Here is a 137,801-nt window from a genome sequence, read left to right on the forward strand (position 1 = left end):
GTTCGTCGAAACTCAGATCTGCACAAAAAAGTGAAGTTCCCTGTATGTAAAACAAAAACCACATGGACAGATACGATATGCATGCTTTAAAAAGTTTCCTGTCCGTCAAGTCAATCTCCTCCTCCTCCTCCTCTCTGGGAATATGAGGTCCTTAAAACCTCCAACTGTAATCTCTCTCTCCTATTCTTAGGTATTATTGGCAAGTGTTTTATTTCTACTTTTTTTTTTAACCCCTATGGATTGTTTTATGATTTCTAAGTTAATTTTTCTAGTTGTACATAATTTTTTTTTTTTTTTGAGACAGAGTTGTACTCTTTTCACCCAGGCCGGAGCGCAGTAGCACGATCTTGGCTCACTGCAACCTCCACCTCCTGGGTTCAAGCGGTTCTCTTTCCTCAGCCTCCTGAGTCGCTGGGATTATAGGCACCTGCCACCATGCCCAGCTAGTTTTTGTATTTTTGGTAGAGACAGGGTTTCACCATGTTGGCCAGGATGGTCTCGAACTCCTGACCTCAGGTTATCCACCTACCTCAGCCTCCCAAATGGCTGGGAATACAGGCTCTGCCTCCTGGGTTCAAGAGATTCTCCTGCCTCAGCCTCCAGAGTAGCTGGGACTACAGGCGTGCACCACCACACCTGGCTCACTTTTGTATTTTTAGTAAAGACACGGTTTCACCATGTGGGCCAGGATGGTCTCGATCTCTTGACCTTGTGATCTGCCCACCTCGGCCTCCCAAAGTGCTGGGATTACAGGCATGAGCCACCGCACCTGGCCACCTTTTCATCTAACTACACTGTTCATGAGTGCCTCCCCAACATTTCTCTGTCAATTTCTCCAATTTCCAGTCTGTCTCAGGACATGGGGTCAGGTGCATTTCTTCCCCTCACTTCCCTGTTGCCCATGGTGGCTCCAGGTTCTTCAGGGCTGCTTCATTTCAGATTGCTGGCTGCTATGGACACCGTGGCGGTGAGCATTCCGGAGCGCGTGTACCAGACGCACATTCACGGGGGTTCCTCTAGGCTGTGGCACCCAGGAGGAGAATTACCAGGTAAGCCGGAGAAAATGTGGATTTTTCACATACCCCGATGATATGGTCCTGTTTTGAATGCCTTGGACCAGTTTCCATTGCTCCAGCCCTGGAATGAAAGCACAGAATGAGCATTCTTGATATCCCTGGTCCTCACCACGGTTTGTTCTGTCAGGCATTGTCGTGTTTAGCAATCTGGAATGGAAAATCAATGTGATAGTTTCCAAAGCAGCTTTATTGACACACGATTCACATACCACACAATATGCAGTGACTTCTAGTGCATTCCCACAGCTGGGCTTGGCCATCACCACCATGGAATTCCACGACATTTTCAGCACCGCACAGGTGGCTCACGCCTGTAATCCCAGCACTGTGGGAGGCCGAGGCGGGAGGATCACAAGGTCAGGAGATCGAGACCATCCTGGCTAACACAGTGAAATCCCGTCTCTACTAAAAATACAAAACCTAGCTGGGCATGGTGGCATGCACCTGTAGTCCCAGCTACTTGGGAGGCCGATCCAGGAGAATTGCTTGAACCTGGGAGGTGGAGGTTGCAGTGAGCTGAGATTGCGCCACAGCACTCCAGCCTGGGTGACAGAGCGAGACTCCGTCTCAAAAGATAAAAGAACAACAACAACAACAACAAAAAGAACCCCGGACCCTGCAGCCGTAGCTTTTACCCACCAACATCCCCCCTCCCCTGACAACCACTGAGCTGCTTTCAGTTCCTAGCCATCCGCCTGTTCTGAACATTTCATACACCTGGAATCCTGCAATATGAGTGAGGACTTTTGTGACCGACTTAGCATCGTGTTTTCAAGGCCCGTCCATGCTGTTGCCTGAATCAGTGATTCACTGCTTTTCATCCCTGAGCAGTGTTCTGCCGCGTGGACGGACCACGTCTTCTCCATCCATTCATCCATCGATGGACATCTGGCGTGTCTCCGCTTTGTGTCTATCATGAATAACGTGGCTATAAACACTCCTGAACATTCCAAACATTTTAGGACATTAATCCACATGACTGACTTAGTACATTGCTTATTTATTTATGCTATTATTTCCAAAGGACTTCCAGAGTACATTGCTTTTTCTTTCTTTTCTTCTTTTTTGAGACAGAGTCTCACTCTGTTGCCCAGGCTGGAGTGCGTTGGCATGCTCTTGGCTCACTGCAGCCTCTGCTCCCAGGTTCAAGCAATTCTCCTGCCTCAGCCTCCCAAAGAGCTGGGACTATAGGTGAGTGCTACCACGCCCAACTACTGTTGAATTTTTAGTAGAGAGAGAGTTTTAGCACATTGGCTAGGTTGGTTGCAAATTCCTGGCCTCAAGTGATCTGCCTGACTCAGCCTCCCAAAGAAGGCTGCCTGCTGAGGTTATAGGCATGAGACGCTGTGGCAGCCATCACTTAGAAAAGCAGCATACCCTCTTGATCATGAAGGCTCTGGAATGTTCTGGTGTCTGATGAGGCAAGCTCTGAACTTACCCGTCAGACGGAGGGATGTGCTCCTCGTGGTCCTTGTGTTTCCACGTAAATATTAGAGTTAGTTTGTCTGCTTGTGCAAAACACCAGTGAGAATCTGGAATCCATAGATCATTTTGGGAATAATGGACATCTTTAGAATGCAAAGGATGTAAAATGTACCCTTATTCAATCATTCATTTATTAATTATGAAATGCACTGAAGAATGCAGATAGTATATAAGTGTTAATTATCATAAAGCAAACATCCACACAATCCCTACTTGGGTCAAAAAATAAAATATTACTGGCATTCCAGGCCTCCCTCATGTATTTCTACATGTTCACATCCTCTCCTTGCTCACTGGGAGCCAACAGGCTCTGCTGGTATTGATTTTGATATCATGCCAACACTGTATTTGCCAAAACCTTGGTAAACAATCCAAATACCCATCAATGGTCAAAGGGCTACAAAAATGAGGATATTTGCTCATCAGAATACCGAATGGCAATGAAAATCAATGAATCACAGAAGCACACAACATGATGGGTGCTGCCCACAAGCATGCGTCTATCCAGAGTGGGATATATGTGGCTGTGTGTGTGTGTGTATACAGAAAGATACATGCGTGTATGTAAAACTATCAATGTTGGCCAAATTTTGAGGTGGCAATTTCAACAATGCCATACTATTTTCCAAAGTGGTTGTACAAATTAACGCACTACCAGTGGTTTATGACTCTCTGAGGCTCCACAGCCTTCTTCCCACTTGGCATTTTCAGACCTTAAAATTGTTACCAGTCTGATTGTTGCAGAATTTTAGAGACTGGAGAGACCGCTGAGGTTGCAGAAGGAGTTTATTTCAGGTGTGCACCAGCCCAGCTCCCGTTTGGATTCAAAATGGCTGAGCCCCTAACAAAGACAAAGCTTGACTTTTCATACATGAAGTACACAGTGGCGCTAAAACAAGTTTGCAGGGGTAGAACAAAGGCAATTCCTTAAGGAACGGCAGGCACTTAACTTAGACTTACACATGACTGTTGTATGTGACCCAGATGTTTGCTACCTGTCGAGCTCAAGGATTCTAGCACAGGCCTTCTCTATTGCCTTCTGCTACAGCGCCCAGAAGGCTCGAGTCCTGCCTGCTTGGGTGTTTCTTTCTTTTTTTTTAAGATGGAGTTTTGCTCTTGTTACCCAGGCTGGAGTGCAATGGCGCGATCTCAGCTCACCGCAACCTCCGCCTCCTGGGTTCAGGCAATTCTCCTGCCTCCGCCTCCTGAGTAGCTGGGATTACAGGCACGTGCCACAATGCCTCACTAATTTTTTGTATTTTTAGTAGAGACGGAGTTTCACCATGTTGATCAGGTTGGTCTCGATCTCTTGACCTCGTGATCCACCAGCCTTGGCCTCCCAAAGTGCTGGGATTACAGGCTGAGCCACCGCGCCCGGCCTGCTTGGGCATTTCTTATGACCTTCACTGTGTTATAGAAACTTAGTCATCAGCTATAGAGAACAAGAATACAAGAATTTACAAACTTATAAAACTTGCAAAGCAGGATACAATTTCACAGGAGGGGGAAGGACTCAGGGAAGTTTGCTTATAAAAGAAAATTTTAATTTCTGCTATTCTCTCCTGCATTCATTTTATTTTTATATTATGTTGGTTTTTTTTTATTTTTTCCCCTTTTCATGATGACTCTGCAAGAATATATTATCATTGTTATAATTTGCATTTCCCAACTGCAATTGAGCACTTTAGCATATGTTTATTGGGAATTTAGAGACGCTATTTTGTCAAGTGCCAGTTCAAGTCATTTGCTCATTTTTTATCAAATGATCCTCCATATCCTCACTGATTTCCAGGAGCCCTTTTTATTCTGGACACCTGTCCTTTGATATGCATGGCAGATACCGTCTCCAGCTCCGCAGATTATCGTCTCTTTTTAAAATTTTATTATTTTTTTTTTACTTTTATTTATTTATTTATTTATTTATTTTTATTTTTTTATTTTTTATTTTTTTTTTTGAGACGGAGTTTCGCTCTTCTTACCCAGGCTGGAGTGCAATGGCGCGTTCTCGGCTCACCGCAACCTCCGCCTCCTGGGTTCAGGCAATTCTCCTGCCTCCGCCTCCTGAGTAGCCGGGATTACAGGCACGCACCACCATGCCGAGCTAATTTTTTGTATTTTTAGTAGAGATGGGGTTTCACCATGTTGACCAGGATGGTCTCGATCTCTTGACCTCGTGATCCACCCGCCTCGGCCTCCCAAAGTGCTGGGATTACAGGCTTGAGCCACCGCGCCCGGCTATTTATTTATTTTTTTAAGATGAGGTTTCACCATGTTGGTCAGGCTGATCTTGAACTCCCGACCTCAGGTGATCTGCCCACCTTGGCCTCCAAAGTGCTTGGATTACAGGCGTGAGCCACCACACCTGGCCCAGATTATCTTCTCACTGCTTACAGGGATTTGTTTTATCAACTTTATTCAGATATGATTAAATACAATAAAATGCACAGATTTTGAAGTGTGCAATATATTAGTTTAAAAATGTGTATGCTCATTTAACCATGACTGCATCAAGATATAAAAACATTTTCATTCCTCCACTCTCTTTGCTGTTAATCTACACTCAGCCACCTGCCCCCACACTCTCATTCATCCGCTCCAAGCACCCACTGATCTGATTCCAATCCATTATTCACGAGTTTTGTTTGCTCTAGAATGTCATGGCTGTTAATTTTCACCTGGCTTCCTTCACTCAAGATAATGTGTATAACAGCAATCCCAAACCTTTTTGGCACCAGGGACCAGTTTCACAGAAAACAATTTTTCCATGGACAGGGGGAGGAGGGGTTGGTTTTGGGATGATTCAAGTTCATTCCATTTATCGTGCACTTTATTTCTATTATTGTTGCATTGTAATAGATAATGAAATAATTATGCAACTCACCACAATGTAGAAAACAAGCCTTGAACTTATTTTCCTGCAACTAGACAGGGGAGGGTGATGGGAGACAGGGGCACATCATCAGGTATTAGTTCAGGGGTCCCCAAACTTTTTACACAGGGGGCCAGTTCACTGTCACTCAGACCTTTGGAGGGCCGGACTATGCAAGGTGTGACACCCTTCACAGCCAGCACTGCTGCCTCCACTATCCCAGACAGCAGTATACAGTGTCACAGGCCCAGCACCACCTCCAGTGCTGTATACAGGGATGGCGGCGATCAGCCTGTGACACTGTGTATACAGCGTCCTGGACATCTGCAGCAGCAGTGGGCCTCTTCTGTGGGAAGCCCACTGCTGCATGTTTCCCCTATTATAAGACACCTCCTAAAAATAAGACAGCCCCCGTGTTTTTGGGGTAAAATTAATATAAGACAGGATCTTATAATAAGGGAAACATGGCGTGTAGTCATGTGGGGGGAGACTTTTGGGCAAAGGGAGGTTATAGGGGCCATTATGCTGTTGTACATTTGGGGGAGTGTGGGGGCCATTGTACTGTGCAGTAATGGTTATAGTGCTTTGCCTTTCTTCTTACTTCTGCTGTTATTTCACACTGCTTCCAGTGATGTGGGGCGCCGCAGCCACAGACCGGATGTGCATCATGTGACACACTTCCGGAGCTGTGACACATGTGTCACGCATCACCGGAAGTAGTACTGTATGTGAGCGATGCCACGCTTTGCTGCGCCACCACATACAGTACTCCAGGAGCACAGGATGTGGATGCATCCTCTGCTCCTCTCACTGACCACCAACGAAAGAGGTGCCCCTTCCTGAAGTGCAGCGGGGGCTGGATAAATGGCCTAAGGGGGATGCATGTGGCCCACGGGCCGTAGTTTGGGGACCCCTGTATTAGATTCTTAGGAGGATCCTGTTCTTGTGCACCTCACAGTAGGGTTTGTGCTCCTGTGCTGCTGCTGATACGTCAGCAGGCAGAGCCCAGGCAGTCACGTGAGTGATGGGGAGCAGCTGTAAATGCACATGAAGCTTCGCTTGCTCGCCGGGTGCTCGCCTCCACTGTGCGGTGCGGTTTGGGGATTCCTGATCTAGAAGATTCATCAGTGTTTTTGCGTGTTTCAGCGGTTTGTTCATTTTCTTTGCTAAATATGGATATGGCACGATCTGTGCATTCAGTCGACAGCTTATGGACACTTGAGTTGTTTTCAACTTTCGGCTATGATGAATAACAATTCTATGGCTATTTGTGCGGAAGTCTCCTGGAAGACTTACGTCTTCCTATCTTTTGGGTAAATCCCTAGAATAGATGGGTCATAGAATAGATGTGTGTTTAACCACTTTCCACTCTGATTGTACTATTTATTTACACCAGTCAAGTCCTACACTCTAACTTCAGAGCCAGAAAGTACTTTTGCAAAATTTCCTGAACTCACCATTATACAAATTTGCAGAGTTCTTTTTAAGTGGGAGTTTTTAAAGTATAATTGATATAAGCAAAAAGCATTGAAAGTGCATGGTTAGATGATGTTTGACACACATGTATACACAGTTAAAATACTGAATATACCCATTGCCTCCCCAAACTCCCCCCATTCTTTGGGATCCCTTTTCTCCTCTCTGGTGATCCCTTAGCAACACCCGCTCCACGTGCATTCACTGTGGATGAAAGGAGACCTAGATGCCCACAGTTGTTCATCTGTTCCTGTAAATCTAAGGTCACATCTGGTGTTATTTCCCTTTAGCCGGAAGAACATTATTTCATATTTCTCATAGTGCAGGTCAGGTGGTAATACATTCTCTCACCTCTTACTGAGAAGTTCTTATTTCACTTTTTTTTTTTTTTTTTTTTTTTTTGAGATGGAGTTTTGCTCCTGTTTGTCCAGGCTGGAGTGCAAAGGCACAATCTTGGCTCACCACAACCTCTGCCTCCCGGGTTCAAGCAATTCTCCTGCCTCAGCCTCCAGAGTAGCTGGGTTACAGGTGTCTGCCACCATGCCTGGCTATTTTTTGTAATTTTAGTAGAGACTGGGTTTCTCCATGTTGGCCGGGCTGGTCTCAAACTCCCAACCACAGGTGATCCACCCACCTTGGCCTCCCAAAGTGCTGGGATTACAGGCGTGAGCCACCGCGCCCAGCCCAGGATCTTATTTTTGAAGACTACTTTTCCAGGTGCAGACTCTGGCTGACAGGTGTGTGTGTGTGTGTGTGTGTGTGTGTGTGTGTGTGTGTGTGTGTCTTTCAGTGAGCTTTAAAGACACAACTCCATTGTCTTCTGGCCTCCATTGCTTCAGAGGAGTAGACAGCCATGGTTTATATTTGGTCTGCTGCATGTCATCTGTCTTTTTATCTGGCTATTTTCCAGATATTCTATTTATCTTTAGTGCATAGACGTGGCTTTCTTTGTATTTATCCTGACTGGCATTCACTGACCTTCTCGGACCTCTGAGTCAATGTTTTCCACCAAATTTGGAAAATTCCCATCCATTTTTCTTTAACTATTTTTTCCCATGGCATTCTCACTCTATTTGCTTTTGGGTATTTAAGTTACACTGATTCTAGATGACCGGATGCGTCCCAGAGACCGCTGGGCCTCTTCTTCTCCTTCCTCTGTTTGATCCTGTTTCTTTCTCTTCTTCAGATTGGATTATTGTTATTGGTCTGTCTTCAATGTACTGTTCTCACCTTCTGCGACCTCCTAACTCCTAGTGTGGTATTCGGGAAGTTCTCCACTTCAGGTTATGTATCCTTCAGTTCTACACTTTCCTTTTTTTTTTTTTTTTTTTTTTTTTTGAGACGGAGTTTTGCTCTTGTTACCCAGGCTGGAGAGCAATGGCGCGATCTCGGCTCACCGCAACCTCCGCCTCCTGGGTTCAGGCAATTCTCCTGCCTCAGCCTCCTGAGTAGCTGGGATTACAGGCACGCGCCACCATGCCCAGCTAATGTTTTGTATTTTTAGTAGAGACGGGGTTTCACCATGTTGGCCAGGATGGTCTCGATCTCTTGACCTTGTGATCCACCCGCCTCAGCCTCCCAAAGTGCTGGGATTACAGGCTTGAGCCACCGCGCCCGGCTCCTTTTGGTTCTTTATAGTTTTTATTTCTCCTCCAAGTCTTCCTTTATGTTCACTCATTAAGACTTTAAGACTTTGGACATCATTGTAGCAGTTGCTTGAAAGCCTATTTTGATTAACTGCTGATTTTATTGACTATAGGTTTTCAAAAAGTTTCTTTGCATGCCTACCAACTTTTTTTTAACTTTTTTTTTTTTTTAATAAAGACGGGGTTTCACCATGTTGGTCAGGCTGGTCTTGAACTCCTGATCTCAGGTAATCCACCCGCCTTGGCCTCCAAAGCGCTTCGATTACAGGCATGAGCCACCGCGCCCGGCCAGCCTACTAATTTTTATGGTATACTGGACCAGTGGAGGTTGCGTTGTCAGAGACTAGGTTCTGTTATCTTTCCCTGAAGAGTGTTGATTTTTGTTGTAGCAGGAGGCTGAAATGCTGGCCGCTTACTTCACATTGATGGAGGCTTGGTTTTATGACCTGTAAGGACAGATCTAGGTTTTATCCAGTTTCCCTGTCCTGGAGGATTCGATCTCCATACTGTCTCCTCTGTGGTCCCTGACGGGGTTTGCCTTTAGGTTTTGTTGGGACGTATCTAGAGAAGCCCTTACTCTGGGGAAAAGAGGCCATCAAACTTCATCTACAAAATACCAAGTCGTGCGTAGTTTCGGCTTTGCTGGCCACGCAGTCTCTGCTGCAACTGCTCATCCAAGTCTGCCACGGTCACACGAAAGCAGCCATCGATAATATATCAACAAAGAAGCGTGACCAAATTCCAGCAGAACACCACGCCACTGCACTCCAGCCTGGGCGACAGAGTGAGACTCCATCTCAAAAACCACAAACCAGCAAACAACACAGGTGTCTGGCCCACAGGCTCTGACTGGCCCCCCAGCGGAGCCCAGCCCCTCTTAGCTTCCAGCATCCCCATTTGCCTCTCGGCTCCTTGGCAGCGGCTGTCTGGCACTCCCTGGGCATGCACAAAGCAGCCCTCAACCATGGACCTTTAAGGAACCCCCACCCTGACTCCACAGGTCCCTCTGCACAGATCTTCCTCTGAGTATCCTGACGATTCCAGACTCGTCAGTAGTCCTGGACTGTGACCTCTGCTTTGAAGGTCAGCTCAGCAGGACGGCTCTACCCTGCCTGGCCTGTCTGCCAGGGCTGGGAAGTCAGTCCGGGGACACATGAAGTTTGCCTCCCGCTTCTCTTGGGAACTGCAGTGTTGCTTCGTCAGCCGACGTCCAATGCCTGGAAACAGTCATCTCTTGACAAATTCTGTCCATGTGTTTTTCAAAAGGGTGCATTTTTTTTTTGTTTGAGACAAGGTCTCACTCTGTTGCCCAGGCTGGAGTGCCGTGGTGCAATCTCGGCTCACTGCAACCTCCACCCCCTGGGTTCAAGCAATTCTCCCACCTCAGCCTCCCACGTAGCTGGGATTACAGGCGCACATCACCATGCTCGGTTAATTTTTGTATTTTTAGTAGAGATGGGGTTTCACCATGTTGGCCAGGCTGGTCTCGAACTCTTGACCTCAAGTGGTCCACCCACCTCAGTCTCCCAAAGTGCTGGGATTACAGGCATGAGCCACGGTGCCTGGCTAAAAACGTTGATATTTTTACTTCCAATTTTGAGGAATAGTTTCAGCGAGCACGGAATTCGAGGTCAGAAGACTGTTTCGGTCTCTGGGGGCACCATTGCAGTTTCTTCCGGAGTGCACGGTCTCTGCTGAGAAGCTTCGCTGCTGCTTCCGTTGGGGCCGTTTACCTTTCTTCTTGGCTCCTTTAAAGGTGTTCTCACTGCCGTTGGTGACTGTGACTTGTCTCGCTGTCCCTTGTCCAGTCGTGTTCTCGCTGGAATTTCTCATGCTGCTCTACTCAGTGGCTGGGTCTCCTTTCAGCAGTGACGACTTCCCCGTCTCATCTGCCTCCCGTTCTCTCTCTAAGGCTCCGCCACCCACGAAGCGCTCATGTCCCGGCCCGTCTCGGCCCGGCATCTGCCCCGTCCTGCCTCTCACATGCTTTTCTTTTCCGTCCAGTTCATGAGTGCTCTTTCAGGAGGTAGCAGGTCCACTTCAGCCACCACGGAGGTGCTTTTTTTTTTTTTTTTTTTTTTAAATTCTAGAATTTCCTTTTGATTCTTTTTCATAATTTCAAGTCTGCTGCCAGATTTGGGTTATCTAATGTCTTGAAGATACGACCCGGAGTTACATTCAAGAGATACATGACGGCCGGGCGTGGTGGCTCACGCCTGTAATCCCAGCACTTTGGGAGCCTGAGGCGGGTGGATCACGAGGTCAAGGGATCGAGACCATCCTGGTCAACATGGTGAAACCCCGTCTGTACTAAAAATACAAAAATTAGCTGGGCATGGTGGCATGTGCCTGTAATCCCAGCTACTCAGGAGGCTGAGGCAGGACAATTGCCTGAACCCAGGAGGCGGAGGTTGCGGTGAGCCGAGATCACACCATTGCACTCCAGCCTGGGTAACAAGAGTGAAACTCTGTCTCAAAAAAAAAAAAAAAAGAGAGAGAGAGAGAGAGATACATGACAAGGCCGGGCGTGGTGGCTCACGCTGTAATCCAAGCACTTTGGAGGCCAAGGATCACCTGAGGTCGGGAGTTCAAGACCAGCCTGACCAACATGGTGAAACCCCGTCATTAAAAAAAAAAAAAGAGAGAGAGAGAGAAAATGACAATATTCCCAGTGTGATGGCTCCCATGAGTCAGCCTGACAGCCATCACAAAGCGCAGTGATCCCTTGTCCCAGGGGACACGTCCAGGACCCCAGTGGATACTGGAAACTAGGAACTGCAGACAGCCCTGAACCCTCTATATACACACCCGTGCTAAAGTTTAATCTATAAATTAGGCGCAGTAAGAGATTTGAAGCCACCAACAGGAAAAGGGGACAGCTGTAACAGTAGACTGCAACAGAGTTACGAGATATGGCCTATGCTGCCTCAGCCTTCTTCCTGGGAGGCAGCAGGGATGCAGCAGGCGGGGACAGAGAGCTCATCATGCTACTTGGGAGGCTGCACAATTGAGAACTTACAGGCTGGGCACGGTGGCTCACGCCTGTAATCCCAGCACTTTGGGAGACTGAAGTGGGTGGATCACCTGGGGTCAGGAGTTCGAGACCAGCCTGGGCAACATGGTGAAACCCTGTCTTAACTAAAAATATAAATATCAGCCAGGCATGGTGGCGGGGTGCCTGTCATCCCAGCTACTTAGGAAACTGAGGCAGGAGAATTGCTTGAACCTGGGGGGCAGAGGTCGTAATGAACCGAGATCGAGCCACTGCACCCCAGCCTGGGCAACAGAGCAAGACCTTGTTTTAAAAAAAAAGAAAGAAAGAAAGAAAAAGAACTTATAAATCACATCTCTCTGGAATTTTCCATTTAATGTTTTTAGACATGCTTGGCCTTTGGTAACTGAACCCAGGGATGAGGGGTGGCAGTGTGCCACAGGCGCCTCATCTTGAACAGCGGAGGTCTGGGTCTCTCTGTCCTGGAGGCTGGAGTTCCAGCTGTGGCTCCTCTCCGTGGCTGCAGATGCCGCCGTCTCCCCGTGTGCTTCAGAGCCGTCCCTCTGTGTGTGTTTGTCTTCACCTCTCCTTCTTGTGGGGATGAGCCATACTGAATTAGGGCTCTCCCTATGGACCTCATTTTAACTTAACTGAGGCTTTCGAGGTCTCATCTCCAACAGCCTGACCAACACGGTGAAACCCCGTCCCTACTAAAAACACACAAAAAATTAGCCAGGCATGGCAGCGGCAGGCACCTGTCAACTCAGCTACCTTGGGAGGCTGAGTCAGGAGAAGCCCTTGAACCTGGAAAGCAGAGGTTGCAGTGAGCTGAGATGGCACCACTGCACTCCAGCCTGGGCGACAGAGCAAGACTCTGCCAAAAGAAAAAAAAAAAATCCCATCTGGAGCCACAATCACATTGTTAGGTCCCAAGAGCTAGGACTGCAACATGTGAGTTTTGAGAGAACACAATTTAGCCCAAAGCGCAGCTGCTGAAAGCACATCTGGGAAGTTGGAAGGATTTCTGTGTCCCCACACCAGGGGCCCACGGGGGCCGCCTTCTCTATGACCACGCCTCAGGCAGAAAGGCTTTGATTTGAAAGGGAGGTCACACCCAGATCCTGGAGGCTGCAATCTCCAGGGCAGAGTCAGGAGTGGGACAGGAACCCAGGCCCCTGGGCAGTACCCTCAGCCCTGACCGCAGCTCTGGTGTGCCCAGGGGACCCTGTAGGGAAGAGACGTGGATGTTGAATGGGGCCAGGCGGTGGTGCACGGCCAGCCTGGGTGGCACTGTGTTAGGACAAACAAGAATTCCTCCCTGGGGCCGGGTGCAGTGGCTCACGCCTGTAATCCCAACACTTTGGGAGGCCAAGGTGGGTGGATCACGAGGTCAAGAGATCGAGACCATCCTGGTCAACATGGTGAAACCCCGTCTCTACTAAAAATACAAAAATTAGCTGGGCATGGTGGCGCGTGCCTGTAGTCCCAGCTACTCAGGAGGCTGAGGCAGGAGAATTGCCTGAACCCAGGAGGCGGAGGTTGCGGTGAGCCGAGATTGCGTCATTGCACTCCAGCCTGGGTAACAAGAGCGAAACTCTGTCTCAAAAAAAAAAAAAAAAAAAAGAAAAAAAAGAATTCCTCCCTGGCAGTAGGCTCTGGGCCTGGGCCCGGCCGGTGTCCCTCCCCTGCAAGGAACCGCCCCTCCTCCATGGAGGGCGAGTTTGGTGGGCCTGTCCATCAATTGGTGTCCATGCTCCCTGAGAAGGAAGACCCGGTCGCCCCAGGGACTGGTCATGGGCTCCTGGACCTGGAAGCCCGAATGGCCCAGTCTCTGACCGTGGGCTCTTTGGTTCTTTCTTCTGTTAAGACGGCTGCCCCTCCTTCCAGTAAACACCCTCTTTTCTTCCCGGCTGCAGTTGGCCAGCTTTGGCTTGTGTTATTGCAACCAGAGAGCCTTAACTATGCCCAGGGCTCCATGGTGATTACTCTGGAATTTCCCGATGGTGGGAGGCTGGGCCTGGGACCTGGGTGGCCGGGAGCCTGCTGGGCCAGCGGGTGCTCCGGGCATCATGTCCAGGGCCTTCCCTGGAGAAAAGCCAAATACAGGCGCAAACACCACTCCTTTTCCCCTCCTTCCCCAGGAGAAGGGCCCCATGGGAGCAGGGATGTCTCCTTCATAAAGGCACAGGGGCTGGGCTCACGTATGGGTCCCCTAGAAGGGGTGACAACTTCTGGTCTTTCTGAGAATACTCCAGGATGCCAACATGGCCTGAGACGTGGAGCTGCCAGGAGTGCTGGCATGTTCCTGGGGAACGAGGTGACCTCAGAGTGACGGGGGCGTAACCCCCATCATGGCCGGCCCAGGAATGGGACTGACTGTGGTTAAACTCAGGGAAAATGCATCAAAGGACAGCGCCCCACATGGTGCCTTGCTGTGTGCTCCTGGGGTGAAGGATGCTGAGGCAGGAGCTCCGGGCTGGCCGAGGACATGAGTGTCATCCAGGACTACCTGACGGCAGCTAGGGCCACCCCAACTGCCTCAAAACCTACCAACGGCGGCTGCATTGGCTGTGCCTGGGGCACCCCAGGTAAGAGCAAACAGCGCGGGTGACGCACCTGTCCGAGTGGGTCTGGTCGGACAAACCACGGGGTGTGTAACCAGGGGAGCCCTCGGGGCTGACAGTGGGTGAGAGGCTCTGGGTGCAGCTCTGGCTGGTCTCCAACACCCGTGTCTGGGGCACACAACATGGGACGGGCCCGATGGGGATGAACACGCTATCGTTTACTAAGAACCGGTGTGTGAATCTTTCAAAAGATGGGACGGTCAATCAAAGCCTGCAAAAGAGACCAAGCCCCATGGCTCATGCCTGTAATCCCAGCACTTAGGGAGGATGAGGCTGGCAGATCACATGAGGCCAGGAGTTTGAGACCAGCCTGGATAACGTGGCAAAATCCCATCTCTACTAAAATACAAAAATTAGCCAGGTATGGTGCTGGGCGCCTGTAGTTCAAGCTACTCAGCAGGCTGAGGGAAGAAAGTAGCTTGAATCTGGGGGGCAGAGGTTGCAGTGAGCCGATATCACACCACTGCACTCCAGCCTGGACGACACAATGAGACTCTGTCTCAAGAATAAATGAATAAATAAATAAAAAGTTGGCAAAAAGGGACAAGGGGCACCTGAAAGAGAGAGTGACCGGGAGGTTGAGCAGCCTGCCTGAGCTTTGTAGTTTTTCTCAGTCATAAAATGGTTTCACATAAGGTATGGAACACAGCAAAATCAAAATGAAGACAGCAAGCCAGCTCGTGGGAGAGAAATGAAGTCAGTGCAGCTCATTTCGTGGCTTAACCACCCAGAAAGAATTTATTTTGGGAAACTTTAAAACACAGTAACATGAGGACTTCAGTCAACTGCGGTGGCTTATGTGACTGTGTTGGTGTGTGCTGTGTGTGTTTGCACATATATGTGTATCTGTGCGTAATTGTGTTCAATACCATCGGGAGGTAGCATTCTCTCTCTCTCTCTTTTTTTTTTTTTTTTCCCCACTATCTCCAGTAATGGCTATAAGCAAGGGAGGTAGCATTCTTAACTTAAGACAGATAAACATATGCACGCTAAGAAGTCAAGAAAGAAACTTGAAATCCTGCACATGAATTAGAAATATCAGTATGATTTCATGATCTATTTGCCTTTAAAAATACGTATTTCCAGCCTGGCACACTGGCCCACTCCTGTAATCCCGGTACTTTGGGAGGCCGAGGCAGGTGGATCACTTGAGATCAGAAGGTCAAGACAAGCCTGGTCAAAACATGGTGAAACCCTATCTTTACCAAAAATGCAAAAATGAGCTGGGCGTGGTGGTGCATGCCTGTAATCCTAGCTACTCGGGAGGCTGAAGCAGGAGAATTGCTTGAATCCAGGAGGTAGAGGTTATAGTGAGCCAAGATCACGCCACTGCACTCCAGCCTGGGGAACAGAGCAAGTCTCCATCTCAAAAAAAAAAAAAAAAAAAAGAAGTATTTTCTAAGCCAGTCAAAAAAAAAAAAAGAAAAAAGAAAAGACGGATACTGTTTGATTCCACTTGTATGAGGTCCCCAGAGTAGTCAAATTTATAGTGACAGAAAACACGGTGGTGGGTGCCAGGGTCTGGGGGAGGCTCCACCTTCCTACAAAAAGGCATTCTGGAGATGGCTGGGGAGATGACAGCAGCTGCATGGACTGAATGCCACTGAACTGTGCAATGAAAAGATGGTCAGTTTTGGCCAGGCGCAGTGGCTCACACCTGTAATCCCAGCACTTTGAGAGACCGAAGCGGGTGGATCATCAGAGGTCAGGAGTTGGAGATCAGCCTGGCCAACCTGTGGAAACCACGTCTCTACTAAAAATGCAAAAACTAGCTGGGTGTGGTGGTGTGCACCTGCAATCCCAAACACTTGGGAGGCTGAGGCAGGAGAGTCGCTTGAACCCTGGAGGCGGAGGTTGCAGTGAGCCAAGATTGCGCCATTGCACTCCAGCCTGGATGACAGAGTGAGTGACTGTATCACCAAAAAAAAAAAAAAAAAAAAAAAAAAAAAAAAAAAAAAAAGACAGTAAATTTTATCTTACATGTAGTTTACCACCATACAAAAACTGGAAAAATAGGCTTTTCTGAATTCTGTGAGTGGACAGTAAAAGCTTAGAAACAATGAAAAAAAAAAAAAAAAAAAAAACCCCAGCAGCAATTAGCACACTGGCACCTAAAGTGGGGATCTCTAAATACCCACCAAAGTCCCTTTGAAAAGAACCATGAATCCTTGGAGAAATGACTGGTTCCAGCCTGAGCCATGACATAGGCACCATAGACCTGGAACTTCTCATCGCATCAGAAAGCTGAGAAACTGAAACTCCCCAAGACTCCTGGGGTCATTTCAAAAGGGTTCACCAGTCAACTTAAAAGTATCCCCATTGGCCAAATGAGGGACAACATGACCACCAGTGAAGAGGCCAAGTACAACTAACGGAAAGACATGTGTCAGCCACACCCTCATGTGACCCTTAGTGAATAATGGCCTTATTTAATCTCCTGCCCCGAGGCGGGGAAGAACCTGTCATTTGCCTTTCACTGAGAGATTGAGGCAAAAGTGCGGAGGCTTTCCAGATATAATTAAGTCCCTAATCAGTTGACTTTTTTTGAGTCAACCCAAGGGAGATTTTCCCAGTGGTCCTGACTTAACAGGCAAGCCCTTTATAAGAGAGTCCAGGGCTTCTCTGAAGGGGCACAGACCCTCTCCCTCTGTTGCTAGCTTTGAAGGAGGAAGCTGCCATGAATTCTGCAACTCCATGGAAGTGAGTTCCGCCAAAACCTGAATGAGCACGGATGCTGCTCCCTCCCTGGTTGGGTCTCCAGATGAGAACACAGCCTGGCTGACACCTTGATCTCAGCCCAATGAGACCCTGGGTGAGGCATCTGGCTAAGCTGCACCAAGACATCTGGCACACAGAAGTGGTGCGTACACTAAATGGCACTTGTCTAAAGCTTTATGTTTGTGGCAACTTGTTCCACAGCCATTGAGAAGTACTGTACACATCCAATACAGTACATTAAATAATATACTTCAATTTATGATTTCATAATTATATACATTTAAAATAATCAATCTTTTTCTCTGCCTCCCCTGTACCCAATATTTGATGTGGGAGGGTGTATCTTTAGAAGGACTCTAGCAAATAAATGCTGAAGAAATACCAGGTTTAGAAAGTCACAATTTTGCAACCCCTAATGAAATGATGGGTCTAGGGCAGTGGTCCTCAGCTAGGGGCAGCACTGCCCCTCTGGCAATGTCTGGAGGTGTTTTTGATTGTTATAACTGGGAGTTGCTGTGGGGGTCAGGGATGCTGACAAGCATCCTATAGTGCACAGGACGGCCGCACAGCAAACATCTGGGTTGGAAAGACCCTAAGGTGAACCCCAGTGATTTCTGCTTCCCGTTGGCTGTGCTTCTGCATTGTCCCCTCTCCTTGAAGGTGGGTGGAACCTGTGACTTTCTTTTAACCAACAGAATATGGCAGAGGGGTTAGATGTGACACCTGGGGTTACATCATAGTATGTAAGACCCTGGAGTCACCCTCTGTGTCTTCTGCTGGCCTTGAAGAGGCAAGTGTGAACTGCCTTTGAGGAGTCCACGTAACTGGGAACTATGGGTGGCCTGTGGGGAGTGAGGACCTCAGTGCTGCAACCACAAGGAACTGAATTCTACCAATGAGCCAAGTGAGCACAAAGCAGACCCTGTCCCAGTTGGACCTTCAGATGAGAATGTGGTCCCAGCTGACACCTTTGGGATCCTGGGGTAGAGAACCCAGCTACTTTGTGCTCTGGGTTTCTACCCACAAAAACTGTGAGGTAAGAAACATGTGTTGTTTGAAGCCACTAAATTTGTGGTAATTGGTTCCACAGCATAGAAAACTTACAGCCTGACCCAAGTGCCTGCAATGCCAAGTCGGAGAAACCTGACTTAGGGCTTGTGGTGGTGGTTGCTTTCTGCAAGGGCTGGACTGCAAACATGTCTGTCTTGGCAGGTCGTTTGCTGTCTGTCATTGTGTCTGATTTTTATCACTGTGTCATAAATTGCCACAAACCCAGCTACTGAAACAAACCTTATGCGTGGCTGGTTCACAGTGCTGTGGAATGCGTGTGGCTGGTTCACACTGCTGTGGGACGCACGTGGCTGGTACACAGTGCTGTGGGACGTGCGTGGCTGGTTCATAGTGTTGTGGGACACGTGTGGCTGGTTCACAGTGCTGTGGGACGCGCGTGGCTGGTTCACAGTGCTGTGGAACAGAGCTCTGGGCATTCTTGCAGGGTTTTTCTCTTAGGGCCTCACGGGCTGAGAGCAGATACCAGCCAGGCTGGGCTCCTCTCTGGAGGTGCTGGGGAAGACTCCACTTGCAGCTCATTTAGGGTGTAGACCGAATTCGGTTCTTGTGGTTGCAGGGCCACAGTCCCCATCTTCCTGCTGGCTGCAGGCAGGCCCACGCTCTGCAGGAGGATGTGCTCAGTCCTTTCCCCTGGCTCACAGAGATCCTGCCTCAAGGAGAATCCCCTCTCACACTGTGGATCCCTTGCCCTCCTGCCACCAGCCGGGGAAAGAAAAAACAACCCAAACTCTGCTTTTAAAAGGTTGATGGGATTCAACCAGGCCCACCCTGATCCTCTCTCTATTATAAAATCAACCCGTTAGCAGCCTAAACTATAGTCACAAAATGCCTTTTGCTAGACAATATAACATTCACAAGGGTGAGAGTTATTCCCAGTTCTGGGAATCGGGGCACAAAATCTGGGTTGGGGTGGGGGGCATCTTGGAATCACCAAGCCATGGTACCATGAAAGCAGTTACAGATGGTACATAAACGGATGAGTAGGGCCATGTTCCAATAAAACTTCATTTACAAAAACAGATAGGGAATAAGATTTGCCCAGTGGGGACTGTAGTTTGCTGACCCTTGGTCTAGGAAATGTCACCAGCAGCTGCTAAAACCATGAAAAGAAAAGCCACTGGGCACTTGGTGGCTAATGGCTATAGCTGGCTACACCCAAACCCACTCTCTGAGCAGCCGCATGTCCTAGGAGGAGATTCCAGGACATCCAGTGTCTCCTGCCATGCACAATGGAAGTGCCATCTCCATAAAGCGACCTTGCCAGATGGACCGACCTCACACTGATCAGACCTCAGCACCACGGAGTGTGGAAAGACCCCGGCTACGCTGTGTGGTGCGACTTGTGAAACCCAGAATGTTGGGAACTCCTTAGGATAAATGCCCTTGCTTCTCCAACACGTAAGTGGCGAGAATGAAAAGACAGAGGCACCGATTGATCAAAGGGGGCTCCAGAGGCACAGGAGCAAGGCGGCGTGGGAATTCCGTGTGGGGCAACTTGAAGACACTGTCCATGAGATCCATTGATGACAATGGGGGAATTTGAGACCTGTCCAGGTTTGATCGTGTTAAAGAATTACTGGTATTTGTTTAGCTGTGAAGATGGATTTTTGAAAAAGCGTTCTTATCTTTGGGGAACATGAGATGAGAGATAGAGGCCCAATGGGACTTGCTGTAATTAGAGTAATCTAGAGAAGGAGTTGAAGGGTAGGAGGCACTGGGCTGGCTGTTTAGCGGTACTCACGGAATCTAAGGAAGCCTGGAGTATTTCTGTGCGTGTGTAAAATTCTCCCGACAGAGAGTTTGGAAATGATCTGCCTTCAGACTATAAGGCAAGGTTTCAAGTGGAAAGGCCCAGGGGTCAGGGGAGCTGTGGGTACCCCTCAGAGCTGTGAGAACCTGGCTTTCTCGCCACCAAGCGCTTCAGGCAAACAAGGGTTGTGACTCACTATGGAGAAGGTGTCTCTGGGCGTTTGTGAGTCCAGGCTAGTGTGTGGCAGTGTGTGGCCAGCAGCAGCCTCGAGACTCCTTCCCTCCATGTGGCCCTGGGGGCCACTGTTCAAGTTCCCAGGGGACAACCCAGCTTCCCCCCACCTTGGCCTTGGCAGCTGAGCACCTAATTCCTGAGCAGCTAAACTCACCCAGGGACTGCCCAGGGGGTCTCGAAACTTTGCTCCTGTACCATCCGACTCACTCAGCACAGCCACAAGCTGTGGACAAAGGAGCTTGGGAGCAAAGGGGCCACACCTACCACAGGACAGCTTACAAAGAGCACCAGACCCAGCAAGCCAGGGTGACAGCCACTGACACCCCATTACCATGAGACTCTTGAGGCTTGCGTGTCCAGCACCACCTCCGTGGCTGCATAAAGTCAGACGGGGGGGGTGGGAAGGAGGGGAGGAAGGAGGAAAAGGCAAAATGGAGTAGGTGGGTGGATGGATGGATGGATGGATGGATGGATGCTTTGGTTGATGAATGGTTGGGTGGATGGATTGGTAAATGGATGAGTGGGCAGATGAATGAGTAGATGAGTGTGTGAATGGATGGATGGGTGGATGGAAGAATGGATGGTAGGGTGGATTAATGGGTGGGTGGATGAGTGGGCAGACGAGTAGGTGGATGGATGGATGGACAGATAGATGGAAGAATGATTGAGTGGATAAATGGTTGGGTGAATGAGTGGGTAGATGAATGAATAGGTGGATGGATGGATGGATGGATGAGTGGGTAGATGAGTGAGTGGAGGATGAATGGTTGAGTGAATGCATGGATGGTTGTGTAGCTAGGTGGATGGACCAGTGGGTAGAAGAGTGAGTGGCTGGATAGATAGATAGATGATAGATTAGATAGATAGATGATAGATAGATGACAGACAGATAGATAGATGATAGATAGGTAGGTAGGTAGATAGGTAGATGCAGAGAGAGGATAGGTAGGGGCACACAGAGCATGAAGGACATGACAGATATGAATATACTTGCAGACATAGGGCCACGGGGACATGCAGATGAACACACACTATCAGGAACAGCCACTAACGTCCCAGCCACCTTACAGCTCTCAGTGCTTCCCACACGGCAACTCAGCAGTTCACTCACAGCAGCCCTCGGCCGTGCGTACTGCGGAGGAGCACGTGAGGTGCAGGAGGACCCTCCTTCAGGCTCAGCATCCTGCAGCTATAGGCAGAGGGACCCACACCAAGTGTCTCCTGGTGTCATACTGGAACCCACAGAAATGCAGAGTCACACAGGCTCCTGGAGCTTGGATGGGCCCACAGACAGGGCAGGAGGTGGGACCCATGGATGACTCAGAAACTCAGACACACTCACAATTACACAGAAGCAGACCAGGGGCCCACAGAGACTCAAGAGCCGAGGAAGATCCTTGGCGCCACAGAGGGGGACACACACAGGCGGACATGCAGCCCCAGATGGCTCTTTGACCAGGAGGCCTGTCTGGACAGTGACTGGATGGGTTAAAGGAATTTTTCTCAGCCCCACACCCACACCTCATGCCATCCAGATCTGCCCACAATCGGTCAGAAAGGAGTGGCTAAGGGTAACCGGGGGAGGGCTGGCTTTGGGCCGCCAACAATCAGCCAACCTGGTCAGCGGCAGGTGTCACTATGAGATGACTCTAGGGCATGAGGAAGCCACTGAGGTAGAGAGATTCCACTGCCACCACCCCCAGGCCAACCCTCCTCTCTACCCACCAGGCCTGGCCTGAGCCCTCCAGAATTTTCTATATTTGGAGATGCGGCCTTCCACAGCCTCAGAAGGAACCAGCCCTTTGCTGCCCTGCTTTGAGAGAATCCCCAACCCTGCCCTGTGGGCCTGGGCAAACAAGCAGCCAGTGGACTGGAAGAGCAGCTGAGAGCCAGCTGGGGTCTCCAGGCAAGGAGGGAGAGGATTATGGGAAGGTCTGGGTCCCCAGGTCACCCTGGAAGCCAGTTGGGGTCTCCAGGACTGGAAGTGCCGCTGAGAGCCAGTCGGGGTCTCCAGGAGCATGGGAAGGTCCAGGTCCCCAGGCCACCACAGGGCAGCTTCCAAGCCGACACAGCCCGGCGGGATTCTGGCGAGCTGGTCCTGTGCCGTGCCGGGTGTCCGCATTGCTTCTGCCTGGGACAGTGCCCCCCCGATCTCCAGTCCTAGGACTACTTCCAGGCCGTTCAAGGCCAGCTGGGCTCTTTTCCCCTGGGAAGCATTGGACGCCTAAGCGTGGGCTCTTGCCTTGTACTGGGCTGGCCTCTCTGCACCCCCAGTGGGCAGTCTGTGCATTCCTGTCCCCGGAAACGTGGGCCTTAGGCCTGATGTCTCCGTGCCACCTGAGGGAAGATGAGCGCCCTGTGGGTGGGCCAGCTCTGGCCCTGGGAGGACCATTCCTGAAGGTCAGCATCCCTTGTCTACGAGCCTCTGACTGGTCCAGTTCTGGAGAGGGCGAACGTGGACAGGGAGGCCCAGGCAGTCAGGCCTGGAAGGGCAGGCTGGCGTGAGGGGCAGCATACCCCAGGGGTGCTGGGCGACAGGCCTCTGGAGCTCTCCCTCCCGCCCTGCCCAGCACCAGCTTCTTGCATGTCTCCATCTCTGTTCAGAATCTGGCCCCGAAGAGGTGGCAGAAGCTGGCGGCTGAGAGCGACCCCAGACATGATGGAGGCAAACAGCAAGCCCCGGCAATCCGACGTGGCTGGAACACGTTGTGGCCGTCAGAGGAGGGAAAGGAAAGGCAGCCGTGCCCGCTGGCTGGCCGGGGCTGGGCAGAGGGTGCCCAGAGGAGGGCGGGTCGGGCCTCCTCCCCATCCTGCTGGATGAGGCCAGATTTGGTTGGCTGGCCACTGTGCTGGCCACTGGTGGACCCCATGTGCCCTACTGGGAGCCAAAGGAAGTGGCCAGTGGTTAGGAGCAGAGGTGGAGGCGGTGAGACCTGCAGGCGCTGGGGAGCCCCGGCACCCACCCATGCCCTCGCCTGCCAGCCGTCCGCTCACAGAGCTGGGGGACACCTGATGTCTCTGCATGCGCCTTGACTAGGAGGACAGTGCAGGGTCGCCGTCGGGAAACCAAGACTCGGCCCTTCCGTGCCAGGTTTGTGCGACCTGCAGGAGCTGCAGAAGGCTTCCATCGAGAAGGCAGCGGCAAGGACCAGGGTGACAGCAGAGATCCCAGATCACCCAGGGGGCGGGTGTGGGGAGAGCATGTGCGCGTGCACGTGGGTGAGTGTGCCTGCGCATTGTGTGCACAGGTGCGTATCAGTGTGCCCGTGCCTGGTGTGTGTGTGTGTGTGTGAGGCTGTGTGAGTCATGCGTCCACACTCACAGGTGAGGGCTGGGGCTGACACTGTCAGAAAGCGTCTCTTGTCCCCCTCTGTCTGCAAGCTGCCGGCCTTTCTGTCCTGCTGGGTTGCCAGCTTCCCCGGATGCCGACATGCTGGAGCAGTCTTTGTGCTTCGCTGGATCTTCTTTCCTTCTCTGCTGCCCCCTGGGATGACTTCATTGGTGGCCTCTGATGCCTCAATTTCACCGACTTAAGGTGACCCTCTGGGTTGGGGGCAACAGGAACATCTGAGATCAGGAAACTAAAGCTCCTTCCAGGACAGTTCGTATCTCCTGGGGTCACAACCTGCCCTGCTCAGAGCTTGTTTGGGGACAGGGGAGGGTTCCAAGGCAGAGGGCTGCTCAGAAGAGGCCCCAATTCAGACGCATCTGCACTGACCAGGCCCCTGGGACACAGACCTTTATCTAGAAAAAGGACCCCTGTGGGGAGGGACCCCAGGAGGAAGGCTCTGAACAGTCAGGGGTCCCAGGACAGCCCCCCTGGGAGGAGGAGGGTCCAGACTCAGGCTAGAGGGGCCGGCGAGAGGCCTGTGAACGGAAGGGGGCGCCCGAATACCTGCCAGGCTGGCAGGCTGGGCTGGAAGGCAGCAGGCGGAGCCTGGCCCGTTGGGCAGGGAGGGAGCAGGGGTCCGGCGGGAGCCGGGGGTCAGGCCGCCTCCAGGAACGGCCAGCAGACAGCAGGGGGAGCTTGGAACCCGACTGATCCAGCCCTGACTGCCACCTCTGCCCTGTGAAGCCCAGGCCCTGCTGTTCCTGACCCCCTGGGCAGAGGTGCCCTGCAGGACTGGTCAGTCCTCACAGGCCAGCAGCCGCCCTTGGGGATCACCGTGAGGCTGAGAAAGGCCCTGAAGGGACCGTGGGGTTGTTCCTGAGCCACCCTGGGCTCAACTCTGGGGAGCTGGGGCTCAGCCCGTAGCCTACCAGGCAGGCAGGTGGGGGGTCCCAGTGCAGGTTCAGGCAAGAGGAGCCCGACCGCATCATGTACGCACCGAGCCTGTCAGAGGGCAGCCGGGAGGACACTGGATGCCCCAGGCCCCCCTGAAACTTCAGGGAGGACTCTGTGGTCAGGGTGGGCCTGGGGCCTGGGTGGCCCTGGCTCCTTCCTTATTCTGAGCCCCTCAGCCACTTACTTGGACTGCTGTGAGTCACAAGACTCTTGCCCCAGGTCTCTAGGCAGTGGCGCCTGCATGCAGGGGACTCGCTCACGGGGTCTGTGCGTGGTGGAGGCAGTGCCCACAGGGCTTTGGTTCAGCCTGGTCAAGGTGTGGGAAAGCCCCAGCCAAACCTGCAAGTCCCCCAATCTGCTTGAAGGGAGCTCCTGCTTCATCCTACCCAGGGCCCCGGGGGGCTCAGAAAGGCAAACCTCTGGCCTGCCCCTGACCTGGGGGTGCCTGGAGACTGTGGGGCTAGCAGCGGTGGGAACTGGGCTGGAGTCCTGAGCAGGAGGCAAGGCGCAGGGCAGTGGAGGCGCAGCACCAGGACAGGCGGGGCCCCCGGGGCTCTCCAACCTGGGGCTTAACTGGGGCTTCCGGGTCCTAAGTGTAGGGGCCCTACAGGGTGGGACTCAGTGCCCTCCTTCTAGCCAGTGATACAAACCAGCCTGCCTACCACAAAGCCTGAATCCTGCCTCCTCTTCCTCACCAGAAAACCGGAACGGCCCCCATCCGACTCCCAGAGAGCCCGGACAGCCCCTGCATACCCGATAGCTCAGCCCGGCCGTCTCTCCCGTGGGGGGCCTGGTGGGTAGAACCCAGCTCTCACTCACACAGGGGCTTGGAAAGCTGGGGCGGCTCCCGGGTGACCCCAGGAATCTCCCAGGACGGGAGATGTTGCATGCACACCGCTTCATTCTCTGACCTCCAGGGAGCGCACGACCAGGAGAGCGAGAGGCCTTCCCGCAAGGGAGCCAGAGTGGGCGGGGGCGCAGGCTCCAGTGGCCTCTCCCGCTGCACCACAGTCCCACAGCCCCAAGAGTCCCGGCCAGGTTTGGAGCAGGGGACAGGGGTCTGCATTCCCCAGAGGTGTCAGCCCCCAACCGCCTGCCTCTGTCCCCCAATCCTCTGCTTCTAGCTGGTGTTGACACATCTGACAGCCGGGCCGCCATACGTCCAGGCCCAGGCAGCCAGTGGGTGGGTGGCCAGGGCAGCCTGGGCAGGAAATGGCAGCGCGGCGGAGGGCCATGGAACGTTCCTCCAGCCCGCGCACTCCCTGGTCCCTCTGGCAGCCGGTCCAGGACATGCCTCCGTCTGGGGCTGGGCTCCCACACCCGACAGCCCCCCCATCTCCAGGCCCCTGTGTGTACAGGGGAGGCTTTGAGCACACGGCTCAGAACTGAGGGTCCCCATTCCCCCCTCGTGCCCCTCCTCGGTCAGTCCCTGCGTCTGCCCCCACTCGGTGCTCGTGCCAGCAGTATGAGGGTTTGCGTTGGCTTTTGGCCAAACCCCGGAATGTGCCTGTTGGCTGCACGGCAGCTGTTCTTGGAACCGGGCGACAATGCACAGACTGTCTCTGAGACGTGGGCGGATGGGGTGCAGACTGCCCAGAGCTGTGCACGAGCCCAGACCCCGAGACAAGGCTGAATGGGCTCACACAGGCAGAGACACCAGTGAATGGGCTCAGGGCGTCCAAAGACGCAGCAGAACCTGGAACCGGCGCTGGGGGCCCTGGACCTGGGACTGGGCCTGTGTGGGGTGCGGGGCGCAGGTGGCTGAGGGCACGCGCTGCTGAGAACCCCAATGAATGGGGAGCAGAGCACCCCAATACTCAGACTCACGGGGACACATGGTCCAGGTGCTGAAGAGGGGAATATGAGCGATGGCACCCAGATTCCAGATGGGCATGTACATAGTCACAGGCAAAGGCCACGTCGCCCACATGGGCTACAGAGCACCAGCTGTAGAGTCTTGGGGGGACAAGGCACCCCAATTTTAGGGTCAGTGGGGTTCATGTCTCTCAGATGCTTCTGGGATTGTGGGGGCTTCAGGCCCTTGAGGAAGGGGCACAGACCTCTGGAGGCTTGGGTGGTGAAGCTGAGAATTCATGACTAGGGCACAGAGGTATCTGGACAGGAATGAATGTAGCTCCCACGGCTGAGGCAGCCATGGACGGAAGAGCAGAAAGACGCCGGGGAACTTGGAGCCAGCACCAGCCTCGACCTGGGACGCGTGTCTACGTGTGAGGCAGGCGGTGGGGGCCAGGCTGCCAAAGACCCTGACAGACAGGGCACAAGGCATGGAGCCCTCAGACAGCTAGAGAAGAGCTACTTGAGGGCTCGGAGTGTGGGTGCACACCCACTGTTGCGAGGGTTAGGGTGGAGCCTCCAGAGACCCAGAAACCCAGGGCAGAGCGCCCATCAGGGTGATGGTTGAAGTGCTCATTACCCAGCGGGTCAGAGGAGCGGATGGGACACCCAGTCCGCTGCTGGACACTCAGATAAGAAAGTACTAGAGCCAAACTGTCTGAGTGAATGGGTCCACAGGACATGAGCCTTCACGAGAAGAGGGTCCCCTGCAGTGGGACCAGGAGGGAGGGCGTGTGTCCAGACACGTGGGTGAATGAGGGCTAGGCTCTCCATCCTCCGGGGATGAGGGCACCCCTGCAGATATGTGTGCTATCACCCACACTCTCGGAGGATTCTGGACGCACACCACTCAGAAATGTGGGCAAGGAGCTCCCCTGTGCCCAGGCTGAGAGCTGCAGAACGCACCACCAGCTTCTCGGGTGGAAGGACATGCCGGGGCTCGAAGGGTCAGAAAGCCTCAGGCCTGATATCCAGGGCACCATGACACTCAGAGTGCTGGGGTCCACAATGCCCAGATACTCAGACAAGTGGAGCATCAGGGCCCCAGTTTCTCAGTCATCCAGGTATTCAAGAGATGAGCGTTCCCACTTCCTCAAGCCTCCAAGCCATAGGGTACAGAGACCCACACACTCAGACTGACGGGTACAGGAACCCACACCCCGACATGAATGGGGTAGAGGCTCCAGGTACTTAGAATAATGGGGTATAGATGTCTCGATGTCAGATGGTTGAAGTGGAGGCTCAGCTCCTCAGAGGCACGTTACGGAGTCACAGGAGTGAGCAGCTCTCAGACACGGGCAGACACGAGGGTGGAGGTGGCACCCAGCAGTGAAGTGTGGCTCACAGAGCGTCCGAAACATGAGAACGAGGCATCCGGCTCCCGGCCCTGGGCTGGCACCCAGGCTTCAGTACCATGTGTCATGGGGGATTCAGAGGGTTCAATAGTAGGGGAGCATGCTGTCCTGGCACCCTGGTGACAACAGGAGACCGAGAAGGGGCTGGTCACCCAGCCCTGGGTGAGGAGGGACTGCACAGGCATGCAGGCCACCAGGCTGTGTCCCGCAGCTGTTCTCAACGGTGGGGTGCAGAGACGCTGATGCCAGGGTGCCCGGTTGGACACAGCCCCCAGACAAAGGAAATGGGACCCACACAAAGCTGTGGGGGAGGGGCCCCGGCCACCAGGTCCCCGAGGCCCTTGGGAGATGAGGTCAGCACGGGGAGGACAAGGAGGACCCTTGTCCTCCGACGCGGTGGCCTGCAGTGCCAGGCATCTGCGGAGTTCAGGTGAGGGGTGGCCACCCAGGCACTTCATCACGTGGGCTTTTCATCGCCAGAACCCAGATTCAGATTCTCAGAGGATAGGCACTGAGCCCATGGAATCAATACCCGCCATGTCCAGAGGAGTGGGGTGCAGACCCCCACGTCCAAGATGGAGCAGAGCCTCCTGAAGGCTCACTGATGGGGCGCAGCCTCCCCAGAGGCCCAGGTCATGGGGTACAGCCTCCCCAGATGTCTGGTTGATGGGGTGCAGCCTCTCAGGATGAAGAAGCACAGACAGCCCGAATGAAAGGTGACTGGCACACACAAGCTAAGATACAGAGAATGGGCACAGGGCATCCCAGACCGCAGAGAGCTGTGGCAAGCTGAGTTCCCCCATTCCCATCCATCCCGCGCCCCAGCCCCGAGGAACGTAGACGTGGAGGGAGGCCGGGGTCAGAGCGGCGGGCAGGGCGAACACGCACTCGCCCAGCACATTTCTGTGCGTGCCAGTGACTCCTGGCTCCCCAGAGCCTTGTGTTCCAACCTCAAACATTCCCCAGGCGACCTCAGAGGAAGCTTCCCCATCCAGGAGCCCCACCAGGGTCTCCATGGGGCTGCTGGCTGCCAAGCCGCTGTCTCGAGGCCTCCGGGCTGGCCTCGGGCTCCAGTTCTGTTTGGTTTTCTCCTTCCTGCCCTGGAACCTCAGACGCCCGTCTGGCCGTGAAGGCGCCCATATTCTGGAGAAGGTACAAAGACCCTACACAGCCAGAGGCAGAGAATCTCGCTCGGGGCACGTAGCTCAGCTGTGCCCTGGGGCCGGCATCCAGCCACCCTGCTTGCCTAAAAGCCCCGCTGGGCAGCCTGCGGCCCCTCTCATCCCAGACTGGCCAGACTAGGAGACAGACCCGTGCCCTGTGCAAACACCAGAAGGACGTGCACATCCGCACACACCCAGGGCTGCGTGTGACCGGAGGGGCCCAACACGCGCATGCGTGGCCCACACGTGCCCCTGCTGGGGCCCAAAAGCATCCTTGGAGCCCGGGCTATGTCCCCCATACGTGCTGCCTGACCACCCACCGGCCCAGCCTGCTGAGGCAGGTTTTCCCGTTAAGCATTAACCAGCAGTGATAAGGGCTCTGGGAAATGTCCTGGCCTGGGAGGGCCACTCCAAGGTGGGCCCAGCTCATGGACCTGACTCGACTGGCCGGACGAGATTAACCAGCCAGAGCAGAGGAGGGAGCTCAGGCTACAGGCCTTGCTTGGGGGTCCAACTGAAGCAAGGGACACTGAGGTTAGACTGGAGTGAGGACTTCCGGCCGCTCGCTCAGGGGCCAGAGGCTGAGGGGGTCCTTCATTAGGAAACCAAGAACTCAAGAGACTGGGCCAGCCCAGCAGGAGACAAAGGCACGGAGGGGAGTGTCCTGAAGGTGCCTGGGCCTGGAGGTCGAGGCAGGCGCAGAGCCAAGCAGGCCCACCCGGTCCTCTGCAAGCCCCTGTCCCACACTGCCCCGGGCAGCCCCCGCCCGGCCACTGTCCTCCTCACACTTGTCCTCCGACCCACAGCACCTGAGCGTGCTCTCTTCCAAGCCAGGCGGCCCTGTGCCTCGGGACCCCTCCCCCGTGTCAGGACCTGCCCAAACCAGGTTCAACCAGTCCCCCTCCTGCTGCCCCTCACCAAGGCCAGCCCTCTCGGGCCCGTCACCCCCTCCAGCTGGCTCCAAGCCAGCAAAGCTGGGCAGGACTCAAGGTGCCCCCAGCCCCAAGAGACCCTTGGAAATAGGCTGGAGCCCAGATGCTCAGCCCCTGGGCCTCGGAGAGACCTTCCTCCCAAAGGGAGTTTCCCAGCTCTCACGGGCCAGCAGTTCCGGCCACGAGGTGGGGCTCCTGCAGCTGTGGCCCCCGCACCCCTCCTCCCCAAGGAGAGCCTTCCGTCACCAGAGGCAGTGCTGCCTGAGAGCTGGACCGGCCTCCGGGTGCCCAGGGTCTGAGAGGAAGGCCTGGTGGCTGTCTGGGTCCGGGGAAGCAGGGGCGTCAGGTGAGTGCGTTTATACCTGGGGGCTGCCAGCCCCGGCACGTGGGGAAGTCTTGTTTTTCAGAGGAAGGACCCACAGAAAGGTGCTCCTATGGAAGCCAAAAACATTTCACTTGCACGCACCATGGAGGGAGTCATTATTAGCAAGCCGAAAACAAGTGCCCGGCCTTGGGCTGACAAGAAGTCTAAAGGAGGGGGCTCACCCACGTTCTGCCTGGTTGGGGCTGGGGGTCCCAATGGGGAGGGAACACAGGGTGGAATTCAGTACAAGGCATCATGGCAGGTCTGGGGGTCCTGGGGTGACCAGGGAAGGCTCCCTGGAAGAGGTGGGCTCATGCAGGCCTTGGAGGGCGAGCGGGATGGGGATGCAGCTGAAGGAGCAGAGTAGCCACCTTTGTGGGGAGAGTGAAGCTGGTTCCAGAGCCCTAAGGAGCCTCCCGGAGCGCGTGGCCGGGGGCGGAGGGTGAGGGTGGCCAGGGAGGTGGGACCATCTCCTTTCCTGGGAAAACATGACGCAAACCCGCAGAGGAGGTTTTCCCAGCGTGGCCACAGGAGATGGACACCCAAAGCTAGACAACGGGGAGAGCGGCCCGGGAGGATCAGGGAGGGAGGACGGGGGGGTTCCGGGGTGGGGGCCGGGAGGCCCAAGAGCCCCCAGCACCTAAGGGTCTCCAGGCCCCATCCCCAGGAGCCGCGCTGGAGTCCGGGTCCCAAGGGGCAGACGGCGCCATCTGGTGGCCATGCGCTCACTGCACCTGCACCTCCTCGTGGTCCCGGCGGTCCAGAGGGACCCTGCACCTTCCCAGGCCTCAGGACAACCCCCAGCGCCAACAGCCAGCTCCCCCAGGGTCCTGGGGTTCTCTGGAGCAGCTTCTGGGTGGCTCCTGTGCTCCTCTGGGGACAAGATCACCAGGCTGGCCCAGGAGTCCTGCTGGCCTGCAGCAGCAAATCACTGCAGGGATGCTCTCCCCGCTCACCCAGACTGTTCCTAGACTAAAGGAGGGGGCATGCAGCAAAGCGGGCACGCAGGGGAGGGGCGCACGCACAAACACGCACACATGCCTGCACGCACAGGTCGAGATTCTGTATTGGAGACTCATCCTGAATCTCAACCATGAAAATCTCTAGTGAAGCGACTTTAATCTCAGCATGCATACAGTCTTCGGCATTTCAGGAGAAGTTGACTTTCAACTCCACATGGGGAGGAGACAGTGGCCTGTTTGAATCTGGCCTGCACAGTCCTGCTCCAGGGACCCTGTGGACCCAGCTCCTGCCATCAGCTGCTAGTAGGGCACTCCACCAGCCACATCTTCGACGCCCGACCCACCTGGGAGTGTCCCCCAGGGCTGAGGGGCTGTGGAGGCCTGTGAGCTTCCCTGCACCCCCATACTCCATCTGCAGGGATTCACCCAAGGGGTCCCCTGAACAGGACCAACTCCGTAACTTGTGAGGCCCAGTGCAGAATGAAAATGCAGCCTCTCGTTCCAAAATGAAGAATTTCAAGATGATCACAGCACGCGTTAAACCAGGGCGGGACCCCTCTGAGCACGGGGCGCTGTGCTCAGGGTGCAGCCTGGGAAGCCGGCCCTGACCACCCCATCTCCTTTGTGTGCCTGTAATCCCTCCACCTGCAGTGCTGGCCCCTCTGCCTGCGGGACAGCCTGGGCTCCTCAGGCCATGCCAGCCTCCAGGGCTACAAAACTGGAGCTCCCAGCCTCAGCCCACTTACCTATGAAACGCCTGGCCGGCTGAGCTCAGGGCGTGGAGCTGGTAGGCAGCCTGGTCTGCAAGTGTGCTGGGCCCTCCCCCACTCTTTGAGCTGCTCCCCTTCTCTGAACACTGGGGATTTGGGTCAGTTCTGGGAGCACAGTTGCCTTTCCAGCCTGCCGGGCAGTGGGGCGCTGATGCTGTGTGTGTGTGTGTGTGTGTGTGTGTGTGTGTGTGTGTGTGTGTCTGGACTCATGGAGGGGTCCCTTTCCATCTCCTTGCTCTGCACCAGGCTGGGGGACTGCAGAGGTGAGGGGATCTCATCTGAACAGCTGCTTATTCCTGAGGGATGGCCCGGGCTGTGCCCCTAAAGCCAAGCTGACTTGGACACGGCAGGAGGGGTCCCAGGCACTCATGGGCAAAGCTGGTGAGGCTCAGATGTGGAGGAACAGAGTCTCCTGGCCGGCTGCAAGGTGGACTCAGGGAACAGCTGAGCCAGGGAGTCACCCTAGGCCTGGGGTCACTGTGGGCCCATGTGGCACCCTGGTTCCTCTGCCTGTAGGTGGGAGGAGCCAGCCCGGCCAGGTGTGCTCCCTCCCCAGGCCCTGGGCAGGGGGGTGCAGGGGCCAGCAGCTGCGCCCGCCCCACCCTCCTTCCCACCCACATGCCGAAGGGTGGCCGGGCAGGCAGGTGGGCGAGTCCGGGCGGCGGCTGAGTCAGTGTGCAAGGAATGTTCTGGCCGCTCCCAGCTGCACCCTGCCCCTACCTGCCCCCACCTCACCTTTGTCCCCAGGCGCTGCGGCCCTGAGCCTCTGCCAGGAATGCACCTTCAGCCCAGGCCTGCTCAGTGAGCCCCTGACAGCCAGCCCTGCTCCTCCCCCCAGGAGCCTGCAGACCCCTGTGGGCTTCCAAGTGGCTTACCATGGGGGGCCCCAGCTGTGGGGGGTCCAGGGGTAGGGGCAAGGAAGTGATGGGACCTCAGAGATGAGAACTCCCAGGGATGAGATGTGACCCCCAGGCAGGGCCCAGGGTCCAAGGCCCAGGAGAGAGAGGCAGGGAAGCAGAGGGCTTCCTGGTGGAGGAGGCATCCTACAGTGGGGGCAAGTGTGCTCTGAGGTCCAGTGAAGGCAGGGACCCAGCTGCCCAGGCCCTGCCTGTCTGGCTGGGGCTGGGGGCTGGGGGGAGGTGGCCAGGAGGCCGGGCCTGGGCAGCCAAACTGGAGCCTTGGCCAGGGTCCAGCGCCTCCCTCCCTTCAGCTTCCTGCCTCGCAGAACCCTCGCCCCTGGCCACCCCGGGCTGCCTCCTTGCCCAGGCAGACCCAGCGCTGGCTGCTGCCAGGCAGATGGGGTAGTGGGCAGGGGTTGGAGGGGCCACCCTCCCAGCTGACCCAGCCTCCTGGACCATTTCCTCTAAGCCAGCAGGGCAGAAAGATGGGGCACTCGCCAGACTCCCCCAGTGTCCCAGCCCCAGCTGGCACCACAGCTCTGTCCGGGCTCATTCCAGACCTCATCGCCAGGACCCCCTGTGAGTTGTGGGACTCCCAAATGGGGTGTGGGGATAGCCAGCCAAGTGGGCGCTGCAGCCGTCCCCCCATGCGCTGAGCCTGGCCTCCACCTCAGGGCCCAACTGGGCTGGCACAGCTGGCGCCTTTGCCTCGGGCGTCCCCCTCCTCTCCGGCCTCCTCTCCGCTGTCTGCTGCTGCTGCCGCTGCCACAGGAAGAAGCCCAGAGACAAGGAGGCCGTGGGCTTGGGCAGTGCCTGGGGCACGACCACCACCTGCCTGGTGAGGAGCGGCTCCTCTCCCAGTCAGTCCAGAGAGGGCAGCTTGAAATCCAGGCTCCAGGGCCCAGGACAGCTGAGTGGGCTCAGCCCCAGGGACACTTTACTCCCCCCGAAACAGGGGTGACGAGGGCCTTCCTGGCAGGCAAAGTGGGTGGACAGAGGTGAGGAGGAGGCAGTATGAGAGGGGCGGCTCCATGGGCCAGCGGGAGCCACAGCAGGTTCTTGAGGAAGGCCGGGGTGAACAGACACCACGTTTGGGGTGGGTTTGGTGGGTCTCACAGAGCGAAGCTGAGGGTTTGTGCCTGCCGGGTGGCCTGCCCGGAGGTGGGGGTCTTGACCCATGTCCTGCAAATGCTGCCGGGAGCCCAAGGCTCCGATGGGGCATTGGCGGCAGCAGCACCTGGCCCATGTCCCGACCCACCAGGTGCAGCCGGATGTGGAGAGTCTGCAGCCCAGCCCGGCGGCCGCTCCGCCATGGGGGTGCCTGCAGCTCTCCCTGGAGTACGACTCTGGAAGGCAGGAGGTGAAGGGCCCCAGGTTCTGCGAGTTTCCGGAGAGGGTGACGGGTGAAGGGCCCACCCTGTGCCCTGGGTGGTGGGCAGGCCCCTTGGCTGAGCCCACTCCCCTGGCTCCCGGATCCGGGTGGGCCTGAGGCAGGCAGCCGACCTGAGGCCCGGGGGCACCGTGGACCCCTATGCCCGGCTCAGCATCTCCACCCAGGCTGGGCACAGGCACGAGACAAAGGTGCACCGAGGCACACTCTGCCCCGTGTTTGATGAGACCTGCTGCTTCCATGTGAGTCAGGGCTGGGCGGCTGGGCGGCTGGGGGGGACTGGGCGGCTGGGTGGCTGGGCAGCTGGGGCGGCTGGGCTGGGGCAGAGGGCCTGGCTCTTGCCACTGCCTCAGGTCCCGCAGGCGGAGCTGCCAGGGGCCACCCTGCAGGTGCCGCTTTTCCACTTCAGGCGCTTCTCGGGGCACGAGCCCCTGGGTGAGCTCCGTCTGCCACTGGGCACCATGGATCTGCAGCACGTTCTGAAGCAGTGGTACCCCCTGGGCCCGCCAGGTGCCACCGAGGTGAGGCATTAATCACCAGGCTCCAGCCCCTCCTGCAGCCCGAGGCAGAGCTGGCAGGGACCCTGCCCTGTGGGACATGGGAGGGACTGAGGCCTGATGGGCAGCAGCTGTGGGGGCCTGAACCCCAGCTTGGCCAGAAGGGCCCTCCGGAGCTGACGCCCTCTCGATGCCTGCAGCCTGAGCAGGTCGCGGAGCTGTGCTGCTCCCTCCAGTACGTGCCCGGCTCAGGCCGGCTAACCATGGTGGTGCTGGAGGCCCAAGGCCTGCGTCCAGGACTGGTAGGTGAGGGTCACACGTGCCCACGCTGGTGCACAACGGTGGGACCCTGTGCTCAGCCCCAGCCCGGGTCAGCGTCTCCACCTCCGGCCCCTCTTGCCTGTCCAGAGCCCTACGTGAAGGTCCAGCTCATGCTGAACCAGAGGAAGTGGAAGAAGAGAAAGACAGCTGGCAGAAAGGGCACGGCTGCCCCCTACTTCAACGAGGCCTTCACCTTCCTGGGGCCCTTCAGCCAGGTCCAGGTGGGCTGCCGGGAGGCAGGGACAGATCGGGACCCAGTGCCAGACCCTGCTGACCACGGTCTTTCTCCCCCAACCCCGCCCCGTGCTCTGTCTCTGCACAGAATGTGGACCTGGTACTGGCCATCTGGGACCGCGGCCCGCAGCTCGGGGCCGAGCCGGTGGGCAAGGTGCATCTGGGTGCCCGGGCCTCGGGGCAGCCCCTGCAGCACTGGGCGGACATGCTGGCCCAGGCCCGGCAGCCCGTGGTCCAGTGGCACCCCCTGCGGCCGGTCAGGGAGGTGGACCGAGCGCTGGCTCCGCAGCCCCGCCTGCCCCTGCCCCTGCCCCGCTCCGGAACACACCATGGGCCTCGGTCTCCCCGCTGAGCCCGGCCACTTGCCCAGGCTGCCCTGCAGGACCATTGCAATAAACGCCTTCTCCTGCCACTGTGTGTCCAGCTGGAACCTGGGGGGACGCAGACACAGGGCCTGGTTCCACTCACCAGGGCCCCCCACAAGGACAGGGGAGGGGCTGCTCTCCAGGCTCAGCCGGGCCCTGAGGTCTCTGACCCATCCCTGCTGGACCGCCGGGTAGGAGTGAGGAACCTCCCCAGGAGCACAGATTCCCCACCCCCCCCCCCACACTCTGGCTCCCCACCACCCCATCACCTCCTGGGCCACCTGGGAAGACCGGGGAGGTGGGTTCCAGAGAGTCAGGCCAGCTGGGATGGGGCGGGTGGGAGGCAGCCTTGTAGGGACACAGCTCGGCCGGGCCTTCCCGCGTGAGCAGCAGGGGGCAGCAGATGCCTTCGGAAGCCGCCGAGGCCTGTAGGGGCTCCGCCCTGGCCGCTTCCCCTCTCCGTCCCCCACACATCTGGGCTGCCTTAGCGGCTGGAGCCTCCACGCTGCTGTCTCCTCTGATCCTCCCCACGGGGCTGGGGCCAAGAGCCCCCGCTCCGAGAGGGTGCCAAGTCACGGTCCCGGGGCCTCTGCAGGGTGGGGGCTGCGGAGCTGGGGGGGAACAAGGGCCTCGGGCCTGGGTGAGAAGGGCAGTGCCGGGCCTGCCCGGGCAGCCAGGCGGGCCCCAAGCCCCCTCGGGTCAGAAAGGCTCCCAACGCGGGTGGCGCCACCCTCCTTAGGCTGAAGGATGTGTTCCAAGTCTCCGGAGGGGACTGTGGCAAGGCGTTCCAGGCAGGCTGGGAGGGGCGCAGCGCATGTACAGCGAGCCCCTCATTCCCAGTCCTGCTCCCCAGGCAGGAAGACGGCTTCACGCAGGGAGGGGGGGCCCCCAGCCCTCGGCCGCTGTGGCAGGGCCTGGGAGGCCTCACCCCAGGAGCCAGGCTTGCAGAAGGGGGTCAGGCGTGGGCTGAAGGGGGGACCGGCCCACTGCAGGGGCCCAGTGGGGGAGCTGGCCAGCAGAGAGGCTGTGGCTGAGCCCAGCAGGCAGCCCGGTTGGTGAGCTGATGCTGACCTCGGGCGAGGTGGGGTGAGGTGCGCATCCTTGAAGGGTAACCCCTCGGCCGACCTGAGCTGTGTGCCCGGCCGACGCCCCAGGCAGAACCAGGCACCAGTGTCCTCAGGCTCCTTACAAGAACCGCAGAGGCGTCTCCAGCACGTCACTGAGCCCTAAATAGAGCCGCCCAGCCGCGGCGCCTCACCAAGACTTCTTGGACTGGGCGGCAGCACGCGGCCAGGCCAGGCGGCCGGACAGGTGGGGAGGTCTCTGTGGCTTCCTCGCCCCCATTGGTCTGAGGAGGACTTCATGCCCTTTCTGAGCAGGGGCCCAGCCTGGGGGAGGCCATTTATACCCCTCCCCCTGGGCCCACCAGCCCAACTCGCCACTGCCGGCCTGACCTCACGCCCAGCCCTGCTGCCCAGATTCTAGGTGAGGCCCGGCCCGGCCCGCCGAGGCCAGGGGACAGGGCATGGCTTGAGCTAGTTTGAGGGAGGATGCCCTGAGGCCGGGGTCTGGGGGTCGGGGGGATGCCACCAGCAGCCTCCTTTGGGGGCCTTCACAGACCGGGGAATGAGAGGGAGAGGCTTGGGAGGCAGCTCTGGCTCCAGGCAGGCCCTGACGACCAGGCTTCACCTCTGGGGACCCTGGAAGGAGAGTTTAGGAGTCAAGAAACCCCCGAACCTGAGCCCCCAGGCCACACTGAGGAGCGGTCCTTCCACGCACTTAGGCCCAAAGCCAAAGACGGAGGGTTAAAAATAACAGCGTCGCTCAGGCGGCCACCTGCGCTGGCCCGTCCCCCCCCTCCCTCAGGGACAGCTGCAGCTCCTCAGGCTATGCCTGGGACATTTTGGGAACACTTTCTCCTCTTACTTCTCACCCTGGGGAATTCCAAGACATTGTCCTTGAAGGAGGTCAGAGTACGGGGTGGGGCGGGAGAGGGGCATCAGCGGGAGGCCTGCACCCTTTACCAGCTACTGGGCGAAGGTGTCGTGGTAGCCAGGCCCGGGCAACACCTCTGCCTTCCTCTCCCCACAGGCTCCAAGCTCAGGACCTCAGGATGGGAGAGTAAGTGTACCCCCACACACTGCCCCTGCCACCTCCCGCCCCGTCCACCCCATCACAAATCCCACCCCTATGGCCATGGCCCTAACCTCTCTCTTCTCTCCCCGCCCGGCCTGCGTTCTCCCTCCCTGGACAGTGAGGAGGTAAGTACTTGCTGGGGCACAAACATGGTGGGGAGGGGCTCCCCCAACTTGGGATAGGTCATAGGTTGCAGCCTCAAGGCCCTGAGACCCTCCCTGCTGGCAAAAGTGCCCCATCCACCCACCAAGAGAGGAAGTGGCTGCGCCATGCCTTCTGGGCAGGGCAAGTGTGGCTGTGGCCTGGTCACAGGGAATCACTTCTTCTTTCTGATTCCTGCACTTCCCGCCCCCACCTTGCCAGCCGAGCTACCCCAGACTGGCCCTGTGGCCTGACTCCTCTTCCCCAGCCCCTGCCCCCCAGCACATGTACCACCTGGGCAAAGTGTCACGCACCACACAGCGCCGTGTCCCAGAGCGAGGTCTGGGCCCGGGGAAGGCCCAGCCTCCCCATCACGGTCTCGGGAGCCCCCAGGCTCCGCTGGTCCCTGGGCAGGAGCCCCCGACCTGGCCAGGGAGTATGGAAGGGGGTGGGGGGGGTCCAGGCTTGGAGGCCCTGACTCTGTCCCCTGTCCCTGCCATGCAGAAGCGGAACAGGGCCATCACGGCCCGCAGACAGCACCTGAAGGTAGGTGTGGGCACCTGAGGGGTTGTCCGGGTGGGTCTGCGGGGGTGGGGGAGCCGGCCGCAGCCCCTCACTGCCTGTCCCGCCACAGAGCGTGATGCTGCAGATCGCGGCCACGGAGCTGGAGAAGGAGGAGAGCCGCCGCGAGGCGGAGAAGCAGAACTACCTGGCGGAGCACTGCCCGCCGCTGCACATCCCGGGCTCCATGTCTGAAGTGCAGGTACTGCCCCCCCACCGCAGCCAGCCTGCCTGCTGCCTCAGTTTCCCCACTTGTCAAGAGGGCCAGCGGGTGGTCAGGGCAGGGGCCGGTGACGGTGGCGGCCAAATGTCAGGATGGCCGCCCTCCCCCACGCCCACCCCCAGGAGCTCTGCAAACAGCTGCACGCCAAGATTGACGCGGCCGAAGAGGAGAAGTACGACATGGAGGTGAGGGTGCAGAAGAGCAGCAAGGAGGTGAGTGGTGGCGGCGGGCAGCGGCCCCCCCAGGCGGGTGGGCGGACAGGCAGGGAGCTGAGGCCACCAGGACCTCGGGCCCCACCTGGCTCCCGTGCCCACAGCTGGAGGACATGAACCAGAAGCTGTTCGATCTGCGGGGCAAGTTCAAGCGACCCCCGCTGCGGAGGGTGCGCATGTCGGCCGACGCCATGCTCAAGGCCCTGCTGGGCTCCAAGCACAAGGTGTGCATGGACCTGAGAGCCAACCTCAAGCAGGTCAAGAAGGAGGACACAGAGAAGGTGCGTGCCACAGGGGAGCACCACCCACGCCTGCCCTGCTGGGGAAGCACCTCCCACTCCTGCCCCGCTGGGGGAGCACCACCCACGCCTGCCCTGCCGGGGGAGCACTACCCACACCCGCCCTCTCCCTGGGGAGCACTTCCCACACCTGTCCTGTCTCTGGGAGCACCACCCACACCCACCCTGTCTCTGGGGAGCACCATCCACACCTACCCTGCTGGGGGAGTACCTCCCACACCCACCCTGTCTCTGGGGAGCACTTCCCACACCCACCTTCTCCCTGGGGAGCACCTCCCACACCTGCCTTGTCCCTGGGGAGCACCTCCCACACTCGCCCTGCTATGGGTCCGCACTGCCCTGCCAGGTGCCCTGCACCACTGCTCCTCCAGGGTGCTGTGCAGGGGACACTCTACTGCCCAATGCAGAGGGGAACCTGAGGCTGAAGGTGGTGTGGACCAGGGTGTGTGAGTGGCTGGGTGGGCCTGAGCTCTCTCCCGCCCCACCCCAGGAGCGGGACCTGCGAGACGTGGGTGACTGGAGGAAGAACATCGAGGAGAAGTCGGGCATGGAGGGCCGGAAGAAGATGTTTGAGTCGGAGTCTTAGGCTCCTCGTCGGCCCACGCCTGCCCGGGGCCAGCTCCCAGCAGAACACTCCGGGGGCATGCCCCAGAGCCTGCCACGGAGGGCTGGCCTCATGTCCACTGTCAATAAAGGATCTGAATCCCCATGGCTGGTCTGGTCTGGCTCTCCCCAGCCTCATTGGCTGTGCTCTGGGCCCTGGCCTCGGTGGCCTGCTGTATGGTCAGGGGCCTGAGGGTTTCAGCCGGGGAGGGAGGCTGCTTCCAGCAAGGAGCTGCGTCCGGGAAGGCCCTGCAGGGGAATCCACCCACTTGGGGAACGTGGAGGGGCGTGCCTGCACAATGGGCCATGGGATCTGGGCCTTGGGATCAGCACGGTACTGGGGGCTGGCCCGGTCTCTGGTCCTTACTGCCACCCTGAAAGCGGTCTGTGTCACTCTTCACCACACCAGGGGACCAAGAGGCCTATGCCCACCAGCGACCGCGCCCAGGCCCCAGTGTGGCCCCAATTCTCCTTTCCACTCGGCCCCAAGACCCTAGCCCCATCTGGCTGCCAAGGACAGGGCTCTGACAGGCTCTGACAAGGCTGGTGACAGCAAGGCCGCCTTGTATCAGTCCCGCTCTTTGAAGGCTGCCAGAGCAGGCACGCCAAGGTCCCCCTGCTCAGATCTTCACTGAGGAGACTGCCAGCCCGCGCTCTGCCCTTGCCCTCTGGAGGTCCCGCTGATTGATCTGCCGGAGGTACGACGTGCAGCGGCAGTTCCGCCTCGGGCTGCCTTGAGGACTGACGTCAACGGGCGCCCGGGATGGCCTTGGCCCCGCCCCGCGGGCATTCTCCAGCCCTGGCATTCAGCTCTGACCTTTACTGCAACTGAAGCCCCACACCAGGCTGAACCCCCACCCGGGACTTCTCCTGGAGCCCCCTGTAGGGAAAGGCCAGGCCACGAGCCTGAAGTAGGGTAGCTGGGGGCCAGGGGAGCACTGCCTGGTGGGTGCAGCTGGGGCAGACATGCAGGGTCCTCCATGCCATGATGATGGGACCAGGTGCAGCCTGGGGTGGAGGGGATCATGGGGCACAGAAGTATGGCTTGACACCTGGCCTGTGGGGGAGACACTGCTCAAGGCCGAGCCTCAGCTGAGCCTGAAGGAGGACAAGCGTGGAGGCCACGATGTGCCCTGCGCAGAGCCAGACAGGCAGGCAGACGCACAGGTGGAGGCAGGGCCTGGCCACAGACCCCCTTGCAGGGGATCCGGCAGCTCTGTGGCGCCTGTGCCCACCGGGAAAGAGGCTGGACCCAGTCTCACGGGGTATCAGGGCCAAGGGCAGAGAATCGGGGCTGGAGTTCACACCTGGCTCAACCACAGGATTCCACTCGGCCGGCCGGAGCAGATGCACTACATGGGAAAATCACCTTTTTCATCTTAAAGCAAGGAGATGTCGAACACAAACACAAAATGTCAAAGAATGATCCCCTGGGGTGGGTGGGATGGGGGCAGAGCAGGATCGGAGCCGAGTGAGGACCCCCGTGCTGATGGAGGTCTGGGGGAACGTTTGCACTCCTGGGCTGGATAGCTGCTGTATGGGTGTTTGTTTGTTAAATATCCAATAAACGAGTGAATGAATAAAAGAATGAGGGAAATGAGAGGCTTGAAGAAACCAAACCAGCAAATCTCAAACTGGCCCCCCTCTGAGCCCGGCTCCATCTCCCTTGGGTGATTCTGGCGGTGATGCTGGAAGAGGCCTGAGGCATGGGGCCGGCCCCCAGCTCTGCATTCTCGAAAGACCTCAGCAGGGTGGAGCACAGCTGAAGTCACCACAAGGTTCAGGGAGTGAGGAATGGAGACGTGGAAGGGGCCGGGTCCCCAGGACATGAGGGACATGAGGAAGCCAGGCCTTTGCTGGGGGCACAGGCGGGTGGGGCTGCCCTCCAGGACTGGAGGAAGTGGCTTTGGGAGGAGGTGAGGCACTCCCTTTGGGCTGCTGGGTTTGGGGGCCCTGTGGAAATTCTGGCTGAGAGCTGGCCCAGGCAGCTGGAGCAGGGGCGGGGCTGGAGATGGGAATGTGGGTGTCCTGGGTGGTGAGTCCATGGGCAGAGATGCCCAAGGCCAGGGCGAGAGGAGAGGAGGGGGAGGGTGGGGACAGCCAGGGCAGCTAGAGTGGCCACCACGAGCCCCAGAGGAGTCCTGGAAGAGAAGGGGACGGGCCCAGGGCAGGGGATGTGGGTAGCCCTGTGTGAGGCTCTGGAGGTCAGGAAAACATGGCCTCTGAAGTCCCATGTGACCCTGGGCTGTGGCCAGGAAGGAGTTGGGGAAGACCAGGCACAGTGAGCCAAGGAGGGAGGGGGCTGGGAGGAAGTGCACGGGGCACCCCCGGAGACAGAGGGCAGGGGTTCCTCGGGAGGTGCAGGGCCGGCGTGGGTGCAGGGCAGACATGGGCGCATCTGCACGAGTGGGCATTTCCTGCTCTGCCACTGAGTGGCTGAGACGCAGACCCCCAGAGTCACGAGCACACCAGGCTGCAGGCCTGCTTTCCTAAAACCATCCTGCCCTGAAGGCCCCGGGATCCTCGGAAGAGAGGCTGACAGCAGGGCGGGGCGGGGAACGTGCAGGAAGAGCCTGCCATGTCCTTTCTGCCAGGAGGCCCCAGTGACGCAGAGCGCCTGCCCTGCGCCCCCGCTGACGGGAGCAACCGTCAGGACACAGACTGGCAGACAAGATAACAGCAGTGTCCGGGGTAAACGTGCAGAACCTCACAGCCGCGCTGAGGTCACACAAAAGAACATCTGCATTCCAAGGAAACAGACCTTCAAGTCTTTAGGAGTCAGGGAGGGAGACAGAGAGGCAGAGAGACACAGACAGAGACAGGGAGACAGGGAGACAGAGAGACAGAGAGACGGAAAGATAGAGACAGATGGAGAGACACAGAGAGACAGAGAGACACAAAGACAGAGAGACAGAGAGGCAGAGAGACACAGACAGAGACAGGGAGACAGGGAGACAGAGAGATGGAAAGACAGAGACAGAGAGATGGAGAGACAGAGAGAGACACAAAGACAGAGAGACAGAGATAGAAGGACAAGAGACAGAGAGACAGACACAGAGGCAGAGAGACAAAGAGGCAGAGACAGGCACAGAGAGAAAGAACGAGGCAGAGGCTCAGAGGAACGGAGAGCGAGGCTGAGAGGCGGTGAGGCCAGGGTCGAATGGCAACATGGACATGTGCCCCGGGTGAGAGGGGTACAGATGCCCCTTGTCAAATTCTCATTCTTGAAACTTCTCTGTGGGTGAAATTATTTTCCCCAAAGCTGAACTTTTCCTTAAATGTTAACGCAATAACGCGTGTAAGCAACAACAAAAACAGATGACATGAAAACATGAGTTAACAGAGGGACCTCACAGGGCTCGGGTGTGGGCAGAAAGGCGTGGGGATCTTGGGGGTGGCGGCGGAGGCTGAGGCCGAGGGCAGAGGGCGGGGCTGGGTGCCAGGCCCTCGGTACAGCTCTCTGGCTCCCGGGGGAGCTCCCCATTTCGGAGAAGCCGATCTTCGACTGGGCTTACGGAATCGGGGTGGGCCTGGGAGCAAGGCTGGCAGGTCGCCCACCAGGGACAGCGGGAGGGAGGCCTGGGCACCCTGGGCGTGCTGCGCGCTGGGTGGAGCCGGGACCAGGCCACCCGTGAGGCTTTGTTCTCTCCAAGGGGCTGAACTCAGAGGCGCTTCCCCTAACCTTCACCCTTATGCCCCGGGTCAAGGGAAAGCCAGGAGTGAGGTCCCAGAGGGGGACACAGTTTCCCCATGATGGTCCACCTGCTGGACCCCCTGTGTGGCCCTCAAGGGTTCCCGGGCCCCAGGATCAGGGCTGGCTTCACCCTCTCTTCCAGCTGCGCCTCACCGCTGACCTGTCCGGCCCTGTGTCCTCTTTGGTTCCCGGGCACCAGCTATGCCGGTCCCCAGACCCACCTCTGCCGGCCAGTGCCTGGCTCTAGCTATCTTTGGAAAACTGAGCCCGGCACTCGCCACGGCCTCACCACCCCGCTCCTCCGGCTCTGGCTCACCAGACAGCCCCGGAGCCTGGTGTTAGAGCTGCCTCTGTGGCTCAGCCCCATTCCACCCTGATGGGCTGCCCGGCCTTGGTTTACCTAGACGTACAATGAACTTGGAGATGAGAGTGCCTGCCTCACTGCACCACAGGGTAGGCAGAGACTCAGCTGGCACATCCTCCTTGCCTGGTGTGTCCCTCAGAGTCAGCCCGACTCACCCCCAGCCCCAGCAAGTCCCAGCTCAGCCCCCTGGACCACCCCGCTGCTGAATGTCACACCAGGACCGCCAAGCCTGCCTCCACCCCAGGCCTGGAAGCTTCTCCCCAGACTCTCCCTGTGGCCATCTCCTTCCCACCCTTCAGTTACAGCATGATCACCTCCTCCAAGAAGCCCTCTATGAGTCCCTGCCCATCTCTGTGACTTCTCCTGGTTATTTTCCAGAATGACCATGGACTTTTTTTTTTTTTTTTTTTTTTTTTTCATTTGTTCACTGTCTGTCTCCTTCCCTGGGAGGGAAACTCAGAGAAGTCGGGGACTTGGGGTTATTTGCAGCTGTGTCAGTGCTGCTGGGGCGAGGAGCTAGCACACAGCCGTGGGGGCACCTCGGTGGGGGGCACAGGGTCTGCACGAGCATTGTCTAACAGGCCCTGCAGGATGCCAGGGCCACCGTGCACACTGGAGTCCGGCAGCCGCTGTTCCCTGCTGTGCAGGGCCATGCCGGAAGCTCCCCCCCACCCCCGCCACCCCCCGGTTGCCGGAAGCCCCTCCATCCCCTGGCTGCTTCCTCCCTCCTGCAAACACCTCCGCCCCTCTACAAACACTGTCTGGCCCCAGGGCCTCTCCCTCTCCAGGCCCCTGTCACCTCCACCTCCTCACCACCCCCTCTCATCTTCCATTGCTCCCCCTCCCTGCTAGGCTGCTCCTGACCCCCGGTCCCTCCTCCAGCCATCAGCCATGGGGAAGGTCTGCGTCCTCGAAGGCTCCCGGCTCTGTGGCTGCTCCTCCAGCAGGCCACTGCGAGTCAGCACGGCACCGAGCCAGGCACAGATTCTGTGAGCTGCCTCCCTCTGATCCTCCCCCATGCTCCCTCCACCGAGCCCCAGAAATCTCTCCCTCACACCCCAGATCACCTGGGACCCCACCTCAAACCAGAGGCCATGGGGCTGAACCCAGTAATTACCACTGCCCTCTCATGAGAGTCGACCCATGCCCCCCCTACCAGCACTTGTCCACAGAGAGGTCCCTCACAGCACCCCGGGACACTCCCCACCCCAAGAGCACATGTCCACAGCGAACCCCTCACCGCACCCCGGGACACTCCCTACCCCAAGAGCACATGTCCACAGCAATCCCCTCACAGCACCCCGGGACTCTCGACCCCAAGAGCACACGTCCACAGCGAGCCCCTCACAGCACCCCGGGACACTCCCCACCCCAAGAGCAAATGTCCACAGCAAACCCCTCACAGCACCCCGGGATACTCCCCACCCCAAGAGCACATGTCCACAGCGAGCCCCTCACAGCACCCCGGGATACTCCCCACCCCAAGAGCACATGTCTACAGCGAACCCCTCACAGCACCCCAGGACTCCCTGCCCCCCACAAACACACGTCCACAGCGAGGCCCCTTACAGCACCCCAGGACAGTCCCCCCTCCCACTCCCCCCGCCACGAGCACACGTCCACATTGTCCACATTGCAGCCTCTGCAGGTCCCAGCCCGCCCTGCCGTCACTGCCGGTTGGGCTTCTCACAAGTGAAGGCCTAGGTCACTCTGACACCACAAAATAGTGAAGACAAAAACCAAGCTCTAAAAACTTAAAAAGAGAAAAACAAAAAAATTTTAAAAATGGAGGCCAGGTGTGGTGGCTCATGCCTGTAATCCCAGGACTTTGGGAGGCCGAGTTGAGGGTGTTGGGTCCAGAAGTTCCGGGCCAGCCTAGGCAGTAAAGTGAGACCCCATCACTACAGAAAAATTGGAGAATTAACCGGCTGTGGTGGTGTATGTCTGTGGTCTCAGCTAGGGGGGCAGAGCCGGGCTGAGGCAGGACTGCTGCGCCCGGGAGGCGGAGGTTGCGACCTGTCCAGCTCACACCACCGCACCACACTCCATCCAGGCAACAGAGCAAGACTCCATCTCAAAAAATAAAAACTTTAAAAATGTAAAGAAAGAGAAAAAAAAAAAAAAAAACAAAGAAGCCAGGCCGATGGCTTACACTTGTAATCCCAGCATTTTGGAAGGCCAAGGAGGGCAGGGGATAGCTTGAGTCCAGGAGTTCAAGACTGGCCTGGCCAACATGGTGACATTCTGTCTCTCATAAAATACAAAAATTAGCCAGGCATGGTGCTGGGCTCTGTGGGGAGGCTGAGGCAGGAGAATTGCTTGAGCCTAGGAGGCAGAGGTTGCAGTGAGCTGAGACAGTGCCACTGCACTCCAGCCTGGGCGACACAGTGAGATTGTCTCAAAAAAAAAAAAAAAAAAGTCTGAAAATATTTAAAAAAAAAAAAAAAAAGAAGAAAGAAAAGAAAAAGGAGGAAAAAAACGCTGAGCATGGCGTGGTGGCTCAGGCCTGTAAGCCGGCACTTCAGGAAGCCAAGGGGGCGGATCGCTTGAGGCCGGGAGTTTGAGACCAGCCTGGGCAACACAGCAAAACCACATCTCTACAAAAATTTTTTTAAATAAAAAATAAAGCATAATATATAATGAAATAAAATAATAATAATAATAATAATAAAATAAAGCAAAAACTAGAAGCAAAAAAAACAGCCAAGCTCTCCGACCCGAAGCCACTGTGCTGACCCATGCCCGTCTTCCCCTACCTGCCTGTGTCTCTTTGCCCCCTGCTAGAGACCTTCTTCTGCCCTCACCTGGCCCTGAACCCCATGGTCCCCCAGCGCTGCTCCTGGCCGGCCTGCTCTACTGGGGGCCGCTCTCTGGTCACTGCCCGCTCCTGGCCTCCCTCCGACCCCCCGGAAGGCTTCCCACCCCTTTCCTGTCTGTCTCTGTCCCCGTTGGGAGCTTCTCTTCCTCACTCTCTTTGCTCCTGGGCCAGATACCCCTGCTCACCCATGGCCACAGCCAGTGGAAGGAAAGGGGCCGAGTGACCCCAGCTCATGTGCAGGGAGAGGCCACGGCCCCAGCCTTGCTCCCCACAGCAGACCCCTCCAGCATCTGAATGTGCCCACAGAGTGACGTGCCAGGGAGCAGGGCCGCGGGGTGTCGCATACTGGGGGAGCAGGGCCGCGGGGTGTCCCGTACTGGGGGAGCAGGGCCGCGGGGTGTCCCATACTGCAGGGTGTCCTGCACTGTGGGACGGCCTGTGCCGGGAGAGCAGAGCTGCCAGGTCTGCAGGATGGCCTTTCCAGCCCACGATGCCACTGCACACCATCTCCTGCCCTGGCCTCTCCTGGCTCAGCGGGGACTTCCACATGCACCTCCAGCCTGCAGCACAGGTCCCAACCCCCGGCTTCTCCCCTCAAATCCAGGCCTCGGGGGCCCCCGTTGCAAAGCTCTGGGCACGCACCTTGCAGACCGGCACATTCTCCAGAGTCCATGTGTCCAGACCTGGTCCCTGCAGCCTCCCCTGGCCACCCCATGATCTCCGCTGTCCTCCACCGGATGGATGTAGGGGGGCCTGTCAGGACTCAGGTCCTTGAGGAGGAGCAGTCTGGGGTCCCAGAGTGACGGGAGCAGAGGCCCCTCCCTGCCAGGTACCCCCAGCCCGAGAACCCTCAGCCTCTGAGGTTGGCTCTCCTCCCCCGCCGACCCTGACAGGGTCGCCATGTGGGTGCACTCCAGGGCTGGCTCCTCCTAAGGCCTCTCTTCTGGGCTTGCAGAGAACACCATCACCCTGTGTCCCCAGCAGTCTGTCCCGCTGAGCGTGTCTGTGTCCAGATTTCCCCTTTCCACAAGTCCGGTGTGGCGAGGGCCCACCCTAATGACCTCACTTCAACTCCTTCAAAGCCCCCGTCTCCAAAGAAAGCCACGCCCCGAGGTGCTGGGCATCAGGACCTCAGTGGGGAGTTTCCAGGGGACAAGGCGAGCCCATCACATTCCCCGAGGCCGCTGCTTTCTTTCCAGTCCGCGACGCCATCTTGCTTGGGATGCTCAAGACACCCTTCCTCTGCCCTCTCCTCTCCTCACATCTTCCCATCTGCAGAGCCTGCTGGCTCCAGCCACCCTCTCAGGGGCTGCTCCGAGGTGGGTATGGCCTGTGGCACTGCTTCCCCAGCCCAGGGGCGGCCCCTGCCCACCTCCAGCCCTTCCCCTCCCCCTGGTCTAGCTGCTCATGCCCAGTAGCTTGACACACGGGGACCCCCGTGTCCCCTCACTGCTGGCCAGGGCCCTGCTCAGGCCTCTGCAGGCCCAGCTCTGCCCTCGGCAGTCCTGTGTTTCAGCCTGGGCCACCAGCGGTGCCATCCTCCCACCAGCGGGCTGTCATCCCCTCCCGGCCTCACTCACCCATGCCTGCTGACAACCTCCGGATTCTGGAACTCTCCTCTTCACCAGCGCTGTCCGCCTCCCCATCTTGTCCCCGTGCCCCGTGGCCCTCACCCTGCCTTCCCCTGGGAGCCATCCCGCCAGGCCTTGGAGGACATCGAGAGGCAGGAGGGTCATCTCCACGTCAGGCACAGCCTCCCTGCCCACGGACCGGCGGGCCTGCTCCAGCACAGCGCGTGCCCTGCAGGCGGCACAGAGGAGATGCCGGGAAAGCGGCCTTCGTCCCGCCGAGTTTGCTCGGCTGAAGTGGAACACCCGACCCCGGGGATTTGTAATGAACGGAATGGATCTTCCCAGTTCCAGAAGCTGGGAAGGCCGCCATCAAGGTGCCTGAAGCTCCTGCGTTTGGCAACGGCCTCATTCAAAGCAGGGTGCCCTGCAGCTGCGTCCCCTTGAGGAGAAGGACCGAAAAGAAGGCCCAGCTGGCTTCCTCCAGCCCTTTGACAAGGTCGCTCATCTGGTCCATGAGGCAGGGCACTCCCACCTGCTCACCTCCTAGGGTCCCACCTCCTAATTCTGTCACTCGGGTCTTGGACGCCAATGGCGGAGGCCTGGGGGCCGCAGACCCTCGATCCGCCACGCCCCTCTGCTTTCCATCCAGCTCACTCCCTCATGCCGCGTCCGCCTCGCCCCCCGAGGCCTCCAGTCCCTGCCCTCGCCACTCTGCACTTGGGCGCAGGCCGTCCTCACTCAGCTGCCGCAGAGAGTGTCAGGCAAGGACTGGCTCCAGGCCCTGCTCCTCAGGCTCCCCCAGCTCTCTTGGCTCCAGGCTGCCCTGCGCCACCCAGGGGTCTGTCTTGTGGCCTGGACCTGCAGCATACCCATGTCCTGCCCGCCGGGCACAGACCTCCTCCTGCCTGACCCCTCAGGGCCTCCCTGCTTGGCTCCATCCCCTGGAGTCTGAGGCCCTCAGCTCGCTCTGTCCCAGAATCCAAACTAACTCATTGCCCGACGCAACCGTTTGCTGGTCCCTCTGCCGCTCGAGGGACCCCGGACGAGATCTGGAGACAGGACAGTGGAGAAGCCGGGGCTGGGACCACCCTCCACACGCCTCCCTTAGGGTTTCAGGAGGGAGCACCATGGGGGTCCTCTCCCGCTGCTGAGGGGCTGCTGCCCCGTGGTGCAATAGTCTGGTAGGTGCCTCACCCTCATCTCTGCCGACTTCTCATGGGGAGCTCCCCGCCTTGGGCGGCCACATCCACATTTCCCCTTTTTATAAGGAAACCGATCACACTGGATGAGCTGCCGCCCTCCTCCACCATGATGACCTCATCCAGCTAACGGCACCTGCAGCAACCCCACTTCCCAACGCGGTCACGCTCTGAGGGACTAGATTAGGGTTGGGACCTCACCATGTGAATTGGGGGGACTGATTCTGCCCCAGCAGGCTTGGGTAGGCAGAGGGGAGAAAGGCACCCTGTCCCAGCCCCTGGGGCAGGCCGACCATCACTCTAGCCTTCTGCTTCAGGGTCTGTGGACTTCCTTCTCCTGCCCCACGGCTTCATGGATCTGGGGCTGGGTATGATTTTGTGCTCTGTGCCTCCCTCTTGAAATCCTTAGGGGTTTTTTCTTGTTTTGTTTTGTTTGAGATGGAGTCTAGTTCTGTCACCCAGGCTGAAGTGCAGTGGTGCAATCTCGGCTCACCGCAACCTCCGCCTCCCAAGTTCAGCCTCCCCAGTAGCTGGGATTACAGATGCCTGCCACCACGTCCGGCTAATTTTTGTATTTTTTGTAGAGACAGGGTTTCACCATGTTGGCCAGGCTGGTCTCAAACTGCTGACCTCAAGTGATCCGCCTGCCTCGGCTTCCCAAAATGCTGGGATTACAGGCAGGAGCCACCCCGACCGGCCAAAATTCTTAGTTTGTGAAAGACAGGGTCTGCATTCTCATTTTGCTCTGGCTTTAAAAGTGAGGCAGCTGGTCCAGCCTTCAGGCAATGGAGGGAGGGCAGGATGGACCCCAGCCTCCACCTGCCTGTCCTCTTCCTGGCAAGGTCTGGAAGCTCCCAGTGATGAGGCTGGGGCTGCCCTTCTGCAGGCCAGCGGAAGGACCTCAAGGGTTGGTGGACTTGGCCATTGCACCCACCGACATGGTGCCTGGAGGGGTGGGTGAGCGGGGTGGCCAAAACCAGGAGGCGAGACCCTGCCCCCTGCCCCGAGGGCAGCCGTTTCAGGACAGCCTCAGGATGGAGGCCGTGTGGTGAGAACCGCAGGGCTCTGCCACATGCTGCTCTGAAAGCAGGGGTTGGGGGCCCTTAGGGCCCCCCAAGGAGGAGGCGTGGGGAAGATGCAGGCGTGGCCTCCCATTCATCTGCATGGCGCGGGGCCTGGCCTGGCTCTAGCCCTGCCCATCGTCTGGGACAGAGATCGGTTTGGTGCCTCTGTTCATGGGGCTCTGAGAGGCCTCTGCCGGCCTTCACGGTGTGTCTGGTGGGCCCCTCGATCAACCCCACCCTGACGGCTCCATACTCTTGGCCCTGGGCCTTCCCGACCCCTGGCCTCTCTCCAGCCCCTCTTTGCCTCGGGACCCCTGCAGGTCCTTGCTGGCTGGGCTTCTCAGGCCCAGCTGCTGGCCAGGGTTCCCTTCTCCCCTCCTCCTGGGCTGAGGTTTTCACCAGGGAAGCCTTCGCCACTCCCGTGGCTGCCCCACGTTGGCCCAGCTGAAGCCCTCCCCTGCCTCCGTTTTTAGGGTCTAGCCCCCACACCATGCCTCCCTTCTCCTGACCCTGGAGCTGCTGCGTGGCCACTCCCAGAAGCTGAGCACAGTGAGGGCTGGAAACAACCTCCTTCCCTCCCCTCAGGCCACCTATGCCTCCCGGGAGGGTCCCTGAGGCACCCCCATTTAAAGCCTGGGGACTTGAACCAGTTGGTGCTCAACTCTAGTGCCCCAGAGCATGGAGAGCAAGGGACAGCAGGGGGACGAGAAGGGACAGCGAGGGGATGAGGCAGCTGGCCGACAGCTCAGCAAGGGAGCCCAGGACAAAGCAAGGTACCTGGTGGGTAGAACGCAGGGGCATCCTGGGCACAGCCCCCAAAACCCCCTGGGACGCGCAGCCAGTCGGGAGGTCTCCAGGCTACCACCCCAGGCTTTGAGAAGAGGTTCCACCGAGTTCCGTGAGCACCAGCAGGAGAGTGGCCTCTGGGGAGATTTCACCCAAAGAGGCTGAAATGCTCACGTGGTGCTTCCGGGATCACAGACATGTTCATCCCTGGAAGCAGCCACTCACAGCTGAACTTGGTGGCTAGAGCTAAGAGTGGGGACCAGGGCGTGGGGCCCCACCTGAGCCGTGAGGAGCTGCCTGAGGCCATCTTGGCCTGTCTCTGTCACCCCAGGCCCCTGCAAGTTGCCTAACGCTTCCTGAGGGGTGGTTTGGGGTTTTTTTCCTTCCTCTCTTTCTGTAGCAACAAATTAAAAAACAACACCCCGACCCGGGCCAAGATAGGTTCCAAACCTCAACCTGCAGCCGGAAGGGGGAAGTGAAACCCGGCTGGGGGTGGGGGCTCGGAGGCCACCCTGGAAAGCCCTGAGAGCCGCGGCACGTAAACCCACTCCTGGAGTCTGCCAGCACCCTGCGGGGCCCAGACTGCAGGCGGATGGCGGAGGCTCCGAGCGACCCGGGCGCCGAGGAGCGGGAAGAGTTGCTGGGGTAAGGGTCTGTGATGGGTGCATCGTCTTTGAGTTGCATGAAGTTTGGGGTACTGAGGTGCTTGGTGGGGAATCTGGGGCCCCCAAAGCGAGTACTGGGATGCCTGATGGGGAAGCTGGGGGCCCACAGACAGGTGGCAGGAAGTCTTGCCGGGACCCCCATCTCCCAACAAACGTGGACGTCTCTTCTGTCTGCCTCTGTGCCTTGGACTCACCGGGGGAGGCTCATGGGCTCCTAAGCCTATGGTGGATGCCTCAAGCGGGGAGACCCCAAGACGTGACCTGTACTGCTGGGGAGGAGCTGGGAACTGTGGGCGCCATTAGCTTAGGAAGAAGTGAGGTGGGGGCTGGGGAGCAGCTGCTCTGGGAAGTGTGGAGCTGGCCTGGCCCCGGCCACGGGCCCACAGGTCTATCTGAGAGGGGATTTCCTGCTTTCAGGGTCTGGAAGCTGCCAGGCATGGGGTCCAGCAGCCCTCAGGGCAGGGGACCCAAAGTTGCTCCTGACCCAAGGTAAAGGATAAGGCGCCGGATTCTGGCAGATGCCTGTGCTGGGTGCCAGTCCCGTGTGTTGGTTGGCGTGGGTACAAGAGGGGGCACGGCAGAAGTGGTGTGTGCGACTGCTGAGGCCAGAGCTGGGCAGAAAAACCCTTGGGCCTCCCAGCGGGTAGCTGTACTCTGTGGCACCAGTGGGCATCCAGCCCTGTGCTGGGGTGGGTGGAGAGAGCTTAGGGCCTGGTGACTGGGGTCCCTGGCAGGGGGGAGCCGCCAGCCACCGGACATCCCGGCATCGCAGCTCCTCGCCAGGGGAACCTGAGTTGTCCCCGGTGCAGGTCCTGAAAGAGATGAGGGTGCTCGGGGCGTGGGGTGCAGGGACAGGCAGAGTGTCGAGGGGCAGAGGGGCGATGTGTTGATGGTCAGGGGATGGGGGTCTCGTGCTGGGGACAGAGGCCAGCCTAGGGGCAGGCCAGTGGGGGCTGTAGCTGGGTGTGGGGAAGGGAAGGTGCTAAGCCCAAGTCATAGAAAGGGTGTGACGCCTGGAGCCACACAAGAGGGACCTGCGTGGAGGCCCAGGGTGATGCCCACATCCCCTAAAACTACAGCCGGGACTGCTACCGGGCCCTGCCTTGGGGCTGATGGCAGAGGGGTCCCATCTGCTCAACCCAGGGTGGCGCAGGGACAACCTCCCAGCCTTCAAGCAAAGTGGGTCCCGGCCCCAGCTCCTGCTCAGTGTTGGCAGCTGCACCACTGTCCTATGTCTGTGCCCTTAGTGACCGTCATATCGCCATGGGCCTGGTGTGCTGATGGGGGCTGCATCTCGAACTTCCTGCTGCCAAATTCCACTGGGGTACAGGTTCAGGGGCTGCCAGCAGGACCCTGAGTGCCGTGAATGGAGTGGAGGCTACGCGGTGGCCAGGGCTGGCTGAGGACTGTCCCCAGGATGCCCTGCCCAGGCTGTGGGCAGGGAGACAGGCTGCTGGGTGCACAACAGCTGTGTCCTGGCCCCGAAAAGGCCCCTCCTGTCAACATCACCCCAGCCCTGGCCTAGGTGCTGCTCCTGGTCACCTCATGCCCATAGAAGGTCAGGACATGAGCCTCTGGGCGGGGCACCCCCACCTTCCTCCTTGGCTGCATCCTTGCCCCCACCCCAGCTGTCTCAAATGCCAAGGCTGCCCAAGGCAGGCACAGATGATCCTGGGGCGTCTCAGAGCAGATCCCGAACAGCCAGGGCTGTACCTGTGCCGGGGCGTCAGGAGCTCCGGCTGGAGAGTTGCTCTGCTCCTGGGCGTTGCGGAGCCTGGGCCCCCTCCTCGGACTCACCCTGTCCGCCCCACCGCCCCCGGCATTACGTGTGGTGGGGAGCCAAGCCCGACCTTTCAGAATGAAACCGAGAGTCCAGCAGGGTAGACTTCTCATTTCACAAGGTGACTAAGGGAACCGGGGATTTTCCTGTCCAGGGTGGGACAGAAGGGCCCCTGCACCCAGGCAAGGAAGTATGACCTGGGAAGCCCCAACCCACGAGTCCCCAGGAAGGCCCAGGCTGGGCAGGCTCAGCTGGCGGGGGAGCCGAGCAGATGACACAGCCCCCGTGCAGCCCCCAGAGCGCCAGGGTCGCCAGGCTGCGAGGGTCTCAGGACAGGCCCCCACAAGAGGCCCAGGGCAGGCCAAGCTCCCCCAACGGGACAAGTGAGTCCAGCCCCTCAGACTGTGCCATGATGTGGCCCTCCTCTCAGACTGCTGAGCAGGGCCAAATTCCTTGGAACTACCCCCCGTGATGGGGCCCCTCAGATGTCCCCAGGGCAAGGCTCTCCTGTCCTACCAGGCCCTGGGAAAAGCAGGTCGCCTGACCCTCAGCAGGGCCCAGGCTCTGCTTGGGCTGCCAGCCAGGCTGTTCCTCCCCTCGGGGGCACTCCTGCTTTGCCCCACCGTCCAGCTGACAGTCACTAGCTTGTCCTTGTCCCTTGAGGGCGGGGACAAGGATCTCACAGAGCTCTTTTGGCTCTGTGGGGACTCCCTGGTGGCGCTGGGGGAACAGGCGTTCCCCACACCAAGGAGCTATCGGGCCTCAGAGACCTCGGGGTGATGAGGATGGGGCGGTCCCGGTCCACATTTGGGGAGGGTCAGGGTGCCCTCTCGAGTCTTGGGTTCCACATAGCGAAATCTGGGAGCCCAGCTCTGCAGGGGTACACCCTCCCTGAATTAGTGGCTGCAGTGCCTGTCCTTGGTCGAGCTGTCCAGGGTGCCCACACCTAGAAGGCAAGTCTGCCTGCCCACCTCATCCCAAAGACACCCTGGCCACCCTCCCAGGAGGCCCTGTGCAGCCTGGGCCCCAGCCGGGACGGCCCGTCCCCCAATCTGTTCCCCATGCACGACCAGGCCGCACCTTCCCACAGAAAGAACCATTCACTGGCCACAGGCAGAGTCCACGTCCCTGAGTGGCCATGTGGGGCCCTCCTGGCCTAATTGAACTCACTTCCCGACCCACCAGCTTTCCCAGTTCTTCCCACTTCTGGAAGGTGTCAGAGCCCTGGCAGACCCGGGACCTCTGTCCCTGCCCTTCTTAGCATCGCCCAACCGCCCCGGCCCTCTGCAGACCTTCAAAGGCTTGTCCAGCCCTCCAGGGCTCTGTCAGCACCTGCCATGGGCAGGGCCAGTCCTGGAGCCCCACCTGGCCCACTGGAGCCTCCCTCCTTCTCTGTGTGCTGAGCTGGGTCAGGAAGGGCGGGGATGACCAGAGGGGCTGCCCTGGCAAGGCCCCTTCTGGCTGGCTGTCCCTGGAAGCCCTCAGAGCTCCAGATTCTGCATGAGGAAGGGGCTGAGCCTGCCTGGAGGCCCCAGGCAGCCCTCGGGAAGCCTTCATCTGAGGTGCAGGAGCCCACGAGATTGAACCTCCCATGCAGCCAGGCTCCCGGGCAGCCCTCCAGCCCACCTGCCCTCCCAGCCTGGGCTGGGCATCACCTAGAGGATGTGCAGTGCTCCAAGCTTGGGCACACAGCCCGGAGAGTGCCTGGTAGTGCCCATGGCGCTCAGGAAAGAGGGCAGAGCTGAGGACAGCTGGGGAAGCCACCTCAGCCCCAGCCCTGACCCAAGGTGGGGGTTGAGGGCTAAGCCCTGGGGCTCCCTCCCCACTGCTTCCTGTGGTCCAGACCTGATGTCTGGACCAGGATCCCTGGAGAGGTCCCCTCCTCCTACCCTGGGTAAGAGGTCTCAGGCGCCTGGAAATTCCCCAGGGGACGAGAGGATGTCTTCTTCCTCTTGGGCTGGCAGGCGCTGCTGTCCCCCGACTCCCAGCTGGGCTGGTCGCACAAACGGGAGCAGCCCAGGCCCCACCCCTGCTGATTCTGGAAGCCAGAATCCTTCCTTCCCCCGCCCCCTTCCAGGTCCCCACGTGTCTCCTTCTAAAACAATCCTGGAGCCACACAAGGGCAGTGCCAGGGAGGTCTGAGGGCCAGATGGTGCAGCTGGGACAGGCCATGGCCCATGGCACCCTGGGGTGGCAGGATGGTGGCCTCCCCCCGACTACCCTGCAGGCCAGCCTGCCTCCACCTCAGTTCCCTGAGAGGGTGTCAGGGGACTAGGTGAGCCCTACAGAAGAGGAGGATATCGGTGCAAACCGGGCCCAGCAGTCTCCCCATCTGGGTCCTCAGGCTGGTGAGGGGTGGGGGTGGGGCGTGAGCGCTGCCTTGCAGTCCCAGCCCCTGAGACCCCACTGTTGCGGGAGCTGGGTAGGGGGACGGGCTGCAAGGCCCCAGGGCTGGCCTTGCACTGGCTGCTATAGGTCCTACGACTGCTTTCTAGATGAGTAAGCCCCACCCCTCTGAGGCCTCAGTTTCCCCATCTGCACACTCACAATTTAGCTACTCAGACCAAGCACTCACGCCATGCCAGTCTTTGCCAAGCTATTTATTTATTTGAGACAGAGTCTTGCTTTGTCGCCCAGGTTGGAGTGCAGTGATGTAATCTCAGCTCCCTGCAACCTCCGCCTCCTGGGTTCAAGCGATTTTCCCTCCTCAGCCTCCTGAGTAGCTGGGATTACAGGTGCTCACCAGCCACCATGCCTGGCTACTTTTTTCTTCTTCTTCTTCTTCTTCTTTTTTTTTTTTTTTAAATAGAGACAGGGTTTTACCATGTTGGCCGGGCTGGTCTTGAACTCCTGACCTCAGGTGATCCGACTGCCTCGGCCTCCCAAAGTGCTGGGATTACAGGCGTGAGCCACCACGCCTGGCAATTTTTGTATTTTTAGTAGAGACAGGGGTTTCCCTGTGTTGGCCAGGCTGGTCTCACACTCCTGACCTCAGGCGATCTACCCACCTCAGCCTCCCAAAGTGCTGGAATTACAAGTGTGAGCCACCTCGCCCCACCTTTGTCAAGCTTTTTAAACCAAGGCTCTTGTTTCACCCACCTAGAGCTGTGAGACAGGTCTCCGGAGCCTCCCATTTCACAGATAGAAATCGAGGCTTACAGGGACCAAGTGCATTGTCCAAGCGCTGCTCCCTGCCCAGGGAGAGGCCAGAGGCCTTGCCCCTGTGGAGTTCGGGTGCCCACAAGACCTGTGGGCACCAGCAGGGAGCTGGGGTGGGCTGCCCTTCCCGGGGGCTCACTGACCCCACACACATACCAGCCACTCTGGACTTGGAGGCTCCCGAGGGTGCCAGAGCACTGCTCATAGGCGAAGCTGAGCCACCCCTGGGAGCCTCCCCGAAAAGCAGAACTAGAACTGGATGAGGCTGGACCAGCCAGGGTCCTGGGCTTCCCTCCAGCCCAAATCCCCACCCAAATCCCAACCCTCAGCATTTTTGAGGGGGCCGCTAAAGACCTTGTAGAAGATGGCATCCCAGGACCACAAGGCAATCAGAGGGGGCTTTCTGTGTGCTCCGAGGTGGATGGAACTGGGCCCTGGCTGTGGACGAGGATGCACTGAGACTGAGAAGAGGCGAGTGGGCTGGAGGGGCTTGGCCAGGGGGCCGCCCAGCAGAGCTCCTTTCCCAGGGTTAGGTTGTCTCCAGGCGGCCCAGCCCGCATCCCCTCCCCAACATCCAGGCACCTGGAAAGAGGTGTGAAGGACTGTGTGGGCGTGGGGTTGATAGGAGATTAGGGGTTTGAGAAAGTCAGGCCTCCCAGCCCTGTCCCACCCAGCATGCCCCGCCAGTGCCAGACACAGGCAGATAAGAGAGAAAGGACACCCTGAGCCGCTGAGCCGGAGCAGAGGGAGGAAAGCCCCTGGCCCTTTCTCGGGGCCAGGCGAGTCCTACCCAAACTCCCTCTACTCACTGCCTCCAAGCGGCTGGTGGGTTGTCCAGGAAGGGGGATTGTGGCAGGGAGGGCCTCCGAGTCACCTGTATGCCCCGGCAGGAGGGGGCAGGCACTCTGGGTCCTGAGCTCAGAGCTTGGAGCAGGACAGCTCTGTGTGGGGAATTCATAGGGTCCCGGCACGAAGGGCTCCACCATGCCTCCTGGGTTCCCAGTCTCCCTAGGAGCAGGGGTGCAGAGGCAGGGCCCTCTCCATACACCATACGCTCGGAGAGAGTAGCTGAGGTGTCCCAGAGACCCTGTCCTCGGGGGCAGGGGGTGGGTTCTGTGCCCAGTGCTCTTCCCAGAGCCTCCAATCTCCAGCTGCCCCTTGGGCTGCAGACGAGGATTCAAGGTTGTGCAGAGGTCACTGCCCTGCTCCATCCCTGGCAGGTGGGACCTCCCTGTTCCTTGCTGCTCCAGAGAAGAGCACACTCCCCTCATCTCAAAGCCGGCCATGCTCCTCCTGCCTGGGTGGAACCTGCACTTTTGACAATCTGGTTTCTGAGTCAAGGCTACCGCCTCCTCCTCTCCCAAGTACCTCCCCTCAGAAAAGCAATGGGCCCTGGGATGGAAGAATCTAGCCAGTTCATTCCAGATGAAGCTAGAAATAATCCTTTGGACTTTCTCCTAGACCCAGACCCAACCAAAACCTGACCTTCGTCACCACCACCCAGCATCCAGCACTCATCACCCACCACCCACCACTCTGGCCCCTACCCATGGCTCTGGCCCATTCTCCTGCTGTCAGCATCACTTGCTTAAACAGAAGGCCACACTGAACAGATGCATGCTCAAAGCATTTGAAGGCTGCCTCCTCTCTAAATCAGAGACATTCCTCTACCAGGGATGACTCAGGAGCCACTGAGGCCACCACCCTGACCTTCCCTGTCCCCACGGGCTCTCTTACTGCTCAAAGCACCTTTCACTGGGATGCTGCTCTGAACATATATTTGCAGGCATGTGTCAGATCCCTACCCCTGTAGCCCCTGCTTAGGCTCTATCGAGGTCCTCAGCCTCCTGGGCTATGGTGGTCCACCTTGTTCTTGGGCCATGAGCTTATGAATCATGTCTTAGTCACATAAGAAAGGAAAAATAAAGATTCGAAAAGAATCAATTATGGAGAACAGTATGAATGAATGGAAAGATGAATGAAGAATGATAGGAAGTAGGAGCAAATGGATGGATGAATAGACAATGGATGAGTGGATGGATGGATGAAAGGATAATGGAATGATGGGTGGATGGATGGATACATGGATGGGTGGATTGATAGGTGCATGGATAGATGGACAGGTGGATGAATGTGTAGGAAGAAGGATGCATGGATGGATGGGTGGATGGATTCATGTATAAATAAAAAGAAAGAATTATTTAGTAATTGTGAATGGATGAACAAAAATAGAAGGCTAGACAGAAGAACATATGTATGGATGGATGAAAGGACAAATGAATGGGTGGATGGGTCAATGCAGATGTGATATTTAGAATATTTAACAACACATGTGGTACAAATATTAATCTATCAGAATGGACGCTGATCATATTCATGTATTCCACTACGTTGTATATGTGTATATTGGCTGATCATCAACCCAACAGATAAATGAGCAGGTGTAACAACACAAAAGATGAGTGGATATGTGGATGAATGGATGATTGATGAACGGGTGAATACATGTATCGGTGGAAGGACAGATGGGATGGAAGTACGCATGCGTGGATGAGTGGATGACTGGCATACGGACGTGTGAATGATTGAAAAGATTAATAGAAGTATGCCAGGAGAGGTTGGCATATGGATGGATATGGATGATAGATGAACAGGTGGACATCTGGGCAGATATAACAAGAGATGAGTGGGAAGATAAATGGGCAGACAATGAATCAATAGATGATTGAATCCGTGCTGGGTGAACTATTAGAAAAACAGCTGAGTAAGCAGCCACTACCAAATCAGGAATTTCTTCCTGGAACACTTCCTCCCGCTGTGCATATAGTTCTTGCTCTTATTTCTCTCATCTCTTTTCAAACAAGAAAAGAATTCCTTCTTTCCATGAGGCTTTTGTATATGAAAACCTAAGGAAAGAATTACTTATTTGCATGATGCTATCACACATAAAATACCATTCCTCTCCAGAACTCCATATGCCTTTACCCTGATTTATATTTTCTGCCATATTTTCCATCATCTGATTTTTATTTATTTATTTACCTGTTTGTTCCCACTGAAACATGATAATCATGAGAGTAGGGATTTTGTTAATGCTGAATCCCCAGGACCCTCAAAGTGTCTGAACTCAGTAAATTTATTGAATATATGGAAAGATGGAGGGACAGATGGATAGATGGATGGATGGATGGATAAATATATGGATAGATGGACAAATACACAAATAGGTAGATGGAGACATTAATGGACAGATGTTTGGTTGGGCGAGTGAACAGATAAATGGAAAATAAGGAACATTAGTTATGGGCAGACTACGTTCCGTTAACTATTGTGTTAACTCATTTAGATAATTAATAGGCAAACTGATGGGCACATATGTGTACAGAAGGGCAAACACAAACGTGTGTGTGTGTATAACTGGAAGTGGGACTTGCTAGGTGAGGAGATAAATGGGCATATGGATGGATAGATAGACAGATGTGCAAATAGATGTATGGATGGCATGAGTAAATAGAATATTTGGACAGATAAATGAAAACAAGAAAAGAAGAACATTTGGATATAGAAAGATACATTAAATAAAGAACAAATAGCTCACTGCTTGGCTGGTTGGACAAATAGACATACAAATTGATGACTGAACATGTAGATAACAGTAACTAGCATATATCCAAAGGGATAAATGGCTTCTGAATGCTTCTAAGTGCTTTCTGCACATTTAGGCATTTAGGTAAATGGATGGATGGCTAAATGGATGGCTTACTGAATGCATCTGTTAAGCATTTTCTGTGTACTAAGACATTTAGGTAAATGACTGGAAGGATGGATGGATGGATGGACAGATGGATGGATGGTGGATACTTGTTCAATGAAGAAATGTATAAAGAGGGGTGGACATGATTATATGGATGGATGCTTAAATTAATTAAATGGAAGGATATATTATGTTTATGTAGATAATTGGATGAATAGATATGTTGGAAATTGATGGATTGATAAATGATACATGGAAAGACAGGCCTTCATATAGAAGGATGGATGTGTGAATGGATGGATGGATAGATGGATAAATGGACAGATAAATAGATGAATGGGTGGATGGATGAATGGATGAGTAAATGAATGGACTGATGAATGGATAGATGAGTGGATAGGTGGATAGATGGGTGGATGGATGGATGGATGGATGGATGGATGGATAGATGGATGGGTGGATGGGTGGATGGATAGATGGATGGATCGATCCATGGATGAATCAATGGGTGGATAGATGGATGAGTTGATGGATGGATGTATAGATGGATGGATGAATAGATGGATGGATGAATGGATAGATGGATGGATGATTGGATAGACAGATGAGTGGATGGATGGATGGATGGATGGATGGATGGATGGATGGATGAATGGATGGGTGGGTGGGTGAATGGATGCATTGGTGGATGGATAGATAGATGGGTGGATGAATAGATGGATGGGTGGATGGATGGGTGAATGGATGAATGAGTGGATGAGTGGATGGTTGGATGACTAGGTGGGTGGGTGGATGGATATACTGATGGATGAAGGGAGAGATGGACAGAGAGATGGATGGATGAGTGGGTGGATGGAGGAGCACACATGTAACAGTAGAGTTGACATCAAATACTCTGCTCTATTGTCCCTCACAGGACATGTCCTAGTTGTAAAACCTTGGATCTTGGCCAACGCATTTAAATATCTGTTTTTGTCACCTCCCACAAATCAGCATTTCTGACAGATCATCATTCTCTAGTGACAGGGAAGTCCCACCATTCCAAGGTAGCTTTTTTCCCTCTGGGAATATTCTTCCTTCTTTTGAACTAAAATATGCCTTGACTACATTTCATTCTTGGCTGTCTGTGGCTGGGACCTCCTCCAGAAGTCCAAACAGGAGGCAAGGAGCAAACAGGCAGTAATGCCCCCAACCACCAAGTAATCTCACCTCGCCGGGCGATCTGGTCTCCCCTGAGTGATCTCACTTCCTCTGTGTGATCTCACCTATCCCTGTGCGATCTCACCTATCCCTGGAAGTGAGACCACTTCCCGTGAGTGGTCTCACTTCCCCGGGTGACTTCACCTCCCCTAGGTAACCTAGCGTCCCCTATGTGATCTAGCTTCCCCTGGATGACCTCCCTTCCCCTAGGTAACCTAGCATCCCCTGGGTTACCCCCAGATAATCTCACCTCCCCCAGGTGACCTCTCATCCCCCTAGGTAGTCTCACCTCCCCTGAATGATCTCACCTCCCTCTGGTGACCTCACCTCCCTTGGGTGATCTCACCTCTCCCAGGTGAGCTAACCTACCCCAGGTAATCTCACTCAAGTGACCTCTCCTCTAGGTAATCTAGTATCCCTTAAGGGATCTTACCATCCCTGGGTGACCCCACCTCCCCTAGGTGACCCTGCCTCCCCTGGATGACCTCACCTACCCTAGGTAATCTTGTCTCTCCTGGGTGACCTCACCTCCCCCAGGTGACCCTACCTCCCCTGGGTGAACTCACCTACCCTAGATGATCTTGCCTCCCTGGGCGATCTCACTAAATGTTTGTCCAACATGAGGTCCGGCCCTGGCCACCATCCCTCCTGCTTACTCCAGAATCCTGTGGTCTCTGCAGCTGTGTGGGCGCTGGAGATGTGGGGAGACACTATGGTCTCCGTTGTACACTTGATGTTCCCTGGCTCCTCCTGGGTCGTGCTGAGGGAGGGGAGAGGCTGTAGGCTCCTCTCTCCAGGACTGGCCCTGAAACCCATCCTGGTGTGTGCTTGGAGGTGGGGACGGACTTCCTGACCCCTACACAGTCTCCATGGGCTAGCCCACCACCTGAGTCACCACAGCCCAAGCTATGGACCCATGTGGAGTTTTCAAACTGTTGCCGCCACCCCCGGTGAGCTGCCCTCTGCGGTGATTCACCGGCTCACCCGTCTGCGCACCGCCTTGCCCTCACTTCCCTCAGTGTCCCCCAGATTCTGTGCAGTCCCCACTGCCTGGTCTGGCCAGACTCATGATAGCTGGGAAGGCCAGAGGGAGCTGTATCCAAGGATATGGGGATGGAGGGTGGCACGGGCAGGTGGACTGCTCACGCACAGATGGTGGCCCGGGACGGTCATTGGGTGGCAGCAGCTGGCAGCTCAGCTCTGGCTCCGTGACCTTGGATGCCAGTGCTGCTGGCCAGACCTTGGTTTCTCCATCCAGATCATGGGCACAGTGGCGGTTGTGAGCACCAGTGAGCTGGGCGAGCCACCGGATATGAGACTGCCCTGGCGGAGCTGGCCCTCGGCAAGCCCTAAACATGAGTCTGGTCCCTCCCCTCGTCCGGCCACTAGCCCCAAATGTTCTCCAGTGAGTCACAGTGGCCAAGCCCAACCAGAGGAACAGAGGGCTGGGCTGCTCCTCCCTGGGCTAGGGCCAGAGGACCGGGCAAGGGGGGCCTGGCTGGCGAGGGCACCAGGCTGACTTTGTGCCCACTGGACACCTCTTGGGACCATGGCGTCCCAATACCGAACCAAAGATGCCACATTGGTGGCATCTCTGCCTCTCGGGGTGTCTCTGCACTCTGGTGGTGGGTGGCCCAGGAAAGGCGGCAGCCTCCCCATGTGGGGACCAGAGAGGGTTCCTGGAGTGCCCAGCCTTCTCCGGGGGTGACAACGAGAGCAGAGGCCGGGAATGAACAGAGGGAAAGTGGAGAACCAGGAGCGGGGGAGAGGGGAGGAGGGGAGAGGAAGGAAGGAGAGGGAGAGGAAGGGGGGAGGGAAGGAGGGAGGGAGACAGAGATAGGGACAGAGACACCAGAGGAAAGGGGGACAGGAGAGAGGGGCTGAGTGTAAGACGGGGAAGGAGGGGACGGGACAGAGGAGCCGGCGAAGGGCCCAGGCCTGCGGCATTGGTGAGGGAGGCAGCAGGTTGAGGCGGGGCTGGACCAGGCAGGCTGATGAAGGAGAGGAGCCGAGGAGGCCTGGGCAGGGCCTGGCAGAGGGCACGAGGCGCTCCGAGTGGGAGGTGGCGATGGGCAGAACAGGCCCCTGTGCCTGGCAGGGCTGCCATGGAGGGCCAGGAGAGCCCGAGAGGCGGGCAGCGGCTGCCGAGGTGGCCCGAGGGGAGAGGCAGAGGGAGAAAGGGGAAGAAGAACGGAGGGAGGGAAGGGAGCACCCATGCTGCCCACCAGTGGGCCACAGAGGTCCGGCTGAGCCCCCATGCTGCTGGTCTGGGAGGGTTTTCGGTCTGACATTTTTACTCTTCTCGGAAGGAGGAGGAGGTGGAGGTGGAGGAGACGGGGAGGGGGGCGGAGAAGAGGGGTGGGGGAACAAAAGGGAAGCAGCTGCTGGGTGTCCTCAAGTCAGAGAGGGGAGCAGGAGACCCACAGTCAGGGGGACCCACAGGGATGGGCACACAGGGACCAGGCTGCCCTCAGAGAGCCGGCCCGCAGACCCCAGTGCCAGGGGCTGGAGGAAGGGATCAGGCTGCCCTCAGGAAGCTGGCCCACAGACCCTGGTGCCAGGGGCTGGAGGGGCCAAGACAGGCAGGCAGAGGTCACAGGGACAAGCAGGCCACAGACAGAGAGAAGGGACAAGGGAGGAGTGAGAGCCAGGGAGACACCGAGGGCCAGGGTGGAGCACCAGGGAAGTGCAGGAGCAAGAGGGGCAGAGAGGGGCCGGAGCGCCAGGGAGAGATGAGCACAGGGGGCAGGCCAGCAGGGCAGGAGCCTCCGAAGATGCGGCTGTGTCCTGGGGCTGGGGTCTGGCCAGGTCACCACCAGCCAGCAGAGGCTGCCGCTTGAGCAGTCCCAAGCTTCTGAGGAAGAACCCTAGCAGACAGGGCCTGGATGCTCTCCTGAGGTAGGTCCCTCCTGCCCCGGCCGGGCATGGAGGGCAGGGCAGGGTGCCCTCGCTGGGTGGCTGGCCACATGCAGCAGGCCAGGTCCCGGGGAACGGGGCCACTGGGCCTTCCCCCAGCTGCGGTGGGCAGGGAGAGGGTGCTAGGCCGGCCGTGGGTGCATATGAGGGCAGAGGCTGCTTGAAGCTTCTCCTCCTCCGGCCCCTGGCAGCTGCCCCACGTCCTCCTCCCCGCAGCCCACCCGCACTGCCGGTCGCACTGTTGTTCTACTCACACCTCTTCCCGGGGCTTCTGACCGGCTCTGAGTCCCCAGGATGAAGGGCCCATCCTTGCCCTGGCTTCTGGGGCCTCCCGTGGGATCCACCGGGCCCTGGGCAACCTTCTGTCACCTTTGCTTCACAGATCATGAAATGGGACTTGGGCTGAGCTCACCCGCCCTGGCGCAGCACACCAACCCTGGGCGGGGGACTCCTCAGGGCCAGGGAGGGTGCCCGGGCCTCATCTGCCTTCAGGCGTTGGGCCAGCATGGTGCCCTTTTCCAGCCTGTTTCCTCTTCTGTAAATCAGTGGTGTGGCACCCTGTGCAGTCAGGTAGGAGTGCAGAGTTCTGAGGGCCCAGCCTGGGCGGTCTTGGAGTTATCCCTCTGCGCCATCAGCCGCTCTGAGCTGCCTGTAGGGCCCTTCCTCCTCCTCAACCCCTCCAGGCTTTTAAGCCGAGTTGAATCGCCACCTCCTCCATGAAGCTGGGAGGCTGTCCTGCTCCAAACCCCTCTGATGGCATGGAGCATGCAGGCCGGACCTCAAGATCCTGGGTGGCAGGGCTGGCATCAGTCAGCTTGCCACCACCCACCCAGGGCAGGCACTCTGTGCTGAGACTTTGGGAGGGTGCAGAGCCAGGGACGCCCATGGGGGCGGGATCAGCAAGGTCTGAGGAGCTAAAGGCAGCCCAGCTCACCCTTCTCCCCAGCTCCCACTTGTTGGGTCCCTGCAGATGCAGAGAGATGACTCTGATCTGGTCTCCACCTGGCAGGGTCTCTGGCTGCCACCCCAGGTCAGGACCAGTACCAGGATCGGCAGGGAGCCAGGCTGAGCACACCTCCTTTCTGCCTCCCCTTACCCCGGGCGCGGTGAGCCTCCTCCTCCTGGCACCCATGCTCTGCTGGGGCCTGCCCACGTCAGACCTCCCTTCCCTGCCCAGCAGGAACGTGTCCTCCTGCTGTCTCCCGGAGCTCTGTGGCCTGGGATTTGAGGAGTGCCTGGGGTCCAGCCCCCAGGCTCACTAGTGCCACTTAACAAATGGGGAAACCGAGGCCCAAGGGGGGATCAGCAGAGCCCCGGCCTGGCTGCGTAGGGGCTCACCCCCTTGTTACTTGGGGCTCGGCCATGAGCATCCATCCAGCCGGGCCCAGCACCAGCTGCAGCACTCGGAGGCACTGGTGCCATGTGGGCTCAGGCTTAGGGCCAGTCCCTGTGGACCTGGGCAGGAGGCAGCCTGGTGGGGGGTGCTCACTAGTGCCAGCGGTGGTCAGCCAGTGGGTTGGTGGCATAAGGACCCGTCCTTTTGAGTTCCCTGGGAACTCACCCTGCCGGGGGCCGGGCAGAAAACAGTGAGAGTCCCTTGTTCAGCTACGGGGAGCAACGACGGTGAGCGGCATGCAGCCAGACACTGACACACACCCCTCCAGGACCTGCGCCCCGAGGCCACTGCGCCCCAGCCACCCGCCACAGCCACACATGTACACACACACACACACACACACACGCTGCCACCTGGGGTGGTACTGCGCCCACCAGCACTGCCCCAGATCACTGCTCAGCAACATCCAGCAGCTCCAGCTGCCCTCGGCCCAGCGCTCCAGGCCCGGCAGGCAGCCCTCTGCCCGCTCGCTGTTGGATAAAGAGCGAGCCCGGCTCAGAGGAGCCAAATGGATGAAGAAACTTGCCCAAGGCTCCCTCCTCCACCTGCTCCACCACATCCCCTGCCTAGGGACCCGCTGGTTGTCCCACCATGCTGGGTGCAAGCAGAGAGAGGCAGTGCGCACAGGGTGCTGTGTCCTCAGTGACAAGCCCTGGATGGCCATGTTGGGTGCCAGCAGCCCCCAGGGAGTAAGTACAATGCAGTTTACGTTCGTTAAAATCGGTGCTCCAGGCCAGCAGGAAACCATGCGCCACCCGCCCCGTCCTCCCTGCCCCGTCCTCCCCTGCCCTGTCCTCCCCGCCCCATCCTCTCCTGCCCCGTCCTCCCCCCCATCCTCCCCCACCCCTGCCCTGGCGATTCTCCTTGTCTGCACCTGGGTGTGAGCCCACGGGCTCTGCATGGAGCCCCGCAACACCATTTTCTCCAGGCCTAGCTATCCCCAGATCCTGCCAGCACGCGGCTTCCGGCTGGCAGGGTCAGGCCCTGGGCTGACCTCCCACCACTGCCAAGTCTGCCCTTCCTGACACCTGGGAGTCTCTCCTGCACCTCCTGCCTGTCCCAGGCAACTCAGGTCTCTCCCAGCGCCGGCTCGGGCCAGGCCAGTGTTAGGGACGGTCGGAGGACCTTGACCCACTCAATTCCAGAGGTCACCCGTACTCAGCCACCAACCCGGTCCCTCTTGGCTTTGGGAGAGGGCACCAGGTGGACTGAGAGTGCCTTGTAGCCTGGCCTGGGGTGAAGAGGTGGGCAAGGGCTCAGCCTGGCAGGCTTCCGGAACGAGCACTGAGGCCCCCAGAGCTCTGTGCTGACCCCCGCCAAGGCTCTTTGGGTGATGTGAGTACCTCACTTCCCTCCACCTCAGGCACACATCTGCCCACAGACGTGGCAGCCACCCCGTGCTTGGCTCTCCCCAGGGCTCTAAGGGCCTTCAGGCGGGGATGCTCCCTGAGCAGCCTGGCCTGGGGACCTCTGGGGCCCGTGATGTGGCCAGTGGGGCAGGGACGGGCTGGCAGCGTGCTGGGCTGGCCCTGAGGGGGCTGGGGGAAGCCAGGCCTCCAACCACAGTGTCCAAAGGGGTGTGGCTGCCTTGGGCCCATCCAGACCCGAGATCCTGAGGGTGGGGTCGCCCCCGCCCTGGCAGGGCTGGGAGTCGGTCTCGGACAGAGCCCGTCCTGCCCAAAAGCCCGGCCGAGCCAGCAGCAGGGGTACAGGGACCGAGTGGCCCAGCCCCCTGGGCAGGGTGTCAGGGCCGGAGCCCAGAGGACTGCAGTTCAGGCTGCAGTCCCAGCCGGCGAACCAGAGCTGGGCAGAGCGGCCAGCGAGCAGCAGCCAGGGTGCCCTGGGCACTGGCCCCCCCGATGCCCCTACCAGAGCCGTAAGTGGGGGCACCCTGAGGCCGGAGGGAACATGGCCCCGGGGACTGAGCATCCGGCTCAGAGTGGCTCAGCAGAGGTTGGTGGCCTGGGCTTGACCACAGAGGTCTCTGGAGGGCAGGCAGGAGCTGCTGCAGGTGAGAGCTCATGCAAGAGAAGCCCTTGGGTGGCGCCTGGGTGGGGTGGCCAGGAGGGAGCGTGGCCGCGAGGGTCGGTGCTGCCCGTGGCAGGCTGGGGAGGCCTCGATGCTGCCGAGGTGGTGCTTGTGGAGGTGAGCTCGGGGGCCGGGCCTGGCCAGGGATGCTGGGACGGGGGTGACCCTGTGCCCAGGACTGTGAGGTTCTCGAGACGAGAACAGGTCCGACTTGGGGAGAAGCGAACAGAGAAAAGAAAGACAGACCGAACGATCGAGAAAGAAACGAGAGAAATGGAGGGAAAAATGCAGAGCAGGGGACAAGAGCAGGGGCTGCCTTCAGGGAGGAGAGAGAGGGGAGCAGAAAGGGGCGTGGGGCGGTGGCAGGAGGAAAGGGCAGAGGGTGGGCTGAGGCGAGAATGGAAGCCAGTGGGGCTCCTGGGCACTGTTCCATGCTGCCAACCCCAGGTGTGAGAGGAGGGGTCCCTCCTACGTGGGCTCCACCTGGCAGGTGCCCGGGGCAAAAGGCTGCAGAGCTGTGGGCTCACGCAACTCCTGGGTACTCCAAAGACGGGCAGTGGGGGGAAAGATCAAAAAGCGAGCCATGGATGCCGGAGGGGCGAAGTGAGGCCAGGCCAGGGCTGGCGAGCTTGCCAAGGAGAGGACAAACGAGGAAATCAGAGCACCCAGCACAGGACGGGGGCTGGCTTTCCCAGGGACTGAGGGCAGGATTTCTGCGCCAGGACTGGGACCCGCTGCCCTCCATGCACACTCAGGGCATCACCTCTTCCGGCCTTTGTCCCTGCCTGGTTCTCCCCACACCCAGTTCTTGGAGGTGGAGGGGTTGGAGCCCCAGCCACGTCACCGGCTCCCTGGGGCTCCTGCGCGAGAGCTGCAGCCCTGAGCCTTCGTCTGTGTCTGCAATGGGGGTGAGGGGCGGCATTCTGGAGGCGTCTCGAGGACGGAGGTACTGGCTGCACGGGTGCTCACTGAGCCTCTTTAAATGGGGATGTCTGCACCTTAGGCACAGAGGACCGGGCAGGTCCACTTGACCTCAGCCACCAGGACATCCCGAGGGCACGGGAGTCTCACACGGTCCACTGAAGCTTACCCCATCTCGGGGCTGGCAGGGGTTGTCCGCAGCACCAGGGGACACACACCAGGGAGTCTCCTGTGGAAGGAAGCCAGCCCAGGGGCAGATTCTTTTCTGCTCTGCAATGTCTCCCCTGCACCCCCAGGAATGATGAGCCTGGAAGGGGCTGATCAGCCAAGAGAGCTTTGGGGAGGGGCTGGGGGCCAAGACGGGCACCCCAAAGCTCCGCAGGCAGACATGGCATGGGGGGGGCAGGCAGAGGGCCTGGCTGCTGAGTGCTACACCAGGAAGATCCCGGTGCCTCGGGGGCAGGACAGGCGGTCAAATGCCAGGCTGGCTTGGCTGTTCCCTCTGGGTGCCGGCTACACCTCCTGCCCAGGTGGGCGCCACATCTGAATAAGGTATGAAGCCTCTGGTTTCGTGGAGAATGGGCAGAGCCTTCAGGGATGTGAGGTATATCTGAGTACGACTAGCTGTGAAGGAATGAGGATGGCAGAGCCCCGAGCTGGTGCCAGGGACTGGTCGCGTGTCCTGGAACGTGCCAAAAGCCTGCCTCGTGAGCACGGCGAGAGCTCTGCCAGGCAGTCCTAGCCGGTCCGGGAGCCTCAGTGCTCCCGAGGGCTGTCCAGCGAAGGCCGGAGGTACAGCGGGGCTGTCCGTGAGGCCCGTGGGCATCAGGGCTCTGCGGTCCCCTCCTGCGGGAAGCGGGCACCAAGCGGACCTGCATGTAGGTGCGTGCGAGGGTGAGAGCTGCGGCGGGGGACGCTGATCACGCAGTGCTGGCGAGGGCCCCAGAAAGGTCCCCCGGGTCGCCTCGCCAGTGGCACGAGTCCAGCAGCGTTGTGGCCAGTGACACCGATGGGGACAGGAAGAGCCACGTGCACAGACAGCAGGCAGAGCAGGAGGAGGGAGGGACGAAGAAAGAGCAGGCATGGGGCAAGCAGAGTCCCAGCCATGCCGAGGGCAGCAGACAGGACCACCCTCAAGCAGGGCAGGGCCCTAACCTCCGACCCAGGCCGGTCACAGCAGATGGAGCAATGGCTGTGGAGCAGGACGAGGGTGCTGCCGACACAGGGCTGACCTCGGAGCACATCACACGAGGTAGGGCACCCAGCCCAGGGAGGTGATGGGCTGATCAGTGGGATGTCAAGCTCGGTTCTGGACCCTGCTGTGAGGGCAGAGGTGGACGGTCCCTGACCCAGCCTCTTAGGACCGACGGGAAGCCAGGGGTAGAGGAGTTGGGAAAACAAGGCTCCGTTTTCCAGTCTCAGCAGGGTTCAAGGCCTGGGGCTCTGTGGAGGCCACACCATGAGGCTTCCAGGGCCATAGATGCCCTGAGGTCAGTGCTATCTGCTGGCACATAGGCGCCCCTCCCACTGGGTGGCATCAGGTAGGCTGAGAGTGCCTCGTAGCCAGGCCCAGAGTGAAGAAGTGGTCTGGGACTCAGCCTGGCAGAGTTGGGGACCTGCCCAGCCGGCCTGGGCGCCTGTGGGACTCGGTGGTGTGGCGGCAGGCCTGCGCTGCAGTCACCCTGGCCGGCGCTCATGGTCTAGTCAGGCATCACCGCTCTGGGGTGAAGCTGAGGCAGGAGCTCAGGGCCCTCGTGCCGTGCTGGGTGGGTCATGAAGCTCGGGGGGCTTCAGCAACAGGGGATGAAACCCCATTCCATTCCGAGTTGAAGATGGGGCTGAGTGCCTCCTGAGCGGGTGCCAGGGCGGGTGCCAGGGAGGCTGCGAGGCTGGTGGGCTGCGCTGGGGACCAGGACAGCAGCCCCAGCTGTGGCGGAGGAGGGGGATAGGGCGAAGCAGGTTCAGACTGGGTGGGTGGGGAATCCAGAGGAACAGACCCCTCCTTGTGCGCCTCTCCCCAGAGGTGGAGGCGGGAGGCAGAGACTCTCACAAGCCTCGGGTCATCAGGAGTCAAGGGCTGGCGCCTGGGATCCGGGGAGGATACGGAGGGCTGATGGGGGGTGGTCCAGGAGGAAGGGAGGGCTGTGTGTGGAGGGGTCTGGGGAGGGTGGGGAGGGCTGTGTGGGGTCGGCGGGAGTGGATCTGTTTCCCCTTGGCTGTGCCTCCCCAGGGACTCCTAGACACACCCACGGCCACTGCACCCCTTCCTCCCGGCCAGGGCCCTGCCCAGCAAGGCGCCCCCAGGCTCAGAGCAGGCACCGGAGCGCCTCTTTGAGGGACTTCCTGCCAGCCCCCCCTCTGTGCTGCTTGATCCACAGCAGGGGTCAGCGCTGGCTTCTTGGCAACTGCTGAGATTCATCAGGGCAGGGAGGAGATCTCACTCCTCCGTCGTTGGGTCCCTAGCACCTGACAAAATAAACGCCAGCTAAGGAAAGATGGAGGGAGGGAGAGAGGAGAGAGCAAAGGAGGGAAGGACAGAGTAGAGAGCGGAGGGAGCGGGGGAGGGCGGAAGGGAAGGAGGGAAGAAGAGGGGGAAGGATGGCGGAGGGGGAAGAAACGGGGCGAGGCAGCTATGGACGAATCACGCCCTGGGCCTTCCCAGGCTGACCGAGAAGGAAGCCGGAACCAAGCCTGGGCTAGCCCGGCGGGGGGCGGTGGGGCAGGTGCTGGCCATGTCGGGGGCAGCCAGAAGAGCAGGGAGCCCCGCAGAGGAGGGAGGCTGGGGACGGGGGGAGCAGTGTCGGGTGAGGATCTGGTTCCCCCGACATCCCTTCCCGGGGGTGAGACCTCAGGCCCAGCCTTCCCCCACCCCAGGCTAAGAAATGGGTGAGAGCTGAGGGAGACTGAGGCACGGGCCATTCAGGGCGGGGTGAGTTCTGGACCCAGCAGGCCCAACACCCAGGCCAGGGTTCCGGGGGAGGCCAGGTGGGGTGAAGGCCAAGAAGGGTCCGGGGCTGGGCATGAGGCGCTCCTGGCACCCGAGCACTTTGCCTGGAGGGAGGGGGGCCAGATGAGCCGTGTAGGTACCAGGAGGGGCTGTGGCAGGGCAGCCCCCCTCCGTCAGCCCCCAGGCCACTGAGCCCTGGGTAGCGACAGCCAGCAGAGAAGGCTGCAGACAGGGGAGTGGAGGCTCCTTAGCTTTGGGGTCGCCTAAGAGGCCCCCAAATGCTGTCCCACAGTGAGAAGGCAAAGAGAAGCCCTGCAGGGTCCCCCCATTTTGCAAAGGGCTGCGGATGTCAGAAGGCAATGCTGCTGGCGGGGGCTGGGCCTTCGACGTCACCAAGCCTCTGCCCACCCGAAGGGCCCAGAGGCAGCTGCGGGGAGGGGGCGCAGTGCGACGGAGTGGGGCCTACGGTCTCCTTTCTCACGGCCTTCCTGGGCTGACCCTGGGTCCCTGCTCGGCCATGCGGGCTTCCGCATATAAAATCCATGGGGGCAGAACCTCCCACCCCCGCCAGCTTCCGGCTCCCTGTGACTAGGCCCCTGTGTCACCCCCAGCACTGGGCTGGTGCCGTGGAGGAGGGAGGCTCCACCCTCCCCCTCAATCAACTCGCCAAGGAGCAGAGGTCCGTCCCCCCAGTGTTGTGAGGAAAGCCAGCTCTGCAGGCCACTGTCCAAGTCCAGGTGCTGCCTCCTCCATGGAGCCTTCCAGATGTGATCTGTGTGGCAGAGGCTCAGAAGGACCTGGGTGTGGGGATCCTAGCGGGAGGCAGGGGACCCAGCCACCGCGGGTGGCTCGGCCTCCTCTCACGGCCTCCTCCTCCTCTGGAGCACAGGCTCCAGGGGCACTTGCCCAGCAGCACCCACCTTAGGGAAGCAGGAAGCTGGTGCCAGCAGACAAGATCCCAGTGCCTCCTGCCCAGTGGGAGTCACCCATCCATTTTACAGCTAAAGACTCTAGGCCCAGGAAGTTGAGGCTGGGGCTGAGTTCTCACCACTGGGAAGGGGGCTCCCCGAGACACTTCCTGGCGCTGGCTCCCTGCTTCCCCACGGCCGGTGTGTGGCCCCAAGTGCCCACCGTCCTAGCCTCCTGGCACTCCCGGGCAGCGTGGCTCCTCCTCCCCACCGGTGTTCGCCTGGGGCTGGTCTGTGTCCCTTGGGTTCCTCCAATCAGCACCACCCCGTCCTCGTGATCCCTGTCCTGGCTGAGTCTCACCCAGGGTCACCAAGGATGGCAGTGAGCCCGTGCCTTAGCTCTTAGCTCTACTCTGCACCCCACCCTGGGGCAATTGGGGGCTCTTGGCTCTCTGCTCCTCTGAGCCTCCCCCCGAAGAACCGTCTGTGGCTCCCACGGGCCCGAGCTTAGCCGCCATGTGCTGCTAGGATCTTCCTGAGCCCCCTGCTCCCAGCAGGCCGGGTGTGCCAGACCTCTGTGCCCTCCGTGCACTCAGGTCCATCCCCTCTAGGCGTAGCCACAGGGAAGAGACCCAGGAACACTGGCCCTGTGACTGCAGCGCCTCCTGTGCCCCAGCGCAGAGCCAAGCACTCTGCTGGATTAACCCGCTTGGCCCTTACAGACGGGGACTCAGGCCCAGAGCGGCCGTCTGGCTGTCGGCGCTGCCAGCACTGGGGACGAGGCAGGCCGGGGACCCTGGTGGAGGGGGCTGGGTCTTGGGCTGTCACTTCTGTGCTCCCCTTTCTGCCTGGATGCATGCGTCCCACTGTGGAACCAGCCTCAGGCCACGGACGGCACCCTTCACGTGAGGCCCCATTGGCCAGGGGAGACAGGCAGGAGCCTCGTGCTTGGGATGGGGGCCCTGGCCTGCTGGACCTTCCCCTGCGCTCTCAGGCTCAGCTTCTCTGGCTATGGCTGCTCTCAGTCACCTTCCACCATCTCAGCCACTGCCTTCAATGTCTTGTAGAAGTCACCCAGCCCGAAGGGCCCGGGTGAGGCCTCCTGCCGCCAGGCCTGCTCCTCGGTCCCTGGTGGCGGCGTGGCCCCGAGGGGGTCCCTGCTGCTCTCCAGGCTGCTCTTGCCCCCAGGTCTCCCCAGTGCAGCCAGCCAGGGCAGCTCCCTCCTGAACCATGACTCTGGTGGTTCCAGGGAGGGGCCTCAGGGACCCACTCCAACTGCACAGAGAGAGCAGCTCCCTCTTCCCGGCGGCTCATTCCCTGGCCTCACCAGGCAGAGGCTAGGATCCTGCTCACTGGGGTGTCTCCCTCTCCCACTGGCCCCGGACTACAAGGAAAAGGGTTGACTCCCACCCTGTCCATACCCAGCAGGGTGCAGGCACAACTGGGAAGGTGCTGGAGGCCCTGGAGGGAGGCTGGGTCTGTGCCAGGTGTTGGGGGACAGGTTTCCATCTCTAAGCCCCAGCCCTAGGCGGATGGTGCGTGCCCCTCCCGCTGCCCCACCTGTTACCCACCTGCTGGCCCCAGGCTGTCTCCGCTCCTGGCTCCCCTCCCAGCTGCGTTCCCAGCTGCCTTTCTGGGGAAGAGTGACAGCTTGGCTGTGTCACACCCTCGGGCCCCTCCCTGGGCTGCTCCCTCCCTGGGGCAGGACCCCTGCATGTTGCACAACCCAGGGGCCAGCCGACAGGGGCGGGCTCCCAGGCTGTGGGGTGCGGGTGCTGCCAGCTGCCACCGCATTTGCCCTGGCTTGCCAGATAGAGCCGGACTCACACTCTGAAGCCCGTGTCAGGAATGCCGTGGCAGGCGGCTGGCGGAGGCAGGGGTACTCAGGGTTGCTATCCCACTGCCCTCTGGAAGCCTCAGCCAGGAACGGCCCCTGTGGGCACCTTTTGCCTCCACACTGCGCTGTGTCTCTCTGTTCTTGGGCTCTGCGGTGACTTGAAGGGCAAGTCTATAACCCCAGGGGAAGCTGGGCTCGTGAGGGGACCAGAGACCTCGGTGCTGTGCAGGGAGCCCCAAGTCACCCTGGTGGGAGACTCCCCAGCTCCCCAGGCCTCCTGCCAGCTCCCTGTGGTGTCCAGGGGACCTGTTGTCAGGCCTGAACGAGGAGCTCCCCCTCGACGTCCTCCCTGCAGCCCCCACTCCTTGAGAGAGCCTCCTCACTCCCCAGGACTCCAGAAAGGACCCTCTCCACCAGCCTCTGGGCTCAGGACAGCCAGGTGGGGCGGCCACAGGGGCTGTCGGCAGGCGGCAGAGTCTGGACAGGGACTGAGCCCCACGCTCACTCTGGAAGTATCTGCAGGGGAACAATAGAGGTAGCCGGGTGTGCTGGGCCGAGGACAGGCACCGTTGGGCCCCTGGTGGAGACTGGGAGGTAGAAGTGGGGGTGCCGTGGAGGAAGGAGAAGAAGAGCTGGTGTCCCCAGTCAGGGGGTGGTGGGCAGTGGATGAGGCTGACCAGAACAGACCTAAACTTGGGGAACCCCACTCAGAACGAGGCTTCCATCAGAGTTCTGTGCATACTGGTGTCCTTGGCTGGGGGCCAAGCCTCGAAGTGGAGCCTGGGACCATGCGGGTGCGGGGGTGCACCAGGGTAGGAGGTGGATGGATGGAGCCTCTCCACTGCCTGGCCCCTTGAGCTGAGGCCCCTGGGCCTCAGAGCCAGAACAGACACAGGAAATCGCCTAATTGCATTTGCGCAGGAACACCAAATCCCTCGCAGCTGCATGGGGCTGAGCCAGGGCCACAGGCGGGTCGGCCATCCCAGAGTCCTGACAGCTCCACCGAGCCTGCCAAGGGGCCTGTGCTGCTGGCCGGGGGGCGCCTTTCCCAGGCCAGAGGCCCGCACCCCACCCCAGGAGAGCTGTCCCCCTTCCAGTTCCCAGAACGGAGCCCAGCTGTGGAATAGTGAGGGGGTGAGATCATGGGGAGGGGGCCCGCATTACTCATATCCTGGGGCAGGGAGAAAGGGAGGAGATGGGGAAGGGGGCCCAGAGGCCTCCTCGTCCTCAGGCTGCTGGGTCAGGGGCCAGGGGCCAGCAGGGCTTCTCCCCAGCTTTGGCTTTTAGGAGAGACACCGGCAGGAAATGCTTTCCCTACACCCCCACTCGGTCCCCAGGCCCCTTGCCAGGGAGAGCTCAGTCGGGGTGATGGTCGAGGGGCCCAGCTCAGCTCGGCAGGGATGAGGTTCCCAGAGCGCACACCTTGGCCTCCTGCCAGGGCCGGCACCGCCGTTGTCGGGGTGATGCAAGGCAAACAGTGAATGTTTGCCTCCCGAAAGCGAGGCTGCAGAGCCCTCCAGGGATCCCTGGGGGGGACGTGGTCCCCTTGTTCCCAAGCCTGCCTGCACACGAGTGTGGGTGTCAGGTGTTGCTGTGGGTGAGCGCGTGCGTTCTTGCATGCGCCTGGGGCTCGGGCGTGCGTGCCTGTGTGGCCGGAGCGTGGGCTCATGGAGAACGTGCTTCAGCCAGTGTGTCCCGGTGTGTGCCCTGGGCCTGGGGACTCCCGATGCAGGCCGCGCTCCCTGTGCTGGGTGTGAACCGTGAGCAGAGCGAGGGCCTCTGTGAGGCTGTCAGGGCCTGGACTTGCTGCCCACAGGGGTGGACCCAAGGAGACGTGTGCACATGAGCGCCTGGGTTCTCTTCACTAATGTGTGCTCCCCAGCCCCACTCTCCCCACGGCTTGGTGGAAGGGGTCAGTGGAGCTGGAGTGAGGGCCCTGGCCCCACCGGGAGCCTGCGTCCACGGACAAGCTGGGGCTCCATCTCATGCCCCAGGCCCGGGGCACACACCCCAGCTGAGCCCTGGCCCACATGGAGGGGCTGGGACATGGGAAGCTGGGGAGGCACATGGCCAGGCTCCCCCTCTATGGAGGCCCTCCCCGCCTCAACACTCTGCCCCAGCTCTGTACCAGCCTGGGTTTGGAGGGTCGTGAGTGAGCACAAGGGCCTCTGCACCCCCAAGCTCTGCCTCTCCAAGTGGAACCAAGTCCAGCAGCCCCCAGCCCTGTGGAGGCCAGCAGCGGCGGGAAGCCCGGCCTCATCTGCCCGGATGATGGGAGCCAGGTGTGGGGAATTAAGTGGCTTCCTCTGGGGCTGGGAGTTGAAGGCACTTCTGAGGAGCAGGACAGGCGGGCGGATTCGGGAGTGCAGGGGGCGGGTGTGCAGGCGGCTGGGTTTGCGTGGCTGGAGTCCCCTGTGGCTTCGGTGGGGGGAGTGGGCCTTGAACACGGGCCTGCAGAAGGGCCTGGCTTTTGTCTGAGAGGCTTAGGGGAGACTAGGCGAGATTAGATCATGCTCTGGCAGAACATGCTTTCTGGCCGGGGGACGGGGGCCCGGTGGGGAGCCAGCCACAGGGTCAGGCAGCGGACACTGGCCGGGAAGAACAGAGACCCCGGCAAGGAGACCCCAGCCCTGCTCCTTGTTCTGGCCTAGGCTCCCTCCCTGGGTCTGGGATAATAACCCCTGTAGGATCGTAGAGACCCTGGACCCCACCTCAAGCTCTAGGAGGGCAGTGGGAGGCAGGACTGTGACAGCTGCGACCCCAGTGTCTGCAGGACCTGGGCCATCTGAGAGCTGCTGGGCAGGCGCTCCGACCCCCAAGTTCAGGCTAGCCTGTGTCTTCCTCTGTCCCCCATCGGGGAGTGTGAGACCCTGAGAAGCCATGGTGTCAGGCTGTGAGAGCAGAAGCGCTCCCTTACCTCAGTTTTCCTGTCTTTGAAACAGCTCAATCAACCATGCGAAACTTTGGGAGGCTGAGGCGGGCGGATCTCCTGAGGTCGGGCGTTCGAGACCAGCCTGACCAACACAGAGACATTCCATCTCTAATAAACAATATAAAATTAGCTGGGCATGGTGGCGCGTGCCTGTGATCCCAGCTACTTGGGAGGCTGAGGCAGGAGAATCGCTTGAACTCAGGAGGCGGAGGTTGCAGTGAGCTGAGATCGCGCCATTGCACTCCAGCCTGGGCGACAAGAGTAAAACTCTGACTCAAACAACACCAACAATAAAGAAACAGCTCAGAGAGACTCCGCAGAGGACTCTGAAATCAGGATGGGGTGTGGTTGGGTGAGCCGACCCCATAGGGTCCTCCCAGCTATGGGGTTAGGCCTAGGCAGGAGCCCAGGCCTTCTCTGAGCAGGGCTGCTGGTGGGACAGGAGCTATCTGCCTGGCTGGCAGGCTCTCCCTTCCTCAGCCTTGGGCCTCATGGGGGGCCCTTCTCCCCAACACAGCCTGCCTTTGAGGTGCAAGACGGAGCATCCGCAGGTGGGGTTGGAGGCGCCGCCTGGCGGTACGCTGGGGCCAGTCTCCCTGGACACCAGTATCTTCTTCTGGGCCCTCCGGGGTCAGCTGGGTCAGGGCCTTGGCTCTAATGAGGGAGGGGCAGGCTGGGAGAGGGGGACAGAGGGCCTTTGTTCTGCTTCTTCAGGCCTGAAAGGGCCCCCGAGGGCACGGGGGGCCCAGATCCTCACAGGGCCCTGGGACCCTCGCCTGGGCCAGAGGGCACCTCATGACCACGTGCCCAGCCTCTGTTTAAAGACCAGGTCTGCCCGCTCCGTGTGGCCCCAGCAAGGCCTGCGTAGACAGGAGCAGCGGGTGCACAGCAGCGCCTGTCTTGACCGTGGTGTGACTGTCCACTGTGTCCCCCACCAGGCTCACAGCTCAGCGGAGCGTGGAGGACAAGGGGGAGGCCGCCCCAGAGCAGTGCCAGCGTGAGCGAGTCGGGCAGCTGCAGGCCCAGGACGAGGACGGAGGCGGCCATGCCCCCGAACAGGCAGAGCCGGAGACGCTGTGAGCAGCCCCGCCCTCAGCCTTGGGCTCCAGCCCCTGTCTGTGCACCCTTGGGCCTGGGCGGAGGGGGAGGTCAAGGGACTGTGCTTGGGGCGGCCCAGCGTCGGACAGCGAGGAAGGCCCCCAGGAGCAGGCGCGGGAGTGGGCGATTGCTGCTTGAGGAGGCTGGCCAAAGCCCTGGGTGAGGGTCTGCCAATGCCTGGCTGCGTCCCGGGTGCTGAACCAGGCTCTGCGCCCCCACTCTGGTCCTTGCTTGGACTGCCTCTGACCCCAGCCACGTGTTCTGGCCCGGGCCCCCCACCAGACCCCCCCGCCAGTGACTCACAGAGCCACGCCCAACTTGGCGGCCAGGCTGGCTTGCTTCCTCCCTGGGCCCAGGCGGCCTCCACGGCTGGGCTGGGCTGGGCTGTTTTTGCAATAATGCTCCCCTTCCCCCCCGGCGTCTTTTGTTCCATTTTTCTCCGAGTCAGCAGCCTTGAGCAGAGTGGGGTGCAGCGGTCACCATGGTTAGGCCGTCGGCCATCCCACCGAGAGCCCCAGCTCTCCAGGGCTCACCCCACCACACGGGAGGCCTGAGAAGTTGGGGTTTGGGAGGAGCCTGGGGGCCAGGGCAGCACTTGGGGAGCCTCAGGATGATGGGGGAAGCACAGACCTACCCTCAGGAGCCCCAGACTGATGGGGGAGGCATAGTCCTGCTCTTAAGGAGCCACAGGCTGACAGGGGAGGCACTGCCCTGCCCTCAGGGAGTCCTAAACTGATGGAGGAGGCACAGCTCCACCCTCAGGGAGCCCCACACTGATGACAAAGGCACAGCCCTATCCTCAGGGACCCCCAAACTGATGGAGGAGGCATAAGCCTGCCCTCAGGGAGCCCCAGACTGATGGAGGAGGCACAGCCCTGCCCTCATGGGGCCCCACACTGATGGAGGAAGCACAGCCCTGCCTCAGGTAGCCCCAGACTGATGGGGGAGGCACAGCCCTACCCTTAGGGATACTCTGACCACAGAAGACACAGCCCAGAGCCAGCTCTCTGGCACACAGGGTCCCCCACACTTGGAGCCCAGGGCCTGAGCAGGCGCCAGGAAGTGAGTGGCACCTCCGGGCAGAGGAGGTAGCGGCCGCCCAGTCCTAAGCTCCCTCCTGCTACCCTCAGCCTCAGCCTGAAGGCCTCGGAGGTCCCTGAACTGGATGAGGACGAGGGCTTCGGTGACTGGTCCCAGAGGCCAGAGCAGCAGCAGCGCGAGGGGGCCCAGGGCACCCCAGACGGTGGAGAGCCCCCCCGGTGCAGGAGTCCTGAGGGGGAGCAAGAGGACAGGTGAGTGGGGGCCTCAGGGTGGGCGCTGGGCAGAGCTGGGCTCCCTCTGGGCCTCAGGGTGGGCGCTGGGCAAAGCGGGGCTCCCTGTGGGCCCCCAGCCTAAGCCTGAGCAGCCACCCCATGACCCCCTTTCCAAGCAGCCCCTGAAATGCCCCCATGGCCAGGAAAGGGGGAGAAAGAAGGGGAGGAAGAGGGCGAGACAGCATGGCGGCCTGCAAGGGGCGGCGAGGAAACCTCATTCTGGGGCTCCCCAGAGCCCCTGGGCCCCATCCAGGCAGCTGCGGGCCGGGCGTGTGCTGCCACATCAGCACACAGCTGCGGCCGCTTCTGTAATGGAGGCTGAGAGCCCGCCGCCGCCCCTTCCTCCCTCGGGGCTGGCTGATCTCCATTCCCACGGAGGGGAGCAGGTATTTCCAGATGTGCGCGCCGGAGAGTCGGCCAGAGGGGGGACGCGGTTTCCAGATGTGTGGATGTGTGTGCCTGTCTTAACCCCAGCAGGCCCGAGAGGGGCTGCTCCCGAGCCCCACTTCACTACCCACACTCAGGGTTCCCGCCATCTCAGTCTGCTGCAGCCACGATGGGTCCAACTGCAGCCCTGTTCAGGACCCCCTGGCCTTGGGTGGGACCAGAGCCCGTGGCCGGGTGGCAGTTCTCCCCGGTCGTGCCGGCCCCTCTGAGACCCCCTGGAGCTCTAGGGGCTGGTGTTGCTGAGCAACGTTCCCTTCTCCTGCTACAACCAGGCTTCCACTCCACAAGAACCCCTGGTCCTAGCCTGGCCCAGCGCCCACCGCCCCCTCCCCAGGCCTCGGTTTCCCCATAGGCGCCTGGGAGTCCAGAGGCTCCACATTTCTGAGACGGGGCAGTTCCCTCCTCTCTGGCCTCAGGCCTTGGCAGGCAAGGCTGCTCCCAACAGCAGGGGGCACTTTGACTCTTCGGTGGAGCCCAGCTCTGCGGCCGCCACTCCACCCCCCCACCTGTCTGGCCGCAAGGCGCTGCTCCTGAATGGCCCCTCTGTGTGGCTGCTGCTGGCTCAGACCCCTGCCCACCTTGGGTGGGTGGGTCTGGGTCTTGGCTGGCACACACACCCACAGGCCTGAAATCATGGAAAATTCGAGAATTTCCCATCTTCTCCTCCAGCTTCAGTCCTGCTCAAATGCAGAGGCGCTGAAAGCTGCCAGCTGGCTGGCCTCCCCCTCCCCCGCAGCCGGCAGCCCCTTGGCCCCCCTCCTCAGTGACCTGGCCCCTACCTCTGCCTGGCCTTCCAGATGACCCAGGCTCGAGCCCCCCATAACACCCACAGGCCCCCACAGGGAGCAGAGCAGGAATCGTCACCCCGGGGACCCTGCCAGACCAACCGGTGGGTGAGCAGCTGCCAGGTGGAGGCCCAGCCAGAAAGCTGGGGGTTGAACCCAGCCTCCGTGCTTGGGGGACCCTTAGTTGGTAGGGCCCTGCCTGGTGGGGACTGGTCAGTTCCCCAGGAGTCTCAGGCCCTGACACAGAGGCCCAAGCAGACGGCACTGGCTCTGAGGCCGGCGGACCTTCTTACCCAACGGGCTGGGTCTCAGACCCCTTGGTGCTCAATGAGCCTTACTGCCCTCATTTCACAGATGGGGAAACTGAGGCTTATAAATGGAAAGGGGTCAACCAAGCAATCCAATGGCCCTAGAACGGCTTTGCCTCCCTTTCCACCCACAGGCCCGGCCCACATGCCTGTGGAAAGGGTGACAGTGACGAAGGCCACCTGGAGGAGTTGAGTCTGAGCAAGGAGGGGCCAGACCCCGAGGACACCGTCCAGGACAACCGGGGGGCCGCCGGGGCCGAGGAGGAACAAGAGGTAATGGCTCCACCTCGGAGGATCCGGGTGCCCCCACCCCGGGATGAGTCTGCCTTGGCTGTCTACACCACTGTGGGTCCTATGGCACTAACCCAGAGGGTCAGCACCCCACACCCTCCACCTTGCAGCCCCTTCTGGGCCCTCATTCTCAGGGAGGGTGAGGCTCGTGGACCCTCTTGCAAGCTCCGGACGCAGTTGCCCAGACTCCTCAGTCTCTCACCACCAGCTCCAGAACGGGAGCATGTCAGGACCACGGAGACCCTGAGGCCCAGGGAGGGGACGGCAGGAGGGGTACAGGCAAGGGTCACCTGGGGTGCCTGGTTGTTTTTTTTCCTAGCACCGGAAATGTCAGCAGCCCAGGACACCCAGCCCCTTGGTCTTGGAGGGGACCCCTGAACACAGCTCGCCTCCGCTGAGCCCCACCACCAAAGTAGGTCAGGCTGCAAAGCCCGCCATCTTCTCCCCTCTCCCTGACTCATCCCCAAATGGCCAATCCCACATGCCAGCCACAGGAAGACCAGGACCAGGCCCGGCTTTTGCCCATTATTCCCCCGTTGCCTGGCACTCAACAAACCCCCGTGATCTAAGAGTTGGGGGCTGGATCGGCGGATGGAGTCACTGGGGGGATGGAGGGTGGGGCTTTGTCCCGGCTGCGGCAGGCTCACGTCTCTCTCCACCCTCTGCAGCTCATCGACAGGACCGAGTCTCTAAACCGCTCCATAGAGAAGAGGTCTGTCTGTCTGTCTATCTGTCTGCTTTCTGGGCTCGGATCTTAGGTTTCCCCAAGAAGGGGTTGAAGGGAGTCACAGGGTAGAGACCTGGAGACCACAGGAGATGTCTTGAGCGGGTTGGGGGAACCCCTGTGGGGAGCCATGGGGCCTGACGCATCTACCCTCCAGTAACAGTGTAAAGAAGTCCCAGCCAGACCTGCCCATCTCCAGGATTGACCAGCGGCTGGAGCAATACACCCAGGCCATTGAGGTATGGCCCGGCTCCCCACTGTGGCCACGCCTGTCCTCCATCCCAGCACAGTTCCCCCATCCAACCGGTGCCCTTATTCATTCAATCAATTCCCCTCCATCCAAACAGTATAGCTTCATCCAATCAGTGCCTCTGCTTCTAATCAATGCCCTTCTATCCAAACAATACTCCTTTCTCTAATCAGGACATCTCCATCTAACCAGTATCCTTCCATCCAACCAATACTCCTCTGCTAAATCAGTGCCCCTTCCGCCACCCAGTGAGCCTCCATCCACCCAGTACTCGTGTATCCAGCAAGCCAGCATTTCTCCATTCTATCGTGCTCTTCTGCACGGGTAGTGCCCCACCTCCATACACCGCTCCTTCACCCAGTCAGCACCCTTCCGTTCCCCCAACACTTCTGATTTCAGTCAATGCCCTTCCACCGGCCAAGACTCGCTCCTCCATCCAATCAACACCTTCCTATCAAACCAACATTCCTGCATCCAATTAATGCCTCTGCATCCAACCAGCAATCCTCCATCCACCAATGTTCCTGTATCCAATCAATATTCCTTCACCCAACCGACACCTCCTCATCCATTCAATACTCCTCCCTTCATTCACTGCTCCTCCAATCAGTCAGTACCTTTCCACCCTACCAGTGGCCCTCCATTCAACCAATGCTGCTTCATTCAATGTCGTTCCATTCAACCAACGCCCCATCATCGAACCAATATGGCTCTATCCAACCAATGCTACTCCATTCAATCAGTGCCCCTCCATCTAACAAATACTCCCGCAAATAATCAGTACTCCTCCATCCAATCAAAATAACTTCATCTATCAACACTTTCCATACACCCAATACTCCCCCATCTGATCAATGCTCTTCCATCCAACCAATACTCCGCCATCGATCCACTGTCCCTCCATCCCTTCAGTGGCCCTGCCTCCAGCCCACGGTCTCCCGGCCCTGCCCCTTGAGCAGCTTGGAGGCAGACCCACATCTGTCCTGTGTGCTGTCACCTCCCTGGTGCTCTTTAGGGCAGGGAGGTGTCTCACAATTGCATCGAATGAAGGAAAATACATTGTTTCCGTGATTCCCACTCTAGGGCTACATTGGGAAAGCACTCCCAGGGAAAACACACAGACAAAGCGGAGGGCTGCCCAGTGTAACCCTCTGATGTGTCCACGGTGGCCATCCACTGAGGTAATCCTGGTGCCTTGCCTCCTCTGCAGACCTCTGGCCGGACCCCCAAGCTAGCCCGCCAGGCCTCCATAGAGCTGCCCAGCATGGCTGTGGCCAGTACCAAGAGTCTGTGGGAGACCGGTGAGGTACAGGCTCAGTCTGCGGCCAAGACACCATCCTGCAAGGTAAGGGCCCCTCCAGGAGTAAGGCTGGGTTGCAGAGCCAGCGCCTGGGAGTTTAGCAGCAGGCCAGGATTCCTTGTTAAGGCAAGCGTGGGACTGTCCAGGAGGCAGTGTGGGTAGACAGAACACCGGGGCGTCGTGCTTGGTGGGGTCACCCTTGCTGGTGCTGATGGCTGTGCTGGCCGAGTGGGGGTGGATGGCACGTTTATTCCTTTCCCTGCCTCTTCCACTGGGATCGCACAGAAAAAGGTACATAGGCAGGTCTCAGGCCCCCCGGCCAGGTAAGGCAAGGTAGGAGAGAAGGGCTCAGGGCTTCTATTCCCTGAGATCCAGGGGTCTGCCCTTGTGACATGTCCTGCTGCTGCCCCCAGGATATTGTGGCTGGTGATATGAGCAAGAAAAGCCTCTGGGAGCAGAAGGGAGGCTCCAAGACCTCGTCAACAATTAAGGTAGAGCCTACATGTGGTTGGTGCAGGCAGGGTGGGTGCCGCAGGGCAGGGCAAAGAGGGGCTGTCCTCTGTGCATCTGGGAGGGCTTTCCAGAGGCGGAGGCAGCCTCATCTCCCTTCTGTTGCTCTCGCCTTCACTCCTGGTCTCCTTCCCCAACAGAGCACCCCATCTGGGAAGAGGTATAAGTTTGTGGCCACTGGGCATGGGAAGTATGAGAAGGTGCTTGTGGAGGGGGGCCCAGCGCCCTAGGCCTCCCATCTTGGTGAGTCCCCGGCAACCCGCGGAGCAGAATGAGGCACACATGTGTATCGTGCTGGGAACGTGGCGACCTGGAGGGGGCCTGGACTCCTACTGCAGGCTGCAAGGGTGGGCTCCGAGTTCGCCAGAACCCAGACCAGCTCTGTCTCCCAGCCCTGTGCAGACACTGCCTCCCTCACCCGACGCCAGATTCAAACTCTCTGTTCGCTTCACCAGAGTCAGCCCGGCTCAGCCACTGTTCCACCAGGGAAGCTCAAGGCTCCCTTCTGGGACTCCCCAAAAACCCCAGCAGGGCTCATGATGGACGTGAGGGGCAGCCTGGCCACTGCAGGGCTAGCACTGAAGGAAGTGGGTAGCACGGAGCCCCTGGAGCTCGGGTTCCCGCCCATCTGTGTGCTGGGCGTCCTTAGAGGGGCAGAAACTTAGGGCCTCCTCCCTGTGCCAGCCGAGGGCCATTCAGGGATCTAGATGCCCTCCCCCTCTTATGCTGCAGACAGAGCAGGGCCACTCCTGCCATGGTGAGACACACATTTATTAGTGAACCGGGGCCCGGGCTCCATTTCCAGCACCCATCCCACCCAGGGTGGGGCAGCTGGCCTCCTACCATCTTTCCCTGCTAAACTCCGACTCTCAAGCAGACTTTTTCTGGTACCTCTGAGTCCTTCTCCTGTGGCTGGCAACACCCCCAGAGCCTGGCTCACTGCCTACTGGGGCCCTCCACTGTCCCGACCAGGGCCACAGCCCCTTCTCAGCCCCACTTGGCCAAGCTGCTCTCGCAAGGCTGGGACTGAGGGCCCCCTCCTCCTCCAGCTATCAAAGCCTGGGCATGGCCGATGCTGAGACCCTCTCTCCCACCAGCAAGCCCCTTGAGTTCTGCCCCCTCAGGCTGTCAGTCCAGGGGGGAAGCCGAGGTGGACCGTGAGAGGAGAAACGCTGGGCCTCCTCCACGCCTGATGAGCCCCTCCCTGCCTGCCCGGAGCACTTTGTATCGGTGCCAAGTCCCACGCTGGCTGGGGGCTCCCCCCTGCACCCCAGTCCCAGGGTCTGGCTCTGCTATCAGGAAGTGCAGGCAAGAAAACTGCTGACTCTGCTCCTGGCGCCGATGGCCCAGCCTGACCACGCCTACGCCTCAGCAAGCAGAGATCTGCCCCCAAACCTTTGACAGCAAAAGGGAGGAAAAATGTGAGGCCCAGGGGCCCCCGAGGAGCCTGGGCTCGGTCAGCAGATGCAATGCTCTGCTATCTTACCTGAACTTTTCACCCCAAGGCCCCACCCCACATCCCAGCAGACCCCTTCTCTGTTCCCCGCAGCACTGCAGCCCAGGGGCCCCGGCTCGCCCTCTCTGCCCCGTCCACCTACCACCCTCTTACATCCAGACTTCCCTCAGCACCCGTGTGCCCTCCTCAGGCTGCCCTGCACCCATGCTCCTCGGGCCCTGGCACATTCTCATGCAGCTGTGGGCCCCCAGCTCGGGCCTCAGCCCCCTCTTCTGTACCCTCCGTGGTCCTGGGCCCTGGGAGCCGTTCTGGCCACTTCACGGGAGCCTCCAGCCGGTTGCCGTGCGGTTGAAGTTCTTGGGTTGGGGGTTCAGCTCCAGGATGGAGCGGACTGTGGGAGGGGGCCGGGCAGCTTCGTGCAGCTTCCGGGCGTTGAATCGAGGCCGGTACAGGAAGGGCAGGCGGGTGAGGCCGGCCGGGGTGCGCTCCCCACCGCTGGGCCCTGCAAGGCGCCCTCCAGCCTCCGCCACCGACATGCGGTACAGCACGGCATCCCACATCCTGGAGGCCAGGGAGGCGGGGGCCTGGGCGGTGGGGGCCCAGGACACCTCCTGCTCCGTGGGAGCAGGCGCCTCTGGCTCTAGGCTCTGCTGTGGCCCCGGGCGCAGAGGCCCCTCGGCCTCCTCCAGCAGCTGCTTCTTAAGCCACGTCCAGCCACTGAGCCGGGGCTTGGGCGCAACTTTGGGGATGGGGCATGGGTGAGGGCCTGATGGTGGTGCAGGGCATGAGGCCCTGGTGGGGCTGGACACCCACTCGGCCTCAGGGGTGGGACCAGCCCCCGGGGGCTCCTCCAGCTGCTCTCCGCCAGGGGCCACGGGGGCCAGGCTGCGCCTTGAGGGCTCCAGTGCTCGGCAGGTCGGGGCTATGGGCACCACAACCCTGGCACTCGCCTCTCTGGGCACCGAGGCCTGGAAGCCAGATGGCAGCCGGGGTACAAGGGGCTCCTCAGGCGAGGCTCTGGCAGCCTGGGCTGCGGTGGGCAGCGGGCGGATATGAGCCACTGGGACTGGGCCCTGGGCTCTGGGGGGACATGGGGCTTTGTCTCCGTCCCGGCTGTGGGATCCCCCTTCTGGGTCTGTCTTGGGGGGCTCCTGGGTCCCATCATGTGGGGATGGCGCCAGCCGGATGTGCACCTGGGTGATGTGGGTGCCCCCAGCCACTGGGGCTGAGACAGGGACGAAGCCACTGGGGGGCCGGGCAGGTTCTGGGGCCGGGGCTGCAACCTGGGACCCCGTGGCCTTGAAGTGAGCAGCTAGAATCCTGTGCTGGGTGAGGCTGAAGGAGAAGGTGGACTTCTGCAGGGGTGACGCCACGTGGTGGATGATGGAGGTGTGCGGAGAGTGGGGTGGGGCAGCCACCGTGCGGGGCGGCTCGGCGTGGCTCTGGGCTTCAGGAGGGCTCAGGGCTTCGGCGGGATGCGGGCTCTCCACAGCGTGCGGGGCTGCAGCCTCCTGGTCATGGCTGGCCTCACTCACGGGGGACAGGGAGGTGCGGAAGGCCCCAGGGGGGGTGAGGTGCACGCTCCCTGTCATCCTTCTCCGGGTCGCCTTCCTCAGGAGCTTCTGCAGACGAAGGTTGTCCTTCCCTGGCTTAGGCAGCAGGGGCGGTGGGGGTCCAGGGGTCCCCCGGACACTCGGGCCACCCACCTCGGGTGCCATCGACGAAGCTGAGATAAGCATGGCTGTGTCCTGGGGTGAAAGGGACAGCAGTCAGGCCAGCCCTCCTCCCTCCCAAGGGGGGAGGCCTATGTCTCGTGTGGTCCAGGGAGACCCTGGGCCCAGAGTGTGGAGACCTGAGCATTCTGCTTCCTGTGCACCCAGAACCTGCCGGGGGCGTCCTGAGCTTGACTGCGTCTAGGGGACTTTGGGGCAGCCCCACCATCACGCGAATGTAGAAATGAGGCACCCAGTTCCTCGAAGGACAGGGCTGGGCCCTGCCTCGGGGCTCCGTCCTGCCTGTCACCCTGGCACAAAGCAGCCTGGGTCAGGCCACAGTGCCGCGTGGGCTGGGGTGGGAGACTCGGGGGAGCCCTGAGTGAGAGGCGTGCCCCTGGCCAGCTGCCGGCCGGGCCCAGGGCTGGAAGAGCGGCTGCCCGCAGACACGTGAGGGGCGCCCCGCCGTCTCCGGCCCGACCACAGGCGCGTCCGCTGCGAGCCAGCGGTGAGGGGTGGCGGCCAAGAGGCTCGGGAAAGCTGAGGCTGCATCATCAGAGGTAGATCGGCCGGAAGGTGGGAGCAGTTTTCGCTGAGCTATGCTAAATGGGATATTCCCGCAGACCTCCTGGCTGGGGTGGTCCGGCCAAGCCGCCCACCCTGGTTTCTGGGCGCCACGTGTTTGCAGGGACATTGACAAATGGCATCTGGGCCGAGCCAGAGGCTGTCTGGTTTGGGGAAGGAGGGAGGCCTGGGGGCTGCTGCTGGGGCTGGCTCTGCAGGCACAGAGCTGCTGGAGGGGTGGGGGCAGAAGGAGCCTGCCCAGGACTTGCTCTCAGCTGCTGGCCGCCTCCGGACAACAGGACTGCAGGAACCACGGGAACCCCAATTCTAGCTCCCGGGGTGGGCAGGCTGGCTGGCAGGCAGGACCGCCTTCCCTCCACCTGGAGTCAGGTCTCCAGTGAGAGGCCCTGACCCAGGGCAGAAGGGCTCACCCTGGGAAGCAGGCCTCTGAGGCAGGGAGTCTTCTCCCGTGGTGGAGAGGGGTTGCGGGCAGACAGAGGCTTGAGGGGGAAGGCTCTGTGGGGTGCAGGAGGCAGGTCTGCAGCCCCTCCCTGGACCCAAGCCTAACGCTCCCTGCACCCCATGCCTATGTTCCAGCTTCCTGGGTCTGCAGGTCCAGCCGGGTGGCACCCTCCATGTACTCAGGGGAGATTCCAGCCAGACACCCGCCCTCTGCCCTGGCTAAGAAGTCGCTTCCTGTTACCAGCATGGCCTAGCCTCGCCTCTTTGACGCCCCCTGCTGCCACCTCCTTCTGCTCCTGGACCCTCCAGCCTCCCTGCTCTTCCACTCTCTGCCCCACCACCACCCCCCCCCCCCGCCTGCCCTGCACCCACCCAGCTCTGCTTCTCATTACTTGGGGGAGGAAAGACACTCCTGCTCATTGGCCAAAGGGACTTACCCCTGGAGAGGCCAGGTGCCTTCTAGGAAGGTAAAAGGTTGAGTCACAGCCTGTGCAGAGAGGGCAGGTCACCCCCCAGATCCGAGGGGAAACCAGATCAAGAGCTGACTGCGGCCGTGCCGGAGGCTTGAGGGTGAGGCCCCCCACTCTTTGCTTGCTGCCCCCCACACCGCCATTTGTGAAATAAAGCTCCCTGTGTATTCCCGTGTGCTGGCTGTCTTGTACTCACTGAGGGGGCAGGGCTGGCCAGGATGGAAAGGCTGGGCCAGTGGCCAGCCTGTCCCCACATGGCAGAGCAGATTGTGACCTCTGGGTTCAGGCAGTCTGACCCGGCTCATGGCCTTTGCAGTGTGAGGCTCCAGGACACAAGTTCTGTGGCGGCCCACAGTGGGCAGGGTCCAGGCTTCCTTTTCCAGAATGTCTGTGACATCCTACCCCCACCATGACTAGCCCAATACAAACTTCTGTGCCCTGACTGTGCACCCACGGAAGGCAAGAGCCACCTCTGGGGCCTCCCCCAACACCACCCAGGAGGCGCTCAGTGAAGGTTTGGTAAACAGACAAATGGGTGGATGGGTGGGTGGGGGAATGGGTGGGTAGGTGGGTGGATGAATGGACGGATGAGTGGATGGATAGGTGGGTGGATGGATGGGTAGGTGGGTGGATGAATGGATGGATGAGTGGATGGATAGGTGGGTGGATGGATGGGTAGGTGGGTGGATGAATGGATGGATGAGTGGATGGATAGGTGGGTGGATGGATGGGTAGGTGGGTGGATGAATGGATGGATGAGTGGATGGATAGGTGGGTGGATGGATGGGTAGGTGGGTGGATGAATGGATGGATGAGTGGATGGATAGGTGGGTAAATGGATGGGTAGGTGGGTGAGTGGATGAATGGTTGGGTGGGTGAGTGAAGGGATGGATGAGTGGATGAATAGGGGATGGACGAGTGGATAGAGGGACGTATGGATGAGTGAATGTGGGCTGGTGGATGGGTGGATAAGTGGGTGAATAGGTGGGTGAATGGATGGGTGGGCAGAAGGATGGATGGATAGATGGATGGATTAGTGAATGGATAGGTGGATAAATGAATGGAGGGATGGGTGAGTGGATGGGTAGATGGATGGATGAATAGAGAGAAGGAGAGAGGGCTGGAGGGAGGGATAGAGGGAGGGATTAGTGAGTGAATGGGCAGGCAGGTGGGTGAATGGATGGATGGATGAATGGTTGGATGAAAGTAAGGAGGGATAAATGAAGGGATGGGTAGGTGGTTGGATGGATGGATAGGTGAATGGGTGAATGGGGATGGATGTGTGGATAGGTAGATGAATGGGTGGATGATGGTATGGATGACAGACAGGTGACTGAGTGAATGGGTAGGTGGGTGAATGGAGGGATGGATGAGTGGATAGGTAGGTGAATGGATTGATGAAGGGATGAATGGATGTTAGGTGAGTGAATGGATAGATGGATGGATGGAGGGATGGATGAGTGGATGGTAGATGGATGGATGAAGAGATGGATGGATGGTTAGATGAAGGATGGATGGATGGATGGGTGGAGGGATGGCTGAATGGAGGGATAGATGAGTGGATGGGTAGGTGAATGGATGGATGAAGAGATGGATGGATAGGTGGGTGGAATAATGGATGAATGGATGGATAGATGAAGGATGAATAGATGGGTGGAGGGAGGGATGAACAGAGGGATAGATGAGTAGATGGTAGATGGGTGGATGGATGGATGAAGGGATGGACAGCCAGAGGGATGGCTGATGGAAGAGAAGGAGGAAGGAAAGGAAGTGGTGAAAGTGAGTGAATGTGTGGGAATGAATAGATGGGTGGATGAATGGACAACTGTGTGAAATAGCAGACAGCCTGGGGACATCCTCCCTCCTCCTCCTCTCCCACCTCTCCCAGGTCCTGCACTGGGGCCTGACACTCAGCCCGGCAGCCCTCAGTGTCTGGGAAGCCCCTGTGAGGAGCAGGCCCCTACCTCTGATGTCCTGGACTTCACTGCCATTCCCTCAGCTCCTCAGAGCCACTATTTTCTGAAGGCTGCATGTCAAATCCTGCTTGCCTCATGAATACACACAGTCCAGAAAAGTGAAGCCTCAGCAGAGCCACCACCCACGCAAGGGAGGTGACATGCCCCTATCCTTTCTCAGATGCCCCGGCCACTGAGAGAGCATCGAGGCCACCCTACCCTGCTGGGTAGCCACCTGGTGACTGTACTCCCTTCCTTTCCCACCCGATCTGGAGGGGACGGTGACCAAAGGCAGCGGGCAGAGGCTGACACCTGACACCCTGTGAGCCCCGCTACAGGCTCCTAGGCCAGCCCCGCACAGAAGATGCTCACCATGTCTGCAGAACGAGTCAATGACTCCGCAAAATCCAAAGCACCAGGCCTGTGGGGAGGCAGCTACCTGGGGTTGGAGCAGCTCAGTCCCCAAGCGCTGTGTCAGCTGCTCCAATGCTGGGCCTGGCAGTGCTGAGCCCACAGCTGGGCCGGGCGGCCTCAGGCTGGAACCAGCTTGGGCTCAGGTCAGTTCAGGGCACCAGGAGACGCTCGGGACCCTCTCGGTCTCCACCCCCGCCCCCCAACCACGGGCACTGGGTACCGGGACCTAGATGGAGGGGCCCTGGCCCAGTCTCCACCATTAGGCGTCACCCAGGCAGGGAGCTGGAGCCAGGACACTGAGAAGGCCGTCCCTCCCACAGCCTGCTCCCCAATCCCTGGGCTTGACTCAGCATTCACCAATTTCAGAACACCCCCCTCACTCCCCACATCTGCCCTGGGCCCAGCGCCCCGTGGTCCATCCTCAGACTCCTCCTGGGTGGAAGTGGGTCCCCACGCCACCCTGGCTGGGCCTCCCTTGTGCCATGCCCCCACCCAGGTCTGCAGTGGCCTCAGGAGGCCCCTGTCCTGCCTCTTCTCCTCGGACCACCCAGGTCAGGCCAGATGGCAGCAGGGTGCGGTTACCTGGTGCAGGCCCTCGTGGCTGCTGGTGCCTGCTCTGTGCAGTCCCTGCTACGCCTCAGGCTCGTGCCCTGAGCAGGAGGTCGCCGATACCCAAAATAAAACCTGCCCTGTCCCTCTGACCTCAGCGGGCTGGGAGGAGAGCGCCTGCCAAAGCCAGAGGAGCTGGGCGGGCAGCACCCTCCCCTGCTGGCCACACAGGGCCAGTGCAGGGCCATGGCACACCCACCTGCAGGTGTGTCCCTCAGGACCCCTGGCCTGGGCAGGGCTTGGGTGGACACTGGCTTCCCAGGCCAAGCTCTAGTGAAGCCTGCAGACTCAGCCACGTGTAACCACAACGGTGGGCTCCGGGTTCTTTAAGAGGAGCCAGCCTAGAAAGGAGGTTGGCCCCACCATGGGAGAGGACAGGGTGGGCCGGCGACCCCCAGGGGCCCGCTCAGGTGCCTCTGAAGGAGCAGCTCTGCAGACATCCCCATTGGGCAGAAAGCTGGTCACAGATGTCCAGGGACCAGGGCTGTACGTGGCCCCCCAAAGGCTTGCCCACGAGGACACGGGTGGGGAGGGGAAGGCGTGCAGTGCGGAGGAAGCCACAGACTCCGAGCAGGAGAACAGGGATATTCCCAGCAACTCCAGCTCCAAGAGTCTTCCCAGCTGCCAGCACAAAGCGGGAGGCAGCCAGGGCCCAGGCTCTCTCCTTTGAGCCAGCAGCCTGGGACCATCCCGCCTTGTGATGTGACCTCAGGCACACCCTGCCTGTCCCCAGGCTCTGCGGCCTTGCTATTCCATGGAGGGGTTGACGAGGCGCCACCCAAGGCCTTCCGGAAGCCCCGACCCAGCCCCCGGCACTGTGAGCCCCGGCCGCGTTGTCCGGATGTCCCCGACTCCAAGCCCGGGGAGAACAGGGACCTCATCTGCACCTCTTGGGGCTCACCCCTGTCCTGGGCGCCAGCCAAAAAGGAACCAACCTTGCCTGAACCTGTCAGTTCCACAGACACCACCAGCCATGCCCAGCCTGTGGGGTCTGGCCAGAGTGAGGGGGTGAGTCAGGTGCCAGACCGCTCTCCCCAACTTGGTACCTCAGTTTCCCTGATCCAAGAGGCAGGGCCATCCAAGCTGGTGGCCTCACTGGCCAGCAGAGGGGCCAGCGGAGGCCAGGAAGGGTGTCTGCCGATCGGACGGTGCCACCTGGAGTCCTGAGGAAAGAAAGCTAGTCTCCGAGCCACGCTGTGCCTTCAAGACATGGTGGCACTGACAGTAAAGGCCACCATAAGTGCCCAGGGCCCTGGGGCCCCAGTGTGAGACAGGACCTGGAGAGAGGGCCCAGACCCTCACCCAGTGAGCTCTAGGGCCAGCCCCCTCCAATAGCACCAGCCCCAGGGAGAATAGCAGACTCGGGGTGCGGCCAGCCTGGCTATGTCTCTCGCCCACTTGCTGTGGGAGCTCCAACGGCATCCCCCCGGGGAGGCAGAGCTGGCCTCTAAGGGGGTGTCGATGGGAGCCTGGCTTCAGTTCCATGGGGGTCTCCTAGACCTTGGGCTGCTTCCTCCCCTGGGGGAGGCAGGAGGGACCTGGGGCAATGGCGGGAGGGAATCCGGGCTGCACAGACCCTTTTCCTGGACAAAACGTTTCCTCCCACAGGACATCTCAGAGAGATGGGGCAGGTGGACTGGGAAACTAGTGGGGGCCCGGCTCTGGTGACCCCCACACTAGTTTGGCCCAGAGACAGCCCTCCGCTTTGTGCCCTAGGGCTCCCCAGCACCCTCCTCCCCTCCTCAGCCCATCAAGAATGTGCCCACTGCTGGGGGTAAAAATAGAAGCTGGCAGCTCCTAGAAGTGGAGGGAGGGCCTTGCCTCCTTCTCCAAGCACGTCCTCAGCATCCTGGCCTCCTTCAGCCTCCTCCTCTGGTCATTCCTATACTTGGTAAGGGGCCTGCATGGGCACAGCACCCACCACCCCCGCCCCCGGCGACTCCCCACACACCCCAGCCACCCAGCTACTGGCCAATGGGCGTCTGGGAAGATCAAATGTCACTATAACACGAGTCCCGGAGCCGGGCGCCAGTGCCTGCAGCCGGTCCTGTCCACAGGGAGCTCCAGCCCTTCTTACACGAGACCCGCAGGTGGGTACGGGCAGGAGCAGCTGCCTAGGGCTGGGGCCGAGGGGGCCAACAAGACCTCCCGTGTGGGGGTGGATGGCCCCTCGTTTCGGGGACACTCTGGGGTCCTGGGGTGCCGAGGTCCCGGGCTCATGCAGTGCCAAGCATCTCAACTTGAAGCCCCATGGCTCAGAGCCCCCAAGCAGCTGCTTCGGAGCCCGGAGAGTCTGGGGTGTGGACACCGTGGTGTGACCGTCTCAGCACCAGGAGAATGCAGAGGAAGGCGGGACGTGGAGGCTGGGAGGGAGGAAGTCGGGGCTCAGGGAAGCCCAGTGTGAGGGAACAGCCCGAAGTCACAAGGCAGAGAGGCGCAGGGTGTGAGCATCTGGGCAGAGGCGGAGCAGGGGAGCTGCCAGGGCTCAGGCCGACGGCTTGCGGCCGCCACGCGGACATTCGCCCGGCCCGTCCTGGCCTTCCGTGCTGCTCGCGAAGCTTGGGCCTCCAGCACCACCATTTTGTAGAGACGAAAACAGGAGAAGGAGGGCAGGGGCTCATGGAAGGCCACACCAGGAGTGCGTCGGATTGGGGGCATCTAAAGCCCATGCCGCCTTGGGGGCCGGTGTCTGGAGGTGCAGGACAGAACGGACAGGGCCTCGGCAGAGGTGAGGGGCGAGGGGCTGGGCCGCATCTTGTCCCTGGCTGGAGGCTGGGGGAGCAGGCGCTCGAAAGAGGCCCTGCCCACCCTCCCTGCCCTGGACACGGCCTCCCTGACTTGTGCCGTCTGATCAGGGCTTGGCCGCCCCTCCCGAAGTCCATGGAGAACATGGGGCAAAGCAAAGATTGGCCGGATGGACACCAGGTCTGGGAGCATGGTGGGGGCCACAGCAACGGAGGGGCAGGCTCTCTCCCCACCCTGCCCTGGCCCCGTCACCTCCGAGGGAGGGAAGGGTGACGCATGCACCGCAGGGATCTGACTCGCACAGGCTATTTTCACGCGGCCCCTCTGAGACAGGCACTAACCACACACCTGCTTTGCTCCTCAGCTGCTGAAATGCCACCCTCTGCCCCCAGCACACCCCCGACACCAGCCCCTCCCAACCACAGAGGCGGCGACACAGGCCACACTGAGGGAAACAGAGCTCAGCAGAAAAGCAGGTGCCTCAGTTTCCCCACTTGGAGAGTGGGCCTTTGCTACCTCACAAAGGGGGGCCTTGAGGTCACTCTGCCTGGGAGTGTTGGAGCACCCATGTGACTCTGGCCCGGGGCACAGGAGGGGAATATGAGGAGCTGGGGAGGGCCTGGGTGCCCGAGGGCGAGGGGGCCGCTGTGGGCCAAGGAGGGCCAGGCTCTCACACCCGACTCACCCACGTCTTGGGTTTCTGGGCAGAGATGTCTTGCCTATTTCTGGACACCTCAGCTGCCACTGGCTCCTTATAAATAACCCACCCCAGGCAAGGGCAGAGCCGCCCCCATCTTGCAGTGGCCAACAGGTGTCAGCCCAGTCAGGGTCGGGGTGGGTACAGCAGGGCAGGGCCAGGCTTCGCTCCCCTCCTTCGATGACTCTCCTCCCTACAGAAGGTGGCCCTGGAGGAGGCTGTGGGACTTGGGGCCTGAGCCAGCTGGGAGGACAGCATCAAGGGTGAAGCGAAGCCCGAGGGGCCAGTGAGTGGCCTGGGGGGAGGGGGTCACACTGGGGGCCTGGGCAACTCTGGCTGGTGGGACTGAGCCCGGCCCAGCTGGGGCAGTTACACGAAGCTGAACTTCGGGGGCAGCAGAGTCTCAGGAAGAGATTCTGGGATAGGAAAAAGCCGCCCCCATCGCCTGGAAGATAGCTATCTGCTGGTTAATTTCGCATGGAGCTTAAGTTGCTCTGGGAAAATTAACATTCTTGACCGAGGGTTTGGAAAACGGTTCCCACCTCAGCGATGCAACGTGGATGCATTTTTAGCTGATGAACGTGTGTTTTTCTTATACAGCACTCCCAAGGGGGGCCGTAACTATTGTCTTCCAGTGATCTGTGCTGTGTTGTCATGAACTTTGTTTCTAAAACCCCGGCCAACACGGCGCAGCTGCTCGGCGTCTCCCCAGGCCCGGCCGCCCGGTGTGCATGGTGGCCAGCTCACACAGAAACGGTCCCCAGCTCGCTGGCCTGGGACCACCGCCGCACACGGACAGGGTGGTCAGTCCCGGGCACGGAGCTTTCCCTAGGCAGAGGCAGATCCAGCGTACGCCCAGGGCCGAGGAAAGGGGCCACAGGGAGGGAAAGGGTGGGGGGCTGCTGCAGTCCAAGTGTGCCTGGCACAGAGCCTGGCTCAGGGTACGCACGGGAAACAGCCCAGGCCCAACTCAACGCACTCCAGGGCACAGTGTCTTCAGGAGACAGAACAGCTTTCCTGCTCCGTGATCAGGAGGGGTCCTCAGAGGGGTGTGGGGGGCACCCCAGAGGAAAACAGGCACAGAAGGGAACTTTGGGCTCAAACAGGGAAGAGGGGTTCTCACAGGGAACGGTAGGGTGAGCAGACTCCCCATCTCGGGGAGCCAGCCTTGGTCACCCAGGGGCTCCTGATGAAACCCACCTACACCCGCTGGGCAGAGAACATCCAGAGACAGGTTTCAGCCACATCAGCAAGATTTTCCTGTGTCCAGAGTGGGTTGGACGGCATACGCCCTGCATTCTGGATGACCCCCCTCAGGGGACGCTGCAGAGAGGATGTCTGCCTCGGGTGGGGTGGACGCCACGGCCTTCCAACAGCCCGTCCAGCTCCAAGATTCCAAGCTCCAGGCTGGAGCCAGGGCTGGAAGAGGGGACAGAGTCAGGGACGCCAAGTCTGGGAGGGGCTGGGAGCCCTGGGGGAAGGGGGGCCCAAGGAGGTAGACTGCCCAAGGCCAGAGCTGGCCCCCAAACCCTGCCTGCAGTCCCCCCACAGCACTGCTCTGAGGGCCCATCCCCTGCCCTCCGCCCAGGCAGCTCCTCACTCTCTTTCCACCCTTTCTCTCTCAATCTCTCTCTGCAGACAAAACCCACCTTCACCATGTCTGACGAGGAAGTGTGAGTACCCAGCTGGAGGCCGACCCCCACCCCCCGGGCCCTTGGCTTGGAGGGGCTGGAGAATACGCTAACGTTTGCACAAATGCAGCCTCACCACCTCTCTCTCTCTCTCTCTCTCTCTCTCTCTCCCCTCCTGCCCCACAGTGAACAGGTGGAGGGTAAGTGTGACGGCCATTCTCGTTCTCCTCCCTGCTCTAGACCGAAGGGTCACACGTGGGCGGGGGCTGGGCTGTGTATACCATGGGTCCCCTTGGCAGCAGAGATCGGCTGCATCCCATGGATGGCTTCTGAGCAACCCCCGGAAAATAGCTGTCTGAGTGGGGGCCTCGTCTCTTCCCTGAAGCGTAGCCACAGGGTCCTGAGGGGCCTGCAGGGACGTGTCCGGCTCTGGGTCCTATCTCCGCCTCTCTCACACCCAGTGTGGTACGTGGGCATCCAGGATCCCTGAGCCCCCCGAAAGCGACCACCATCACCAGAGCCTCTGCCTTCCCCAGCGCCTTCACTGGGGCCGAGGACCCCCGATTGCCTACCACTGGCCAGGGGGAATCGCTGGTCTGTCTAGAGCCGGGACACACGGGCTCCTCACGCCCCTGCTCCCCTCACGGGTGGCCCTGTCTAACGTGGCCCCCTTTTTTGTTCTGTCCCAACGCAGAGCAGTACGAAGAAGAAGGTAACTTCTGGCAAGGGCCGGAAGCCCCCCAGCCCCTCCTTAACCCCCCTCTCCCGTGTGACACTCACAGAAACCCCCTCCCCGGGCTGCTCCAGGCCGCCTCTAGCTTATCAATCCACCGTCCATCCTCCTCATCATTAACGATTCATCATTAATGACTGATGAATGAGGCTATCACTTAATTAATGATGAATGACAGTCATGAGATCATCACTAACCCCATCTCTTTAGTGGATTGATTTACACTCGTGGTCCTTCATTAATCCCTCATCCTCCGTGTGCCATGGTGTGGGGGGCTCCGGGGGCTGCTCATGAAGGCCTCACTCTCATTAACACCAAGCGCCCTACCACGCCCAGCGCTGCGTCTCTCAGCATCTCATGTCTCTCCAGTTCCCTTCTGCGTCTCTCCTGGCACCCTCGTCTCTCTGTGTGCCGGTGTCTCTCTCAGCTTCTCTCTGTCTGTATCTCTCAGCCTCTTGGTCTCTGTCTCTCCCTGCCTCTGTCTCTCAGTCTCTGTCCCTCTCGGCCTCTCTGTCCCCATTTCTCCACCCCCATCTCCATCTCTGTCTCTGTCTCCATCTCTCCATACACCCCCTACCCTGTGCCGTAACCCTGGGTGGAGCCTGGAGCCCCCTCCCTGGGCTGGCCAGGTGTGGTCTGTGGGTGTCTCCATCATGCCTGGGCAGGCGTGGGCGGGTGTGGGCGCACCTGGGAACCGTGCGGGGCGGCGGTTCTCAGGCCGACGGCACTGCCCCAGAATCCCTGGCACCCACTCAACCGGGGAGCAGCTTCACGCAACCCTAACAGGCTGGGCCGTCCCGTGAGGAGTCTTGAGTGCTATGTTTTGAAAATATTTTGAAAACACTTGGCTACCCTAACAACGTGAGCAAAACGTTTCTTTCTCTGCCGAAAAGGTGGAAAGCCTCATTTCCACGAGGGACATGTGGCCCTGGAGAGCCTTCTTTTCCCTTGGGGCAGCCACGTGGCAGGCCAGGAGGCCACAGAAGGGTCTTCTTGTGGCACGTCCCGGAAGACCCCTCAGTGCCAGCCTCAGTTGCAGGGGCGCTCAGAGCTGGGCCTCACGCAGGCCTGTGGGTCTTGTCCCCATCCTTACTTGTGTCATCTGCAGAGCAGGACTTAGCAAGGGCCTCTGTGCACAAACGCCTCCGGGCATGGGAATACAGGACCCCAGGAGGGAGGCGAGGCCTCAGAACCCCCCGGGCTGGGCTCAGCCTAGCTGACGGTGACCAGCTCAGTTGGTGGGAGTCCCCGCTTGCCAGGGCTAGCCAGAGATGAAAGACTGACCCCCATCCTTCACCCCAGCCAAGAGAGCTCCAGGCTGGCAGCCTCCTGTCCCTGCAGCCCGAGTACGCTCCTCTAATGATTGTCTCTCTTCCCGCTCTCCCCCATCCCCACCTTCTCCTGCTCCCGGCTTCTCCGGCTCTCAGAGGAAGCCCAGGAGGAAGGTAAGTGGGGTCCAAGGCCCCGGCCCCCATGCCCATCCCCCAGCCTTCCTGTCCCACCCGACACTGACCCGCCTCTAAGGATTGCCGTGTATCCCTGTCTAACCCTCTCCTCTCTCCGCCTGCCACCTGCAACCCCGGCTCTCCTCAGCTGCAGAAGTCCATGAGGAAGGTATGAGGACCCAGGACTTCTGGTCCCCATGTGGGGCCCGGGGCCTGGCTGGAGCCTACATGGTGATAGGGGAGGGGTGGGGAAGCCACGAGGTGCCAGCCAGCCAAGAGGCCCCCACATGTGGCCCTAACATAATCCACTAACCACAGCCAATGCTTGACTAGAAAGGGCATGGGGCCTCAAGGGTGGGTCCCTTCCCCGCAGCCGCCCAGGTAGCAGGGCCAGGGACTCCCCAGGCAGGTGTGGGTAGGGCTGCTGGTCAGCAGGGCATCCCCAAGCATGGGGCAGAGGGGACGCCGCAGGGCCCACCCTAGCCCTCCACCCCATGGAGGGCAGCCCAGAGCCCGTGGTGGTGTCAACCCCTGGGCCTGGCCAGGACCCCCAGCCACATTTCAGGACAGCACAGGATGAGGGGAGAGAAGGCGGCTGGGGAAGAGCCCTACAGCCCAGCACGATCAGCTCCTCCGGGCTCATGCCTTCGCCAGTCCCCCAGACCCCATCACAGCCCTCTGCTGTGGGACCCTTGGGATTCACACAGGCTAGGGGTAGATGGGAGGGCTGGGGTCACATGCCCAGATCAGCAGGCAGAGCCATCAGTGTCACCTGGGGCTGCTAGCACCCTCGGAGGGTGGGGACAATCTGATCAGGCAAACAGCGAGTGGGTCCCCAGCTGTCGGGATGCCAGGAAGTGGGGTTCCTGGGGACACCTCCCACGGCCCATCTATGGCTCTGCCTCCCAGGGCTGCCAGCCATGCCATTGTGGGCCTCTGGTGCCACCCAGCCAGGCTACAACCTTGTGCATGGGCCTTGGTGCCCTGGCCAGAGGCGTGGACACCCTTCTGGGGGATCCCCAGGACACAGAGGGGATGGTGGTGAGCAGAGGAAGGCCCAGCCCCCGTGCCGAGCCTGCTCCACCAAGGGCGAGAGCCACAGCTCCCGGCCACCCTCCAAGCCTCAGTTTCCCCACCTGTGAGGCAGAGTATGTCGGGATGCAGAGAGCAGGGTTTGAGGACGTGGGACTGGGGCGGTGGCCGCACCTGGGCTAACTCCGACCCTGTCTTGCTCGCTCCCCGCACGCGACCGGGCTGCTTTTCCATTAACCTCGGACCCTCCTCCTTTGACCTCTGACCCGCGGTTTTGCCTCTTGTTCCGTGGCCTCCTTGGCCCGTGAAGTTCATGAGCCAGGTACGTGCATGACTTCAACGCCACATGGGCACCTGTGGCCACGTCGGGGGTGCAGGACCCCAGAAGGAACAAGAGGGGCCGCGTAGCCAGCACACCCCGGCCTGGCCTGCTCCCCGCGCCACCCGGCCCTGCCCTCCCCTGCTCTCCGCACCGCCCCTCTCACACTGGTTCTCTCTCCCTCCCACCCTCTCTGCCGGCCACGACGCTACTTCTGCAGAGGAAGTTCAGGAAGGTACGCCGCGCTCCCCAGACTCCAGAGCCCCCGTCCTCCCTTCCGTCCTCTCCCGCTTTCTCCCTTTCGCCCACCCCTTGTGATGTTCGCCACCAACAGCTTAGCCTACTCTGGCCTCTGGGCTGGGGACAGAGTGAGGCCCCTGGCTTAGGAGGGCCTGGCTAATGGGGTGAGGGCTTCCTCTGGGTCTCCCAGGCAAAGAGGATTTCGTAGCTTGGGGAGGACAAGGCTCTTCCTGGGCCGCCAACAGGAAGGTGGGAGGTGGGGGTGGCCAGCCTTGAGGCCCAGGCAGAGCAGGCCTTGGGAGGACAGTGCTGGGGTCCACTGGGACCCTCCGGATCCACCAGGGTGCGGTGGGAAGAGCCCAGGAGGACAGGTCTCCACCCTGCTCCAGTTAGCAAGCCAGAAGTAGGAAGGTAGGGAGGGCTGAGGTGGAAGGGAGGGTGGAGGGGCAAGTGGAGCGAAGCAGAAAGGCAGGCTGAGGCCCAAGGTGGGGACGTGGGGACCCGGAACAGCCGGGGGCCATGCGTGCAAAGGCGCAGCCAGGTCCCGGCATCCCACCCATCGCCTGGGCCCAAGCCAGACACACCCGGTGTGAGAGGCCCCCTGGGTGGGCCTGCCCTCCCTGGCGGTGGGGCCGGCCGTACCCCTGGGCGGAGGTCAGAAAGCTGCAGATTCAGAGCAGGGGCCCCAGCTGGGAAGTGCTTCTCAGCACCGCCCCCCACCATTCTCAGCGGCTGTGGGGCTGAGGGGCTCCTCCCTGCTGGGCCTGAGTTCTGGCAGGACTCCAGCCTCAGAGAGGCCCCTGGACTAGGAGGGACATGCTGGGAGAGGGAAGGGGCTCCAGCCACACAGGAGAAGGTGTCCAGGAGATGTGGAGGTGACAGGAGCCCCGGGTCACTCTGGAGCCAGCACTGAGACAATCAGACAGACAGACGGACAGCGGAGGGGCGGCAGGAGCAGAGGAGTCAGGGTTGTTGGGACAGCTCTGCCACGTGGCCATGTGGTTGCTTCCCCCAGCGCTCAGCCTCCCACCTGACCTCGCCCTCCACCCTGGCTGGCCTCCCCACCCCGAGGGGCTCCTCAGGCAGGCGCTGCAGCCAGCAAAACCCCCAAATCAGGGATGTGGGGCCAGCAGCCCATCCATTGTCCTCATCACGCCATTCCTTCCGGGCCCTCAGCCAGGCTTCTGCGAGCAGGACGCCCCACCGCTCCCTCCCATGCACCCCCCTCCAAGGGGTCCGGAACGGGTGACTCAGGCCCACGTGCAAAACCAAGGGCGCCGCGGCTCCTCTGTGCTGTGCAGGGGGCTCCCGGGCCACCGAGGGGTCTACCATCAAGGAGGACTAGAGGTCCTCGAACCCCGGCCAGGTGCGGGCAAGGCAGGACCCCCACCCCCATCCCTGGGCCCAGGCCTGCTGGCCTCAGCCAAGTGCAGAGGACGGCGCCAGGTCAGACTCCGAGGGCCAAGGGCATCACACGTCGACGGCCTTGCTGCCGCCTAAGGCCCAGAGCATAGACTGAAGGGGCAGGGTGGGTGGGTGCCACCAGGCCAGCGGCAGACCCCCTCCCGGGCCCCAGCCGGGCCAGGCCAGCCAGGCAGACGGAGCTTGGGGATCCCAGAAGGGCCCGTCCCCGTCTCGGGAGAGTAGCCACGTGGCAGTCAGAGGGCAGGCCTCGGGGAGGTCGGGGTGAGCACGCCTGGGCCCCCGGCCTGTGGACATTCTGGACTCAGGGAGGGGCACCTAGAGCTGAGACCAGCCAGGAGTTAGACCTCATGCTGCTGGCAGAGGCTTCTGAGGCCTGAGGGCCTATAGTCACTCCATGCCCTGCTGAGTTCCACCCAGTAACACAGACTTCAAAGGCAGGGGTCAGGTGCCAGGAAGCGCCAAGCCAAGGGGCTGCACCCACCCAGCTGTAGTGCCCTCTTGTTGGGGAGGGTCTCAGATTCCAGACCCAAGAGGACAGGCTGGGGGGACAGATGAGACCCAGTGCCCTCAGCTTCCGGCCTTGCCCCGAGTGGTATTGGCGTCCCTCCTGCTCTCCACCAGGTCTTCAGGGCAGGGCTCCACTGGGCACCCAGCCCCTTCCATCCCTCCCCAGGCAGCGATTCACTGGCCCCACAGGCACACCCCAGGGAAGAGTGGGTCCGAGCAAGAGGGGTGGGCCCCGTGCCCACAGAGCCCGGCAGCCCCTTGCAGCCCCCCTCCCCGCAGACCCCTGCAGACCCCCGCAGACCCCCGCAGCCGCCCTGGCTTTCTCTTGCATGTGTGCTTGTGCCGTCTCGAAGACATCGCAGAGGAGGCTGCAGAAGGTGAGGGCCCACCCCGCTGCTGGGGGTGCAGGACCCTGGCTCTGGCCGACATGAGGAGAAGGACAGGCGGGCTCTCTCGCTGCCCTGCCTCCCTCTCCCTCTGTCCTTCCTCTTTCTCTTCCCCCGGCATGGGGGTCTCCGATGGCTAGGGCTTGCCGGCCCCGCTGCTCCGCAGGGTGCCGCCGGGTCGGGCTGCGGGGGTCTCAAGGGTGCCACCACTCCCAGCTTCTGCCACACAGCGGAGAGGAGTAAGCAGGACCAGCCAGCGGCGCCAGAGCCCAGGCAGGGCGCGCCCCACTCTCCTCTTTCTCCCGAGCCCCTTCCCTCCCAATCTGCGTCCCAAGCCCCTGTCCTCTGTCCTCTCTCTCCTCCCTTCGCAGCCTTCCGAGCTGCTGCCGGTCTCGCTCCTATACCGTCCCTTCCTCTTCCTCCCTCTTCCTCCCTGACCTCTTCCCCTCCGACCCCGCCACGGGCTTTTGCAGGCCTAGAGCAGAAACAGGGCCCTCTCGTTTCTGGGGGTTGGTGGGATCACAGCTGGAAAGGAGGATAGCCCTCAGCGCGGGGGAACCCAGGGCCGCAGGCTGCCTGTTCTCACCCTGGCTGTCTCTCTCCCTCCCCGACCCTGGTGCTGCACTGAACAGAGGAGAAGCCGAGACCCAAGTGAGTGTGGGGTCCTGGCGGGCCCGGCCAAGTGTGTTCTGGGGTGGGGCTGAGCGCGGGACACGGCCAGATGCCTGGAGCCTGCACTTGGAGGGATGGATGCTCAGGGCGCAGGGTGGGAGAGACCAGGGTCACCTGGGAGATGGACTTGGGAGGCCCAGCAGGGTCATCTGGTGCAGAGAAGGAGGGCTGCCTGCAGGAGGAGGCTACTGACAAGGAAGAACGGAGGAGAGGTGGGTGGGAGAGGGTTTAGGAAGGAAGGCGGGTGCTGGGGTGCAGGGAATCGGGCCACCACCACACCCCACGGCTTTTGGGGGACCGCGCCATCCCCAGTCATAGCACCTAGCTGCGAAAATCGACAGGAAAGTGAGTCGGGAAGTGGAAGAAAGAGGGGTCTCAGCCCAGAAACCCACTTCAGAGGGACCCCTCGACCATGGCCCAAACAGCCCCCTCTGAGGCAGAATTCAGAGGACCGTGTCCGCATCGTGCCCGCGTGTGAGCACTTGGTGGACTGGTTTTTTTAATGCAGCCCTCCTGACTCTTCTGCCTTCGATCAGCACTCACAAGCCACAGCGCTCGCTGCGCGCAATTCACCTTTGTCTCAGCTGCCCTTGCCCCGGCCTTGCCGGCTTCGGCCTGGGGAGCCCTGCAGACTCTCTGGAGCGGAGTGAGGACACGTGAGGGCAGAGCCGGCACTTTTCCATCCTCTGCACTTTATTTTTCAGCAATTTTAAGTACAGTAATGCCTGATCACGAGATACTTTCTCATTTTAGAAAAATTGTTTGTGTTTTCATTATGAAAATAAAACACCTCATTAAAGAAAATTTGGAAAATACATAAAAGTCGAATGAAGAAAAAAAGTCATCTATAATTCTCCTACCCAGCCAGCCAGACTGTGGAAAAGAGCAGAGAGAAATAAAAAAGCCTGATTTCTTCCTTTTTTCCATGCATAGGGCTTGGAAAAAAAGATTTAAACTCTGTGCTGTTTTTCAAACATCATACTGTCTATACAGCCTTGAATTCTGCTTTTTTAAAATTTAGCACTATTCATAAGTATTTTTCCATGTTTTTACATAGTCTCCTTAAATATTTTGAATGGCCACATAATATTCCATCAATTGAACAAACCATAATTTTCCTAACCATTCCCCTCTTGCAGGCTTTCCCCAATATTTTACTATCATAAATAACGCTGCTTGGAAAGCGTTTTCTGTCTTTAGGGTTATTTCCGTAGGCTACATTCCCAGAACTGGAATTACTGGGTCAAAGAGTATGAATGTTCTTAAGGCTCTGGCAGCCAGGGCCAAATTGCTTTCCACAACGGCCTGGAGCGCTGTCTCCTACGTGGGATGTGAGCGGCTCCATACCCCACACCCTCCTCACCCCAGGACAGAAACGTGCTTTGACATCGCAGCCTCTGATGGATGGGAAATGGCATCTCATGGCCGTCTGGCTCCGCGCCCCCAGAGCCACTCGGGGCCAGCTTTTCCCTGTGTTTGTGGATGGGTCGTCTTTCTTCTCTGAGAATTAGTAGTTCTGCCCGTTGCTCATTAGCCGCGTGGTGGAGGCGTCTCTGTGTTTTCTTAATCATCAGTTTGCATAAGGATATAAGTCTCCTCTGTATTTGCTGAAAATATTTTTTTAGTCTGGTTTTTTATTTTTGGTGGGTTTTTTTTTTTTTTTTTTTTTTTTGCCTTTCCATCTTGCTTTTTTACTCACATACATAAGTTTTTCATTTGCGTGGAGTCATCTGGCCTTCTTTCCCTGAGAGGCACCTTCTGGTGCTTCTGAGCTTAGGAAACCCTTTCCCGCTCCAGTTTTTGATTGATATTTTAGTTCTACTTTCTTCTATCGTTTGTTAGAAAAAAATCGTTGTTGTTGTTTTAACTCTTTGCTGCATCTGGAATGTATTGCTGAGAGGAGCGGACCCCACACCCAGCCGGAGAGGGGGCCCCGCTTCCCCTCCAGATTGCATTCTTCCCTGCCCCTCTCCTCCCTTTGGACCCCCAGAGAGAAAGATGAAAGAGGGGCTGGGGAAAAAGAGGGGCTGGGGAAAAAGAGGGGCTGGGGAAAGGCACAGGCTCCCAGCAGCTGTTCCTGCCACGGAGGCCACCGCCGCCCATGGTGGCTATAGCTTCTCACCTGACCTGGCTGTGTGTGTTTATCTGAGAAGGAAACGGAGGTGCCCTCCCTGGTAGCTGGGGTGCAGTGAAACTTGCAATGGCCAGAAGCTGAAAGGGAGCTGGCAGCGCCGGAAGCTGATGCCTTCTTGAGGGGCTCAAGCCACACTCAGGATGGCGGGCTACAAACCTCGTAAGAATAAAGCTGGGGCAAACATGCCACTAGGCAGGGCATCCTCGCCTGGAGGCCAGGGCAGGAGGACACCAGGGCCAGCAGGGGCCAGGTGAGGGAAAGCACCAGGTCGACCCTCTGGGGTGGGTCCTCAGGTCTCTGCTCACAGGCCTCTCTGTTTCTCTTCAGACTCACTGCTCCTAAGATCCCAGAAGGGGAGAAGGTGGACTTCGATGTAAGTTTATAGGACGCTGGTCAACACGGCCACCATTTCCCCAAACCCCAGCTTTTGGGCTCCAGGCTAGGCCTCAGAAGGTCACTTTCCCCCAAGCAGCCAGAGCTGGGGCCTCCTGGGTCTGGGTAATTCTTCCATAACATATTCCTGGACCACAGGAAACCCCTCTAAAAATAAACATCTCTCTTCCCTTCTCCTCCATGTATCCTACCCATCCATCTATCCACCCATGTAGGCACCTACCCATTCACCTACCTATCCATACACTCACCCACGCATCCACCCAACCATTTATCCATCCATCCATCCACCCACGTAAGCACCTACCCATTGACCTACCTATCCATACACTCACCCACCCATCCACCCAACCATTTATCCATCCATCCATCCCTCCACCCACATAAGCACCTACCCATTCACCTACCCATCCATACACTCACCCACCCACCCATTCACCCATCCACCAACCATTTATCCATCCATTGATCCACCCACCTACCCACCCAACCACCCATCCATCCATCCACCCAACCATTTATCCATCCGTTCATCCATCCATTATCCACTCACCCATACAACCACTCACCCACCCACCCCTCAACCCACCCAGCCAGCCATTTATCCATCCATTATCCAGTCATGCATGCGATCACCCACCCACCCACTCATCCACCCATTCATCCATCCAACCAGACACGTATCCACTCACTCAATCATCCACCCATCTACCCATCCAACCACCCATCCATACACTCACCCACCTATCCACCCGCCCACCCATCTATCCATTCACCTACTCACTAACCCACCCATCCATCTATGCATACCACTCATCCATCCACTCACCCATCCATTATCATCCACTCATTCACGCAACCATCCACTCCCCCCATTCATTCACCCATCTACCCACACACCCACCCACTAACCTACCCATCCACTCATCCATCCCTCCACCCATCTATCCATCCACCCATACATCCACCCACTCATCTAGCAGTCATCCACCCATCCATCAGTTCATCTGTTCACAGGCCCATCGATTTATCCAGCAACTTTAGCTCACTCCGCAGTCTTCTCTCTGCCAGGCCTATGCTGGGCATCTCTGAGGATAATGACAGAGCCGAGTCGGAGCCAGTCCATCCCAAGGATGCTGAGGACCTTCTAGCTGGGCACCATCCCCGCTCTGTGGCTCAGGAATCAGGCCACCCTCGGCCCCTATGAAGAGAGCAGTGTGGCAATGTGGGGAGGGCAAAATTTTCTGCCCCTGCCATGTTCACGGTGGCCAAGGGAATCAGGGCTTCTCTGATGGAGCAAGAGATGGGGCCTCATGCTGCAAGGCAGGCCAGGCAGGGCAGAGGTTGGAGGGAGGGCAGGGCTGACACCCACTGCCCCTGCCCACAGGACATCCAGAAGAAGCGTCAGAACAAAGACCTCATGGAGCTCCAGGCCCTCATCGACAGCCATTTTGAAGCCCGGAAGAAGGAGGAAGAGGAGCTGATTGCTCTCAAGGAGAGAATCGTGAGTAGGGTGGTTCAGGCTGCAGCAGGGGCTGGTGGGCACCCTCGGAGGAGCTGGGGGCAGGGCTGAGCAGACCCCCTTCCCTGGCTGCAGGAGAAGCGCCGTGCGGAGAGAGCAGAGCAGCAGAGGATTCGCGCAGAGAAGGAGAGGGAGCGCCAGAACAGACTGGCCGTAAGGACAGCACCAGCCCCACCCCTGCCTCTGCCATTGAGCCCCAGGTCCAGAGAAATTCAGGAGGCTGAGGCCTTCCTCCTCCTGGGGTTCCCACTGCCGCTAGCCGATGATCAGAGCCACTGGCTGAGGCCCCCACGCCCTGCAGGACCCCTTGCAAGAGAACACATCCTGGCCAAGACCTGGAGCTTCCTTCCAGACAGTTCTAAGCCCGGGGTGGGTCCCTCAAGGATGCCCAGAAGGCAGAGGCCTCCTTCCATCCCTGAGCGTCTCGGGGACGGGTCTCCACAGGAAGAAAAGGCCAGAAGGGAGGAGGAGGACGCCAAGAGGAGAGCAGAGGACGACCTGAAGAAGAAGAAGGCCCTGTCCTCCATGGGAGCCAACTACAGCAGCTACCTGGCCAAGGTGCGTGCCTGCCACGGCTGCGAGCACGCCGGCCGCCTTCAGGGTGGGCGCGCCCTGCGCCCTCCTGAGTCCGGGCCCCTCTCTTTGGGCCTGTTCCCTACAGGCTGACCAGAAGAGAGGCAAGAAGCAGACGGCACGCGAAATGAAGAAGAAGATTCTCGCCGAGAGACGCAAGCCGCTCAACATCGACCACCTCAGTGAAGACAAGCTGAGGTAAGGGGCGGGGGTCCCGGGGGCGGGGCACCTGCAGGAGCTGCCAAGGCCGCGCTCCTCGGTGGCTGCAGGAGCCCTCCGGGGGCCTGGCGCTGCCTTTGGGCTTATTCGCCGAAGCCTCGCCACTTCCTCCGCCCCAGGGACAAGGCCAAGGAGCTCTGGGATACCCTGTACCAGCTGGAGACTGACAAGTTTGAGTTCGGGGAGAAGCTGAAACGCCAGAAATATGATGTGAGTCCCAGCGCCTCCGGCCCCGGGGCCACAGCGGCCTTCACCCGCCAGCCAGGGCTGCCACCTTCCTGCACCCCTACCAAACTCTGGACCTACTCCCACCCACGGGGCCTGGGCCCTACGAGGCCCACACAGGCTGTTGCCACTGACGCCTGGCTGGGGCTGCTCTCTTGCTGGGGACTGTGGCTCATCCTCCTGGCTGGCCACACAGCAGCCTGTACGAGGATCCTGGCCCTTAGGTGGCCTTGGTCACCATGGCCATGAGGATTGTCATGGGGGAGCAGCCATGGCCGAGTGGACTCAGGGTCCACTCTCTGAACCCCTGTAAGTTTATAGAAAGTCCCCATCGTCACTGAGCTCAGCTCCCGGGCACTGAGACCCCCGGTGTGGGGCATCCTTTCCGATGGCTCCTCCGCAAACCGCTCCACCAGGGTCCACGACACCGGTTTCCTCGGGGCCGGCAGAGGGGGCTGCACGCTGCGCCCTGTGGCTGGGACAGGGAGCCTGGGACTATGCTCCTCTGGGACAGAGCAGGGCGACCTTCCACGCAGGGACCATGGCTGCAGGCGAAGCTGGGGCTCGGGAAGGCAGCCCGCCCGGGCGGCCTCGGGGTCTGGGGTACAACCTGGGAGCCAGGGAGGAAGCTGAGCTTCTTTCTACCCTCCCGAACACGCACGTGGGCTCCACGGGCGAGGGTCGCAGCCATGAGTGATCCGTGCGCTCGGGGCAAATGCAGACACTCCAGCATCACCATCAAGACCACGCCGTCCGCCGTCCAGCACTGCCAGGGGCCCCGGGGGAGGGCAGCTGCGCTCACAAGGCCTTGCTCCACGCGGGTGCAGCAGTGCTGGGCAACCAGTCCACGCCAGCCAGGCAAATCTGAGCTCCTTCTCCGGGGCTCCGGGCAGGGTGCCTGTTCCTCCTGAGCCTCCACAAGCTCCCCTCCAACAGAGGCGGTGTGGCTGCACTCCCTCCCACAGCGGTCCCCAGGGGCTCCAGGCGTGGGGGACTGGCCTGACCTCAGTCTCCGGACTCTCCCAGAGGGGCTGGTCCTCATTTGGCCTTTACCGCACAGGACCCGGGCCTTCCCATGCTGTGTTCCCAGAGCTGAGTCAGGGACCCATTCGCTCTGGATAGATGTTGTCATGGCAGGTCCCCAGGGGCTCCAGAGCCTGGAGGGCCATCACCAGGCCAGCCCAGCCCACAGCAGGGCCTCGTTGCCTCGGCCACCCATCCAGCCATGTAACCATCTTGGTCTTTCTAGATCATGAATGTCCGGGCCAGAGTGCAGATGCTGGCCAAGTTGTGAGTAGCCGGGCCCGCCCTGGGCCGGGCCTGTGGGTGTGCGCTGCACGGTGAGGTGAACCTCTCGCATGGCAAAAACCTGGGTCGCTCAGGATGCCGGCGGCAGGGGGCCTGGAGCCTTCCTTCTGCCCAACTCTTCCCTCATGCCTGGAGCCGGGGGCTGCCCAGTGGCCGCTGCCCTGTTGGCAAGTGAGGAAGGGCCTCGCCTTCCCAGGAGCTCCACCTCAAGCCAGGAGCGGTCACAGAGCACCCCGGCGCAGGCAGGAGGGCAGGAGTGGCTGACCCAGGAGCAGGAGGTACGCTCCGGGCTCAAGGGAGCTGCAGCTGGGAAGGAGGGGTCTGCAGGCCTCACCTGCCCCGCCCGCCCCATTCATGCTCCGTGCCCCCTGCCCCGCAGCCTGCCGCAGGCTGAAGGTAAGTGGCCAGCTCCGGGCTGCTGTGTGTGGCAGCCCAGGCCAGTACAGGCCGGCGAGAGTAAGTCCAGGCACGAGCCCGAGGGCCCAGGGACGGTGTCCCCCCGCGCAAGGAGCCAGGAGACAGTAAGGGAGCCGAGCAGCCCTGGTGGGGGCCCAGCAGCCCCGGGTCACGCAGCCCAGCCCGCACTGCAGCGGAGACCGGCCTTCCCCCAGGCCTGGCCCTCAGGTCGTCGCAGTGAGTCACTCATGTTGTCCACAGATCACCACGCTCAGGAGCCGCATCGACCAGGCCCAGAAGCAGTGAGTAGCCCTGCTGTCCTCGCTCCGCACCGGGCACGGGGCCCGCGGAGCCGGCACCATAGCCAGTCCCTAACAAGGGCTGGTGGTGGCCGGAGATGGCTGGCCTCAGCAGGGCCATTATGAGACTAACCCGGCCAGGCCCCTGGGGCCAGCATGTACAGGCCTGTGGTCAGGGACCCAGAGCCTCCTGCCCCGCTGCATGCAGAGGAGCCCTGGGGGATGGCAGAGTCAGGAGGAGGGAGCCCAGTGGGGCTCACCCATTACACCCTCATCCTGAGTCTGTCTTTGGCTGCAGGGAGAGGGCAGCCATGGGACCCCTAGACGGGGCCGCTCCCGGCAGCCTTTGGTGCGGCCAATCTGGGCCCCAGGGTATCCGCCAGTGTTCTGCCCTCTAAGGGGGCCTAGAATTAAGGAATTAAGCAGCCAGGGCTTCGTCCCAACCCCTCTGTGATGCTAGGCAAAAACATGGACTCCCCTGGTTGGCGATGCCTCATCCATAAAATCGGGTCACCATGGGAGCCGTGGGAACCCTTGGCACAGCTGCTCGCCCACCTGCACGGGCCTGCACCCAGGGCGATCCCGGCGGCACCACGCTGGGGATCCTGTCACTGAGCCCGGCTGCACAGCCAGTTCCATTTCCCCAAGGATCGCCGTGCTTGGGGGCTACTTGGAGTGTCCATGTTTTCTAGGATTCTTCCTCCTCCCATGGCCCCTGCTTCCCCGCAGCCCCCAGGGTCGGCTCCTCTGTGCTGCAGGCGACCTCACAGCTTCCCTGCTGTGTGGTCAGGGGTCGGACGGGCGTTGGCGAGATGTGCCTGTGCCTGCGTGTGTGCACGTGTGTGTGCGCTGAGGGTGCTCAGGAGCATGGGTGGGGGCACGGCCTTTAGCCGGCATCTGACAGGGGCCAGCCTCGGGAGCACGGGCACTCCCGTCCTCCGCCTGCCTCCGTCCCTTACCCGCACCCAACCCCTCCTGGCTCTCGGCCACGTGAAGGCCTGGGGCCGCCGCCGTCCAAAGCCTGTCTGGAGGGGCAGGAGCTCTTTGGAGGCCAAGTGCCTGGGAGGGTTCTCATTATCGGGGGTCTGTGTGCAGTGGCACCTCGGGCAAGGAAGGGAGGACAGAGGAAGGGTGCCCCAGGTTCACACAGCCAGCCCCCAACCACACTAACAACCCAGGCCCGCCAGGCACAGGTGAGTGGGTGCTGCCGGAACTGAAGCTGGGTGTACACCACCAGCTTGCCCGGGGCCTGCGCCCTGAGAGCAGCCTGGGGTCGAGCTGAGAGTCTGCCCGGAGTGGGGGACCGGAGGGGCACGGCCAGAGCCCCTGACACTCAAGGACCACTTGCTTCCCATTTGCAGCAGCAAGAAGGCTGGGTCCCCAGCCAAGGGCAAAGTCGGCGGGCGCTGGAAATAGAGAGGCCAGAAAGGCCCCTCGAGGCAGAGACCCTCCACCCTCGCGCACATGGGAGTCGCTCGTGGGACTCCGAATCCTCCAACCCCCACCATCCCAGCATGGGCTCCCTGACAATCCTGGGGCTGGAGACGCCACCCCAGAGCCCCGCCTGAATCTCTGTCCTTGCTGCCTCTATCCCCCGGGGCCTGTGAATAAAGCTGCAGACCCCCCTCCACAGCGTGCACTCGCTTCTGCATGGGGGCCCTGGGGAGGTGGGGGATGCTGGGGAGGTGGGGGGGCTGCCCAAGGGCAGAGTGTCCCAGCCATCTGCGGGGTCAGCTCAGGAGGGGACTGGCCAGCACATGCCACCTGCTGCTACGGCCAGGGTGGTGCCAGGATGCCCATCAGACACTGCCCATTTTCCCTCTAAAAAGCGGGCTCCATCCCCACCTGAGCCTTTAGGACCCCTCCGCTCTCCACTTCTATGGGGTCTGCCCAGGAGGGGTCTGCAGGCCTCACCTCCAGCCCCAGACCCCATCTGTGCCAGCTCTGAATCCACTAAGGACAGAGAAACTTTGTCTCAGGAGGGGATGAGGGAGGAGGGCAGGGCTCTGAGCGAGACTTTGCCACCCCTCAGAAAGGCAGAGGAAGGCAGTGAGGGGCTCAGGCATGAGGGGCGCACCCCAGACCCTGGTCTGGGCAAGAGCAATGCAGGAGCACTCACTCCCAGCAGACAGCAGGCAGGGCAGATGCAGGCAGCCTCCCCCAGCACACAGGACAGCAGAGCACACATGGGTCATAAATCTCAAAATCCTGACCAGAGAGAATTATGGAAAATATAAATCACAGAAATTGGATCAAGACGCAGAGACTTGTACAGCAAAGTATTCACAGAGGAAGGTTTGGAGTCCAAAATGGTCTCCCCAGAAAGACTCAGGGGCGGGCAGCCACATCTGTGCGCTCTGCTGCCAAGGACGGGGAGTGGGGGATGGTGCGGGGTGGGGAGCGCAGCCCCTCAGTCTGCAATGGGGATGGTGGCAAGGCCAGGACCCAGAGGACAAAACAGAACCTCCAGATAGCATCACACACGTGTGCAGACCCTGCAACACACATGTAACACACACACATAACATCACCCCCAGATGTGTGACCCCACAACACATGCACACACACACACATCATCTCAGGTATGTTATCCCAAAGCACACACACACAGAGAGACATCAACCCAGGTGTGTGACCCCACCACACACACACACACACACACAATCCCCAGGTGTGTGATCCCACCACACACACACACACACACATCCCCAGGTGTGTGACCACACCACACTACACACACACAGACACACATACAAACACCTGCAGATGTGTGACCCCACAACATACACAGCTACACACACACAGACACACATACACACATCCCCAGGTGTGTGACCAATACACACAGACACACACAAACAGACACACACACACACACAAACATCCCCAGGTGTGTGACCCCACAACACACACAGCTACACACACAGAGACACACATACACAGAGATACATCATCCCAGGTGTGTAACCCCACAACACACACACACACACACACACACCATCCCCAGGTGTGTAACCCCACAACACACACACACACAAACATCCCCAGGTGTGTGACCCCACAACATACACACAGACACATACACAGACACACACACACACAGACACATCATTCCACGTGTGTGACTCCACAACACACAGACACACAAACACACGCTCACACCCAGAGGCACATCATCCCAGGTAGGTGACCCCATCACCTGCACATAGAGCAACAACATCCCACGTGTGTGACACCACAATACACACATGCGCGCACACAGAGAAACATCCCAGGTGTGTGACCCCACAACACACACACACACACACACACACACACACATGCTCACACACAGAGACACATCATCCCAGGTGTGTGACCCCATCACACACACACAGAGCAATATCCCAGGTGTGTGACCCTACAATACACACACACACACACATACAGAAACATCCCAGGTGTGTGACCCCACAACACACACACACACACACACACACACATGCTCACACACAGAGACACATCATCCCAGGTGTGTGACCCCGTCACACACACACAGAGCAATATCCCAGGTGTGTGACCCTACAATACACACACACACACACACACACACACAGAAACATCCCAGGTGTGTGATCCCACAGCACCCACAGAGACACACACACACAGAAACACACAGAGCAACATCATCCCAGGTGTGTGACCCCACAACACACAGCACTGTGCGTCAGCCTGCACCCCCCAGTGGGCCTGCATGAGGGAGTCTCAGCTACGCTGCGCCCGACCAGGTGTGCTCACTGGGTAACACACAGGCGGAACGCTGAGCGCGCCCAGGGTGGAGTCCTTGGTCGATGTCACTGATCTTGCTGTGCTGCCTTGTTCTGAAAGGCCCCTGAGCAGCACCCAATGGACAGGAGGCAAGCAGCTCTAATGGGGACAGAGGTGATCAGCACCCACGGGCAGGGGCTCCGTCCCCCACTCAGCCTACAGTGGGGAGTGGGAGGGACCCAGAGGGCGGTGGGAGCCCACGGCGCCATCGCAAGGGCAAAGGAGTCTGCGGGCCTAGTGCACAGATTCTGCTCCCCGCAGAGCGCGGGGGAGAGGCACCTGGGACTGGAAAGAAATTGCTTGGCTTCGTGGAACAGACAGGGACAGAAGTGGAGCCTCCAAACTAGAGGAGGCACGGGAGACGGTGACCAAAGCTGGCCACGGACACAAGAATGCCACAGCCCACTGTCCGCCCTCCGCAGCCACGTCAGAACCCAACCGGGAGTCAGCCCGTTCAGCAAAGGCTAGAAAGTAAAAACCCGCCTGAGTAGCTCGGGGACCAGAGAGGACGAGGCCAGGCGGGGCGGTCGAGGCTAGGACCTCAGGAGGACGGGGGAACACAGAGCAAAGCCTGGCTGTGGCTGAGACAAGACAGAGGGAAACGGGGGCTCTGGAGGCTTCCATCAGAAGAGGGGGGACTGAAAAACAGAGACGACAAAGTCTGGATTACACCAGAGCAAAAACATGAGGGGAAAATATGAATAAGGACGCATCTAATTTATGAAATGAGGAAATGAACAAGACACTGAAACCAAGGCAAAGAGCAGAATGGAAATAATAACACAAGAGGGTAATAGAACAGAAAATAAAAATTAATGAAGATCAAGAAAAGGAAGCATTGTCTCGGTGTTGGCCGGGTGCGGTGGCTCACACCTGAAATCCCAGCACTTTCGGAGGCCGAGGAGGGCAGATCACCTGAGCCTAGGAGTTCGAGACCAGCCTGGGCAACGTGGCGAAAACCTGTCTCTACAAAAACTGAAAATAAATTAGCCAGCTATGCTGATGGGCGCCTGGAATCCCAGCTCCTTGGGAAACTGAGTTAGGAGCATCGCCTGAGCCCAGGAGGCGGAGGTTGCGGTAAACCATGGTCTGGCCGCTGCACTCCAGCCTGGGCAACAGAGTGAGACTGTGGCTCAAAAATCAATCAATAAATAATGTTAAAGCTTGTTTCTGTGAAAAAAAACTAATCAATGGCCTACCATCGCGCAGAAAAATCAGTAGGAAGAGGCAGAGACACAAATAAGCAATGTCGACAAAGAGGAGCGTGGTGACGGAGGCAGCAGACGTGGCGCTGTGGTGGAAGAATTCCATAAACAGCTTTGTGACAATCTGCAAACCGAGCAAAGAGCCCATTCCCAGGAGACATACAACACGGAATCGACTCAAGGCAAAGTTCAAACCTTGCGTAGACTTCATTTGTTTTAAAGACATTGAGCTCTGCATTCCGAATCAAGGGTGCAAAGAAAACAAAACACAGAACCAGTAGTTAAATCTCCTACGAGAAAAAATAGTACGAATGTTTTAAAATCGCATGATGACGAAGGGGGTCCTTTATTATTATTTTTTTTTATTTTACCTTTTTAAAGAGATGAGGTCTCGCTCTGTCACCCAGGCCAGAGTGCAGTGGTGAGATCCTGGCTCACTGCAGCCTCAAACTCCTGGGCTCCAGCAATCCCCCACCGCAGCTTCTCACAGAGCTGGGACCACAGCTACCTTATCACCACACCTGGCTACTTTTTTTTTTCTTTTTAGAGATGGGGTCTCACTATGTTGCCCAGGCTGGTCTCAAACTCCTGGCCTCAAGTGATCCTCCCCGCTCGGCCTCTCAAAGTGCTGGGATTACAGGTAAGAGCCACCACTCCCAGCCTTGAGGGTTCTTTTTAATGTGATAATAGTTTTACATCAGAAAACTGAATGATGTATTGATTCCTGTTTACAACACATAACGAATGTAAGCACTACAGAAGAATTGGGGTAAAATATAACACCATCCATAGACATTCTTAATCCACTAAGGACAGAAGGGAGGAAGGTGTCATTCATAAGCCAACGGCAAACATAATCCCTAATCGCGAAATGCCAGGAGATTTTCTTTAAAATCAAGAATTAGGTGAGAATGCCAGCTTCCCAACTTCTACTTCAAATGGACCGGTGTCACGTCCAGAGTTGTAAGAAAGGAAAAGGCTTTCTTTGTAGGAAGAGACTGGTAGACAAGAAAAACACTGTCATGTTCACAACCATGTAACTGTCTGCACAGACACCCAAGAGAATCCCCGGTCCTGAATAGTCAGAACTCAGGAGAATCCATGGCAGCTGCCTGTGAGCCCAGGCACTAAAAGTGAATGCCTCCTCACGCACCAGCCAGAGGCAGGGAACACAACATTTAAGGATACCGTTTGCCACAGGAATGTCAAAAGCATGTGATAATAACAATAAATCCAACAAAAGATGGACAAGGCAATTAAAAAGAAAAGTTAAAAAAAAAAAAAAAAACCTAACTGAAATACATTAAAGGGCCGGGCATGGTGGCTCACCCCTGTGATCCCAGCACTTTGGGAGGCCAAAGTGGGTGGATCACTTGAAGTCAGGAGTTTGAGACCAGCCTGGCCAACATGGTGAAACCCCATGTCTACTAAAAATACAAAAATCAGCCAGGCATGGTGGTGTGTGCCTGTAATCCCAGCACTTTGGGAGGCTGAGGCAGAAGAATCCCTTGAACCCAGGAGGCGGAGGTTGCAGTGAGCTGAGATCGCACCGTTGCACTATCTTAAAAAAAATATTAATCCTCCCTGAGCTAATCTATGAATGCAGGGACATTCAACCACATTCTAACCAGGCATCCACCACACCCAGCTAATCTCTGTATTTTTAGTAGAGACAGGGTTTCACCACACTGGCCAGGTGGGTCTCAAACTCCTGACCTCAGGTGATCTGCCTGCCTCTGCCTCCCGAAGTGCTGGGATTACAGGCGTGATCCACCACCCCGGTTTGTAACAGGGAAAATTTGTTCAACAAGTAGTAAAAACCACAAACCGGAGGATAGAGAGGTTGGTAAATTCAACAAGAAAAAACTAAGGTTTTTAATATGTGAACTTCTCTGCATCAAAAGACACCATAAACCAAGCAAAAAAACAGGTCATCTCTTGGGAAGAGGTGTTCGTAACACATATCACTGATCAAGAATCAGTTTTCACTGTCTAAAAAGAAGGTAGGGCCCCATTAGAAAAAAAAAAAGGCAAGCAACAGAACAGAACAGTGGACGAGAGGGGGTGACAAGCAGCTCGCAGGAAGAGCGCCTGAACGGTCAGCACACGCATGAGAGGAAACCAAATCAGAACTGCAGAGCGGATGAGCAAAACACCAACGTCAGTCTAGAGAAGGAAAGGCTCGTTTCTGCAGAACACCAGCTAAATGGAGGTGCAATGACAGCGTTAAGAAGGCACCGTTTGGCATTCATTGAAGCGATGGTTAACGGAGACAAGGATTATCACTGGACGCCCAAGTCACAGGTGAAAGTTAACAGGGACAAGAACGTTCAGTCTCAACCACCTGACTGACGACTTATAAAGCTAAAAGGACATTTGGAAAACAGAGAACCCCGGCCAGGTGTGGTGGCTCATGCCTGTAATCCCAGCACTTTGGGAGGCCAAGGCAGGTGGATCACTGGAGGTCAGGAGTTCGAGACCCAGCTGGCCAACATGGTGAAACCCCATCTCTACTAAAAAAATCAGCCAGACGTGGTGGTGTAACGGTGCTTATAATCCCAGCTGAGGCTGGGCAGGAGAATGGCTTGAATCTGGGAGCTGGAGGTTGCAATGAACCGAGATCGCGCCATCGCACTCCAACCTGGGTGACAGAATGAGACTCCACCTGAATTAAAAAAAGCAATGACTCCAAATGGCATCTTGGCCATGCCAGGCCAGCTTGAAGGGTGCACTCCTCAGTCCAGCCTTTGCATTCCTGGGTACAGACTGCTGTTGGTAATGACAAAGACTCAGAAAACCTCCAAACATTCACCAAGAGGAGAATGGGCAGGTAGTCGGTGGTGTATTCCTAGGTGGGTTTTACATGATTGAAGTTGACTTGCGGCTGTGAACAACCAGTGGCGAAGTCCTGAACACAGCCACCATATTGGGGTGGGGTGAGCCAGTTGCAAAAGGAAAAATCATGCTACTTACACGAAATTAAACAATATTTTCATAGTTTTAAAAATCCCATGTACCTGGATATGCATAACACACACTTAGGATGAACCGTCCCGGCCAGCAGGGGAGGCGTTCCACTGCAAGGAGCTGCACAGCGGACTCACTTGGAAGGCATTGTGTTCTATTTCTTTTTTGAAGAAGGGAGGCGGGTAGGGTCTCACTCTGTTGCCCAGGATGGAGTGCAGTGGCACCATCACCATTCACTGCAGCCTCAACCCCCCAGTCTTAGGGGACCCTTCCACCTCAGCCTCCTGGATAGCTGGTACTACAGATTTTGTATTTTTTATAGGGATGCGGGGCTCACGATGTTGCCCAGGCTAGTCTCAAACTCCTGAACCCAAGCCTCCCAAAGTGCTGGGATTACAGGCATGAGCCACCATGCCCAGCCATGTTGTTTTTCTGAAGCTAAGCGAGGGGGCTGGGTAGATGGGGGCTCTTCCTAACTTTATTTGTGCCTGCTGGCATAGTTAAAATAGTTCCTAATTGTTAACTACAGGGGGAAGGGCATTTGCTGAAAGGCAATTCTTATTTCTGAAAGCAAAACAATACAAAAGCTCAATAAACTATAGAAAACTATAAATAAGCACTTCCTGTATCTCCCCTTGCTGGGGGAGCACTGAGGCATTCCAGTCCGAGGCAGGAACCAAAGAAGGATGCCTGCTTTTACCATTACTGTTCCAGCGTGGAAATGAGACGTGTCACTTCTGGAAAGGAGGGGCCCCAGCGGCACATTCCTGGGAGCCCCTGGAGAGTCAGCGGAAGAGCTTTCAGAATGAATGAGGGGATTCAGGAACGCGGCCAGATGCAAAATACACATTTTAAATCCATTTTCAAAATGTGTATTTTAAACCAACCACCACCAGCTAGAAAATAAAGTAGAATTTGACTTGTTTTTACTCTAAAAACACCCAAAGAGTATCAGGTACTTAACCACGGTCCTCGAACAAAAGTGTTTGGGGTCTGTAGGAAGAAAACGACAAACCTTAATGAAAAATGCAAGGAAAAAAAAAAAAAAAACCTTTGAAAAAGAAAGAAAAAAGTGAGTAGGAAGTTTGACTCTTACAAAAAAAAAAAATCATTTCTTTCCAAATGAATGTGTAGGTTTATCAGATTTTCAACCAAAATGCGAGTGAGTTTGTTCGGGGTGGGGGTGGGCGTGGGTGGGAGATACTTGGCAAGAGGCAGCTGAAATTCATACAGGAGAAACACGGAGCAACAGCCAAGAACATTTGGAACATCGGAGCAGATTTCAAGAGCGAAGGTGATGTAGCGGACGGATTCACATTTACAGCTCCCTGCAGACCAGCAGTTGGACAAAGCGTCTTTGGCCCTGGCCCCGTAACTCTCGCTGCGGGCTGGGAAGGTAGATGGTCTTATCCTGGGAATCCTCCCAGAGAGCAAACCGAAGCTGGGGGGGCGTTGAACAAAATCCTGAAGGTCACACGGCTGGAAGGCAGTACAGTCAGCTCTGAGCCCCTGCCTCATGACTCCCACAGCCACACTTCCCCTCATTCCACCATCTCTACCTGCGGGACGCCATGTATGTGCAGGAAACTGGGGGCGGTGGTGTGCTCAAGGAAGTCTGGGAGGGATCTCTCATAAAAGAGATCGGGAAAAAGCAGGTACGCACTGGGGACGAGAAGAAGACAGGGAGACTTGCTCTCCACATCGAATGCCAAAATACGTTCCAGGTGAATTACAGAGGTCGATGTGAAAATAAATGGTTAAAAATAAAGCTAGAGGCTGGGCACGGTGGCTCACGCCTGTAATCCCAGCACTCTGGGAGGCCACGGTGTCCAGATCACCTGAGGTTACGAGTTTGAGATCAGCCTGGCCAACGTGGCAAAACACTGCCTCTATTAAAAATATTTAAAAAATAAGCCGAGCGTGGTGTCGGGCACCTGTAATCCCAACTACTTGGGAGACTGAGGCAGGAGAATCGCTTGAACCCTGGAGGCAGAGGTTGCAGTGAGCTGAGATCGCACCACTGCACTCCTGCCTGGGTGACAGAGGTAGACTCCATCTTGAATAAAGAAAGAAAGAAGCTAGAGAGATGTGTGGTGCACACTCGTCCGCTTCCACGTGGGGGGACAGTGTTTCCAGCTTCAGAACAGCGGCAGCCTCATGGAAGCAAAGGACAGCTAGGCCCATTTCACCACTTTAACATTTCAAGTTTCTGTCTGTCCAAACATGTCCACCAAAGTGTAAAGGCAGATTTCCACTCCTGGCTGAGATGGGGTCACGGACACTGGGTTTATCTTCCTGCCTGAAACAACCAAACAGAACAGATGCAAATACCCAACACAATGGCTCTCAAGACCCCACACACGTGGGCTGTGCACGACCCTGCTCCGCTGCGCTGGGAACTGGCGGTGGGGGGCCTCTGGCTGCCCATACACTTCCTGCTGGGTTTCCAGGCCTCAGTGCAGGAAGCGGGAGTTGAGTGGGGCCCACAGAGTCCCTGAGCTGATGAGACAGAGCTGGGAGTCTCCAGGCAGCTGAAGTTCGTGAAGCTCAAGAGCTGCTCAGAGAGAAGCTGAGACCCCAGAGAGCCCCCTGGAGTATTTGGCACAGTGCCACCGGCACAGGCCAGGGAGGAAAGGTCCCGGGTGGGAAAGCACTGTCTGAGGGCTGGGCAGACAACGCCGGACACTCACATGGACGTAGGAATTGTGTCTGCTCCCACCAGCCACAGCAGAAAACCTTGTCACACACAGCCATCGGGGGCTCAGAAATGTCTGGTCTCCAGAGCCGGGAGTAGTTAGCCCATGCTATCCCCCACCTCCCTTACAAACGGTAAAAGTAATAGTTGAAAGGATCAAACTGTTTGCAGGTAAACAGCTGCATTCCAGAACAAAGCTCAGGAATATTTGTGGAAATATAAAAGTGTCTAGCACCCACTGAGTTAAAGTTCACAATGTCCGCATTCCAATAAAAAAAAATTATCAAAAAGACAAAGAAGCAGGAAAAGCTGACCCATAAAAAAGAGGAAATATCAATCAGAGCCAACTATGGGACGTTAAAGCTGAAAACTAAAAACCCTAAGGCAACCTCTGAAATAACAAAACAAAGAGTTACAGCAAAAAAGCCAGCAAAGAAGATAATGTAAGGAAAACTTCTTGTTAACCAAAAGGAGGCAGAAAAAGAGTAAAGGGGAGAAAAGAGCAGACGGGACAAACAGAAAGCACGTTGCAAAGTGGCCGACTCTAAACCATACCAGTGAGCACGTGAAATACTAATGGGCTTAATTCCCCAGTTAAGAAAATATCAACGGGCTTAACTCCCTAGTTAAGAAGCTGTGCATGGTGGCTCATGCCTGTAATCCCAGCACTTTAGGAGGTTGGTGCAGGAGGATCCCTTGAGCCCAAGAGTTCAAGACCAGCCTGGGCAACAGACGGAGAACTCATCTCTCCAAAAAAAAAAAAAAAAATTAGCTGCGCATGGTGGCACGTGCCTGTAGTCACAGCTACTTGGGAGGCTGAGGCAGGAGGATCCCTTGAGCCCTGGAGGTCAAGGCTGCCATGAGCCATGATTGCACCAATACACTTGAGCCTGGGTGACAGTGGGACCCTGTCCTCCACCATAAAAAAGAAAGAAGCAGAAGTTGTCTGATTGATAAAAACGCAAAGCCCAGCTATGTGCTGCCAATAAGAACTGCGGTTTAACTGGCCAGACGCAGTGGCTCACGCCTGTAATCCCAGCACTTTGGGAGCCCAAGGTGGTAGGATTGCTTGAGCCCAGGAGTTCGAGACCAGCCTGGGCAACATTTCTACCAGGGTTTGGTAGAAACCCTTTCTCTACCATGAATACAAAAATTAGCCAGGTGTGTGGTCTGTGCCTGTAATCCAAGGTACTAGGGAGACTGATGCATGAGAATTGCCTGAATCCAGAGGGCAGAAGTTCCAGTGAGCCAAGATCACGCCACTGCAGTCCAGCCTGGGCAAGAGTGAGACTCTGTCTTAAAAAAAAAAAAAAAAAAAAGGATTTTCAACTTTCTGAAATCCCCTTCCACACAGGGGGAGCTCCCTCTGGGATTTCCCCTCTGGAATTCCTCTCCACACTTTTCATGGACACCTTTCTCTTCTCCTTTCCTTCTCTTTTCTTTACCTAAATAAAACCACCTTTCTGCAAAAAAAAAAAAAAAAGGAAAGGAAAGCAGGCCAGGGGCAGTGGCTTGCACCTGTAATCCCAGCACTTTGGGAGGCCGAGGCAGATGGATCACCTGAGGTCAGGAGTTTGAGACCAGCCTGGCCAACAGGGCTAAAAGCTGTCTCTACCAAAAATTCAAAAATTAGCTGGGTGTGGTGGTGAGCTCCCCTGCAATCCCAGCTACTTGGGAGGCTGAGGTGGGGAGAATTGCTTGAATCCAGGAAGCAGAGGTTGTAGTGAGCTGAGATTGCACCACTGCACTCCGGCCTGGGCCACAGGGCAAGACTCGGTCTCAAAAAAAAAAGAAAAAAAGAAAAGAAAAGTCTCAAATCAATGACCTCGCTCTCGGCTTAAGGAAAATAGAAAAAGAAAAGCAAATTAAACCCAAAGCAGCAGAAGGAAGGAAATAGTAAACATCAAATGGAAGCTGAGAAAGCAGAAAACAACAAATCATGGAAGAAAATTGAAAACACCAAAACGTGGTTCTTTAAGAATGTTGGCAATCCAGATAAACCTTTAACCGATTTGATAGGGAAGGGCCCAGGGGAAGGAGGACAGAAATCACCAGTATCAGGAACAGGAGAGGCGGTGTGAGCAGTCTGCAGAGATAGAAATAATGAGGCATGGTGGCTCACGCCTGCAATCCCCGCTCTTTGGGAGGCTGAGGTGGGTGGATCACCCAAGGTCAGGGGTTCGAGACCAGCCTGGCCAACATGGTGAAACCTCGTCTCTACTAAAAAGATAAAAAACATTGGTTGAACTTGGTGGCACGTGCCTTTAATCCCAGCTATCCGGGAGGCTGAGGCAGCAGGAGAATCACTTGAACCCGAGGGTGGGGGAGACGGGGGGCAGAGGTTGCAGTGAGCCAAGATCGTGCCATTGAACTCCAGCCTGGGTGACAAAGCAAAACTCTGTCTCAAAAAAACAATAAAAACAAATCAAAATAAAAAATAAAATACAATAAAGGTTTCTCCATCCATAGCAAACTGTAACCCAACTGGACGTGTAAACCAGTAACTGTCAATAAACTCCTTTTGTGCCCACTGAGTTTCGGCCAGTCGAAGGTGGCCAGTGGTTCAAACCATGTTCTAATAAGGTGAATGCCGAGCTGCAGCCAGTCTGGCTGCTCCGCACCTCACTTGGGCTTGCTGCTCATCACCTGCCTTTTCCCGTCCGTAACGCTTCTTCCACTGGAAGGCAGTGATCGGGCTTCTCTGAACCTGATCTGGTCTGGAGGCTGCCTGATGTGCGAACGAGCCTTTACTCAACTAAACTCTGTTAAACTTCATTTATCTAAGGTTTCTAGTTATTTATTACTTTATTTATATATTTGAGATAGGCTCTCCCACTGTTGCCCAGGCTGGGGAGCAGGGCTGAGATCTCCGCTCACGGCAGCCTCTGCCTCTCGGGTTCAAGCGATTCTCCCACCTCAGCCTCTGGAGTAGCTGGGATTATAGGCATGCACCACCACGCCCGGCTAATTTTTGTATTTTTATTAATAAATTTATTTATTTATTTATTTTGAGAAGGAGTCTCACTCTGTTGCCCAGGCTGGGGTGCAGTGATGTGACCTCTGCTTACTGCAACTTCGGCCTCTGGGATTCAAGCGATTCTCATGCCTCAGCCTCCCAAGTAGCTAGGATCACACGCATATACCCCCACACCCAGCTAATTTTTGTATTTTTAGTAGAGACAGGGTTTCATTATGTTAGCCAGGGCTGGTCTCATCAAATTCCTGGCCTCGAGTGATCCACCCGCCTCAGCCTCCCAAAGTGCTGGGATCACAGGTGTGAGCCACCACACCCAGCCTTAAGTTTTCTCTTTAAACAGATGGCATCAGAAGTGGATCTGACGCAGAGCTTCCAGCGGCCCCCAGGAGCTCTGACTGACCGGTGGAGGTTCCCACAGGGCCCACTGTGCCCTCGACTCTCTCGGAGCAGAGGAAGTTCAGGGGCAGTTCTCTCTTGGATTCCCAAGCTCCATGCGATTGTGTTTTGAGCTGTCTGAATGTGTTTGAGCAAATGTTTTCTCTAAACGGAGTTCGGAAGTCATGTCAGAAGTGGACTGGGTCCAGGACTGAACAGGATTTGACCATTCAGTGGCTCGGCTCCAGTTCGAGGCCTGGTCTGTCTGACTGGGACAGGTGGACGCTGACTGGAGACCACAGGACGGCCAGAGGTGCACACTGCAGCTTTGGGAAATTCACAAGGGTTTTTGTGCTGTATGCTTTTGGTTTCTTTCTTTCTTTTTTTTTTTTTTGCACACTTAGGTAGGGAAAAGTCACTGCCAAGTTGATCTCAGGGATCTAAGAACCGAGGCCAAGATTTAACGTAAAACGGGATCCTCAGTCTCTGAAAACCTGAGTGCCTTCTGGCTTGTAGGACCGTGTCAGGGCCCGGAAGCAGCGAGTGTTTACGGAAGTGGTATCTTCCTACAGGTGAACGCCACTGCGCCGTAAGAAGTGTACCTAAAAGCAAGGGCTCCTAATTAGTCTCATCAGGGACGCCGACCGGTGTGAAGAAGCTTCCAAAATGATGTCAGTATCTTTAGTCCCTCTTTTAAAAGTGTCAGCACAAAAGGCAAATAAGGCCTGGCACAGTATCTCATGCCTATAATTCCAGCACTTTGAGAAGCCAAGCCGGGGAGGATTGCCTGAGCCCAGGAATTTGAGGCCAGCCTGGGCAACATAGTGAGACCCCTGCCCCCCAACCCTGCCATCTCTACAAAAATAAAAAAGTTAGCTTGGCACGGTAGCACTCACCTGTAGTGCCCGATGCTTAGGAGGCTGAGGCGGGAGGTAGAGGCTGACTCAGAGGCGAGTGAACCAGAGAAACTCCATCTTGAACAGGAGCTGGATGCAATGGCGCTGAGACCTACTGGGCTGCATTCCCAGACGGTGAAGGCATCTAAGTCACAGGATGAGATAGGGGGTCAGCACAAGACACAGGCTGTAAGACCTTGCTGATCAAACAGGGTGCAGTCGTGACGCCGGCCCACACCCACCAAAACCAAATGGTGGCGAGACTGTCCTCACTGCTGCTCTCCCACCAGGGCCAAGACGGTTTACAGACGCCAAGGCAACATCAGGAAGTTACCCTGTGTGCTCTGAAACGGGGAGGCATGAAACATCCAGCCCTTGTTTAGCGAATCATCGAGAAAGAACCATAACAACCGGCAGCCAGCCGCTCTCAAGGCCGCTCTGTCTACGGACAACCCCATCTTGGGGTCTGCATCCGGACCCCTTTCCTGTAAGAGCTGTGACGGCACCATCGTCCTCCAGCCTGGGTGACAGGGCAAGACCCTGTCAAATAAGATAAAGACAAAATAAGATCCTAGATATAAATCAATTAATTGATCAAGACAAACGAAAATCTTAAGTGAACGACTGATAAGGAAAAATGAACCGGTTGAGTGTTTGGCCTGGTTCTTGTCCCGGACAGAGAGCTGTTCTACATCAAGGGTTCCTGAAAGGTCTCTCCAGCCCAGCAGGCTTACTTCAGTTCTGTCTGAGCCGAGTGAAGGCACAGAGAAGGCTTTCTTTGCCCTATTCCTTGATGGGCTCCACCCTGTACTCGGTAATTTTAGCAAAGAAACGGTAGCTAAGTTAGAAGGACCACCTATTAGGCTGGTGGGAAAGTCACTGTGGTCTTTGCAATTACTTTTCAAACAGCCTAATAACTAAAATGCACCTTTCTGGCATTCAATTGGCTATCTTGAAACCATTTTGTGAAAGAAATTTAAATCTCCATAAGACATTTCCATTTGTAATGATGCCTGAGAGGGACACAGCTTTGTTTTAAATTTACACAACGAGTCTTACCTTTGTTTTGTTTTTGAGATGGAGCCTCACTCGGTGCCCAGGCTGGAATGCAGTGGCAAGATCTCGGCTCACTACAGCCTCCACCTCCCAGGTTCAAGCAATTCTCCTTCCTCAGCCTCCCAAGTAGCTGGGATTACAGGCATGCACCACCACACCAGGCTAATTTTTTTGTATTTTTAGTAGAGACGGGGTTTCGCCATATTGGCCAGGCTGGTCTCGAATTTCTGACCTTGTGATCTGCCCGCCTCTGCCTCCCAGAGTGCCGGGATTACAGGTGTGAGCCACCAATGTGGGCCATACCTTTGTTTAACGTGTTTTTCCTGGTCATCTTGTCTTAACTGCACCTTGCTTTTTTCTCGGTCTGAGCAAATGACGGTACAGTCGTTAGCCTTTAAGTCTCAGCTCTGTACTTTTCAGACAGACATTTCCTGCCTTGTTTCGCCTATCCAGGTAAATTGTTCCCTGGATAACAATTGCTTAGGATGATAAAACAAGTAATCAGAAGATTGATAGTCTAAAGGGGGAAAAGAAAAACCGTTTGAAAGCTGGCAAATGAAATTTTCTCCATGAAATCCATAAGGTCTGTTTCTATCTGTGTCTGTTATGACTGTATGTCTACGTATTACATGTGTCTGATAATATTTAGGAAATAAAGCTGAAACTGCCTTTGCACTGTCTCTTGGACTGAGACAGTGAGAGATCTCACTTAATCACACCGTCTTGCTTCTAACCTCCAAGCTGTCCTTGTTCATTCCTGGGTGTAGGCTGAACTGACTTCGGGAGAAACTTAGTTTATAGTTTATAGTTTGAAACAAAGATGATAACAGCCCTTTCCCAAAGAAGACCTCCCTCTTATTTGGGGACTAGATCGCCTTTGTAGGACTAACAGTAGCCACAAGATTAGGAATGATGGTTTAGACGTCATGCAGCTAGAGGTTACAAGATTCTGCCCCTCCCTAAACTGCTTCTAAGATCAGTGCTCAGATATTTTTTTTTTTTTTAAAGATGGGGTTTCACCATGATGGCCAGGCTGGTCTTGAACTCCTGACCTCAGGTGATCCACCCACCTCGGCCTCCCAAAGTGCTGGGATTACAGGCGCGAGCAGTGCTCAGATATTTTGCAGACCCTGGATTTAACAATCAGCTGGCACCACCCAGATCAATAAACTGGCTCATCTGATATTGTGGCCCCCATCCAGGAACTGACTGAGCACAAGAAGACAGCTTCCTCCCTGCGATTTCATCCCTAACCAATCAGCTTTCATGGCTCACTGGCTTCCCCTCACCCACCAAGTTGTCCTTAAAACTCTGCTCCCCGGCCGGGCGCGGTGGCTCAAGCCTGTAATCCCAGCACTTTGGGAGGCCGAGGCAGGTGGATCACGAGGTCGAGAGATCGAGACCATCCTGGTCAACATGGTGAAACCCCGTCTCTACTAAAAATACAAAAAATTAGCTGGGCATGGTGGCACGTGCCTGTAATCCCAGCTACTCAGAAGGCTGAGGCAGGAGAATTGCCTGAACCCAGGAGGCGGAGGTTGTGGTGAGCCGAGATCGCGCCATTGCACTCCAGCCTGGGTAACAAGAGCGAAACTCCATCTGAAAAAAAAAAAAAAAAACTCTGCTCCCCCAGCCAGGCATGGTGGCTCACACCTGTAATCCCAGCACTTTGGGAAGCTGAGGCGGGTAGATCACCTGAGGTCAGGAATCGGAGACCAGCCTGACCAACAAGGTGAAACCCTGTCTCTACCAAAAACACAAAACTTAGCCAGATGTGGTGGCAGGTGCCTGTAGTCCCAGCTACTGGGAGGCTGAGACAGGAGAACTGCTTGAACCTGGGAGGTGGAGGGTGCAGTGAGCCAAGATGGCACCATTGCACTCCAGCCTGAGTGACAGAGCGGGACTCCATCTCAGTAAAATAAAATAAAATCTTAAATCACTGTATATTAAATTCACTAACAGACAATCATAAAAAGTCCAAGCAATTTGTCAGTAAGTTAAAATGCTAAAATATTAATTATTAAACATAAACTGGCCGGGCAAAGAGACCAGCCTGGCCAACATGGCAAAACTCCATCTCTACTAAAAATACAAAAATTAGTCGGATGTGGTAGCATACACCTGTAATCCCAGCTACTCAGGAGGCTGAGGCAAGAGAATCACTTTAACCTGGGAGGCAGAGATAGAGGTTGCAGTGATCCAAGATCACACCACTGCACTCCAGCCTTGATGACTGTCTCAAAAAGAAAAAAAAGCCTAAACTATCAGATCTGTAAATAAATATCTGAGGAGGGCTGGGCGCGATGGCTCACACCTGTAATCCCAACACTTTGGAAGGCCAAGGTGGGTGGATCACCTGAGGTCAGGAGTTCGAGACCAGCCTGGCCAACATGGTGAAGGGCCAAACCTTATCTCTGCTAAAAATACACAAAATTAGCTGGGCGTGGTGGCAGGCACCTGTAATCCCAGCTACGAGGGAGGTTGAGGCAGGAGAATGGCTGGAACCCGGGAGACAAAGGTTGCAGCGAACCGAGATAGCGCCATTGCACTCCAGTCTGGCAACAAGAGCAAAACTCTGTCTCAAAAATGATTAAATGAATACATACATACACACATACATAAATATTTTCACCAGGTACAGAAAGCTTTCCCCGGTCCACTGAGGCCCCGGCAAAGCCTTCACAATCTAGGACCCAGACATCTGGTTTTCTGAGGATATCAGGGAAAGACTGGCCACCCACAGTCCAGTAAAACTTTAGGACTCTGAGCCCTGGGCTCATTCTCGCAGCTCAGGAGGGTACTGCCAGGCTGTCGGAACTGCAGCCTCATTGGCGCTTTTAAGGTAAAGCTCATCAGGGAAGCTTCTCCCCAGAAGCAGATGGCATCCCAGATGTGGGCAGCTTTTTCCCTAGAACTCATCTGCCGTCCGGAGACTCTTACGCCTCTGAACAATAGAACTAAAAAGGGTTCTCTTAGGTGCCCTCGTGAGGTTATATTGTTATTTGTGGAGGATGTTACAGCCAATCCTATACACAGACAACCTTTTGCCTTGAGAGTCGGAAGAGGGCCAAAGCCAGTGAAAAAATATATACATAGATGTATATTTTTTGAAACAGAGTCTTACTCTCTTGCCCAGGCTGGAGTGCAGCAGCGTGATCTCAGCTCACTGCAACCTCCGCCTCCTAGGTTCAAGCCATTTTCCTGCCTCACTCTCTCGAGTAGCTGGGATTACAGGCACCCACCACCACACCCAGCTAATTTTTGTATTTTTAGTAGAGCTTGGGTTTCACCATGTTGGCCAGGCTGGTCTCGAACTCCTGACCTCAAGTGATCTGTCCACCTTGGCCTCCCACAGTGCTGGGATCACAGGCGTGAGCCTGGGTGAACAATTTTGACGGAGGCTTTCTTGCTTCATACTCAGTCACAAGCAGCATGGTCCTCTCCTCTTAACCAACACCACGGGTGAAAGACAGCCCTGCGGGATGCCTTCTCTCTTCTAGATGGGCATTGCTTGTCAGGCCTCTTCCTCCACGGTTTGGAGCAAATGAGTCAAAGATTTAACATGTATCCCTTGTAGTTGGCTCTATAACAGATTCTGCTGCAAAGGCTCTGGTTACCCGGCGGACTGAAAATCCTCTTGCTAACGGTGTGTGAGATGACAGACTGGCTCTGCATTCCTCGCCAGCTACACAGAGGAGGCTCTGTGCCCTGCTCACACGTTTTGCTGCACATGGAGGAATCTGTCGGGTATTAGAAAGATTCAGTGGCAAGGAATTAACACACAGGCTGCTTGTTTGAAGTAAGGAGACTCTTTATCTAGCTCACCCTTTGATCTATTTGATTTTGGTTGGTTTGGTTCATGGGACCCCACCTAAGGAGCATACTCCAAATTCTTGGTCTTAAATATTATCTTCCTGAGAGTCATCATACTCGTCTCCCTGGGGCGCTGTATCTGCTCAGAAGTTTTAAGTGCTTGCATTCAGCCTTCTGTTGGATGTGAAATGGTGTCTCTTTGGTGGGAGCAAGAAACACTCAAAGAAACCTGTAGCCATCAGGCCATAGTAACCTATGCTACGGCCACTCTGGGTGGTGACTGACGGCGGGGCCAAGGCCCTAAGACCGGGCTACACTTTCCACCAGATGAGAAGCTGACCAAAGGTGGGGATTTTTAAACAAAATTATAAGAGGCCATTGTTTTGGACCAAGTTCCTGCCACAGGCCCCGGTAGACCCGACAAAACCCAGAAGGAGTCACGCAAGCTAAAAGCGACGTCGTCAGGCCGAAGCTCTTAAGGAAGCAGATAGCTCCTCAGACGGACCAGGTTTTGTTTTTTCTGAACACATAAGATTCCAGCACAAAAAGGTTCCTCTCTATCGCTTACGAAAATATAAACTGAGGTCCTCGTTCTCACTGACGAAACCCATTGTTCTGCCGTTTCCCAGGGGGAGTCGGGGCCAAATAGGTACATTTACAATGGTGACGGTGACATCAACGTCTAAAGGGGGAAATTGTTAAATTCAGCTTTGCGTAAAGCGGCCTCCTGACATATTTCCAGTTCGACGTAAAGGTCTCTCCGTCCACCGCCAACTGTAACCTAACTGGAGATGTAAACACACCGAAACCCACCCTTGTGCCAATCACCAGGTTTCCGCTCATCAAGGGTGCCGGCCATTCAAATCCCGTTCAGATAAGGCCAGCCGGAGCTGCGGCCCCTCCAACGGCTTCTGGGCTTCGCTTCCCTTTTCAGTACCTCCTTTCCTTTCTCTGCCCATCAATCTTCAGCCCCACAGCAGCACCGGGGCCTCTCGAAACCTATGCTGCTTTGGGGTGCTGCCCAATGAGCGGATCGTTCTTTGCTTAAACTCTTTCTCTAAGGTGTTTCTTTTACCAGTACAGAAAAAGCCTTTGAAAAATCCAACATCGGTTCCTGATTTAAAAAAAAAAAAAAAAAAAAAAAAAACACCACTCAGTAAATCAGGAGTAGAGGAAACTTCCCTAACCTAATACAGGATATCTATGAAATTCCCACAACCGATGGTGGGAGACTGAACGTTTTCTCACTAAGAACAGAAAGGAGGATGTCTGTCTCATCACCCCCATCCAACATTGACCTGCAGGTTCCTGCTCTTGCATTAGGCCTGAAAAAGAAATAAAAGCCACACAGATGAGAAAGGAAAAAGAAAACCATCTTATCTACAGAGAACGTGCCCATTTAACCCAACGGAATCTACGAAAAAAAGCTACAGGAATGACTGAGATTAACAAGGTTGTAGAATAACGAGGCTGATATGCAAAGTCCATTGTGTTTCTATAAAATGGTAATAAACTATCAGATGTTGACATTTAAAACGCCACTTTCTAATAGCATAAAAATAGACAATACTTAGAGATAAATCTGACAAAAGAGGTGAAAGACCTCCAGATTGAAAGAGTAAAAAAATCCTTGAAAGAAGTCGAAGACCTGAATAAACAGGGATACGCGAGGGTCACAGATTAGGAAGTTCAGTGCTGTTAAGATGTCCGGCTCTCCCTGCATTTACAGAAATTAACAGGTCAATTCTAAAATGCATATGGAAAAGCAAAGGGTGTAGAAAACTAAACAATTTTCAAAAAGAACACAGTTGAAGAGTTAGCATTCTCAGAATTCATATAAGGCCAGAATAATCCAAGCTGAGTGATGCTGGTGTAAAAATATTCAAATAGATCCAAAGGAAAATGGTCCAGAAGCAAGCTTACACATACAGACTGATGACTTTTCTTCAGGCAGCGTCTCGCTCTGTTGCCCAGGCTGGAGTGCAGTGGTTCAATCTCTTCTTACAGCAGCCTCAAACTTCCAGGCTCTGGGGATCCTCATGCCTCAGCCTCCTAAGTAGCTGGGACCACAGGCACCCACCACTATGCCCAGCTCAGACTTTTGGCAAGGGTGCAAAGGTGATTCAGCACACAAATGGTAGATTCAAGAAATCATGCAGCAGTGATTTCATATTCTGGAACAACTAGATCTCCATAGGCAAAAAGAAAAAGAAGAATAATTTGCATTCGTACCTCACACTATACACCAAAATTAACTCAAAAGGGATCACGGGTCTAAATGTAAAGCTGGCACCATAAAAGCACAAAAGAAAATCTTTATGACTCTGGATTAGGCCAAGATTTCTCAGCACAATCCCTAAAAGAACAAACTGACAAACTGAAATTTGTCAAAAATGTTCAAGATTTGCTCTTCAGGCCGGGCGCGGTGGCTCAAGCCTGTAATCCCAGCACTTTGGGAGGCCGAGGTGGGTGGATCACAAGGTCGAGAGATCGAGACCAACCTGGTCAACATGGTGAAACCCCGTCTCTACTAAAAATACAAAAAATTAGCTGGGCATGGTGACGTGTGCCTGTAATCCCAGCTACTCAGGAGGCTGAGGCAGGAGAATTGCCTGAACCCAGGAGGCGGAGGTTGTGGTGAGCCGAGATCGCGCCATTGCACTCCAGCCTGGGTAACAAGAGCGAAACTCCGTCTCAAAAAAAAAAAAAAAAAAAAAAGATTTGCTCTTCAGATGCTGAGAAGACAAGCCACCAGGAGAGAAATCTTGACTGGTTCAGAACATATCCAAAGAACTCTCTCAGGCCGCGTGGTGGCTCATGCCCGTAATTCCAGCACTTTGGAAGGCCAAGGCTGGTGGTCAGGAGTTCAAGACCAGCCTGGCCAACATGGTGAAACGCCAGCTCTACTAAAAATACAAAAATTAGCCATGTGGGTGGGGGGGGGCAGGTGCCTGTAATCCCTGCTCCTCAGGAGGCTGAGGCGGGAGAATCGCTTGAACTCAGAAGGCGGAGGTTGCCCTGAGCAGAGATGACAGCACTGTATTCCAGCCTGGGTCAAAGAGCAAGATACCGTCTCAAAAAAAAAAAAGAAAGAAAAGAAAACGAACACGTTAAACACACACCTTCCGTGGCACCTCCTCATTTTATTTCTAGGTCTCTGCGGAAGAGAAAAGAAAACGTATGTCCTTCCGAAAACCTGCGTGTGAATCTAAATAGCCACGTTACTTTCCATGGTTCAAAACTGTAAACCACCCTGATGTCCACCAAGAGACAAACAGATGAGTGGGCTGGGTGTACCCATGGGTGTACCCATGCTGTGGCCATAAAAGTGAGTGTTTACAACAGACACAGCAGCAGGAATGAATCTCAGAATAGTGACACTATGTGACAGAAATCAGACAAGGAGTGCACGCGTGCTGCAGGATGTCATTCACGTAACACTGTAAAAAAGGACAAACCCGGCCGGGCGCGGTGGCTCACGCCTGTAATCCCAGCACTTTGGGAGGCCGAGGCGGGTGGATCACGACGTCAAGAGATTGAGACCATCCTGGTCAACATGGTGAAACCCCGTCTCTACTAAAAGTACAAAAAATTAGCTGGGCATGGTGGCGCGTGCCTGTAATCCCAGTGACTCGGGAGGCTGAGGCAGGAGAATTGCCTGAACCCAGGAGGCGGAGGTTGCGGTGAGCCGAGATCGCACCATTGCACTCCAGCCTGGGTAACAAGAGCGAAACTCCATCTCAAAAAAAGAAAAAAAAAAAGGACAAACCCTCGGGTGCGGGGCTCATGCCTGTGATTCCGGCACTCTGGGAGGTGGAGGCAGGAAGATTGCTTGAGCCCAAGACTTTGAGGCCAGCCTAGGCAACACAGCAAGACCTTGTCTCTCCAAAAAAAAAAAAAAAATTAATTAATTAATTAAAAAATTAGCCAGGTGTGGTGCTGTGCACCTACAGTCCCAGCTACTCGGGAAACTGAGGCAGGAGGCTCTGTTGAGCCCAGGAGATGGAGGCTGCAAGGAGCTCTCATTGTGCTACTGTACTCCCACACACTGTAGTCCCAGCTACAAAGTGGAAAACAGAGTGAGACCCTGTTTCAAACACATACACACACACACGCGCGCTCGCTCGCGCGCACACACACACACACACACACATGCACAAGCAGAAACCAACCAGGACATTGGCTGCTTGGCACTGGGAAGTCCAGGGTGGGAAGGAGAGCCACGCAGGGCATGAGGACAATTTTGGGACAACGCGTGTGTCTGTCTTCTGACAGGGTTGGCTTCGCGGCTGTCCGTGTAGGTTAAGACTGACGGAATCGCACAGTGAAAACACACACCACATCTGCGTGTCAACGACACCCCAGCAAAGGTGTTTTTAAAAAGCAAGACGCAAAGGACAAAACGGAAAATATTTTGAATCAAGTACGACAGAGAACGGCTAATACGATTCATACGTTAAAGGCCCCTGGAAAAACGAGTCAGGAAAACATTCCCACCCTAACTAATTTGCTCGGGCTGCCCTAACAAAGCGTTGAATCCGGACGGCTTAAAGGATCCAGTAATATTCTCTCCTGGTCCTGGAGGCGGGAGCCTGCGATCCAGGTGAGGCAGGTTCCTCCTGAGGCCTCTCTTCTGGGCTTGCAGAGGCCACCACCTCCGTGTCCCCAACGGGGCTGTCCCTGTGTGTGTGTCTGTCCCCATCTTCCCTAAAGGACCCCAGTTCAGTTGGATTAAGAGCCACCCATATGACCCCATTTTAATTTAATTTTGTTTTTAAAGACTCCATCTGCCAAAACAGTCACATTCTGAAGTACTGGGGATTAAGGCTTCAACCTATGACTCTTTTTTTTTTTTTCTTTGAGGGAGTCTGGCTCCGTCACCCAGGCTAGAGCGCAGCGGCACGATCTCGGCTCACTGCAACCTCCACCTCCCGGGTTCAAGCGATTCTCCTGCCTCAGCCTCCGAGTAGCTGGGACTACAGCTGTGTAACCACCACGCCTGGCTAATTTTTGTATTTTTAGTAGAAATGGGTTTTCACCGTGTTGGCCAGGCTGTTCTCCAACTCCTGACCTCAGACGGTCCGTCCAGCTCGGCCTCCCAAAGTGCTGGGATGACAGGCGTGAGCCACCGCACCTAGCCACAGGATAACTTTTTAAAGGGGACACAAGTCAGCCTGTAGAAAGAATAAGCAACAGACTGAAAAGCTGAGCCCTGGAATCAGAAATAAGAGCAAGCGATACCCACGCGCCGCTACACCCGGCTCACTTGTCTATTTTTTGCAGAGACAGGGTCTCACCATGTTGCCCAGGCTGCACTTAAACTCCTGGGCCCAGTGACCCACCACACCCCAGCCTCCTAGTGTCGAGGTGACAGGTGTGAGCAGTCTCCCCTGCAGTTTTCGGTGAGGTGGTAAAGCAGGCCTCCCTGGGAAGAGGGCGTGGCCAGTGGGCAGGCCAGCACCTGCCCAGGCCCTGCGGCCAACAAGCCCTAATGCTCCAGGGGCACAAGGACCCTCAGAGGCCCCCGACCAAGCCACCTGAGGGGTTGACTCCCTCTGCCCCTCTTTGTGGCATCCGAGAGCAGGTCCCTAGAAGGGCAGGAATAGAGGGGGAACTGGGATTAAGAAGGGGCTCCTGGAAGGGGGTACTGTTGAACCCTGGGCCATCAGGAGCAGGTGCCAGGCAGGGGCTCTAGCGGCCAGCTTGGCTGGGAAGGTGGGAGGGAGGTGGAGGGAGCAGGAAGGGCCGATGGAGGAGACAAGAAGTCTCTAAAGGCAACTGATTCTGAAGGGTTTTGTGAGGGCAGCACCGGCACCCCCATCTGCTGTCCTGGTCCTGTTCGAACCCAGGCTTCCCACGTGGCTGGGGGGGGGGGGGTTCTCTTCTGGTTGGGAGAAATGCCACGTGACGATGTGTGTAGCTGACGACTTGCAGGCTGGTGCTGCAAGGAGCTCTCACTGTGCCACTGCACACACTCCAGTCTGGGAAACAGCGAGACTCTGTCACAAAACACACACACCACAGCAGAAACCCACGAGGCCATTGGTTGCTTGGGAATGGGAGATCCAGGGTGGGATGGAGAGCCACACAGGGCACGAGGACAATTTGGGGGCAATGGGTATATCCATCACAGTTCCGGGGAGGGCCGCAGGCTGGGGAGGGGCGTCTTCTGGCCTAGTGCACAGTCACTCTGTGGATGTGAGCAAGCCATGGTCACCCAGCCGGTACACAGGATCTGAGGATGCTGAACACAGGTGAGGAGAGTTTGTGGTCCGTGGACACAGGTGAGAGGGTTTGTAGCCCACAGACACAGGCAAGGAGGGTTTGTGGTCCATGCTGTGGCCTGCAGGATGGCCAAGCGCTGGTGAGAGCCTTTCTGAGCTGCCTGAGCCTCTCCTGTGACTCCTGCCTGCTCGGTCTCAGGGCTCCTGGCACCTGGGTCTGGCTTCCCCTGGGCTCTCTGGCTCCTGGATGGTGAGAGCCGGTGATCTGCAGCCAGGGTCTGGAACAAGAAGGTGCTGGGTAACAAACAGGGGTTGCCATTTTTACTAACCTTTGAAAACCTGCAATTGAACGTGGTGGCTCACTGGTTTGCGTTTATACTGATTTTGCTACAAGTGTTTGCACTTTTTTGTGTGTTTATTGGCAGGATGAATAAGTCTATACATGAATGAATGAATGAATGAATGAATGAGTGAATGAATGAGTACATGTGTGAACTGCCTCCTTTACCCCACCCTCTGACCTGATTCTCATCTGAGGCTGAAGGTGCTTTCCTGGTTGAAATCGTCCACTCCCTTAGAACCCTTCAGGAGCCCTCACTGTCAGAACGTCCCACCTCCCACAGCCTGACTCGCAAAGCTCAGACTAGATGCTGCCCTTGCGGGGGGCTCCCAGTTCAGGTCTAGCAGGTGGAAATGGAAGCACATGCCCCGACACACCTGTGAGAACCGCCCAAATCCAGAACACGGATACCACCAAATGCTGGGGAGGAC

General features: G+C 57.9%; 5 protein-coding genes across 15 annotated transcripts; 4 read left to right on the plus strand and 1 right to left on the minus strand.

The window, feature by feature from the left end:
- The first annotated feature begins 27,783 nt into the window (after positions 1-27,783).
- On the plus strand, positions 27,784-39,613 carry TNNI2 (troponin I2, fast skeletal type). Its single transcript, XM_074401842.1, has 6 exons — positions 27,784-27,789; positions 38,112-38,155; positions 38,244-38,372; positions 38,516-38,605; positions 38,710-38,886; positions 39,395-39,613. Exons 3-6 carry the CDS (start codon positions 38,250-38,252, stop codon positions 39,488-39,490), a joined length of 486 nt encoding a protein of 161 aa, XP_074257943.1. The 5' UTR covers positions 27,784-27,789; positions 38,112-38,155; positions 38,244-38,249; the 3' UTR covers positions 39,491-39,613.
- Positions 32,701-35,406, plus strand: SYT8 (synaptotagmin 8). The gene is made up of 7 exons (XM_010331129.3): positions 32,701-33,104; positions 33,200-33,363; positions 33,787-33,884; positions 33,998-34,436; positions 34,613-34,718; positions 34,821-34,954; positions 35,056-35,406. The coding sequence occupies exons 1-7, from the start codon at positions 33,011-33,013 to the stop codon at positions 35,317-35,319; spliced, it is 1,299 nt and encodes a 432-aa protein (XP_010329431.2). The 5' UTR covers positions 32,701-33,010; the 3' UTR covers positions 35,320-35,406.
- An 11,835-nt stretch (positions 39,614-51,448) lies between the features above and the next one.
- Positions 51,449-89,311, plus strand: LSP1 (lymphocyte specific protein 1). Of its 6 annotated transcripts, none has more exons than XM_003943282.3 (11): positions 51,449-51,648; positions 78,385-78,522; positions 79,675-79,836; positions 81,532-81,670; positions 82,008-82,100; positions 82,357-82,400; positions 82,570-82,651; positions 83,873-84,007; positions 84,376-84,453; positions 84,613-84,715; positions 88,802-89,311. In XM_003943282.3, exons 1-10 carry the CDS (start codon positions 51,596-51,598, stop codon positions 84,700-84,702), a joined length of 1,014 nt encoding a protein of 337 aa, XP_003943331.2. In that variant the 5' UTR covers positions 51,449-51,595; the 3' UTR covers positions 84,703-84,715; positions 88,802-89,311. The 6 variants fall into 6 exon arrangements, with proteins under 6 accessions (XP_003943331.2, XP_074257945.1, XP_010329435.2 ...); XM_010331133.3 differs by lacking the exon at positions 51,449-51,648 and adding an exon at positions 64,499-65,507; XM_010331135.3 differs by lacking the exon at positions 51,449-51,648 and adding an exon at positions 65,514-67,749.
- On the minus strand, positions 84,709-92,243 carry PRR33 (proline rich 33). The gene is made up of 2 exons (XM_010331130.3): positions 92,088-92,243; positions 84,709-87,676 (listed from the first exon to the last, which is right to left on the minus strand). The coding sequence occupies exon 2, from the start codon at positions 87,665-87,667 to the stop codon at positions 86,246-86,248; it is 1,422 nt and encodes a 473-aa protein (XP_010329432.2). The 5' UTR covers positions 87,668-87,676; positions 92,088-92,243; the 3' UTR covers positions 84,709-86,245.
- Positions 92,244-97,880: 5,637 nt separating this feature from the next.
- On the plus strand, positions 97,881-112,645 carry TNNT3 (troponin T3, fast skeletal type). 6 transcript variants are annotated; one of them, XM_010331137.3, is made up of 14 exons: positions 97,881-97,899; positions 99,348-99,365; positions 99,514-99,534; positions 100,708-100,719; positions 100,937-100,951; positions 103,907-103,925; positions 106,408-106,453; positions 107,861-107,977; positions 108,071-108,148; positions 108,440-108,553; positions 108,657-108,766; positions 108,907-108,997; positions 110,978-111,018; positions 112,377-112,645. In XM_010331137.3, exons 8-14 carry the CDS (start codon positions 107,894-107,896, stop codon positions 112,429-112,431), a joined length of 573 nt encoding a protein of 190 aa, XP_010329439.3. In that variant the 5' UTR covers positions 97,881-97,899; positions 99,348-99,365; positions 99,514-99,534; positions 100,708-100,719; positions 100,937-100,951; positions 103,907-103,925; positions 106,408-106,453; positions 107,861-107,893; the 3' UTR covers positions 112,432-112,645. The 6 variants fall into 6 exon arrangements, with proteins under 6 accessions (XP_010329439.3, XP_074257947.1, XP_003943333.3 ...); XM_074401846.1 differs by lacking the exons at positions 100,937-100,951; positions 110,978-111,018 and adding an exon at positions 110,262-110,302 and having other exon boundaries at positions 97,882-97,899; XM_003943284.4 differs by lacking the exon at positions 100,937-100,951 and having other exon boundaries at positions 97,882-97,899.
- Positions 112,646-137,801: the final 25,156 nt, after the last annotated feature.

This window comes from Saimiri boliviensis, chromosome 6, assembly GCF_048565385.1.
Source record: "Saimiri boliviensis isolate mSaiBol1 chromosome 6, mSaiBol1.pri, whole genome shotgun sequence".
Classification (NCBI taxonomy): Eukaryota; Metazoa; Chordata; class Mammalia; order Primates; family Cebidae; genus Saimiri; species Saimiri boliviensis.

Coding starts and splice junctions, on each gene's coding strand:
- PRR33 (XM_010331130.3), bottom strand. CDS start 87,667: ATGCTTATCTCAGCTTCGTCGATGGCACCCGAGGTGGGTGGCCCGAGT.
- TNNT3 (XM_010331137.3), top strand. CDS start 107,894: ATGGAGCTCCAGGCCCTCATCGACAGCCATTTTGAAGCCCGGAAGAAG. Junction 108,998..110,977: donor TGAAACGCCAGAAATATGAT/GTGAGTCCCAGC, acceptor TGTTGTCCACAG/ATCACCACGCTCAGGAGCCG. Junction 111,019..112,376: donor ATCGACCAGGCCCAGAAGCA/GTGAGTAGCCCT, acceptor TCCCATTTGCAG/CAGCAAGAAGGCTGGGTCCC.
- LSP1 (XM_010331131.3), top strand. CDS start 68,300: ATGGAAGCCAGTGGGGCTCCTGGGCACTGTTCCATGCTGCCAACCCCA. Junction 84,008..84,375: donor CCAAGACACCATCCTGCAAG/GTAAGGGCCCCT, acceptor TGCTGCCCCCAG/GATATTGTGGCTGGTGATAT. Junction 84,454..84,612: donor AGACCTCGTCAACAATTAAG/GTAGAGCCTACA, acceptor CTTCCCCAACAG/AGCACCCCATCTGGGAAGAG.
- TNNI2 (XM_074401842.1), top strand. CDS start 38,250: ATGCTGCAGATCGCGGCCACGGAGCTGGAGAAGGAGGAGAGCCGCCGC. Junction 38,373..38,515: donor GCTCCATGTCTGAAGTGCAG/GTACTGCCCCCC, acceptor GCCCACCCCCAG/GAGCTCTGCAAACAGCTGCA. Junction 38,887..39,394: donor AGAAGGAGGACACAGAGAAG/GTGCGTGCCACA, acceptor GCCCCACCCCAG/GAGCGGGACCTGCGAGACGT.
- SYT8 (XM_010331129.3), top strand. CDS start 33,011: ATGGGGCACTCGCCAGACTCCCCCAGTGTCCCAGCCCCAGCTGGCACC. Junction 34,437..34,612: donor GCCCGCCAGGTGCCACCGAG/GTGAGGCATTAA, acceptor CGATGCCTGCAG/CCTGAGCAGGTCGCGGAGCT. Junction 34,955..35,055: donor GGCCCTTCAGCCAGGTCCAG/GTGGGCTGCCGG, acceptor GTCTCTGCACAG/AATGTGGACCTGGTACTGGC.